Source organism: Phoenix dactylifera, chromosome 8 (genome assembly GCF_051530095.1).
Source record: "Phoenix dactylifera cultivar Ajwa chromosome 8, Ajwa_hap1_PhDact_Kaust_v1.1, whole genome shotgun sequence".
In the NCBI taxonomy this organism is placed as follows: Eukaryota; Viridiplantae; Streptophyta; class Magnoliopsida; order Arecales; family Arecaceae; genus Phoenix; species Phoenix dactylifera.
The window spans coordinates 33586877-33725382 of record NC_143197.1 but is presented as its reverse complement, the minus strand read 5'-3'; the positions used below and the strand labels follow the sequence as shown (position 1 = coordinate 33725382).

At 46.1% G+C, this 138506-nt stretch overlaps 12 protein-coding genes and 1 long non-coding RNA gene across 18 annotated transcripts in view; 6 read left to right on the top strand and 7 right to left on the bottom strand.

Annotated features, from left to right (window-relative positions):
• LOC103704020 (ABC transporter G family member 51) overlaps positions 1-820 on the bottom strand; it is a 34918-nt gene extending 34098 nt beyond the window's left edge. Inside the window, exon 1 of the mRNA XM_088703798.2 lies at positions 129-820. Coding sequence (XP_088559924.1) covers positions 129-481 — 353 coding nt within the window. The 5' untranslated portion in view covers positions 482-820. The remainder of the gene's footprint in view (positions 1-128) is intronic.
• A 2031-nt stretch (positions 821-2851) lies between these two features.
• On the bottom strand, positions 2852-8463 carry DDB2 (damaged DNA binding 2). Its single transcript, XM_008787135.6, has 11 exons — positions 7959-8463; positions 7648-7738; positions 7171-7298; positions 6799-6921; positions 6561-6649; positions 6353-6473; positions 4842-4933; positions 4330-4459; positions 3932-4180; positions 3501-3697; positions 2852-3315 (listed from the first exon to the last, which is right to left on the bottom strand). The coding sequence occupies exons 1-11, from the start codon at positions 8214-8216 to the stop codon at positions 3096-3098; spliced, it is 1698 nt and encodes a 565-aa protein (XP_008785357.2). The 5' UTR covers positions 8217-8463; the 3' UTR covers positions 2852-3095.
• Positions 8464-33004: 24541 nt separating this feature from the next.
• On the bottom strand, positions 33005-35545 carry LOC120110137 (uncharacterized). The gene is made up of 3 exons (XM_039124082.2): positions 33845-35545; positions 33370-33622; positions 33005-33150 (listed from the first exon to the last, which is right to left on the bottom strand). The coding sequence occupies exons 1-3, from the start codon at positions 35543-35545 to the stop codon at positions 33005-33007; spliced, it is 2100 nt and encodes a 699-aa protein (XP_038980010.2).
• A 3295-nt stretch (positions 35546-38840) lies between these two features.
• Positions 38841-42121, top strand: CPD (Cytochrome P450 superfamily protein). Its single transcript, XM_008804566.5, has 7 exons — positions 38841-39939; positions 40109-40393; positions 41042-41131; positions 41237-41315; positions 41428-41534; positions 41660-41796; positions 41880-42121. Exons 1-7 carry the CDS (start codon positions 39172-39174, stop codon positions 41974-41976), a joined length of 1563 nt encoding a protein of 520 aa, XP_008802788.3. The 5' UTR covers positions 38841-39171; the 3' UTR covers positions 41977-42121.
• A 1706-nt stretch (positions 42122-43827) lies between these two features.
• Positions 43828-50378, bottom strand: LOC120110325 (high mobility group B protein 1-like). The gene is made up of 8 exons (XM_039125133.2): positions 50139-50378; positions 47679-47764; positions 46722-46850; positions 46560-46617; positions 46412-46456; positions 45953-46033; positions 45770-45853; positions 43828-44125 (listed from the first exon to the last, which is right to left on the bottom strand). Exons 2-8 carry the CDS (start codon positions 47747-47749, stop codon positions 44099-44101), a joined length of 495 nt encoding a protein of 164 aa, XP_038981061.1. The 5' UTR covers positions 47750-47764; positions 50139-50378; the 3' UTR covers positions 43828-44098.
• A 338-nt stretch (positions 50379-50716) lies between these two features.
• On the top strand, positions 50717-58508 carry LOC103716537 (protein yippee-like). Of its 2 annotated transcripts, XM_088703795.2 has the most exons (6): positions 50717-51089; positions 51757-51800; positions 56919-57027; positions 57110-57165; positions 57341-57465; positions 57606-58508. In XM_088703795.2, the coding sequence occupies exons 1-5, from the start codon at positions 50994-50996 to the stop codon at positions 57423-57425; spliced, it is 390 nt and encodes a 129-aa protein (XP_088559921.1). In that variant the 5' UTR covers positions 50717-50993; the 3' UTR covers positions 57426-57465; positions 57606-58508. The 2 variants fall into 2 exon arrangements, with proteins under 2 accessions (XP_088559921.1, XP_038981062.1); XM_039125134.3 differs by lacking the exon at positions 57606-58508 and having other exon boundaries at positions 57341-57583.
• Positions 58509-59886: 1378 nt separating this feature from the next.
• NPC1 (non-specific phospholipase C1) lies at positions 59887-65239 on the bottom strand. Of its 2 annotated transcripts, XM_008804570.6 has the most exons (4): positions 64006-65239; positions 61073-61249; positions 60161-60506; positions 59887-60062 (listed from the first exon to the last, which is right to left on the bottom strand). In XM_008804570.6, exons 1-3 carry the CDS (start codon positions 65129-65131, stop codon positions 60187-60189), a joined length of 1623 nt encoding a protein of 540 aa, XP_008802792.2. In that variant the 5' UTR covers positions 65132-65239; the 3' UTR covers positions 59887-60062; positions 60161-60186. The 2 variants fall into 2 exon arrangements, with proteins under 2 accessions (XP_008802792.2, XP_008802791.2); XM_008804569.6 differs by having other exon boundaries at positions 59887-60506.
• Positions 65240-66599: 1360 nt separating this feature from the next.
• LOC113462534 (uncharacterized) lies at positions 66600-72963 on the top strand. Of its 2 annotated transcripts, none has more exons than XR_015968492.1 (2): positions 66600-66719; positions 70946-71265. It is a non-coding gene; the product is annotated as an uncharacterized LOC113462534 (long non-coding RNA). The 2 variants fall into 2 exon arrangements; XR_016396328.1 differs by lacking the exon at positions 70946-71265 and adding an exon at positions 71538-72963 and having other exon boundaries at positions 66642-66719.
• Positions 72964-85710: 12747 nt separating this feature from the next.
• On the top strand, positions 85711-91599 carry LOC103704024 (uncharacterized). Of its 2 annotated transcripts, none has more exons than XM_008787141.6 (6): positions 85711-86698; positions 86860-87059; positions 87187-87298; positions 88385-88499; positions 90013-90951; positions 91071-91599. In XM_008787141.6, the coding sequence occupies exons 2-6, from the start codon at positions 86867-86869 to the stop codon at positions 91338-91340; spliced, it is 1629 nt and encodes a 542-aa protein (XP_008785363.3). In that variant the 5' UTR covers positions 85711-86698; positions 86860-86866; the 3' UTR covers positions 91341-91599. The 2 variants fall into 2 exon arrangements, with proteins under 2 accessions (XP_008785363.3, XP_008785362.3); XM_008787140.6 differs by having other exon boundaries at positions 85994-86698; positions 86856-87059.
• Positions 91600-93018: 1419 nt separating this feature from the next.
• On the bottom strand, positions 93019-111085 carry VLN1 (villin-like 1). Its single transcript, XM_088703794.2, has 23 exons — positions 110741-111085; positions 110548-110600; positions 109965-110067; positions 109756-109824; positions 109423-109659; positions 109052-109229; positions 108855-108987; positions 108489-108651; positions 107604-107754; positions 107410-107495; positions 107162-107317; positions 105708-105776; positions 105348-105416; positions 105080-105217; positions 102794-102922; positions 101283-101417; positions 100043-100060; positions 99408-99548; positions 99142-99267; positions 98886-98948; positions 98381-98486; positions 97609-97793; positions 93019-93293 (listed from the first exon to the last, which is right to left on the bottom strand). The coding sequence occupies exons 1-23, from the start codon at positions 110963-110965 to the stop codon at positions 93180-93182; spliced, it is 2847 nt and encodes a 948-aa protein (XP_088559920.1). The 5' UTR covers positions 110966-111085; the 3' UTR covers positions 93019-93179.
• Positions 111086-111702: 617 nt separating this feature from the next.
• LOC103704026 (RNA recognition motif (RRM)-containing protein) lies at positions 111703-116042 on the top strand. Of its 2 annotated transcripts, none has more exons than XR_005511279.2 (5): positions 111703-111988; positions 112818-112927; positions 113033-113220; positions 115048-115596; positions 115682-115756. XR_005511279.2 is itself a non-coding variant. In XM_008787147.5 (5 exons), exons 1-4 carry the CDS (start codon positions 111816-111818, stop codon positions 115537-115539), a joined length of 963 nt encoding a protein of 320 aa, XP_008785369.1. In that variant the 5' UTR covers positions 111703-111815; the 3' UTR covers positions 115540-115574; positions 115682-116042. The 2 variants fall into 2 exon arrangements, 1 of the variants encoding a protein (XP_008785369.1); XM_008787147.5 differs by having other exon boundaries at positions 115048-115574; positions 115682-116042.
• A 5208-nt stretch (positions 116043-121250) lies between these two features.
• Positions 121251-126310, top strand: LOC103704027 (Protein kinase superfamily protein). Its single transcript, XM_008787148.6, has 7 exons — positions 121251-121690; positions 122006-122140; positions 123730-123854; positions 124034-124244; positions 124341-124578; positions 125067-125217; positions 125664-126310. The coding sequence occupies exons 2-7, from the start codon at positions 122017-122019 to the stop codon at positions 126018-126020; spliced, it is 1206 nt and encodes a 401-aa protein (XP_008785370.1). The 5' UTR covers positions 121251-121690; positions 122006-122016; the 3' UTR covers positions 126021-126310.
• Positions 126311-127767: 1457 nt separating this feature from the next.
• LOC103704028 (clathrin light chain 2) lies at positions 127768-131778 on the bottom strand. The gene is made up of 3 exons (XM_008787149.5): positions 131209-131778; positions 129582-129735; positions 127768-128338 (listed from the first exon to the last, which is right to left on the bottom strand). The coding sequence occupies exons 1-3, from the start codon at positions 131646-131648 to the stop codon at positions 127982-127984; spliced, it is 951 nt and encodes a 316-aa protein (XP_008785371.2). The 5' UTR covers positions 131649-131778; the 3' UTR covers positions 127768-127981.
• Positions 131779-138506: the final 6728 nt, after the last annotated feature.

Here is a 138506-nt window from a genome sequence, read left to right as displayed (position 1 = left end):
AAGCAAGCGCTCGTGGGAGACGGAAGCAGAGGAAACACAAGAAGACAACAAAGAGAAAGGGATCGAGAGAAGAGGAGGAGGAGGAGCAAGAAACAAGAAGAGGGTAGGGTTGGGGTGGTTTGTTTTACCGATCAAAGCGGGCCTTGATGCCGGCCAAGAGGTTGTAATTGTCCTGGTCGTTGGTGGCGAGGGCTTTCTGCAGCACGCGCTCGCGGCCGCGGCGGTCGAGCTTCCGGACGTCGACGACCTCGAAGGAAGCGGAGTCGACGGCTCCGACTCGGCGGCCACGGGGGGAGGAGACGGAGTCGCGGCGGACGATGGCGAAGTTGTGGCGCTTGATGGAGGGCAGCCTCTCGATGGCGGCCCATACGAGCTCCGCCTCGTCCTCCTCCACGACGTCCGCGTTGGACGGCCGAAAGAAGTGCTCCGTGGCCGCCTCCACGTCGATCTGGAAGTACTCCATGCCGCTGGAAGCAGCCATCGGGAGCTCTCCGCACACAATCTCCTCTTGTTTCCTTCTCTCTTTCAATCCTTTTTCTTCCACTCGTTAGACGGGGCGGGGCCGAATGGATGGGTTGTCAGATGACAATGATAACGGAAGGAAGGGAGGGAAGAGTTTATAAGAAAAGGAGGAGGAGGAGGAGGAGCGGCGTGGCGAGAGAGCGGGAGAGAGAAGCGAGTTGTGAGATGGAGAGGAAGAGGAAGGGGAATTTATAAAGAGTTGTACGTCGAAGGCTCGGTTTGATATGAAGAGGGCGTGAAATGACCAAAATCTCCCCCACCTCCGCCACGCGACGAAGGCGAGCTCGGAAGGGAAACAAAATTCCATGTTTCCAAGAATGCCGCCTCATTCATAGGCGTCCGCGCGACCGTTCCGAGCCGACGAACTGGTCAGAGTGCCGCACCCGATCGACCGTCTCATCTCATGCACTCCATTGTTAATTGGACGGCTTCGATATCTTGTCTTGGGTGGTTCCATAACCCAACATCGGCTCTCCTGGAAATTAAGCCGCATGCACATGCGATTCGCAGGTTTATAATATATCAATTCTCTCTTTTGGAAAGCTATTACACTTCATGAAAGGCCTTTCTCGTCATTTTCTTTTATTCATGACTGCATGGGATTTTTTTTTTCGCGCATGATTCAAAAGTTGGCCTACTTGACCTATCGTTCCTGCTTCTTTTGTTTCTTATTCTCCTCTTCTTTTTCTCCAAATACAAACGACTTTGGAATCCATTCTTCTATGAAAGTCTGATATATTTTAAACCTTCTTTTTTAAAAAATAGCTATGATTATTGTAAGAATAATTAATATTTATAGTAGTATAATTAGAGTTTTGTAAAAGATAATTTAAATCCAAAGAATCAATTTGGTTTTATGCTGCGGAGGTCGAAAATGGACGCTATTTTTCTTCTCTGAAAAATTGAAGAAATATATTAAAAAGATATAGGCTCTTCACATGATTTTTATTGATTTATACAAAGCACATGACAGTATTTATAGGGAAGCCTTATGGTGGGTGTCAAAAAAAAGAAAGAAGATTCTATTCATTATATTAATATGATTAAGGGCATGCATGATAGAGCGATTGCTCATATGAAATTAATGCTAGTGAGTAAATAAATTTACACTAAGGATCTGCTCTAAGTATTTATTTTTTTTGCACTAGTTATAGATGAGCTTGTTAAGCATATTCAGAATGATATTTTTGCATGTTGGTCGTAAATGATATAATTTAGTAGATAAAACTGAAGTTAAAGTTATTGCAAGTTGGAAACACAGAAGAGCGCACTAGAATCTAAAGTTTTGAGTTAAGCAACACCAAAAAATTAAAGATTAACAAGCAGCACGAAGAGGAGATACAATTTTAATAAAATTAGAAATAGAAATGAAGGTAAAATGAAAATTGAGCACTGTGAAGTTCCTATGGATAATTATTTTTGTATTTACAATCAATTATTTATTAAAAAAAAGAGATTAACAAGTATGCTATCCATACAACTAAAATAGAATGGATAAAATAAAAAAGTACAACAAGAATATTATGTGATTGTAAGCTAGAAATGCATAAAATAGATAAAAATCAGTGGATTTAAATGCTTAAATCATAACAAAACATGATATTATACCATTGTAACCATTTTTTTTTTGCACCCGCTTGATACATAAGTTGGAAATTATGCAGGCTATCAAAATATGTAATTTTTAATTTCTAAACATTTTATAATATGGATGATGATTCATGACATGAAATTTTTAATTTACAAGCCCACTAATGATTTTGGACTCGACAACACTACATATCTTATTCTCTCAAAAGAAAAAAAAAAAATCCATTACACGTATATATTAAAATACTTTTTATTCCAAATACTTCTTAATCAAAAGCATTGCTGCGCTCATCGAAACAGAAATCGATATTATTAACCATAATTATGGTCTATATATTACCTCTAGACTAAAATCATTTGTTTTAAAGCACAAAATGGATAATAAGAGCATAGCTAGTGAACTAAATTATATTATAAAATATATGATTTGCAAATCTAAATTATTAAACTAGATCTAAATACCTTAAACCATATGCATATTAAATTTCAACAATTTGGATGTTCTAAACTATTGTTCAAATGAAGATACTGCATCATATGATAACATTATTAAAATACATTATTGATTTTCACTGCAAAGCATTTAGAGCCAAATATACTCAAATGCATCCTACACATGCAAGAACATAAGATAGTATCTATTATATTTTAAAAAAATATTATTGATTTCCACCTATAGTATCTATTTTATTTTTAAAAAAATTATTATTGATTTCCACCCACAAGATTACGACAATCATTGATGCCCAAAAACTGAGAACTAAATAACCAATCAAAGACTTGGACATGAAAGCCAAATATTTACAATAAAGACGATGAAATTACAGAGCATGTCACAACTCCCATTTTAAGTGAACATAGGGTGCGAATAATACAATGCCTGCTGTAACCACCAGAATTGTCAGAAGTATGGCAGTTTTCTCTATAGCGACTGAGAAGTTGACGCAAAATGGGTTAAAACTTGGGAGTTTAGAAACTTTAGCTTATGGCTTTGCCTTCTTCCGACCACTTAAATATTTACCATCAAAGTTCTTGGCTTTGCGTTTTTTATCCTTGAATGAGAAATCAGAATCATCATCACTTTCACCATCAAGCTTTCCACAAGATTTCCTCTCAACCCTACCAAAGATGTTCATGGACTTCCTTTCAAGCAGCTGTTGTTCGGGACACTTATCCCCCTTTGGCTTCCAAATGAAAAGAGACCTGCAAAGAGTAACAGGTTTGTATAAAATGGATTTAACAAAGATAAGTAGGTAGATGGAGAGAGAGAGAGAGAGAGATTGTCCAATAGACTAATGGCTAATTATCAAAATATGAAAGACAAAAAGATGGGAACATTGCTTGAATCACTAATGAGACAAAACATGAAGTATACAAAAGAAACCAACCTTGAGCTCCCTGATGCCAAGACATCATCTCGAGGATGTAGCTTGGTCACAGGACTGATGGTTGTTATGTCTGTGTTCATCACCTCTGCCACGAGCTTCCCTGTACTCACGTCTATAAAATCAATGGGATGCAACGCCACCCCATCATAGTTCTCACTTATGTAACGACCAATAACTGCAAGAGATTCCGATGGATCCTGTACAAGGTTGTCATATTAAAAGGTTGAAATGCACGTACATAAATTGCCGTATAGATTTACGCATGCCAGTGCCTTATCCAAGTATTTTGGATGACTGAAAAGCATACAACAATTTTATATTTCATAAATCTAGATTAACCCTCCAGCTGATGCAAATGCTTCCAGCAATCTGTTGATGAATCCCACTAAAAATCCACAAATTATGTTCATAAGAATTATAAAGACAATCACCTTTGGGTCCCACTCAGCTCGGAAAGGAGTCAAGTGACGATTGAAATCATGGCTGTGGACAATCTCTCTGCTTGGGGATTCCAAATTGCCAAAGATAGAATCCCACACTCGAATTCGATTGTCTTGGGCTGTTGACAGGATTTTGTTTCCAGTCAGCGGTGAAAAATATGCTGCGTTGACAACACGTCCATGAGCAAGACTGGCAAGTGAAGATTCAGCTTCTAACCGGCGAGCATCCCAAATCCGAGCCTAAACATCATTCATACGAAGGGAAAGAAGTAACAATTCAACAGTAAGAAAAACCAATTCAACAGTAAGAATAAACAATGCTGACAAAATACAGACAGTTTTCAGAAATAAAATAGATGCACAGTCACCCAGCACAATAAGAAACTCACAAAGTGGTCATTTCCACAGCTTAGAAGAACATCTGGTTGAACAGGATTACAATGAAGCCCAACAACCTTGCTGCCCTTCTTATGTATCAGAATTGGTCCCCCAATTCTGGTCTTCAATCGTCCATCAACCCTTTCAATAATATAGGAAAAGAATTATAGCAAGACTAGGGAAAGAAACATGCATCTTGGTGGAACAAAGAGCAGGAGCAAGATAAGCAAAGTGAACAAAAAATCTGATTCTATATAAAATCAGCATATCAGCAACAGAAATACGTCATCAGACATTTTCTCCCACAAGAACAAGGTGCAACATATGACATGATTTATCACATTTCTCTTTTGCCAATAAATAGCCTTAATAGTTTTCATGCAAAATGGAAGTCTTAAAATGTACAGCATGATGGGAAAGAAGGAAAAAAAGGTTAACGGCAGTGCAGGTTATCATTCAAGTGATAAATTATTGGAATGACAAGCAGGGTATTCGAAGGCTAGACAAGAAGGGATACACTCACAAGTAAAGATATCCGAAGTTATCTGCCACTAGCAGAAGGCCTTTCTCAACATTTATATCCATACCATACAGCATGCGCCAAGTTGCAGGGCCCTAAAAATGAAGCAGAACTCAAGCTTATGATTTCACCATTCCAATAGTTCAGGTAGTTAACTGAAACCACAATATTGATATACACAAGCATGAGATGTAAACACTGATAAAAAAACTCACAACCTCAACAATTTAGATGGGGCAGTTGAACGAATCCCCCGATCAAGATGCAGGATAAAATCTTAGTTTTAGGGATGACGAATTTGTCACCTTTCTAGAGGCATAACGCAAAGAATATTAATCCATTTGATGTGTCATGACTCCAAAAACTTCCTTGTTGCTAGTCATAAGTTATTCCTTATTTGGCTGTTACTGGAGCCAAGTGCTAGTGCAGTCTAAACCAGAACAATCAAAAAAATTTAGTAGAATTAAGACATTATACACTTTAGGATAGTTCACTATTAACAACCTTAAAATAAATCCACCTTAAAATAAAAGGTCCAGATCTATTTATGCTTCATGGTGTTGAAATAACTTTGAGTAAAAATCATGAGGTGAGACCATTTACTAAACTAAAAAAAAAAAATCAACTCATCTCCCTTTGTTCGCTCCAGGTACCTTCAATGACGGATCCAAAGCCTTCCACTTTTTCATTCTTATCCTTTACAACAACACACCCACCCACCCCACCACCACCACCCCACCCCCAACCACCAGAAAAAAAAAAAAGAAAAAAAACCACCTCTACTTGCACCCATTCTGTTAATTTTGGCCCACCAACTTGCAGCATGGTTCCTTATAAAAGTAGTTAAGCCAGTTAATTGTGGAGACTAGTTGAAATCGATATGCTACATCACAATAAGAAAATGAAAAAACTCATATTAACCTAATAGGGAACCAAATATAAAAACTTTTCAATATTGCTCCATAAGGTTTTCATAAATGATCAAAAAATATTTAATAGGAATACTTTAAATGCGTCGATCGGGTGATTAATGCATAAGATGGCATTTGTATACAAAGAAACATCAAAAAATCAGTTTCACAATCAAAAGGAAGCAACAAATATATATATATATATATCTCAGAAAGCAAAACAACCATTCTATACAAAAGACCAAAAAAATCAGTAGACCAAGTATTTCATGAACAGTAAAACATATTGATAATTGGAATGCTCATTAACTAAGTCCAAACAGTATAGTGCTGGCAGAGAAATGCATGCCCTGCAGTTGCTTACACAAATTTAATCACTGAATAACCCGGATAAGCAAAAAACGAGATCCAAAAACTAATGATGCAGAAGGGAACACATTTACAAGGTTGGTCACAGGATATTTCAACGCACAGGCCAAGTCTTGAGAGATGATTAAATCAAAATGAAAAGAACTTTCGAAAGGTAATGGTCCTCAGTGCAGACGAAACAGCATCTCATAATAAGAATAAGATCCAGGTTTATTTCAAGGAAAGAAAAGTTACGTTCCATCCCTCCGGATTAAGATCCAACAAGAAAAATGAGGTTCCAGTCTCCAAGTCAGTGCATCTGGCTGTCCCATCCGATGATGATGTATACAGTACTCCATCATTTTCCAAGTTGAATCTGACGGAGACAAAAATATTAACTGCATAATGATTCCTTTTCAGAAACTGATAAATAAAGGAACATGACTATGAAGAGGAGACTTACTTCATGTTGTTAACTATGCAGGAGTGTATGGATCCATAAACTGTCTTTTCATGTAGCTTAGCATAATCCCAGATGCCAAGCTGCCCTTTCTGTTTCGAAGTTTAAAGGGAAAATAGAAGGTATGATAGTGATGTTGCTCATGTGCATATAGCTAGACAGAGTATCCTTTAATTCCAGTACACTAAGATTCTAATCTAAGCTATAAAACTGAATAGTACCATGGATTCCATTTCCATACCTTGTCTCCCGATAAAAGAACATTATTCCTCGTTGGATGAAACTCCAAGCATGTCACACGCCTACTGTGGAATCTGATTACTCCACAGTCCAATTGATCAGGGATAACAAATGTTGGCTTGATCTACACCAAAAGCATCAATATGAACATCGAGATGAATGAATCCCTATGCTGGCTATGTAAATTGTGTGTGTGTGTGTGTGTGTGAGAGAGAGAGAGAGAGAGAAGAAAGATGTTGTCTGTTTGCTTGATAGCAGGCAGCTTACTATCCACGAAGGATCATTCAACCAAACAGCTTGTCCGTGGAATCACCAGTTAGACGGACGGACAAAGGAAGGAATAACATGCATAAATGACACAAACTGTTGGTACCATTGGAATTTTAGCTTTCAGCTGGCGCTTGAAGATGTAATCCAGTGAAGTGTCTGTGTTCCTTCGGGGGGCTGGAATGACGCCATGCTCCGTAGCGACGCGGTGAGGACAGAACATCGTTGTATGGCCTATGATTTCCGATCATCGAGTCCAGTTTGGTGGCAAGATATGTTTTTTTATATATAAAAAAAGAAAGGAAAAAGAGAAGAAGATTAAAAAAAATGGCAACACATATATCAGATTTTTTTTTTTTCAAAAAAAAAAAAGGAATTGTATTGTAACCAACTGGCCACGAAACGAATTAACCAAGCAAGCATATAGGAGCCTAATAAACATAAAACACGAGGATGCAGAAAGATTTACTGAAAACAATCGCTAAAATCGAAGCCAAAGTTAGAGGTGCAGTCGAGAACCGTGGGCGAAGGCCATTTGATCTGGGAGGTGGGGAGAAAGAAGGAACAGCCGAAGCGCACGTACCAGGTCTCTTACAGAGGAAACAGGGCTTCCTGGGGCAGTCGATGTAGGTGGCACCTCTGAAACCCGCTTCGTGCCCCGTACCCTTGCACACCTGCACCTCCACTCCACTCCCTCAAGTTGCCGTTTTGTTTTTATCTTTACTTTTTTATGGGGGAAAAGAAAGAGTAAAAGGATAGCGGAAAAGGGCGAGGCGATAGGTTAGGAAAGGGGGAACCATAAGAGTGAGAGAGAGAGAGAGAGAGAGAGAGAGAGAGAGAGAGAGAGCGAGATAGATGGATGGATATGGGGAAGGAAGGTGCTGCTTGTCGTACCTTGCAGACTTTCTTGAGAGAGATGGTGATGGGAGCCTTCCTCTTCTTAGCACGATCCTCTACTGCTTCCTCACCATTCCCCTCATCCTCATCATCCGAAACCCTACCGCCCTCGCCTTCCTCCTCCTCCTCCTCCTCCCCTTCCGACGACGACGATGAGGAGAAGGGGCTCTCCTCGGAATCGGTTTCCATTTGGACCAGGACACGCGAGGAAGAGGAAGACGACGAGGAGGCCTTCCCCCTCTTTAGCGTTGGCATGTTATGTTCGCAGGGAGTCAAACAGATGACTGGCTGGTATGGAGAGAAGCGGCAGTACAGAGAGAGAGGGAGAGAGAGGCCGGAGGAGGACGGGGGAGCGGCAAGGCGGGAAGGAAGACCAAGGGGGTCTGGAGTCGGACGACGGCCTAGGAGATCGATGTCAAATCCTACCTATTTCTTTGGGGGGGGGGGGGGGGGGGGGGGGGGGGAGGCGGGAGGGGGAAGAGAGAGAGAGAGAGCGAGCGGAACCGACTTGGTAATTGGCATCACATTTTATATCTTATGAATTATCATGCTTCCGTCGTTATGCGGCCCGTAGAGTAGCCACGCTTCCGATTCTGTTTCCTTTTTTTTTTTAAGCGGGTCCATCATAATTCTGCATTGGAGCCCAACTGGGGTGGCAATTGCAGCCCACCCACTTCGAATGAGGCGAAGGAATCCTGACCCAAATCCAACTCCATCCTTGGCCCAGCTACCTCTACCTTTCTTTCTTTCTTTTTCGGTTTTGCTTGGGTAATAGAGAGGAGAGCGAGGATTTCCCTCCAACCTCGTGAAGGAAGCACGATGGCCGAGAAAGCTCCTGGTCCAAACCATTTGTGAGCACAAAAAATGTCCTCATAACACCGGAAAATGTTTCGAGTCACTTAGGGAGACCTAATGGCGTCTCGACCAAGCTTGGAATGCCCCATTGCGTCGACCGCGAGCTAAGGCTCCCTCGACCTCGGGTACTACCTAATGACATCCCGACCAAGCTCGGAACGCTCCGCTGAGTCGATTGCGAGCTCAGACTTCCTTGATCTCGGGCACTACCTAATGACATCCCGACCAAGCTCGGAATGCCCCGCTGAGTCGACCGCGATTTAAGGCTCCCTCGAATTCGGGTCTACCTAATGACGTTCCGACCAAGCTCGGAATGCCCCATTGAGTCAACCGCGAGCTAAGGCTCCCTCAACCTCGGGTACTACTTAATGACGTCTCAACCAAGTTTGGGACGCCCTGCTGAGTCGACCGCAAGCTAAAAGTCCCTCGACCTCAGGCACTATCTAATGACATCCCGATGAAGCTCGGGACGCCCCGCTGAGTCGACCGCGAGCTAAGATAAGAATTCCGATGGCACCTTCTTCTAACAATCGTAGGCTTATGAAAGAATTTTGTGTTCATATCGTCCTCCTCGATCCATTGCAATAAAGACTTTAGATGCCAAAAAGTGTCATGCTGCTTGAGCATTCTGTGGTACCGTGGTAAGTTTTGATGTTGGCAAATTTAGACCATTTTGAGATAAGCCACCTTCACTTGCTTCCTTAGACTGAAGTGCTGCCAATTATATCTCTAATTTCTGCAGCCGAGTATAAATATCACCGGACAACATTCCTATTCCACCCACGGAGAGCCATCTCGGTATTCTTCCTACTTCTTAGATAGCCCGAACATTCTTGAGCCCAGCACCGGTGTAAACTCGTGCCTCTTGAACAACTGCCCAGAAAGCACCATAAGAAAGCCGAATATTTTCAAATCTGAATGGAATCGGTCCTCCACTTTTGATCTCGGAGTTGATCAGGATGGGGCAATGATCTGAACCAAAGAGCTGCCGATCCATCCCTATTATGACGCCATGTAGATTTAGGTCATGAGCACCCTAAATCAATAAGGCCTTCCATTGTGATAAAATTTCTGAGCTCCCTAGCTCTTCCGGTTATCATAGAACGGGGCACCACCATCTTCGCTTCAGCTGAGAGGATGCGATTAAAATCCCTCGTAATCACCGTATGAGATTGCAAGGCGAGCAATCCATTCAATTCTGACCACAAACTTCTTCTGAGTACACCATTTGTGTCCGCATGCACCGCTGCTCAAATTCCAAGGCCGATCAATGCCAACACAAATGGTTGATATGAAGCATGTGCAAGATCAATGCCATCCTGTTCTTATTTCGAAATGGCTTATCAACCCTCCAGACAATCCTTGAGAAGGAATAGCTCCGAGTTTCCAAGACAGACCCGGCATTCTCCTTGCCTGCTTTTCCGAGCCCGTCATAATTTCCATCGAAGAATTCCTCCATCGGATCCTCGCAACCGTCCAGCATGTGAAAAACATGATGCTGAAGGGCGGCCTTCGAATGTCTCTCCGCGATCACCTCCGCACCCCCCTTCCTCCGCTCCTTTCCTCAATCAGCGCGTTACAACAGGAGTCCTATACCCTCTAAAGTGTACGGTGAGCCATTCTCTTAGAATATTAGGGTTCAAAGCTTTACTCGGTAGTGCAAGGGTTACCCATTCTCAACGAATCAGCTCGAGCCACGTCTACCTGCAAAGGAGTACGTCGACTTGCTCTTTCTTCTATAAAGGGTCTGAGCAGCAGAGTTGGATGCGATCGGAGCAACGAAGTTGAGTCATTCCTCCCCCTATTTACCATGGTTAATTCTTTCGTTGGTCTGGGTATACATTCAATCACAATAATATCAACCAAATCCATTTGTTCTCCCCATTTCCCTCTTCTTTTATTTCTTTATGTCAATCGCTCTATAATATTTAAATCTTTTACTTGAAGCATGAAAAAGAAGTGACTTAATATCTATACAAAAATGAGGCCCATTTAGTAAATAAAAAATAAAAAATATTCTTCAAATTTGGATCATTTATATTCAACTCTCAAAAATTTAAAAATATCAATTAGCTACCAAATTTTAATTTCACTATAATATAATCTAAAATTTATATTCTATATATATATATATATATTTGGCTACTCTATATCTAAAATATGTTAATTGTTATCTTCATTCGCATTTATTCAAACTGGATGGATCACTTTTGTTGCTGGAAATTGGACCCGGGGGCAATCTTCGGTCGAGGGAGAGGGAGCTGCGGGTCACCACGGCGGGGCGGCGACCAGTCGGCGGGCGGCGTCCTTCATCTGGGGTGGCCGGAGAGAGGGAGCTGGGGATCCTCACGGCGAGGCAGCGATCCGTCAGCGGGCGGCGTCCTCCGTCTGGGTGCCTGCAGACAAGCCGGTGGCCGGGTTTTCCGGCGCCGGCCCTCCGACGCTCAAGTCAGGGAGGGGGCAGATAGTGTAAGGAGGAGATGAACAGTGCTTGTAAGGCGCGGAATTTTCCCCCAACCCCCTCCTGAGAAGCTAAGGCTCCCTTTTATAGGTGGGGGTCGGTTTACCTGTGATGTAACAGGGCGAGGCCATAGTACGGCTCGGCATGTGGCTCAGGTCGGCGCACGGTCAGGCGAATCATTGTGCTGATGTCGGCGGTGAGGGCGTCGTACGACCCGAACCAGTACGCTACCAGGCGAATCATTGCATTGGTGTCGGAGGTATGGCCGAGATCAGAGACTTATCATGGTTGACCAGACTCTGCTGGGCTAACTTGCCGTGGAGAGCCGAGGATCCGTAGATGTCAGGAGCCATGCGCATTAATTGTGGAGTAAGCCGGAGATCCGCATTAATGGTGGAGTAAGCCGGAGATCCGCATTAATGGTGGAGTAAGCCGGAGATCCGCATTAATGGTGGAGTAAGCCGGAGATCCGCATTAATTGTAGAGTGAACCGGAGGGTTACAGCGGCCATGCGCAATAAATGCTGAAGCAGTGGCAGGGTATGGTCCTCAGTTGGACCTCGGAGGAGTACGGCCGTAGTAGGTGGCTGACAAGGGTAGACCTTGAGCGTCAGGATTTTCCTAGGTCGGAGGTCTCGAGGTCGGATGTCTTGAGGTCGGGCGTTCCGAGATCGGACGCCGACTTCGGTTGTTCAGGGTCGGCGATTGTGCGGCTTCTTGGGGGCATTCGTGTCACTTGGGGGGAAAAATCTTATTCCCCCAACACTACCCTCCGACTTCCGAGTTCGAGCGGCTTGCGGGCTCGGACGTGGGAAGTAAAGTCTATCATTAAAGTTGGGGGGCGAATCTCGTTTGCGCCCTCGTGTTTCTCGGAGTGTTTATGGCGAGACCCGCGCCCTTGGGCGTTTCGAGGTTGCTTTATTCAGCGAACATATGGTGGAGCTCGTGTCTTTACGTTTCTCGGAGCGGGTGTAGCGGGGGTGGCGTCTCTTGGATCGCCAAGATCGCTTCGTGCGGCGGACTCATGATGAGGGTCCTTGGGCTCGACGAGGCGACGCCTCGATCCCGTAATCGGAATTCTCCGCTCATCAATGAGCGTGCCGTTACGGGGTTCAAAACGGACACGCGGCATGACCTAGGATCGGACGCTTCCGATCTCGTATTACTGGATCATGGATCCGGCGAGGTGAAGGCTACGTCGGGGCTCCACGTGCCCCAGGGCCTTATTAAATGAGGGGAGCGGAGGTGCCGTCCGTTCGTTGTTCAAGGCGATTCGATTCTGCGGATCCATAATGAGGCCCCGAGATCCGATGGGACAGGGCTTCGATTTCGTACCCGATTTATTGATCCGGAGTGAATACGGTGCCTCGGTCTCCGAGGTCAACACGTGGCACAATCCGATCGGGGGATGGGAACCGACCCTGCCGATCTGGACCGCCGAGGGGGTCTATATAAACCCCTTGAGGTTGCCCTAAAGGTTTTATTTGGCTGCCTCTTATTTTTGTTGTCTTTCTCCCTTGCTTCCTTCTTCAACCGAACCTCGCCGTCGGTGCCCGGAGCGATTTCCGGCAATGTCTAGTAGGTTCCTACCCTGCAACTGCTAGGGTTCTCCTTCCTTTTCCTTCCCCAGTTTTCATTCTCTATTTTCGATTTCACTTCGCTCTTGTAAAATGGGTCTTGGTCCGGAGGAGGTAGGGTCCAGCCTGTCAGAGGAGGAGCTGGAGTTGATCCGCTCCCGCTTCTTCTTCCGGCCCGGGTTTCGCCTTGAAACCGCGGGGCCGGAGGACAGGGTGACGCAGCCGCCCCCAGGTCGGATCGCGGTCTACCGCGAGACACTCTGGGCTGGCCTGCGGTTTCCCGTTCACGAGTTCGTGAACAACCTGCTGGCCGAGTACCAGCTCGTCCCGGCGCAGTTGGCTCCGAACTCGTGGAGGACGATAATAGGGTTCTTGTCCCTGTGCCTCGGGCACGGGATCCCGATCTCAGTGGGTCTTTTCCGCCGGTGTTTTCTGTTGAAGAAGAACCCGGCGGACGCAGGGTGGCTATACTTTGCCTTTCGGGGCGGTATGTCACTCTTCCAAGGCGTCCCTTCCTCGATTCATGAGTGGAAGGGGAAGTTTTTCTTCCTGGCGTCCGAGGCGCCTTGGGAGTTCGACCCGAGGTGGGGACACCCTCGGTTGAAGGCCCTCAACAGGCTCTCCGAGCCGTCGGGGAGGGAGTTGAGGACCCTAGACTCTCTGCGAGCCCTCGGGAGGGGCAACGACCTGACCGAGCTCCTGCGGGAGGGCGCCCTGGCGAGCGTGGGTCTGAGCTCGGCGCGCCCCGAGGGTAAGGGTAGTTATATTACTTTCTTTCCTTGTCCTTTGTTTCCACTGCTACTGGTCTGACACTTAGTGAAATTTTTGTTCAGACATTCCCTTCATGCCGACCAGCAACACATCGCTTTTTTCCCGCCTGAGGAGGCGAGAGGCCGAGGCCGGCGGAACTATGCCTCAGCCTCGGAAAAGGGCGAGATCAGACGGCGCCTCGACGTCGGCCGGGACGAGTGGCCCCGAGGCGGGGGCCTCCACAGCCGACCCGAGGCGGGCACGGGTCGTCAGCCACGTGGGCCCATCAGCCCCTCCTTGCCCTGCCCCCATTGCCCAGCGGGGGGAGCCGTCCACGATCCGGCAGCAGCGCCCGGGACCTGAGCCGACTCGAGGCCCCGAAGCGAGCGGCTCCGGGACCTCGGGCTCGGGCATGCCGGGCCCTTCCCGAGCTTCCCGGGAGGAGTCAGTCGAGCCGGACTCCCCTATTCCCGAGGGGAGCTCGGCCATTCATAACGCCGAGGTCGCACGCTCCGTGCTTCGGCGTGCGATGCTTCCAGCGGACCGGGCCGAGTTCCGGAACATTCCGCTGGAGGTGGTCGTTGACAGTGCTTACTGCAACACCGCCCGGGTAAGTCCTTTTTTCGATTTCCTTAAAGTTGTTAGTGAATCCGTATGTTTTTAACTCATGATCATTTTGTCTCTTTCTTTACAGCATGTTCACGAGCTCGACACCCTGGTGTTTATCGCCCAGGGATGCCAGGAAGAGACCCGGCGAGTCAGCCGGCAGTTGGAGCCGGCTAAGAAAAGGATCGCCGAGCTGGAGGCGGCGTTGGCCGAGGCCGAAGCTCGGAGGGCGGCCACCGAGGCCGAGCGCCTCGCTATGGCGGAGGGGCTCAAGGAGGAGAAGGCCGCTCACGCCCTAACCAGGTCGGCCTTGCGCGCCTCGGAGGCGCGCCTGGGGGAGGTCCAATCCGAGGTTGCGGGCCTCAAGTATGAGGACGGGGTTTCCCGTCTCCGAATCGAGCAGCTCGAGGCCCGAGAGAGGAGGGCACTCGAGCGAGCTGATCATGCCGTGGAGCTCTTCAAGGGGTCGCAGGAGTTCCGCGACATGTTAGAGGAGGAGACGGTCGACGGGTTTCTCCGGGGTTTCGAGAACTTCCGGCTGCAGGTGACCCGGTACTGCCCCCAGTACGACTTTTCGACGGTCCGCCCGAGGATGGACGCGGGCTACGGGTCCGACATGGAAGACCTTCCTGCCATTTTGACATCCGAGGCAGGATTGTACGAACAAGACCCCGCCGAGCCTTCGACGAGGGCGGCCGAGACGGAGGGTGTCCCAGAGGCGGCACCGGCGGCTGAGACGGTCGACGTCCCGGAGGCGGCACCCGAGGCCCCTGCCCCCGACCCCGAGCCTGTGCCGGCTGAAGATCCCAAGGTCATCACAGTGCCAGACGATCCTCCGGATGTAGCTGCCGCCGCTTAAGGCTTGGCGTATTTTTTCATGTCAGCGGGCGAGATTGTGGAGGCACAGGCGGAGAAGATGGATCCTTCCCTGATAAAGATGCTAAAGAAGTGTGGGCAAGACAAGTCAGGGAGAAAGAAAGGTGCTGACTTGAAACGGGAAGGGGGATGGCATGATCTGGGAAGTGCTAAGCCAGTTGGAGAAGACCCCGAGCCTGTGCCGGCTGAAGGTCCTGAGGCCATCGCCACGGACGACCCCGCGGATGTTACTGCCGCCGCTTAAGACTTGGCGTATTTTTTCTTTTTCACTGTATCCGAGGTCGGCTCTTGAATGGCCGACCTCCAATTTTGTAATTGGCCTTCCGGCCCTTTGTCAATGAAAAATACTTTTGTCATTTTGTGCTCGTCTTTCCCTTTCTTGTCGTGAATGAGGCTAGGGTCTTAGCTAACCGCCTCGACGACCTCTAACTCTGTATTTTAGTTCTCGGGCCACTTAACGAAGTTGCCCTTTTCCTGAATTATACCTTAGCCTTCTCGGATCTTAGTCATTTTGAGCAAAGGGAGCTCCGAGCTTAGGTTTCCAGAAAATTTTCTAAGTCCTATAACTCGGATCTTAGAATCGCGAAAGTCGTCACGTTCGGCCTTTAGGAAAATCCAAGGCATTGAGGTCGGGCCTTAGCCCTTCGAGTAGGACCGGGCTAGGTCTGTTCGTGCCGCTATTCGGGGGAGTCTAGTCGGGTTTCCGAACTTGACTTCCGGGTCCTTTGTAGGGAACGTGGGCTAATAGTCGAATTATCGCCGAAGGTTTTCATAGTTATTGCTCTCGGACTCTGCCGAGATTTCAGTGAGTAAGGCTGGAATCTCTGAAGATCACCTTAGTATCTGTGTTCGGCTGGTGCACTTGCGGCCGGGACCGCTTTCTCAGCTAGACATCGGAGTTTATGTATGGGGGCCGAGTTGGGCCCTAACTTACGGAGACTTTGTTCAAGTTGAGACTTGACGAGCGGAGACTTGTCGAACGGAGCATGCATAATGTAGTCAGGAGATCGGTCTTAAGCCGACCCATTGGAGTAGCCCGACTTTGGGGCGAGATAGGACTCCAACGTTAGATGATTAGCGGTATGTAGATAAAATTTGACAAGGAGGGCATCGAGTTGGATGTACCTCTTGCATTCTCGGAGTTGTGTTTCACATGGCGGGGTAGGTTGCTTCCCTTCCTCGTCGTCCTCCGGAGTCATTTTGACTTGTAAGGGGGCTCGGGCTTCTCACGGACCCGACGACACCCACCGAAGTTGAGAGGATCTGGGGAGGCTTTATCGATCTACAGTTCTTTTCGAGGCCGAGGGAGCTTGAGACCCTCTGGTCGGACCCCGGGGCGCCTCAACCTTAGTCGAGGAGTCTTGTGTCAGGTCGGCGGGCCTGTGGGCGCTCTACCGAAGTAGGGTGCGCGCTAGTTCAATGGCAGAGCTCTGCTTCAGAAAGTATTGTCCGCTTCGGGGATCGGAGATCGTCAACCGCTCCCGGGGGTCCACTTTGTGGCGCCCCGGGTGGAACCACCCTTTCCACCCCTCACGGCTTCTTTCCGAGGTCGAGGGAGTCTGATTCTCTACGGTCGACCCTCGGGGCATCCCGACCTTAGTCGAGGAAAAGTATTGTCCGCTTCGGGGATCGGGGATCGTCGACCGCTCCCGGGGGTCCACTTTGTGGCGCCCCGGGTGGAGCCACCCTTTCTACCCCTCACGGCTTCTTTCCGAGGTCGAGGGAGTCTGGTTCTCTACGGTCGACCCTCGGGGCATCCCGACCTTAGTCGAGGGAAAGTATTGTCCGCTTCGGGGATCGGGAATCGTCGACCGCTCCCGGGGGTCCACTTTGTGGCGCCCCGGGTGGAACCACCCTTTCCACCCCTCACGGCTTCTTCCCGAGGTCGAGGGAGTCTGGTTCTCTACGGTCGACCCTCGGGGCATCCTGACCTTAGTCGAGGAAAAGTATTGTCCGCTTCGGGGATCGGGGATCGTCGACCGCTCCCGGGGGTCCACTTTGTGGCGCCCCGGGTGGAGCCACCCTTTCCACCCCTCACGGCTTCTTCCCGAGGTCGAGGGAGTCTGGTTCTCTACGGTCGACCCTCGGGGCATCCCGACCTTAGTCGAGGGAAAGTATTGTCCGCTTCGGGGATCGGGGATCGTCGACCGCTCCCGGGGGTCCACTTTGTGGCGCCCCGGGTGGAACCACCCTTTCCACCCCTCACGGCTTTTTCCCGAGGTCGAGGGAGTCTGGTTCTCTACGGTCGACCCTCGGGGCATCCCGACCTTAGTCGAGGGAAAGTATTGTCCGCTTCGGGGATCGGGGATCGTCGACCGCTCCCGGGGGTCCACTTTGTGGCGCCCCGGGTGGAACCACCCTTTCCACCCCTCACGGCTTCTTCCCGAGGTCGAGGGAGTCTGGTTCTGTACGGTCGACCCTCGGGGCATCCCGACCTTAGTCGAGGGAAAGTATTGTCCGCTTCGGGGATCGGGGATCGTCGACCGCTCCCGGGGGTCCACTTTGTGGCGCCCCGGGTGGAACCACCCTTTCCACCCCTCACGGCTTCTTCCCGAGGTCGAGGGAGTCTGGTTCTCTACGGTCGACCCTCGGGGCATCCCGACTTTAGTCGAGGGATCCTTGCGTCAAGCCGATGTTTCATCGTCCTGCGATACTTCTCGAGGTCGAGGGAGTTTGGAACTCTACGGTCGAGTCTCGAGGCATCCCGATTTGGGCCGGGGAATCTGAGGATCACAGACGGCCCAACATTAGAAGAGAATTACAGTCGTCAAGATAAGAGAATTATTTGCAGAAAAGGAACTGAGCCCATTGTCCTGATTGTCTTGAACCCCTAGGGGTTTTACTGGTAGTATATTCGTAGATTCTCGGAGTTCCAGCTTCGCGGGATCAGGGTCCCCTCTAGGGACTTTAATTTATACGCCCCTGGTTGTTGCACCCGGGCGATTTGATACGGCCCTTCCCAATTTGGGGCGAGCTTTCCTTGCTCGGTTGGTTGAGAAGCCTCGGCTCTCCTGAGGACGAGGTCCCCTACTTTGAAGAGCTTGGGCTTGACTCTGGAGTTGTAGTATTGGGCCGTTCGCTGTTGGTATCTTGCCATGCGGACCCGGGCGACCTCTCGTGTCTCTTCGACGAGGTCCAAGTTGCTCCTGAGCTGGGAGGAATTGGTGTCGGGGTCATAATGCTCCACCCTTGGAGAAGGCAGGCCGATCTCCAACGGGATGACGGTCTCAGTGCCGTATGCTAGGTTGAAGGGGGTCTCTCCTGTGGGCAGTCGGAACGTGGTCCGGTACGCCCAAAGGACATTGTACAAGTCCTCGACCCACTGTCCTTTGGACCGATCAAGCCTAGCCTTGAGTCCCTGCAAAATAGTGCGATTAGTTACCTCAGTTTTCCCGTTTGTCTGGGGGTGAGCGACCGAGGTGAAACGGTGATCAATGCCGAGCTCAGAGCAAAATTCTCTGAAATGAACATTGTCAAATTGTCGACCATTGTCAGATATAAGGATACGGGGTAGTCCGAATCTGCAGATTATGAACTTCCACACGAAGTCCCGCATCTTTTGCTCGGTGATCCGGGCGACGGGTTCGGCCTCGACCCATTTGGTGAAGTAGTCGATGGAGACGACCAGGAACTTCCTTTGTCCGGAGGCTTGGGGAAAGGGCCCCAGGATGTCGATCCCCCATTGGGCAAATGGCCAGGGGGCGATGATAGAAGTCGGCAGGGCCGAAGGTCGGCGCTGGATATTGGCGTTTCGCTGGCACCGATCGCATTTCCGGACGAAATTCATCGCATCCTTCTGGAGTGTGGGCCAGTAATATCCTTGCCGCAGGATCTTGTGGGCCAGTGCCCGACTCCCCACGTGATTTCCGCAGATCCCTTCATGGACCTCTCGGAGGGCATAGTCCGCCTCGGAGGGGCGGAGGCATCTGAGAAGGGGAGAAGTGAATGATCGACGATAAAGTCTATTCTCGTACAGGACATACCGGGGGGCTTGGCGCTTGATTCGGCGAGCCTCCGTCTCGTCATGAGGTAAGGTCCCGTCTTGGAGATAGCAGACGAGCCCATCGATCCAGCTTGGCTCGGAGTCGATGCACATGGTGGGCTCGGGTTCTTCCGTGCTGGGGATCTGGAGATACTCGAGCGTTGTTCCCTTGGGAAGCTCGCTCATGCGGGAGGTTGCCAATTTGGACAGCTGGTCTGCCCTGAAGTTTTCCGCCTTGGGAATGTACTGAATATTGAAAGAATTCAGGGCAGACGTAAGTTCCCGCACCTTTTGGAGATACTTTTGCATGGATGGCTCTTTAGCTTCAAAGTCTCCTTGAATCTGGTTCACTACCAGCTGGAAGTCGCTGAAGGCCGTCAGGTCTTCCACTTTCAGTTCTTTCGCCAGCTTGAGCCCGGCGATGAGGGCCTCATACTCGGCCTCGTTGTTCGAAGCCGGGAACTCGAGGCGCAAGGCTTGCTCGGCCACCACTCTGTCTGAACTGGTGAGGATGAGTCCGGCTCCACTACCCCCGAGGTTGAAGACCCGTCCGAGTGCAGGACCCATGGTTGCCTCGGGGCTTCCTTCGCGGATACGGGTGGCAACTCGGGGTCGTCCGGCAGGGTACACTCCACGATGAAGTCGGCGAGTATTTGGGCCTTGATAGCCGGCCTGGGCCGATACTCGAGGTCAAATTCCCCGAGCTCAACCGCCCATTTGGCGATCCTCCCCGCACGATCCGACCTTTGCAATATTTGCTTCATAGGCTGGTCGGTCAATATAGCTATTGTGTGGGCTTGGAAGTAAGGCCTGAGTCTCCGAGCCGAGATGATGAGAGCGAAGATGGTCTTCTCAAGTTTAGAATATCGGGTCTCAGCATCCCTGAGAACTCGACTGGTGTAATAGACTGGCTTTTGGAGCTTGTCCTCTTCCCGGACGAGGACTGAGCTCACTGCGGCCGGGGAGACGGCCAGGTATAGATAAAGAACCTCGCCCTTCTGGGGCTTGGTGAGCAGCGGGGGAGAGGCCAGAAGGCTCCGGAGCTCTTCAAAGGCTCGCTGGCATTCTTCTGACCACCGGAAGTCTTTTGGCCGTTTGAGGCTTTTGAAGAAAGGGAGGCAGCGCTCGGCTGACCGAGAGACGAACCTTCCCAAGGCGGCAACTCGCCCTGCGAGCCGCTGCACCTCCTTAACTGTCTTCGGAGGCGACATCTCTTGCAGTGCCCGGATTTTCTCCGGGTTGGCTTCAATTCCGCGCTGGGTCACTATGAAACCCAGGAACTTGCCCGAGGTGACCCCGAACGCACATTTCGCCGGGTTGAGCTTCATTTTGTATCTTCTGAGCTTGGCGAATGTCTCGTCGAGATCGGCTATGTGGTGTTCTGCCGCTCGGCTTTTCACCAGCATGTCGTCCACGTAGACTTCCATATTTTGGCTGATCTGGTCTTTGAAAATTTGGCTGACCAGTCTCTGATAGGTGGCCCCAGCGTTTTTTAGGCCAAAGGGCATCACCTTGTAGCAGTAGGTGCCCTTGTCGGTGATGAAGGCCGTCTTCTCCTCGTCTTCTGGCGCCATTCGGATTTGATTGTACCCTGAAAAGGCATCCATAAAAGTTAGCAGTTGGTGCCCTGAAGTAGAGTCGACGAGCTGGTCGATGCTTGGAAGGGGAAAGCTATCTTTCGGGCAGGCCTTGTTCAGGTCGGTGTAGTCCACGCACATACGCCATTTCCCGTTGGCCTTCTTTACGAGGACTACGTTGGCGAGCCAGTCCGGGTAGGAGACCTTCCGGATGAAGCCGGCTTCGAGGAGTTTGTCCACCTCCTCGGCCGCAGCACGTTGCCGCTCCGGGGCGGAGCCCCTTTTCTTCTGCTTTACAGGCCTGCTGGTTGGCCTCACCTGGAGTCGGTGAACCATGACCTCAGGGTCAATTCCCGGCACGTCCGCAGGCCACCAGGCGAAGACGTCAGCATTGTCCCGCAAGAAGCTGACGAGGCGATCCCTCTCGCGGGTGCCGAGGCCGGAGCCGACCTGCACGGTTAGCTCGGAAAAATTTTCTTTTAGTGGAACTTGAACAAGAAGCTCACCGGGCTCTACTTGCTTCTTCCAGAGGGTGTCCCTCACATCGAGGGTTTCTATGGGCAATGAAGGGCCCGTTGGCTGAATTGTCGCCTCGGTCGGTTGCTTTACTCCGTGGGCCGCCGTGTAGCATTGCTTGGCGACCAGCTGGTCTCCTCGGACCTCGCCTACTCCTTGGCCGGTGGGGAATCGCATGAGCAGATGGTGGGTTGAAACTACGGCTCGAAGGGCATTCAGCCCTGGCCGCCCAAGGATGGCGTTGTAGACCGAGGGCAGTCGGACCACCAGGAAGTCCGTCCTCACAGTGCTCTCCCGGGGGGCGAGGCCAACTGTGACAAGGAAGCTGGTCTCACCTTCGACCGGGACCGAATCTCCGGTGAACCCGACCAGTGGGGCGTTGATCCTCCGGAGATGTCCTTCTGTCAACCCCATTTTTTGGTAGGCATGATAATACAAAATGTTGGCTGAGCTTCCATTGTCAACTAGGACACGCTTTACATCGAACTTATTTACAATCATTGAGATGACCACAGCGTCATCGTGAGGGGTCTCGACCCCTTCTAAGTCCTTGTCCTAGAACGAGATGACTTCATCAGTGCGTGGGCGTTTCGGGGGTGCTCCCGGGGCGGCTGCTTCTGCTGAGGCCCTTCCAATCATGTTGATGGTGCCGGCAATGGGCCTGTTGTCGTCCGGATTTTCGGTTGGTACGACATCCTCCGCCGGCCTCCTTTCCTCGCGCCGGTTTCTCACGAACCGGTTGAGTACTCCTCGACGGATGAGTGCTTCTATCTCGTCCCGGAGCTGGAAGCAGTCCTCCGTGTCGTGCCCACGGTCTCGGTGGAAGCGACAGTACTTCCTGGGATTACGGGGAAATCCCGTGTCTCGCATAGGCGGCGGGGGTCGGAAGAAGTCCCGACCCTCAATTTCCATCAGGATCTCGGCCCGGGGGGCGTTGACGGGTGTATAGTTCTCGTACTTTCCCGGGTACGTCCGAGGCCGTGGTGGGGACCTCGGTCGAGGAGGGGTCCTCTGCTGAGGTCGCCCCTGCTGACGGGGCGGGCTCCTCAGTCTGGGGAGATTCTTCTCATGGCGAGGGGATCGGCTCCTCTGTTGGCCGCGCTCCTTGCGGCGCTTCTTCTGCTTCTTAGAGGCGGGCTCGATTGCTCCCCGCCTAGAGGCAACTGCCTCCTCGGCCTTGGCATACTTTCGGGCCCGGGCCAACATTTCGGTGAAGTCGGCCGGGAAGCTCTTCTCGATGGAGAAGAGAAATCGGTAGGAGCGAACACTAGTCTTCAGAGCCGACATAGCTATCGACTGTCTAGCTCGCGGGCCTCCCATGTGGCGGCGGTGAAGCGGTCCAGGTATTCCTTGAGGGACTCCCCCTCTTTCTGTTTGATGTCGAGGAGGGAGTCTGACGTCCGTTGCTGGCGCCGGCTGGCAGCAAAGTTGGTGGCGAACTGCCTGCCGAGTTGCTCAAAAGAGGACACCGTATTCGGCTTCAGTCCAGAAAACCAAAGCCGAGCGGTCCCTCGGAGGGTTGCTGGGAAGGCCTTGCAAAGTATGGCCTCCGAGGACCCTTGTAGGGCCATGAGGGCCCGATAGCTCTCCAAGTGGTCGAGAGGGTCGGTGGTTCCGCTGTAGGGCTCCACCTGAGGCATTTTGAACCTTGCGGGAACCGGCTCATCCTCGATCCGGCAGGAGAAGGGGGACTTGGTAGTGAACTCAAAGTCTCCCTCCTGCCTCGCCTTCTTACTGTGGAGCGCTGCAATTTGGCGCTCCAAGTGCTCAACCTTTCTGTCGAGCTCCCCCACCCGCGGGATTGTCGCCGCGGTTTGCGCCGGCTCACGGCGGTCCGGGGCTGACTCAGCCTCAGAAGGCTGGAGTCTTCTGTTGAGATCCTCCCCCGGTAGCTCTCTCTGGGGGGAAGTCCGTTCTTCGTTATTGGCTCTGGAGGAGCCATGTAGATTCTGGCCGGGGAGAACCGGGCCGTTGGGAAGAAATTCCGGCGGGACCTGGGCCCGCGGGGGAAGCGTTGGTAAAGCTTCCTCGCGTCGCAGGCCCTGAACGACGGCGGCCAGGGCCTGGACTTGCTGTACTAAGGCGTTGAACTGTTCCGGCTGGACCTGAGGAACCGGGTCAGCCGGAGTTGGAGAATTCTGGACAGAGCGTCCAGGACTTTGCGGGGGACGCCGGGAGACGTTGGAGGCTCCCTTACTTCTCAACTTCATGACTGCTACTCGGGCCCTTCCTCTAGCGCCAACTGTTGCTGGAAATTGGACCCGGGGGCAATCTTCGGTCGAGGGAGAGGGAGCTGCGGGTCACCACGGCGGGGCGGCGACCAGTCGGCGGGCGGCGTCCTTCGTCTGGGGTGGCCGGAGAGAGGGAGCTGGGGATCCTCACGGCGAGGCAGCGATCCGTCAGCGGGCGGCGTCCTCCGTTGGCCGGGTTTTCCGGTGCCGGCCCTCCGACGCTCAAGTCAGGGAGGGGGCAGATAGTGTAAGGAGGAGATGAACAGTGCTTGTAAGGCGCGGAATTTTCCCCCAACCCCCTCCTGAGAAGCTAAGGCTCCCTTTTATAGGTGGGGGTCGGTTTACCTGTGATGTAACAGGGCGAGGCCATAGTACGGCTCGGCATGTGGCTCAGGTCGGCGCACGGTCAGGCGAATCATTGTGCTGATGTCGGCGGTGAGGGCGTCGTACGACCCGAACCAGTACGCTACCAGGCGAATCATTGCATTGGTGTCGGAGGTATGGCCGAGATCAGAGACTTATCATGGTTGACCAGACTCTGCTGGGCTAACTTGCCGTGGAGAGCCGAGGATCCGTAGATGTCAGGAGCCATGCGCATTAATTGTGGAGTAAGCCGGAGATCCGCATTAATGGTGGAGTAAGCCGGAGATCCGCATTAATGGTGGAGTAAGCCGGAGATCCGCATTAATGGTGGAGTTAGCCGGAGATCCGCATTAATGGTGGAGTAAGCCGGAGATCCGCATTAATTGTAGAGTGAACCGGAGGGTTACAGCGGCCATGCGCAATAAATGCTGAAGCAGTGGCAGGGTATGGTCCTCAGTTGGACCTCGGAGGATTACGGCCGTAGTAGGTGGCTGACAAGGGTAGACCTTGAGCGTCAGGATTTTCCTAGGTCGGAGGTCTCGAGGTCGGATGTCTTGAGGTCGGGCGTTCCGAGATCGGACGCCGACTTCGGCTGTTCAGGGTCGGCGATTGTGCGGCTTCTTGGGGGCATTCGTGTCACTTGGGAGGAAAAATCTTATTCCCCCAACAACTTTCTTTCCATCCAAACGGACACCCACGACACGAGATGAAATTTCCACTTTTTTCTAGCTTCTACATTGTCAGGAGTTTTCGGTAGCATCACCATGCTTGTCCCATGCATGATCTCTCATAAATCTTGTTTAACCAAATAGGACATGATGCCGGCCTTTTCATGCACGTAATTGGTGTTCAATTTTTTTGATCCTAGTGCTAGAGATGGCAGTAATATCAATCATAATAATTCATATTTTAAATCATCAAATAAGAGTTCATACCCTTATACTACTGCACAGAAAATTAATAAAAGCTTTTTAACCATGTTGAACTATGGATATGTGAACTACCAATCTCCAACTCTATAGTCCTAATACCATGTAGAACAACAAGTTATACGAAGTAGATTAGACATGTCGGCATATAATTTGAAACAAATAACAAAGAAGAAGGAGGAGAATAATAATAATAATAATAATAATAAATGCTGATAGATTTTTTTTTTGAAAAATATTTTATTAAAAGGTTGGAAGCCGATATTGAAACTCGGCTCTCCCGCAAGCAGGGAAGCCACAGTCTCTCTTTCTCCTCCTTACGCCTCCACTACATGCCAAAAAACAATAAATGCCCATCATGAAGACGCCTGCCGCTCGAGAAGGACTCCGCCCCAGGGGAAAGATCGCGTCTCTTAACGAAAAATCTCCCATGCTTGGTTCGGTCCCCAATCAAATTCGAAAACCAAGCGGAAGTGGGAAAAAAAGCCCACGTTTCAAGAGTCTGACAAAGTCAAACTCTTATGCTCAGCCATCCACATGGACAAGCAATACTCAAACGTCCATCAAGCCAAGGGCTCGATATAACCAACCAAGACCACCAGGATGCCAAAAAAAAAAAACGAACTATTTAATCCAGGAGAAGTTTGTAACGACTTTAACATGTCCTGGCTTCTTCGTGGTGAATGGTCGAACCTGGTCGCTTGTCCTGAGAAACCCATGGGAGGTTTGGTGTTCGTTGCAATTTCATCTGGGCTTCAGCAGCTGTGATATGCCATGGTTTACTTGGATGCATAGCCAAGGTGTGTAGCGCAATGGATGCCCTCGTACAACCCACATTGGCGGGAGTAGTTTACGTTCTTTATCGCGGTGTTGCAGTTCATGCCTGTCTTCATGACTTCCAAAAAACCAAGAGAGGTGCTTGGCATGGTGTCCCTGGGAATAAATACTGCTTTCGGTTCAATTAGCTAGTGATGGTTAGTTAGTTAATCTTGCACGTATCATATTTATAGCACTCTCAAAGAGTTAGTTGCCTGGATGATGTTGTGACAGGGTATTACAGTTAATTTTAAACGGCAGAATTTTCTGGCCTAGATGGAATTTTCGTATGTGCAATTCCTGAACCTGAGACGAGGCAGCTTGAAAATGCTCCAGAGAGTGTATATATATATATATATATATATATATATATATATATATATATATATATATATATATATATATATATATATATATATATATATATATATATATATATATATATATATATATATATGTTGCTGGAAATTGGACTCGGAGGCCGCCGCGAACCGAGAAGGGGGAGGAGCCTCCGCTGCCGGGACGGTGGGTGGCGGTGCGCCGACGGCTGGCGTCCTCCTGGAGAGTCCTGCAAAAAGCCGGTGGCCGGGCTTTTCCGGCGCCGGCCCTCCGATGCTTAAGTCAGAGGGGGGATTAACTTTGAAGAAGAGAGAGGGATTGTATGTAGAAGTCCGAAAAAATTCCCTTGGGAGAAAGAGGCCTCCCCTATCTCAGAGGGAGAAGCTCCCCTTTTATAGGGAGAGTGGCAGGATTACCTGTGATGTGACTGGGCGAATTAATGGGTTACCGTCACTGTCAGGGAGCTGTCACGATTGATCGGACCCGTTGGGGTGGTTGAACCGCCGGCCGTGGTGGGCCTGGGGTCCGTAGATGACAAGTGCATTGATTGCTGAGTGAACCGGTGGTCAGAAAGAGCCGTACGCTTTGATGGTTCAGTGATCCGGAGATCATCTTGAGCCGTGTTCATTTAAAGACGGAGTGCATCGGAGGCCTGAGGGAGTCTCATGCATTAATGATAGGGTGTGCCGAATGCCTGCGGAGATCTTGTGCCTTAATGACTTGGGGATGGTGGCAGATTGAAGTGGAGTCATATATTTAGTTGTCAGATCCTTTGGAGGGTTAGGCGGAGATTGGATATTTGGCCAAGGCATGGGCTCGGCGGGGTTGCCTTTCTGGTCGGCGCTCTCTGGTCTCGGCCTTCTGGTCTCGGCCTTCTGGTCTCGGCTCTCTGGTCTCGGCCTTCTGGTCTCAGCCTTCTGTGCTCGGCCTTCTGTGCTCGGCAGCCTTCTGTGCTCGGCAGCCTTCTGTGCTCGGCCTGCTGTGCTCGGCTCGGCCTATGAGCTCGATCACTTAGAAGAGCCCGATCACTTGATGAGCTCGAGAGCGGAAGAGCTCGATCACTTGGATGAGCTCGAGAGCGGAAGAGCCCGATCACTTGGATGAGCTCGAGAGCGGACGGATTTGGGTGCTATAATTGCATTTGTGGGGTGGTCCATTTTTCCACCAACACTACCCCCCGACTTCCGAGTTCGAGCTGCCTTTTGGCTCGGACGAAGGAAGTAGTCCAGTCGTCGATCATCCTGTAATATAGCCAAATATATATGGAGATGTGCGTGCCAAGCAGGATGTACCTTTCATGCAGTTATAGTGCTTTAGGTCGACTCAGCGGCCTTCTTTGGCTTGTGGTCAACTCAGCAGGGTGCCCCCACTCAGATCGGGGCGTGTTGTCGTAGGAGGCGTCGAATGGCGTTGAAAGGCGTCGAATGTCGTCGAATGGCGTCGAAGTGTCGTCGAATGGCGTCGAAGTGTCGTCGAATGTCGTCGAATGGCGTCGAATGTCGTCGAATGGCGTCGAATGTCGTCGAATGGCGTCGAATGTCGTCGAATGGCGTCGAATGGCGTCGAAGTGGCGTCGAATGGCGTCGAATGGCGTCGAAGTGGCGTCGAAGTGACGTCGAAGTGTCGTCGAATGGCGTCGAATGTCGTCGAAGTGTCGTCGAATATCGTCGAAGTGTCGTCGAATGTCGTCGAAGTGTCGTCGAATGTCGTCGAAGTTGGCATCCCGAGCTTAGCCAGAGCATCATTGGAGACGCATACAGGAGACGGACTTCGTCCGTCGGCGATCGTGCGCCCTATTCGGGGCGACGTTGGTCGTTTTTTGGATTCTCCGACCTGGAAATAGATAAAATATTGAAATTATTTGAAGCCAAAGTGGCGTCCTGTACCTTTTGGAGATATTTTGATGGCTTCCGAGCTTCGAAGTCCCTCAGGCCTTGGCTCAGCACCGGCCTTCTTTGGCTCAATTTTCTGGGAGGTGTTCTGCATTCGGGCTTCTGAGCTCGGGCTTCGGAGCTTGGCAGCCTTCTGAGCTCGGCGGCCTTCGGTGCTCGGCCTTCTGAGCTCGGCGGCCTTCGGAGCTCGGCCTTCTGAGCTCGGCATTCTTCTGAGCTCGGCAGCCTTCTGGACCATGAAAGGATTTAGCTTCATAGTACTTTCTTGGGGTAGAATCTCCTATGAATCTAGCCAGAGGAGCGCTCATCCTTTGGAAGGCATACAAAATAAGGCATCAGCCGAGCTTTCATTATGTACTAAAATCCTTTTTTAAAGCCTTGCAATGATGAGGGAAATAGCTACAGCATCGTCATAAAGAGGGCTCAACACCCTTTTGGTCTTCATCAGAAAAGGAGATGTGACTTTCACAGTGCACGGATGCTTTGAGGAAGCTCTTTTTTCCGAGCTCGGAGCTTCTGGTGCCTCTAGTTGCCCGCCCTCTGATGGTATTGATGATGCTCGTGAGAGGTCAGTTGTCATTCTGCTCCTTATGCGGCACTGGATTTTGTTCCTCGGGCTCTCTCCTGTAGGCATGATCACGGACAAAATAACTCAACCGACCTCGGCGGACAAGTGCCTCGATCCCATCACGAAGCTCGTAGCAATCCTCCGTATCATGGCCGCGATCTCGGTGGAAGCGGCAGTACTTTTTCGAGTGCTTCCGCGACTCTGTCGGACGCATTCTCAATGGAGGTCGGAGGTAGCCCCGACCCTCAATCTCCATGAGAATTTCTGCTCGGGTGGATGTGAGAGGAGTGTACGTCTGAAATTTTTGGAGGGGAGACCCCGGGCGAGCTAGGCTCTTGGGCCAAGGAGGCTCTTTCTCATGCGTGGGGAATCTGCTACTTGGTTGGGAGTGCTCCTGGTGCTTCTTCTGCATCTTGGCAGGTTGTTCGGCTTCCTCCCGCCGAGAGGCCATGGCTTCCTCAGCCTTGGCGTACTTGCGAGCTTGGGCCAACATTTCGGTGAGGTCCGCAGGGAAGTTCTTCTCGATAGAGAAGAGGAACCTGTAAGACCGGGCTCCAGTCTTTAGTGCCGACATGGCGATTGACTGGTCCAGCTCCCGGACTTCCCATGTTGCGGCAGTAAACTGATCCAAGTACTCCTTGAAGGACTCTCCCTCCTCTTGTTTGATATCAAGGAGGGAGTCGGATGTCCGCCGCTGGGGCTGGCTGGCGGCAAAGTTGCCAGCAAATTGTCTGCCGAGCTGCTCAAAGGAAGAGACAGTACTCGGCTTCAGCCCGGTGAACCAAAGCCGGGCCGGTCCTCGGAGCGTTGCTGGAAAGGCTTTGCACATCATGGCCTCCGAGGCTCCTTGTAGGGCCATTAAGACCCGGTAACTCTCCAGGTGGTCAAGGGGATCAGCCTTGCCGTTGTAGGGCTCCACCTGGGGCATCTTGAACCGTAGCGGAACCGGTTCATCTTCAATCTCCGGAGAGAAGGGCGACTTCGTAGTAAACTCAAAGTCGTCATCATGCCCCGATTTCCTGCCATGGAGTGCCTGGATTTGGCGCTCCAGCTTCTCGACCTTCTTGTCGAGTTCATCATTCTGGAGGATCGTTGCAGCGGTTCGTTCGAGCGCAGGTTGCCCTGGAACCGACTCAGTTTCTGAAGGCTGTGGCCAGCCTCCATAGCCTCTGGCTGGGTGCTCTCTCCAGAGGGAGGCCTGGACTTGGGAGTTCTGACCTCGAAGGGGAAGTCCGCTTGTAGGAGGCTCCGGTTGAGCTGGAGCCGGAGGAGGCGGTGCCGTTGGGATGCCCCTGGGTTGCAAGCTTTGGACAGCGGTAGCCAAGGCTTGCACTTGTTGCACCAGGGCATCAAACTGCTCCGGCCGAACCTGAGGGGTTGACTCGGCCAGAGGTGGTGAGTTCCGGACGGAATGCTCAAGACTGGGTGGAAGACGTCGAGAGGCGTTGGAAGCCCCTTTGCTTCTTAGCTTCATGGCAGCGAACTCGGGCCCTTCCTCTAGCGCCAACTGTTGCTGGAAATTGGACCCGGGGGCCGCCGCGAACCGAGAAGGGGGAGGAGCCTCCGCTGCCGGGACGGTGGGTGGCGGTGCGCCGACGGCTGGCGTCCTCCTGGAGAGTCCTGCAAAAAGCCGGTGGCCGGGCTTTTCCGGCGCCGGCCCTCCGATGCTTAAGTCAGAGGGGGGCTTAACTTTGAAGAAGAGAGAGGGATTGTATGTAGAAGTCCGAAAAAATCCCCTTGGGAGGAAGAGGCCTCCCCTATCTTAGAGGGAGAAGCTCCCCTTTTATAGGGAGAGTGGCAAGATTACCTGTGATGTGACTGGGCGAATTAATGGGTTACCGTCACTGTCAGGGAGCTGTCACGATTGATCGGACCCGTTGGGGTGGTTGAACCGCCGGCCATGGTGGGCCTGGGGTCCGTAGATGACAAGTGCATTGATTGCTGAGTGAACCGGTGGTCAGAAAGAGCCGTACGCTTTGATGGTTCAGTGATCCGGAGATCATCTTGAGCCGTGTTCATTTAATGACTGAGTGCATCGGAGGCCTGAGGGGGTCTCATGCATTAATGATAGGGTGTGCCGAATGCCTGCGGAGATCTTGTGCCTTAATGACTTGGGGATGGTGGCAGATTGAAGTGGAGTCATATATTTAGTTGTCAGATCCTTTGGAGGGTTAGGCGGAGATTGGATATTTGGCCAAGGCATGGGCTCGGCGGGGTTGCCTTTCTGGTCGGCGCTCTTTGGTCTCGGCCTTCTGGTCTCGGCTCTCTGGTCTCGGCCTTCTGGTCTCGGCCTTCTGTGCTCGGCCTTCTGTGGTCGGCAGCCTTCTGTGCTCGGCAGCCTTCTGTGCTCGGTCTGCTGTGCTCGGCTCGGCCTATGAGCTCGATCACTTAGAAGAGCCCGATCACTTGATGAGCTCGAGAGCGGAAGAGCTCGATCACTTGGATGAGCTCGAGAGCGGAAGAGCCCGATCACTTGGATGAGCTCGAGAGCGGACGGATTTGGGTGCTATAATTGCATTTGTGGGGTGGTCCATTTTTCCACCAACAATATATATTCTGCATTATGTCCACCTGGATAGACAGGAAACTGTTATTTGTTGGTGTTTGATTGTATATTTTATGCTGCTTTAGCAGCAGGCCACAGTTTTACCGCACTTCTTAGTTAACTGCTTTTTGTTGGCTTTATCAGATAAAAATTGGATTGCTTAGGTACTTTGGCACCTCTTACTTTTACATTGTTTGGTTGCTGGCTGTCTCTATATATTAGTTGTTGATGAAAGATTAGATAGGCGTGCGACCTGCAGCAAGCCGAACGGCCGTGCGTACTGATGGTTCTACCGCGGGTCCCGTTTCATAACTAATAGGATCGGGACCATATAGATTAATTCTGGTCCTTGGGGTCTTCGCGAAGTATTCGAAGCTTTTGGATGCACATTCAGGGGAAAAGGTTTGAGGAGCCTGAGGCATGCTCGTGATCATGGCCATGCAGGACCTGATCAGTTGGCCCGGCCGGACGCAGCGTGCCATCGGAAATGAAGGCTGGAAGAGTAGACTCCGAGGATGATTCGTGAGCTCAAGTAACTGATATCACTGCAGGGGAACTTTTCTGATCGTTCGCGAAAGTACTGATTTCAGCATTGCTAACTGATCCGGGAGTTGCTATATATTCAATGTTCAACGTAGAAAACAAGGCCACTCCAAAAACAAAGAAAACTCGACAGATGCCTTCAAGCAGGAGGAGAGAGATGCATGTGGGATGGACGTGCCCCGCTTCTCAACAAACCCAAAAAGAAGATTAAGAGAGCACGGGAATCTCTCAACCAGAGCATACTTTAACAATGCTCTGATTATTGATTTCCTGCTGGGAGGCCATTACGACTCTGCAGTTGGTAGGAAGCCTCATGAGAGACCAAAGTGGGGGACCATGTGAATAACATGCAGGGAACCTTTGCAATCTTATGCATCCCGTGAGAAAATACCAAAGGTTACCAATTTTGATCTAGTAGAAGATCTTTCGATGCTTATGGCAGACCGAGTTGTGAGGACCCGTGCGGGTATGTATTTGATGGTCCCATATCGGTTATTCACCGGAAAGTATTGCAGAGTGGAGTAAGAGAGAAAATGACGTATATATAAGAGAGCATGCATATAGTCGTTGCCCAAAAAGAGCAGGTGTGTCGTAATTATTAGATGTGCAATAACTGCTCAACATGCAGGACGAGCTGTAACTATCCCATAACGTACCTCATGAATATGCAGGGCTGTACCTGCTCTTCTTTAATGGGTTTTAATCGTTTTTAAAGCATTGTTTTCGATCCTTATCTTCGAGCTTTGCTTTCGACTTCTCTATTCATGCTGCTACTCGGAGGCCCCTTCCGTACTTCCTTCCTACTCTTAGCGTTTTTAGATTAGGTATTCCTGTTTCCACGTCTGCTTCTTTCTTCTTCTTTTCTTTTTATCTCCTTCCTTTCATTCCCTTTCTTTGCCTTCTTTCTCTTTCTTTCATTAATTTTAGATTGGGAAAGTTCGCCATAGGCATCTTGTTGGGGAGCTCGTGGTCCAATCCCCATCCTTCATCGAAGGCATTTCCTAATTTACCCTCTAGTAGTTCGAGAGAGAACCTGAAGTCCTTTTCAGCCTAGACACCAAGGAATATGTTCTGGTCTAAGAAGACATAGACCGGATCACTCAGAATTGCCCAAACCTAAGGTTAGTTATGGCTCATAAGAAAGAATGGTTATAGCTCATCCCTTGATTTCCGCCTCCAATCGTAATGGAACCACGCTTCCTCTTATGTGTAAACAGGGCCAAAGAATCCCAAAGAGATAAGATCTCATTGCTCATCCATTAGATCATACGGTCATTGTGCTCCTTTTTCTTGCAAATCGATGGGGTAACATCTGGCAGGCGAAGAATTAATCTATTGCAGGTCAATAAGCCGATTTTTCGAAGGTCGCGCTATTTGGGTCGGTCTATCCATGTCGACCTATCCAGCAAGTCTAGCCATCCAGGCCAACTTATAGTAGCAGGATGAGCTAACCCGACAAGCTGATCTGACTAGTCTTCGATATAAAAAAGGAGCCCAAGGCACCAAATATGCAAATTAAATTATTCTATACTAGTTTTATCTTTTCTTTTTCTTGTTGTTCAAAAGCCCCCCAGTTTAGGCATCGAGAGTGCGACCGGAGCCCATCCGGAAAGCTCCATTATACTTCTTTCTCCATGAATATGAGTTCACCAATGCTCTCCAAACCTCCACCTTCGCCGGTAGGGATTTTGGCATCAACACCTATTTCAAACATGGCTGATATATTTTTCTTCTTGTCCAAGAAAACATTGCAAGTAATTTGGCCTGGTGGAGAAAGGATCAAATAGAAGGAAGCATGGCCCATGATCTGAATTTTGGCGTAGATCTATGCATCTCCAGAACCCCACAGCACGATGAGGTTGCCTACTTGTAATCGAGGACATCCCTAGTTTCGTAGCGTGGTTTTTTTTTTTTTTTTGCTGGTACGGGTGGATCATACCTGACGGGTACGGATACACCCAATAAAGTCAAAAAATAGGATACCTCGGAGTGCCAAAGGTAGCTCCCCATCTCCAGTCCACAAGGTGTGTCCGGAATGGCGAGCTACATATGCAACCACCCAATCCGCAGCACCATTGGCTTCACGGTAGATATGCTTAGCCTGAAAGGCCCATCCATCCCTCGCCATGGTCCATATGTCACGAAGCAATGGGTGGTCACAGTCGTCACCTCTAGGACCCTCTCGGATCCAACTGATAACGGTGGCTGAATCACCCTCTAGGATGATAGACCTAACCTGTAACACGCACCGGGCATGTCGAAGGCCAGCCCAGGCAGCTCTCAGCTCCGCGCTCGGAACCGAGGTGTCAAATAAATGACTGCCACCAACGGCCACAACCCTAGCGAAAGGGTCCCGAATGACGAAACCCGCACCTCCCCTCGCGCCACCATCCAGGACTGACCCATCAAAGTTGACCTTGAGGAAACTCGGGGGTGGGGGCTCCCAGGTGAAAAACACCATGTGGGATACTGCCGAAGCAAGGTGGGAGCCCCAGATGTCCCGAGCTGTCAAGGTCCCTCCGGTGGTGGAGGTGTGACACATCTCTGCCGCCTGACTACAGGCACTCTCGACCACAAATCTCGGTGACATATATCGTTCACCGAATATACGGGCGTTCCTGGCCAACCAGATCTGGTAGGCAGTACAGCTCGCTCGAATCACCTCCTGACGAAGCGCCGGGGACTCCGAGCCCTGGTGCATGGCCTGTAAGAACTGGTCCCTACAGCTCCACACCGGCTGCGGAACCCCAGCCAGACGCCAAGTGTCCCTCGCCCATGAGTACCGAAACAAGGCATGGTCGACCGTCTCGGCCACACCGCAAACCCCACACTCTAGGGGGATCCTCAATCCTCGTCCACCAAATACTGCTCTCGTTGGAAGACGGTCCCAGACCACCTTCCAAAGGAACAACGCAACCCTCGGGAGGAGGCCCAGTCGCCAGATCCAGGCACAATCAGGACCAGGCTCGTACTCCCGCCTAAGAATGCGGGAAAGGACGCCCATCATGATTCTGGGACTGGTCGAGGAACTCCATACTCGTACATCTGGTCCACCGCTCTGTGGCAGAGGGAGGGAGCGAACCCGCTCCGCCAGATGCTCCCCGAAGAAACGGGCTAATCGAATCTCGTCCCAGTCGGCCTTCCCGGGGGTCATAAGATCACAGACCTGTAAACCCTCCCCAGCCTCGACACTAACAGTAGTCGGCCAACGGCACAAGAGGAGGCCATCAACCCATGGGTCCCTGGTCACATCGATGCTGCGGCCATCGCCTATCAGCCATCGGGTGTGATCCGACACCATGGGCACATATCTCGCTATCTCACGCCATAAAAAGGAACATCTCCGCCCTCCTCGAACCCCGCCCTCCAGGCCTACCCCCCCATAGCGGGCAGTCATGATCCGGCTCCAGAAGCCCTGCGGCTCCAGGATAAGGCGGGAAGCATGCCGGGCGAGGAGCAGCTCTCGTCTCTCCAGGAGAGACAACACCCCAAGGCCACCCTCCCTGAGAGGGAGGCAAATACTCTCCCATGCCACCAGGTGCACCCCACGGCCCCCACCAAGCGAGTCCCATAAAAAGCTCCGAATCAGTCGCTCGATCTTCAGTAGGGCTGATCTTGGTACCACCGTGTTGGTCATGAGATAGATAGGCATAGAGCCCAAAACAGATCTAATCAGCAAAACTCTGCCCATCATAGATAGAGACGTTGCTCGCCAGCCCTCTAACCTACTCTGGACCCGTTGCACCATCCCGGAGCACTCAGATACACGCAGTCTCCTACCTGTGATCGGAACACCCAGGTATGTCCAGGTCCCGTCCTGCTCAGGCATCTCCAGAATCCTCCGAATCTCACGTTGAACCCCGGGTGGCGAACTCGGGCTAAAGGAGATGGAGAATTTCTGGGCATTCACTCTCTGACCGAATGCATAGCAATAGGCGGCCAAAGCCCGCCTAATAGCTTGGGCGTCTGCTACGCGGGCACGCGTCAGGAGGAGGCAGTCATCGGCAAAAAGTAAATGTGATATTGGCTGGGCCCCTAGAGCTGGGACGTAAGCCTCCAACTCTCCGGCGGCACACACAGCCCAAAATGATCGAGACAAGACATCAGAACAAATGATGAACAGGTACGGGGATAGCGGGCATCCTTGCCGAAGCCCCATAGTAGAACTAAAGAGTGGGGACGGAAAGCCGTTGATCAAGATGGAAAACCACGGACTCCGGACACACCCCATAACCCAACCAATCCAGGTCTCATGGAAACCCAGACTCTCCAAAGCTAGCCTAAGAAAACTCCACCTGATTCTATCGTAAGCTCGTTCCATATCCAGCTTGATAGCCATCAGGCTTCGTCGCTTTGGGGCCCGTCGAAGATCCCACATCATCTCTTGGGCCACCATAACGTTATCGGAAATACTCCTACCTCCAACAAAAGCACCTTGCTCTTGACAAATAATGCCGGAGAGAAAGGGCTTCATACGATCCATCATTATTCTTGCCACAACTTTGTATAAAGTAGTGCACAAACTGATCGGTCTAAAATGGCTCGGCTCGGACGCGTCCGCTCGCTTAGGTATTAGCATGAAAAATGTGGCCTTCCAGTCGTCAGGCATACCTGACCGACTAAAGAAACATAAGACCGCTTCTACCACTGCGATCCGGACGATACTCCAGTATCTCCGGAAAAAGAAAGGGGGGAAGCCATCTGGGCCCGGAGCCCTGTCCTCACCCAGTGCCTAGACAGCCTCTCGCACCTCCCCCTCCATCACTGGTCGAACCAACAGTGCATTCTCAGCCACCCCGATTTGGGATTCAGCTCTCGGGAGCAGGCCAGCACCGTCCGACCCACTATCCTCCGTCCAACGGGAGCGAAAGAACTCGAGTAGGATGTGGCTGATCGCCGAATCATCCTCCACCCAGTGACCCCGCTCATCCCGCAAGGAACGAATAGTGTTCCTCTGCCTCCTAATAACCGTCGATCGGTGAAAGAAACTAGTGTTCCGGTCACCCTCTTTGACCCACTGAATTCTGGATTTTTGTCTCCAGAATATCTCATGTTGACGCAGGATCGAGTGGTGGGTGGCGAGAAGTCCCCGGAGGCTCACCATATCAGCCTCGGGGAGCACACCCACCTGATCTTCCCTACTTTGGAGGTCAGCAATCGCAGCCTCCACATCTTCCAGCTTCCTAAAAATATCACCTACGACCTCCCGGTTCCAGACGTAGCCGTCGCTTGGTCAACTCCAGTTTCCATGAAACCCTCTGCATGGCGTCGCCGCGGACCGGCAGGCCCCAAGCTCCCCGGACAATGTCCCAGGATTGAGGGAAGGATAGCCAGACTTTCTCGAAACGGAATGGGTTCTGGTGACTCGAACCTGATACCGTCGAAAACAGCAAAGGATAATGATCCGAAGCAATTCGAGAAAGATGACTAACCCTATAGGATGGAAATCTGATGAGCCAGTCAGTGGAAGCAACAACCCTATCCAGTCGCTCCCACACCCTAGCTCGTCCGGATTGGTTGTTACACCAAGTGAAACGCGGACCGGAGAACCCCAGATCTACTAGGCCGTTCCGCGAGAGGAAATCGCGGAACTCCCTCCTATCCACAGAGTCAGTGAAGGTCATGCCTCCTCGTTTCTCACACTCCTCCAAGATGCAATTGAAGTCCCCCACCATCGCAGACGGAAGTCCCTGAGCAATTAAGTATGTGAGCTCGTCCCACAGAACCCTCCTAGTCTGATGGTTTGTACTAGCATACACTCCGCACAAGACCCACGGTGCAGCATTAGGTTCCGAGATGATCATGATGACATGTTGGGAGCAGTTGTGGAATACGTCAACCGTAGCCACACCCCGCTTCCACAGAGCCACAATGCCCCCCGACAACCCCTGGGAATCTACTGCATACGACTCCCAGTCAACCTCTAACCGCCGTAAAACACGACTGAGTCCTCTACCGGATAATCGTGTTTCATAGAGTAGGCAGATCTCCGGACTATGGATCTAGACCAACCGCCTAAAGGATGACATGAAGGCCGGCTTTGCCGCCCCCCTACAGTTCCACGCAAGAATCCTCACGTAGCGTGGTTTTCGAAAGTATAAGCAGAGTGATGCGACTTTGTCAAAAGTTTGCTTTTATTATTATTTTTATCTTTTTTTTCTTTTCAGGTATGGTCGCAAGCTATAGAATTCCATCTACAATGTTTGGGCTTGGAACCGGTGTAGGTTACAAATTCGAATGTGAAGGCCTCGTTTCGGATACAGGGGCTGCCTGCCAAGGCCAAGCAGAGAATATGGTATCATTGGAGGCAAAATGGATTGTCCTATTCTCGCATAGTGTCTTCCAATTTCGAACAAGTAGATCTCAGAGCCGAGCGAGCCCAAGAGGCTCCCTCGACCGCAGACAGACCTCAGCCTCGCCAAGAGCCAGGTGGACCTTGGCCCCGCCAGAGGCCAAAGCCGACCTCAATTAGAGGCCGAGCCGACCTTGCCAAGCACATGCTGCGGCTTCTAAGCCTGTCCGACCTTGTCCGCAGCTGTACCTGACCACGTCATGACGTGCCAACTAAAGATCATACCCTGCCATACCTATCAAGGGTCATATCCTACCATACCTGTCAGGGGTTACACTCCGCCGCACCCGCCAACACGTTATCTCCAACTATTGACCCGTTGATCACATCTTAGCCCGAGATTTCAAGTAACAGCCGTCACCTTCACCCTATAAAAAGAGGGTAGGGAAAGCTCCCGGTAAGCTTTTTGATAAGCTTCTACAAGCATCTATAAGCTTTGACAAGCAATTACCAGCTATTTTAAGCTACAAGAGGCCTTAAAGGGCACTCAGAAAGCTCTCCACTCCATAAAAAAGATCCGGCTAACTTAACCATCGGAGGGCCTTCGCCGGAATCTCCGATCAAGACTTTGTGTAGATACCTCGGAGCCCAAGAGGTGGCCCTTTTTCTCCATTCCAATCAGCATTTTTTCGGAGGTATCTTGGAGCACCGAAGGTGACCCTCTTTTCGTGTCCTCGGCCGGTATCTTCTGGGCTCGTTTCCGGCGAGGTCACAGGACAAATTTCAACCACAATAGGGTAGTTGCTGGGATATGCGCTCGTAGCGCCCGCCCTGACACGAACAGGCTGGAAGGGAACGCAAAACACGATTGGAAAGAAGAGGGGGCGGAGGGCGAGAGGCGGCATGGAGTGAAGCAAATAAAACCTACCGGAAAGAGACGAGCATATCAACAGACCGACTAGTGCAAGATTCATTTCATCTGCGCACACCCGACCCCACTATCAGTACAAGCCAGCGAATCAGAAACGCTACCCTTTGCCAAGCCCGATGGATGGATGGATGGATGGACAACTACAGTGTGAATCAAAAACGCTCTAGTTGCCAATCCCGTCCTTATCCAAATTCCAAAGGTATAAGGTGCCAAGCAGATACGCTGACGGATACCGGGAGATAACCCTGCATATCTCATCAGTCATTTCCTCCTATTTTCAGCCGTGCTTTTCCGATTTGCCCTCCCCTTTAATAAATCTTCTTTAATCCAATACCCGTAAAGGAAAAAAGAAAAAACAAAAAAACAAAAAAACAAAAAATCTTCTTTATTTAAGATGGAGCCCCCTTCTCTCCTCCTCGACCCTGAGCGACCCCATCCATCTTCGCCTTTCCCCTTCCTGACTGGATTTCCAGCCTGCCGGCAATCCATCCGCTGCCTTCTCCCTCAACCAACCTGATCCATCCATCACCGAGGAAGGGAAAGGAAGAGCTGGAAAGGGGACATGGCTCCGGCGGCGGCGTACTCTGGTTACCTCCTCCTCCTCTCCGCTTCCGACCATCAGTTCCTGCTCCTGCCGGTGCTCATGTCGGTGGTGGCCGTCCTCGTCCTCCAGCTCCTCCGCCGCTCCTCATGGATGAGGAAGACGATGAATAATAGCGGCGGCGGCAAGGGGCTGCTGCCGCCGGGGAGCGTGGGGCTGCCGCTGGTCGGGGAGACGCTGAGGCTGATCGCGGCCTACAAGACGGAGGACCCGGAGCCCTTCATCGACGAGCGGGTGCGGCGGCACGGGCGGCTCTTCACGACGCACGTGTTCGGGGAGCGCACCGTGTTCTCGGCGGACCCGGAGTTCAACCGTGTGGTGCTGGGCGGCGAGGGGCGGTCGGTGGAGTGCAGCTACCCCTCCTCCATCTCCACGCTGCTGGGCCGCCACTCGCTGCTCCTCATGCGGGGGGCCCTCCACAAGCGCATGCACTCCCTCACTCTCACCCGCCTCGCCTCCCCCGCCGCCATCCGCGACTCCCCTCTCCTCCTCCACATCGACCGCCTCATCCAGACCACGCTCGACTCCTGGGGCGCTCAGTCCCGGGTGCTGCTCCTCGACCAGGCCAAGAAGATCACCTTCGAGCTCACGGTCAAGCAGCTCGTGAGCTACGACCCGGGGGACTGGACGGAGGCCCTGCGACGCGAGTACCTCGTCCTCATCGAGGGCTTCTTCTCCATCCCCTTCCCATCCTTCCTCTCCTTCACCACCTACGGCCGGGCCATCAAGGTGAGAGCTTGGCTGGCTTCGTTAATTTGCTCGCTTCATTGATTGTTTGTCCGATCGCATGCATCGATCTTCATGCTATGCTCTGTCGGCAATTCCGATTATTCAAATTGCCCCTTTTTCTTTGCTTCCCGTCATCCCCCTTTTTCGTCTCAATTTCGGATGGTGCCAGGCGCGGGGGAAGGTGGCGGAAGCGCTGAGGGAAGTGATAAGGAAGAGGAAGGAGGAGAAGATGAGGGACGGCGACGACGAGGACGAGGACGAGAAGGAGGGGCGGGGGAGGAGAAAGAAGGACATGGTTGCGGAGCTCCTGGAAGCGGAGGAGGGATTCTCGGAGGAGGAGATGGTGGACTTCCTGCTGGCGCTGCTGGTGGCGGGCTACGAGACCACGCCGACCATCATGACCCTCGCCGTCAAGTTCGTCACCGACAACCCTCCTGCCCTCTCCCTCCTCGCGGTGAGTCACCACCACCACCACCACCACCACCACCACCACCATAGGACAGGATGCACGCTTTTAGTGTCTCCATCAGGGGATGCTTTTGTTTTCCGATCACGGGAATCCAGATAGATGGATTAGATAGATAGATAGGGGCGCGTGCGTGCGGGCGGGGGCAAGGATACGGGGCCTGGCTTGGCTTACGGATCATCCTCCTCCCGACCTGGCAAGATTTTAGCCCGGGGCATGTTATTTTCTGAATCATGTCGCGAGTATATTGCCTTTTGCTGGTTGCCCGAGGCGAAGGGGCTTGAATGAGTGGTGTGCGGAGTTACGACTTACCGTCATCCGCAGATCACTGTCGACACGTACGGAAGATGGGCCCCACCCAAATTGCCTGTCATTTCCCCGTTGGTGCATCAAGGATGTACGACGTAGATTTAGCTGTACCCAGTTGGTATGTATGAGGCGGCCGAAGCGACCCAGTTCGTCGGGACATGGGCATGTAGCCGGCTGCGGAGGACCATTTCAAAGCAGTAACACCTCATGCAGCAGCAACAACACTAGCCTTGACCGTCCAATTGGAGATGAGATTTGCCAGAAAAGTAAGTTGACACATGTACGGGGATGCGCGTGCTAATCTCTCCTGCCTGTTTCGTGCAACAGGAAGAGCATGAGAAGATCAGAGCCAGGAAGAAGGACGAGATGGAGCCCTTGGACTGGAGCGATTACAAATCGATGCCCTTCACCCAATGCGTGCGTACGATGATGCAATCAAGCCCACTTCGAATCTCTCAATAAAGGATTGATTAATGCCACAGCTTGATCATGAAACTAAATCGCTATAAAATTCTGGTCCAGGTGGTCAACGAGACACTTCGCGTGGCCAACATCGTAGGCGGAGTTTTCAGGAGAGCGGTGACGGATCTTCATTTCAAAGGTACGCCATTCACGTCGTCGACTCTTCGTCGCCATCTGCACTTCCCGCGATCATTAAATGATCGTGCAGGCGAGGGATTAACTGAGGGCGAATCGTTCTGCATGTCTCGCAGGGTACACGATTCCAAAGGGATGCAAGCTTTTTGCCTCGTTCCGAGCCGTGCATCTTGATCCCGAGTACTACGAGGAGGCCCGCACCTTCAATCCCTGGAGATGGCAGGTATGGCCGCTCCCGCTCCCTCGCCGCTAGAATTAAAACATCAAATTCTACCAGTAGACTGTCAATTAGATCGTCCTGGGATCGATCCTTGGTTGTTGAGTTCGAACTCGGGTTTGTGCATACAGAATAATGATGCTGTCCAGCAAACGAGTGGGGCGGGCCTGTTTACGCCCTTTGGAGGGGGGGCCCGCCTGTGCCCCGGCTACGAGCTCGCCCGCGTTGTTATTTCTGTGTTCCTCCACCACCTCGTCACCCGTTTCAGGTATGTACTTGGATGAGTTTTTTTCCCCTCCTTTTTTACCTTTTTTTTGTTTTCTTGTTCCAATATATATATATAAATCACAGTTGGGAAGCAGCGGAGGACAAGCTGGTGTTCTTCCCCACCACCCGAACGCTCAACGGCTACCCGATAGACGTCCGTCGACGCCGAAAGTTTTTATGACTTGTTCTCTATGCCGCGATGACTTGTTCTCTCTCCTTTCATTCCCCGTTCCTCTTATGTCACTCATCTCCAGTCCAATATGTATGACCTCTGAAATAAGAGATTACAAAAGAAAAGCAATGACAGTGATATCGTTAGCCTTTTAGTGCCAAGCTAGTGCCCTGCAGGGTCTGCATATCTCTCTCTCTCTTTTTTCTTCTTCTTTTTGGCTAAGAGCAGGCACATCTCTTGATCTGGAGAGATGATAGGAAAAATGGGCATACGTGAGTGTGTGCAGTCTGGGTTGGCATGTGTTGGATGGCCGGCTATTCTCCACCGATAATGATACAACATGCTTGATAATTTGCAACCATCGATCCGGAGGAGCTGTTGCTAACCCGTCTTCTTCGTCGGACCCAACCCATGCGGTGCTGCCGGCTGTCCACGTTTGGTGGATGAAACCATCACGAAATCGAATCTTTTATCATCCGCTGATGTTATTTATGCAAGAACAAGACACGGTAACTGCGCGCGCACAGCTAGAGCCTAGAGGAGCGGGAAGAGAGAGAGAGAGAGAGAGAGAGAGAGGCGGATGGTGGGCCGCCTTGGGATCTTCCGATCAGATTGAGGTCCGAAGGGACGCACGTGAATTCGTCGCGTTGCTCCTGGATGAATGCCGCTGCATGATCGGTGGCGGCCCATCCCCTGCATCGCACCCGCACTGCAGAGCGCACCACGCCTCCACAATAAGGGAATGCTAGATGAGTCATGCATGCGTGTGTTGGGTTCTTTTGATAAATTTGGATATTTATATAAGTTCAAAAAAATTAAATAATATTTTTCAATTAGTTTTTTTATGAAATTTTGAATTATTATAGATAATATTAGAGTGGATCCGGCGAGGACTAAAAGACATTACAGCATGCGCTTATTGAGGCTTAGTGAGGCTGACCACAGATCAATTATGGTACCTATGATTAGATTTGAGTAAATTTGGATTCTTATTCTGACCCAACAACATCTTTATTTTATTCGTAACCTCTATTCAAGAACCATTACCTTACCCTTAAATGAATGGAGGATCAATAGAGTCCTCTCACGCACCGTACCATTAAGTGGATCTAGTAGCAGGTGTGACGACCCGAATGAGCGTATGTTTGGTCTATACAGTATCAAGAAATCTAAACAATATATTCCAATCAATCTTTTTGGATGAAATTCTGAATAGTATCAAAATAGATTCGATCTATAACCCATGTAAACTATATAATATTATATTACGAGCTCATTGAGACTGGCCATAGGCCGATCGTGATACTTATGATTAGATTTGAATCAATTTGAATCCTTACTCTAACAAGGACGTCAAAGTTTAATAAAAATATATATATATATATATAAGAACTCGTGCTGGTGTATATTTAATCTCATGTCAGTTATTTATTAATATTTATACAGATTTAAAAAATTTAAATTTGAATAGATTCGAACTTCTAACTTAACAATGGCATCAGCCGTGAAAAACCCAAAAATACCTTTCGTGAGGTACCCTTTAACTGTCCTGGAGCGTACCACTTTCTCCTTATCATTAAGACCAGACTATGTTAATCACTTCCCTCAGCAGCCAGGCTGTCACATATTGATACGCGACGGCGATTGGTCGTTGAACACCATTATGTGAAGCTTCACCTAACAAGATTTGAAGAAGTGGGAAGAAGTTGGGGGGGTGGTGTGGTGGGGGCGGATGGGGAAGACGACCCAACTTGCATCAATAATTCACTAAATATTATCCAATAGCACGTTGCCATGAACACAGATACCTAAGCATCATCAAATTCGAGTAGATAATATGACCACCGTCAGGAATGCAAATGCTCCAACAAAAGGGATTTATCATAGTTTTATGGTTGGGATTAAAAAATAGCAACTAATAAGACTAATACAAGGATGAGTATCCTTTGCAAGCATAGGTTCCACTGGGAATAAAAGCAAGATAAGTGAAACAAATATACAAAGCCTAACATGGAAATAGAAAGGCACAAGAACGACATCGTTTATCATTTCAAGGGCCGGCAACTTTGACCTACGGCACAGTCACACATCCAGGCTTCTCTGTAATGCCATAGTCAAGATGTCCCCGTTTTCAATCCTCATCCTCATCTTCCTCCTCCTGCAGTAACACTCACATCAGAAATGACAATTCCCAAAATTTTAACGTACAAAAGATGCTCATGATTTCCCAAAAAAAAAAAAAAAAAAATGACAGCAGGCTTGTCATACACCGCTATTGATTCTTCATGCAGACAGAAGTAATGCAGAAACATCTGCACCTTTTCTTTCCTTTTTCAAATCATAAAGAGCGATGCACATTTTTATTCAAGAGAAAAACAAAACAGCTGCTTTGGTTAAGAAACGACAATCAAAGCACCAAATCTTACATAGCCTGATGCCTCGTGCTAGGTTGCACAACCTGGCATTCAAGCATAACATGCAATGGATTCAAACTAACATTCATGGAAAGACCACAAGGTGAAGATGATGATGACAGTTCACTAGCCGGTTGTAGAGCCTAGAAACGGTCAAGTGCAGATGAAAACCAGACAAATCAACCAAAACATGGTCACAGAAATAAGATGCAGCATTTGCAAATAGAGTGCTACCTGAAGCAACAAGTCCTCTACAACAAATAGAAAAGAGAGAAGCTACAACTACCTGACCCCACAAAACATACATGCTGGCAAAGAAACCCCCACAAATCGCACGTCCACAAATTGTACTACTCTCCAGCCACAAAACTTTAAAAAATTTAATTTCTTCCAGTTATCAAAAAGATAGTCTAAAGGCAATGTTAGAAATTTCCTACTACTTAGATCTGCGAGGACAAGTTGAAAAGCATCTGACTAAATAATGCACAAGTACATTAATAACAAGCTTTCTTCTTTTTAAAAGCACAGCGCATCTCCTTCAAAGTGGTCCAGGAGATCTCCTAAGCTGATTTAGGGTGCTAAGGAAAAAAATCACAGACATGGAAGGCTCAAACAAGTAAAGTTCAACATAAATCAATCTGATAAACTATTCAGCCCACAACAAAACAAACAGCCCTGAAAATGAGCCATCTGAAAAGACAGGGAGGAAGGCCCTTCCTCTTTCCTAATAGGAGTAGGGTCTATTTCCTCTTTGCTCACCACCTCACATTGCACCCATGGTAAACTGCGTCCCTCCTCCACTTTTGAAATTGCCCAACTCCCTCCTCAACTTGTCCAACTCACTCACTCATGAGCTCATATGCTCACCAATTCACTTGCTCATGAGTGCGCTCACTCTCTCATTCATGATCAACCTCACTCACGAGCTGAGTCCATACAGTGGCCAGTCATAACTTGTCACTGTTATAGTTGTCGGAGTCCACTAACTAATAAAAAATATTAACCCCAGCCCCAACCATATCAAGATCTAACCTTTGGATGAGCCCCAAAAAACATCTAAAACCCTCTTCGCTGATGAAATTCTGCATTCTTCGCCACTCTTTTGGCCCACTAATCTTTCACTTTTAGCCTTCAATACATGATCACCAACTAGTAATGTCGATGACAAAATCCATGAATTACATAGGACACCTCACACTACAGAAATTTCCCCTCAAATAAATATAATCATTTATTCAAGATAAAACAGATAAATAAAGAGGAGAATTTTTCATTTAGGTGATCATTATGCCTTGAAAAGAATGTGAAATGAATAAAAAGGTTTCCACAACTTATTGTCACATAATGCAGCATAATCTTAATCACTGGAAGAGCTCTAAGAAGCTTACCTCTCCACTTTCCTCTTCATCCTCATTATTGACTTCAGACTTTGACCTATCAGATTCCTCATCACCGTCATCAGTCGCACTTTCCTGAATAAAAAATATAGCAAAATAAACCAGGGACCATTGTAAAGTAATGTTCCACATGCTACCATTCAAACATGCAAGAAGACTAGCTTTGTTTAGTACTTGTTTCTTGTTGTAGGCAGACATTTGCTTTTCGTATTCACTCTTCCTTTTTGCAGCTTTGGCTTCATATGGAGCTTTCTCCTGACAATTAAGAAAAACAAATTATTTGCAATACGATGTGCAATATGAGAGGAGCCACCATCATTCAGAAGTTTCCGATAACAAAGATAGGAAAAGATTCTACTATAAAAGGCCCAACATTCACCGCCATACTATCTATAGTTTTACATTTAAATTCAACTAAAATAAGGTCAAGCCTGTATGCATTAAAATAGTTCTATACATCTTAAAGACCATCAAGACAAGACCACTTCAGTCACAGGCAATCTTAGCACAGATAAAGCAAACAAAAAGACATACAGAGTTCCGAAATACTGAGCCAGAATCCCAGATCTGCCATCATTATTATGCGATTTATTGAAAAGATTTCTATTTCTTTAACTGAAAAATAATACGTACAGCATCAGACAATGATTTCCACTTCTCTCCTCCAGCTTTACCAACCTTCAGTAACAACATCAAATGTTACTTAAATCCATGAATCGAAGTATAACTGATGATTCGATAATGATTAAGTATAGTAGATTCTGTCTGTGTATCTCCTTACAACTGAGACAGCCTTCACATTGGGATGTTCCTGCTTGTATTGTTTCCTGAACTCTTCACTGCAACATTAAAGTTGCAAGAAGTTAATGATATCCGGAAACAAAATGTAGAACTACAAAGTAGAAGCCTCTACATGAAACAAGAGAATTGCAAGGGCACTTACAGGAAAACAAAGAAAGCACTAGGAGGCCTCTTTGGTTTGTTAGGATCTTTTTCAGCCTTTTTTTCCTTCTTGGCCTGTCTTTTGCTACTCTTATCTGCCTTAATAGCAGCCTTGCGTTTCCCAACCTTCCTGAAATAGAGAAACATACAACACCATAAACTATATTAGTCCTATTCACTTCCTAGCAGCCTTGCATTTCCCAACCATTATGAAAAACAGAAAAAAGAAGCATACACAGCAACCATCACAAATGCAAAGATGGTGTTTGTGTACCATCTCCAGCAATTATTACACATTATGTCAAAATCCTCCCATATACTGAGATTTCCCATCTTCACAACTAGCCATTGATGAACGCAACCTATAAATACTATAGCCCATACATTAGAATTTATCCTTTATCCATCTTTCTCCATTAATTCCCTCATTACATCTTGCACATACATGTGTTCTGAACATTGTCATCTACAAAAGTTATGCAACCTCATGAAATACTTAATTTTATCAATGTAGATTCCCAATATCGTAGTATCTTCCAAAAGCACAAAAACGCATCCCTACTTCAAATATATTTCTAGAACATAGCCTGTTGAAAACCTCTCTTCTGCAAAGGGATCTTGACTACAGTAAAATCCTTAATGTTGAACGTGCAGAAGAAGAACCCTCTGTCATAACATATATTTGTTTCACTCATAGGAAATACTCATATAATTACAAAATGACCACTTGTGTGCCCCAGCCTTGCTGCAAATGTGCCTAGAACCTCGTGTGGGCATCTGCACTTAAACTCAGTGTTTCCATGCTCCATAGGCTCAATCAGTTTACTCAGTAAATAAGATGGATCATAAGCCATCATCACAAACAGAAAGTATTGTAAGCTACAACAGCAGATAGGATGAAGTTAGCAATTTCATCGCAAAGGTTGACTGGATGCAGCATTAAAAAAGCTCAAGTAACCTGTCATCAGCTAGCTTCAGTACTTCCCTGGTTTCCTTCTTTGTTGCCCCTTTTCCCTTTCCTCCCTTCATTTCTAGGTGGAGTTCCTGTTACAACGAGGTTCAACAAAACAATGAAACCTTGCAACCACAAGAAGTTGCTAGTTAGAAATGGAAATTGCAGCAGCTGTAGACTAATAATAAGAAGAAACAGTAACTGTCTAAGAGCAATATAAGCTATGGCAAGATCCAGGGGATGCACCATATAACTTGATGCATGTATTAACCATTCAATAAGCTATCTACCCAACGCGACAGGGAAAAAATGTATTGGACTGAAAAAAAAAGTTTGCTGAGATGATAAAGGATATGAAATAGAAGGGCATGACATTCGAAGTAAACTCATCAAAGCAAAGAACTTCCAGATACTAAATCAGAGAAAATCTTAGTAAATGCACTCAGATAAACCTTAAGGGGTCCCTTATTACTGAACTAAAAGTCTTGTGAGAAAAATAAATGACACAAGGTTCAAAAAGCCCTTCAGAGGTCAAATGAAAGAAAAGCTCAAATGCAACAAGATACAAAAAAATAAAAGTAATCCAGCAAATATAAGTGACCACATGTTTTCCTGGCATCTCCACAGCTGTAGAACGATCCAGGAACAAGTTGATAAGAAAAGGCGGATTTGAAAAAGAGTGGAGAAGAAATGCCCCCATGGTCAACAAGCAATAGATGCATCTGAATGCGGCGAAAACAGAAACTAGAGCTCTGTAGATCATCAGAATAAATTTCATAACAGATAATTACAACAACAACAACAACAACAACAACAACAACAACAACAACAACAAGCAATAGATGCATCTGAATGCGGCGAAAACAGAAACTAGAGCTCTGACAAGTTGATAAGAAAAGGCGGATTTGAAAAAGAGTGGAGAAGAAATGCCCCCATGGGCGGATTTGAAAAAGAGTGGAGAAGAAATGCCCCCATGGTCAAGAAATGCCCCCATGGGCGGATTTGAAAAAGAGTGGAGAAGAAATGCCCCCATGGTCATAGTGCCCCCATGGGCGGATTTGAAAAAGAGTGGAGAAGAAATGCCCCCATGGTCATAGAGCTATGTTGTGAAAGAAATGCCCCCATGGTCATAGTGCCCCCATGGGCGGATTTGAAAAAGAGTGGAGAAGAAATGCCCCCATGGTCATAGAGCTAAATTTCACAACATAGCTCTATGGGCGGATTTGAAAAAGAGTGGAGAAGAAATGCCCCCATGGATTTGAAAAAGAGTGGAGAAGAAATGAAATGCCCCCATGGTCATAGAGCTAAATTTCACAACATAGCTCTAAATTTCACAACATAGCTCTATGGGCGGATTTGAAAAAGAGTGGAGAAGAAATGCCACAACAACAACAACAACAACAACAACAACAACAACGCCCCCATGGATTTGAAAAAGAGTGGAGAAGAAATGAAATGCCCCCATGGTCATAGAGCTAAATTTCACAACATAGCTCTAAATTTCACAACATAGCTCTATGGGCGGATTTGAAAAAGAGTGGAGAAGAAATGCCACAACAACAACAACAACAACAACAACAACAACAACAACAACAACAACAACAACAACAACAACAACAACAACAACAACATCACAACATAGCTCTAAATTTCACAACATAGCTCTATGGGCGGATTTGAAAAAGAGTGGAGAAGAAATGCCACAAGAAATGCCACAACAACAACAACAACAACAACAACAACAACAACAACAACAACAACAACAACAACAACAACAACATCACAACATAGCTCTAAATTTCACAACATAGCTCTATGGGCAACAACAACAACAACAATAATAATAATAATAATAATAATAATAATAATAATAATAATAATAATAATAGTAATAATAATAGTAACAACAATAATGATGATGATGATGATGATGATGATAATAAAGAAGCAAGGGTAAAGAATAAATAAATCTCTCCAGGGGATTAAATAATAAACATCGGCAAGAGAAAAGAAAGCAAACGAGAAAAAGCAGCAGTACAATCTGTCAACAGGAATCTGATTCCACAAAAGCCTCTCTGATCAGATGGTCGGATAATAAAAGGTACAAAACAATGCATAGCAACCGAGAACCAACATCAAAAAATAAAAAAAAAATAAAATGTTAAAATGGCCTGGGAGCAGGATCAAGAGGCAACAAGCATCCTGCAAAACGCAAAAAGGGATTTTATGTGCCAAAATAATATAGACAAATACATGAATAACAACTATGAACGGATCGAATAGGCTATGAGAAGGGAAAAAGAAAAACGACCATCAAACAGTTAGGATCTCTTCAAAAACAACAAATTCAAGCGACGAATCAGCAAATCGAGACCGAAAATTGAATCGGGAAAAAAAGAAAGAAGGAGACCGAAAGATAAAAATCGAATTAAAAAAAAATAAAAGGAGGCGCAAAGATGCCCTGACCTCGAAGGGAAGAAGAAGCGAAAACCTCTCAACCGAACGAAGAGAGAGCAGGAAGGCGGTAGAAAGGATAAGAGGCAGATGGAGATGGAGAGGAGAGCAAGGGAAAGCAGGAAGGAGAGAGAGAATGATGCGTACGACCGACTGGAGGGCTCGAATTGGAATGTAACCAACCGGCTGTGCCGGTTGGCGCCCCTTCTAATTGCCCGCCACCCGGACACCAGCCCGCCAGCGATCACGCTGTGACCGGCTGCTCCCCGCTGCCCTCCCTCGAGCTTATCGGCCCAGCACGCTAGCCCACGCCAGTCCTGAGATATTTTTAGGCGGTCCGCCAAGCTGACACGCGGCGACCGAAGGGCCTTCTGATTGTTCCCGGCGATAACTCGACTCGTCATCTCAGCCGCTCCGTGAAATACTACCTACTCCTTCCCGCTGCTGCCGGTCCATGCACCGTCTACCGGGATATATACATATATATATGTATTAAAATTAATTAAAAAACGGAATAAAATAAAATTATAAAAAAAGGGGCATATTATAATATATAAGCAACAGCTGGCTGCCTTCCTTTTCCTCGTCTCGTTCTTTTCTTTGCCGTGTCTTGTCCCATTCCTCCGCGGTTCAGGCCTATCATCGCCCCCATCCTCCTTCTCAAGTCCCCTCTTCCATTTCAAATTTTTTCTTGTTTCTATATTTTTTTTTCCCTTCTCTTCTCTTCTCTTCCCTTTCCTAATTGTCGCAGACATCTTTCTTTCTTGTTTTCTGAAAGAGAGAGAAATCGGCAATTATTACCCATAATAAGGCAAAAAAGAAAAAGGGTGGGGAGAGGAGACGGAGAGACAGAGAGAGAGGGGGGGGATGGGGCGGCTGTTCCTGATACATCTGGAGGGGAAGATCTACAGTTGCAAGCACTGCCAGACCCATCTCGCCCTGTGGAACGACATCATCTCCAAGGTAGGATAGGAGCACATCGTGCCCGTCTTCTCTCTCTCTCTCTCTCTCTCTCTCTATTTCTCTTCCATTCGTCCCTCTTCCTTGTTTCTTTCTTCTTGCAATTGATCCTTGTTTATTAGGACGTGAGGTGAGGGTTCTTTGGGTCTTTAATTTCCTCGTCACGAACAAAGCAACGCCACTGTTTTTTTCTTTTCTTTTCTTTTCTTTTTTTTGCCTCCTGGCGGTTCTCCTAGACGGCTCTCTCTCGTCCCATGTGCAGCATGATCTCCATTCTTGGACGCTATCAAGTCAACGCCCTTCCCTTTAGATACAGCAAGCTTCGGCATTTTGTGGAGAAAGGCAGTGCCTAAATGTCTAAATGTCCTGCTGGCATCCTCTTTGCTCAAATGTTGCTGTCTTGATTCCTGCCTTCCATTACGAAATTTTAGATGCATGGAAACATGGGCATGTTGATTAAAAAAAAGAACTACAGAACAATATGGAATTCATGGGGCTTTCTTATGATTTTTTCTGAATATTTCTTAATGGAGGCACTATTCATCTTATTCGCTATGAAATATGCTTTTCGAGAAGGCAAACATAAAGCCGTTTGTATATGTTGCAATTCATGCATACTGTATGCGAATGGCGTAATTGTACTGACTAACTTTTTTCGTATTCTGTCCAGTCGTTCCATTGCAGGCATGGGAAGGCTTATCTCTTCAATAAGGTGTAAGTAATATGGTTATCTTTGCTTAATAATACGCCACTTGAGATTTTATTCTAAAATTTAGCATTGCTCTCAATTGGATGAAAATGCTTTTTACATCACCATATTTCCATCTATGTCTGATTATTATTTTTTTTACCTTTTTCATTATGTATGGTAGAGTTAAATGTGTTATAATAAGAAATTCTTATACCTCTTTGTAGTTGCTTTATAGTGATGATGAATTCAAATTTCTACTAAATCTAGAGTACTTTTCACATCATTATCATTATTTTGTAAAGAAGAGAAGCAGGTATATTTAAATGGGTCGAGAGAAAGTGCTTAGATCCATGGTTTCTTAAAGGGAGATTTTAGCGTCACCCTTTTCTCCTTCAACAAAAACTATAAAAGAGTATGCCTTTAAGAGACAAAGGAATATATATTCTTTGTAGGAAAAGGTCGCATTCTATATATTCTATTAACCAAATAAGTTCATCTAGATATTTTTTTCATACTAGCATATAAGTATGTGCGATGCATGTGTACTAAAAACAAATAATGGATAAGACAACAAGAAATAAATATCAGGATTTTGAGCAAAGGGTAAAATACCAAATAAAAGTAATAAATAAAAATAAAGTTTAACATGAGAGTTAGATATTGGAGGTGGATATGATTGCTAGAGGGGGAGATAGAGAGGGAAAACTTATTGTGTTAGCTAAAGAGATGGGTTAGTTAGGATAGACATAAAAGGAATTTGAGGTGCTCGAAGGATTTTATTGGACATGGGATTACAAAAAAGATTAAGATTGGTAATGTGCGTATCAAGGTTCACCGTCTCGGTATCGAACCCCGTACCGGTACCATCCTATTACAGTATCGGTATGCGGTTTGGTACGAGATGGCGAGGTATACCGAGTGTTGACACGGTACAAGATTGCGCACCGATATGGTACGATATGGTTCTAACCGGTACGACAACCTTTGATGCGTGTTTTTTTCCAAAACAACCTATAATGACGATCTTATTATGATAAAGCTTTTTTTTTGGAATCAAGTAATATTCTATTTGTGGACAAACTTCATAGGCCTAAAGGACCCCTAGCTCTCCTCTTACTATAGTATAGATCAAGGTCCGTCGTCTCAATACTGGATTCTGTACCAGTACCATACTAGTGCAATGTCAATACATTCAATATAGAGCTTGGTTCGACGTAGAAAGACTCGGTATGCCCCTAACCGGATCTTAGTTTCATGGTTCGCTGAACCTATATAGGAGGGCGTACCAGTGGGCAACCAATTTGGCACGATACGGGTCTATACCGTGCCGTTATGAGGCGTGCTGAAACAAGAGGAGTCGGAGAGAGAGGGGAGAAGGAGAGAGAGGAAAACAGAGAGAGGGATAGAGGGGGCTCGAAAGGCCTCGTTGTCATCATTGGCGGGAGGGAGGGAGGGAGGGAGAGAGAGAGAGAGAGAGGTAGCAAGGGGGAGGGTTAAGGGAGACCCTAACTCTAACCCTAGAGGGAGAGGGAGGGGAAGGGAGGGAAACCCTAACTCTAACATGAGTGAAAGAGAGAGACCAAAAATCATTGAATGCAGGTAGAGAGAGGTGTTTTAATAGGCAAACATGAGCAGGCAGACGAGGGAGAGGTTTTAATAGCAAAACAGCTCTGTCTCAATTCGAGAGGCTGAACCATGTCGGTCTTCGACCGGTCTAATTTGATATGTCCTGAATCGGCCAATTCGGCATGATTCGATGAACCATGCTTTATTCAGCATCGGTATGGTATGCTTGGTATGAGGAGGTACGCACTAAAATAGGGATGGCAATAGCTTGAGTATGGGTCGAGTAGGCCATTACCTATATATGCTCCATACTTAACCTGGTCCAAGATGGGATGGAGCAGGTAGAGTTAGACAAGGTGAGTGGTACAGATCGGGTTGGGTATAGCTACAAAAATCAATTTTCTTCATACAAATCAATATTTTTTGCCTTAGGGAGGGGATTTGCAAAGAGTTATATATATTCGGCTTAGTTTAGGGCATGTTTTACCATTATTTGTACCTATCCTAGATTCGTTCCGGGTCAGGTAAAACCCACCCCATTAGGCTAGGGTCTGGTATCCGACGGGCAGAGTAAATTGCCACCCTTATACCGAAAACAACATCTCTGCCAAGTGACAATATGTTATTCTTGATATCGGTGAGACAATGTGGGGCTTTAGATTTCTTAAATGCTTGAAATAGTAGATCCTAAGCTTAGAATCAGTACTAAGTTGTGTTGGAAGGAGGTATAGGAGGAATTTCTATGTAAGCTTTCATGTAAAGTCCATGTTTACTCTTTAAAAAAAATCAGAAAATGGAGAAAATAAGTCCTTGGAGATGCGGAAGCAATGATATAAAAGGTGATTCAGTTTTGGGATTACTCTTAGAAGACTATCTAAAAATTTGTTGGTCAGTAAAATAAAAGGAGTGGAGATTTCTTTGGAGGGAGAAATCAAGAGCCATATGGTTGAAAAAAGTGACAAAGAGCTACCTTTTTTTGTATATAAGGTATATACTGGTTCTATGGGGCTGTGGAAATTAGGGACTTTGTAAGACTATTTAGTTTGCTTAGTATTGTAAAGACGTTATAGAAATAATGTTGGTTTTATTAAATCAAGTTGCTATTTTTAGTCATACATTCATTTTAGATGGCTTTTTGGCATCAGATAGATGCATCAAAGTAAGAAATTAGGCAAAGCCTTCATTTTTACACCCAAGCTTGATTTGGAAGAGGCACCAGCTAATGTTAATGGAGATGTTGTACTGTTTGTATTAGACTTCTTGCTTTCCCGTAACGCAAACAAGGAGTTTCTTCTGAGACCCCTTGAACTGAACTGCCCTTAACGCTAGAGCAAGAGAAAGCACAAGTCCGGGGTTTTGTGATGCTTTATAGGTAGGGCAGAAAATTAATGTTCATGATTATTGGGCAAGGAAAACGATTGGTAAATGCATTTTTGGTGCATGGAATGAATGCTTCTTACATTGGTCAGCATACCACACCTCTTAGGTTTGTAATGGTCAATTTGCCTATCTATATATATGCATATATATGAATTCAGGGAATTAAAGAATCCAAAGGATATTTTCTTCGAGAGGTAGTGAAAAGGATGAAAGAAGGGGGGGGGATGTTGTTGGTTCAAATTGGATGTGGAAAGTTAAATGTGAATGGTATCTTTGTTTTAGCAGAATTGGGAGGTTTGAGAAGGGGGGGGGGGGTGTTTTAATTGGCAAACATGACCAGACAGATTGGGGGAGGGGTTTTAATGGCTAACCAGCCCTGTCTTGATTCGAGAGGCTGAATCATGTTGGTCCCGACCGATCTAGTTTGAGATGCCTCGAACTGGCCGGTTCAGCTTGATTTAGTGAACCATACTCGGTTTGGTACCGGTATAGTATGCTCAATACAAGGAGGTACACACTGAAAGAACCTCTATCAAGTGACAATATGTAATTGTTGATATTGGTGAGACAATGTGGGGCTTTACATTTTTTAGATTCTTGAAAATGTGGATTCTAAGCTTAGAGTTGGTACTAAGTTGTATTGGAAGGAGGTATAGTTGGAAGTTCCACATAATATTTCATATACGGTCCATGTTTACTCTTTAAAAAAATCAGAAAATGGAGAAAATAGGTCATTGGAGATGTGGAGACAATGATCTAAAAGGAGATTCAGTTTTGGGATTACTCTTAGAAGACTCTATCTAAAATTTTGTTGGTCAATCAAAAAAAGGGTTTTTTGCTTGTATACCCTCCTAAATATGCAAAACTGCATGAATACCTTGGCAAAGTTGCTATTTGCTTGTATACCTTTCTAAATATAGAAAATTGCATGAATACCTTCCCTCTCCCTTTCTCGATCTCTCCCTCTCTCGAACTCTCTCCCTCAATCCCTCTCCCCATCTCCGATAGGTTTTTCCCTCCCCCTCTCTTCCTCTCTCTTTTTCTCCCTCTCCCCCATCATTTTTCTATTTTTGGTACGCCTTAGAATGGCACAGTATGGACTCGTCTCGTGCCGAACCGATCACCGGAGGATACGCTCTCAGGTACCGGTTTGGCAAACCTTGGTTATAAGTACCGATATGTACCAAGTGATACAAAGCTTAGTGTATCGTGTTGGCGAGACTTCAAAACCTTAGGTGTGAGTATGGTGAATATTTTAAGAATTGGGGCTCGGTATTATTATTGGGAGGGCAATTATGCATGTGGGACCCTTAGAATGCTTAGAGAGGGGGGAATTGGCATGCTTTACCTTCTTTTATTGAATTTTGAAATACAAAACTGCTTCCAAGACCTTCCCCATTTTCACCAATTAAGGAAATCTAAGCCACTGGCAAATAAATATCATAAATTCAATGATATTATGATCATGGCGTTTGCTTATATGGTTTCAAAGCACCTAATTTGCTGCCTTTCACAGAATTTCAACTGGTATATAGTGTGAGTTGAAGTTCCTTTTCAAATTCAAATGAACATTTTCAATTGCCAACAAAAGTTATCTTGTGCTCATCTAAAACCCAGTGCTTCATCAGTCTGGCGATTTCTGAGATCGCATTGCATCTCGTAAGTTGCAGCTTCCAAATGATAACAGGTGCATAAAATGAGATATGTGTATATAAATGTGCCAGGACGAAATGGTTACAAATAGATAAATATAACTTGTCATTCTTGGTATACAGTAAATGAACATGCCTTCTCTTTTGGCATGTCCTCAGCCATACAGAAAATAGTTACGAGTGTACATGTATTAGCTTTTCACTGCTTGCAGGTATTTGGAGTTCATAATTGAGTTAATTCAGTAATTCAGCACAAAAGCACATCCTTTTGGAATATTTGCATTCTACCATTGCATAACCAACAAGATGAAATTGGGCAATGTTGTTGTCTTAAGCTGGTTATTAGGAGTCATCTGACACTGCTAAAGATTCCCCAGTTAGCAGTGTATGGATCACTCTGGTGCCAAGCAAGAGGATAACCCTTGTGAGCCTTCTGGGCAATGCAGCAAGGGGATGTGAACTTCTTTTCTGTAACATCATCTGTCGTGTGCTCGTTAGTCCATGGCTGGGATGCCATTTATCTTTTCTTCAAATCTTTGACAGAGTGAATGTGACGGTTGGACTGAAAGAGGAGCGCGCGATGATGACGGGAATGCACACTGTATCTGACATATTTTGTGTTGGTTGTGGATCTATTGTGGGATGGAAATATGTAAGACCCAACTTTCGGTTGTTTTCACTTTTCACTTGTGTAATCTAATGGCATCTACCAATGACCCAGTGCTTTGTTCCAGGAGGCTGCCCATGAAAAGAGCCAGAAGTACAAGGAAGGAAAATTTATCCTCGAGAGGTGCTCTTTAAATAATCTATATTTATATGAATGTTTGCATCGAATAAAATAAGATCTGGGTGAAAAGGGTTTCAAAATTTAATAAGCGTGAAGGCAGATAAGTTTATTGATTGAATACTTGATGGACATTACTAACATGTGCAAGTTATCGCGTTGGGCTCTTACTCTTGAGCAGGTTTAAAGTTTCGGGCCCTGATGGAAGTCACTACTGGATGAGCCATGATCCTCATGTAGGTGGGAGTGATGCTGATGACGCGTGATCTGCTCAGAACTTAGACAAGGCATCAATTCACTTTAACTGTAAATAAGTTCCCATCATTTACTGCTGAAGTGGATTCTGATAATTGTTGCTTTTTGCACACATTCTTGGCGGTTGAGTACATATCATTCTAAATAATGTGGTTTTCTTGCTTTCTCATGACCTTTGGGATTCAAAACAGGTTATATCTCAAATGATAAAAGGTGCCAATATGCAATAAGGTTTCAGGCCTTAAGACTGGCAAGCCGCTCTCTGAGGTATATATGAGAGGGAGGTATGGTTGAGCATTACCCAGGCATGCAGCTTGTCGAGGCACCCTCACTAAAAACACCCAGAAAGGGGGGCATTATGTGAAGGTAAAATGGTGAGCTGCGTTCTCGACCCTCTGCCTTCGACTGGAATGCCTCGTGCCAAAATGGGATGTGAAAATGACTGCAAATTTGCCATATCAGATAGCTAAAGGTCTAGTGTCCAGAAGTTTTCGGAATTGGTTTTTTCTTTTCTGTTCTGTTCCTTTTATTTTCTTGTTAAGGCGGCTGCATTTAAAAAGCCCTAGTACATATATAGCCACTCAAATTCGAAATCAAAATGTCATGAAATTGTCTAGGAGTGGAGGGAATAGACTTCCGTAGCACCATGAATGATTTGATGGGGTTAGGCGGTGTTGAGGTTGGTTGGCTCGGCTACAGCTGGGCTATGCGGTGAGGGACCCGGCCTACAAAAAAATGAAACGATCAAGGGCTGTCGTAACTTGTTTGGTGGAGGATCTTTTAAGGCTTAAGATAGGCAAGATCTCTTGATGCTTAAGTTAGGCAAGATTTTGATGGAGCGGAGGAGATCTAAGATGAAGAGCAAGCTATAATCATCCACGTCGTTCGTCCAAATGTTCGTTCAGCCGTTGATTTTGCATGTAATATAGCATGGCATCGCCATCGTTTACAGCCACAATTTCTTTATTTTTTGGGGGTGAAAATACGCATATATTTCATTTCATCATGGTAAAAGAATAATCTATTCTGATGCGGTTTGTACTAGAACTTGATAAGCCTCCTCTATTTTCTTTCTATGGCATATACCGTTGTCCTACTTTGTAGTTTCCAGGGGTTTAAGTTCTACATGGATAACTTTTCTTTTGCCTGATTTTTTTCATCTATTTTTTTTTAGATTTATACATATCTAATACGGATACATCCAAAAAAGATTAAAATATAACATATCCCGAAGCGTACTAAGCAACTCCCTCTCTTCAACCCAAAGGGTGTCTCCAAAGTGGTTGGCCATGTACGAGGCTTCCCAATCTACAGCCTCATTGAACTCTCTATAAATATGCTTAGCCTGGAAAGCTACCTCCGCCATAGACCATGGCTTAGATGTCTTGAATCAATGGGTCGCACTTGCCCACACTGCCGACAATACACTGGACCCAACCAATATCCATAGTCGAATCCCCCTCAAACAGTATCGCACTAGCCTGCAACACACGCTGAGCATAACCTATACCGGCCCATGCCGTCTTTAGCTCAACCTCTGAAATCGAGGTATCGAAGATTTGGCAACTATCAACCATAATCACCCTAAAATCCAAGCCTCTGATAACAAAGTTTGCACCTCTCCTCCTACTGCCATCTAACACGCATCTATCGAAGTTGATTTGGAGAAAATTCAAGAATGGAAGCTCCCAAGTGAAGAACAACATTTGAGATGCTTCATGAGCAGAAATAGAGCTCCAGGTGCCCCGAGCTACAAAGATCCATCCAATAGATCCGCCTGACTAATCTCCACCGCATGACTTCAGGCTCGATCTACAACAAATTTCAAAAAAGAACAGCTCTCGCCAAAAGTCCAGACATTTATGACTAGCCAGATTTGACAAGCAATATAAGTCACCCGTCTGCCGAGACTATATTTGACAAGCAATATAAGTCACCCGTCTGCCGAGACTACGGAGCAACAGCCCACCATCTAAGCACCTGCAGGAAAGACGACCCCAAACATCCGACAAAATTGCAACTAGTCTCCAGACCCTCCTAGCACGCTTGCACTAAGTCTCATCCACCTCTCATCTGGGTTTTCAAGAAAGATATGAAGTTCTCTTTTCAGTTCCTTATATTGATTGCTGTGTCTACTGAAGTTGCTATCTTTCTCACAACAGGTTTGTTTTCCTGTGAAAAATTTTCAGAGAATATTGGTGAGGGGACCGCTCTCATAATACACTGCATCCAAGGTTCAATAAAACATTAAGGGCTCGATGGGGAGGACACATGAAAAGAGATGGCAACGAAGATTGAAGTCACATCAAAAAAGTAATAGGGCATTTTAGTCATTTGCAGACGACATAACAATATTATAGAGAAGACGGAGGAAAGGATCGCATCGGCAACAAATTATAATATCAAGAGTTGGATTAGAAATTTTCGAACAAGAGGGGATTTGAATGTAACAAAGTCGAAGTTGATGGGGACTTTTGATAATGTTCCTTATATTATATATAAACACCTGGCCAATAGAAAGGCAGTTCCATCAGTTTCGGCAGTTATAAAATGATAACAGCATTGACAGCAGCAGCAAGCTTGATCCCATCATCCTGGGATCATCTTTTCCAATCCTACCCTGCCATGGGGCCCCTCCCTATCCATGGCTGAATCATCCGAAAATGAGGGTGAATTATAATCAGTTCAAGTATAAGGGACCAAGTAGCTCTTGGTTTAAAGTGGCATTTACATGTACAATACCTACAGTTGTGTGTATATATTTATCTGAATTTAAATGTTTTGAAGTGATGGATTGGAAGGCCCCCCGGAAGTCCTGCTAGTGAGGGCAGGCCGCATCGTGACGATGGCAGACTCATTTGCTCCAGCCCTCAGTGCAGCCCTTCCTGCTTCCAGAAACCTTGCAACCGCATCCTCCGCATATATGTTTGCCTGAGCCACAGTCATGCCCTTGCCGATGTCCGGATAGGTGTTGAGGACATGGTCACCATTCAGCTGAGAGGCCAGTTGCATCAGCTCCATCTGAAACTCCGAGAGTGTTGAATCCTCCCTAGGCCCAAATGGCCTCAGTCTCTTCACCTCGGGAAGCTTCTCTGCACATACATTGAGAACGCATCGGCAGTTAAATATTCATTGAGAATGCATTCATAGATGGCAAGGGTAATGACAGATGTGCACGGAACTGGCCACAACAATTTTGGTATCTGAAACTACAAGATCCCATCCCTCTTTGCACCCATGCAGACGCTTGGGCACATTGCCTGTACCTATTGTAGGGCATATTCCACATTGCAGAAACTCACCAACAGAAAGCTGAACTTACGACAAGCTGACGCCAGCCACCAACACTAACCATAAGATATGCAGATGTTTTTGAGCGTTCATTACTCTGCCCAGACTCTTAATTCACATATTTCAGCTTAAGATTTCAAAAATGATCCAACTAATGCAAAATGCACTGACATGCTCATATAGCATGCATCATAGTAGGTCCAATGCAACCAGCAGGGATATAAAAGATGTCCTTATTAATGCTTGAACAACAGGAGATTCTAAACGAAGGAAAGTGCATGGCCAAAGATCCCAAAGATGTAAATGCCAGCATTCTTGTGCGTGTCTGCATGCTGCACGCATGTATATGAATGAATATCACACAAACCTGGACAATCAGTTCGAGGAGTCTTTCGGAGGGAGAACTGGCTCTCAAAGGTCCCCGCCCATGCATCCCTCTTCGTAAGAAAATTTGAATTCAGATTGAACAGTTTCTTAACGGTTGCAGGAATTGATGAATGTTCAAATTGTGAATGTGCTGTTGGTCCATTAGGCTCATGGATCACTGCACAGGGAAAAAAAAAGTCACTGCAATTACTACAACAGCTTCAACATGAAAGATGCAGAAAATAATAAAACTGAATGCACCGCACAATTTCTTATGAGACCTATTTATAACTCAGCTCAGAACGCATTTTTCCTAGAAAGAGGAGCAATCATTCACATCTTCATAACTTAAAATGGCTGAGGTGAGGAAAGGCTCTATTTTCCGGCTACTCCCCTGAAGTGCATTAGCATAAAGGGAAGAGTTCTTGAAGCTCCGTAGATTTACCTAGTACTCATTTGAACAGAAAATAGACCGACAAACAGTTTAATGGAAATGACAAAAGACGTGCCAATTGATGGTAAAGCTTTAGGGAATTGTTGTGTAGGTTCTCAGCAGCAGTCTCCCAGTTTTTTTTTTAAAAAAAAAAATCAGATCAATGGAGTGTATCCGAATATAATTGCTCAAAAATACCTGGTCTAACTGACCCAGTAGGGTCTCCCTTTTGTCACCCACGATGAGGAGGCAAATAAATAAAAGAATTTCATAACTTGAAAATCCAAAGGACATGTAGCAGCATATGCCAAGATAATCCACATAGAATTCCAACTTTAGGGATGTAAGCAACTTGATGTAGCACATAGGATGTCGGTGTGAAGATGAGCATGAACTCACTTTCAGTGAATGGAAACCAGTTAGGTGCAAATGTTATGCATGAGAGCCTTGATCAGCTACCACATATGCAACTAATCTCAGTCACAACCTTCCCAAAAATGCTGCTTGCAGATGTTCCTTCCTAAGTAGACCCTTTAGTCAAGTGCTTGGGTGAGTTCCGGTTCCACACAATAAGATAGAATTTGAAAAGAATATGATAAGCATGTGATATTTTCTATCTGTCCAATAACTATTGCATCACATCACACCACCACCAACACAGATGATGCTTTCTTTTCAATCCACTTTCTTTAATGCAACCATAAGAAGAAAGCTTGGATGAAATTTTCTTTCCTATGCATTCATCGTTGAAGGATATCTGTCTTGTTCTTTCTTTGTAACAAAGCATCACCTAGTCAAAATCTATATGCAACAATATAACTGGACTGAAATGCATTAGACTTATTAACCTATAAATTATAGAAAAACAGTAACTCTGATATATAAGTAACCATCTAATTGACAAAGTCCCCCCTCCTCCCAAAGATGTACTTTAGATATTGAAGCAATTAAACATCTCATAAAACCTTGCAGGTTATATTTCCAAATGCTTTTGTTAACATATGAGCAATTTGACCAAGAGTCGGCACATAGAGCAATCACTATCTCACATTTAAATTTCTCATTTACAGGATGAAAGGTACACTCCTATATGTATACTCCTCTCATGACAGACAATATAATTAGCTATGTAATGTGCAGACAAGTTAGATCGAGTAACATTGTTGGACCTCTGATTGGATGCTTAATTTTAGATATAGTGCATTTCGTCAATCATCACATGTATCAAGACTCAACATGACCTCACAACTGAATATTGTTTCTTATTTTCTAGGTTTATAAGTTTCCACTGACATGTGCAAAGTAACATGTAATCAGTCTTTTATGAATGAACAGAACAAACATGTTAGAGGTGTGTGATAGAAGCATGAAAGATTGAAACAAACAAAGATTGAAACATGTTATATTGTTTCTTTAATATGATCAATATGAAGTTGATTCCATAAACAAAGTCAAGAACATTTAAATAGACTCTTCAGTTGATGTCAATCTTTAATTAAACAGTTCCCAACTTCCAGCAGAGCCAAATTTGGGCAAAAAAGGAACCTGTCATGAAGAATCCTGAAAAACTGGTAATGCGGCCAGGAAACATTTCTTATTAGCTACACAGTTAAGCAGGAAGACTGTTCCAAGAGTGTAAATCAGATGGACTAGCAATACGCATGTTTAGGCCTGCTCCATGAATCTAGTAGGTGAACATGTCTCGTTTCAGAAACAAACAAGCTGGACCAAAACACTGAAGTGAGTTCATTGCGGCAATTAGAGGCCACAGATGATTGTCTAAAATTGAAGGGGAAAGGTTCAAGACCATCAAATATGAGACCAAAAGATATATCAATGAAATAAAGGTCGAGCATAGTGGTTATGAAAATTTCGATGCATTAGGGATGTCGTCCATCTAGATCTTATGCAAGATATAAATCGTTAAAAGCCATTTTCAAGGCAAGAGGTTTAGTAACGATGAGAATTCTAGGAAATTAATGTAGCCATCATTGGTGTTGAAGGTATTCCACCTTACCGATCCATCCAGATGGCTACCGAATTGATTGGATGGTCCAGTCCCTTCAAATAAAACGGACCTAAAAAAAAAAGCGCAACATAGGATCTCCACTCTCATCCATGACCGTTAAGTTCCGTAGAATATTGAAATATGAATTTAAATAGAGGAATTGAATTTAAAAAAAAAAAGACTTACAGGTATCTGCTTTAGTCGCAACTGGAATCGAAAGCATATAATTGTTATGAAGAGATAAAATCAAACAGAAGTTCAGCATAGTTTTAGATATCTTAATAATCTCATGGGGAAAAAAGAGCCGCAGGAAAGAAAAAGAAAATAAATAAAAGGAAAAACAGAATGGCAGGACTAGATTGTGCTCCCTTTGGTTCATGATCCCAGTTGGTTTTATTTCATTGGGAAAAGGTGTCCTGATAGGAGGGAGCTAGAAAGAATGATCGCAGATAAAAGTGAGAGAGAAACGCCCCAAAAAAGGGCTGTCACTCACCAGTGCCCTTTTCAATCCAGGGGGAGACGAGAATGGTGGGGACCCGGACCCCCAGTCTGTCGAACTTGAAGTAGTAGGGGTCGGGGCCGATGATGCCGTCCGGGTTGGGCACCCCAGAGACGGGCGTGGGGACGTGGTCGTAGAACCCGCCGTGCTCGTCGTAGGTGATGATCAGGGCGGTCTCGGTCCACTGCGGGCTGGCCCGCAGCGTCTCATAGACCTCCTTGACGAAGCTCTGGCCCCTGGCGACGTCGTGGGAGGGGTGGTCGTCGTTGGCCGGGAAGAGCTCGATGTCGAAGTAGCGCTGCTCAATGACGACGTAGTTGGGGAGCTTCCCGAGGAGGGCGTGCAGCTTGAAGGAGAGGGTGTAGCTGTGGAAGCTGAGCAGGTGCTTGAGCTTGCGGAGGCTCTTGAAGAAGAGGGTGGCCGGGATGTTCTGGTAGTAGATGCCGAAGGAGAGGCCGTCCTCGTCCAGGGAGTCGAAGATGGTCTTCTGGGGGAACCCGTGGATGAGGTCCTTGCGGACGTTGGACATGGCGCCGTGGGACGTGGCGGAGTGGACGTAGAAGCGATTGGGCTGGGTGGACGCCGGGACCGAGGCAAACCAGCGGTCGAACACGGCGAACTCGGAGGCGAGGGCGCCGTAGACGGGGACGGCGTCGGGTTCGAAGCCGCTCATGACGGTGCGGGCCATGCCGAGGCCCATCGAATGGGCCTGCTGGGCGAAGCCGTCCATGGGGGCGGGGTCGGCGGAGGCGTCGGCGGAGCCGAAGATCTGCTCGCGGATGGCCTGGAAGGAGTGGCCCGGGTCCGAGTCCACGAAGACGGCGTCGTCCGAGACGAAGATCTCCGGGGAGTCCGGGTCGGAGGCGTTGAGGCGGTTGGACTCGCGGCCGGTGAGGCCGTCGATGTCGGGGCGGGAGGACTTGTTGGTGAACCAGCCGAGCATGTGGTCGAAGGAGCGGTTCTCCATCACCAGCACCACCACCGTCTTGATGGGCCCCTTGATCTCGTGCTTCTTCTTCTTGCGCCAGATCGAGTCCAGGCAGTGGGCCGACGCCAGGAGGTAGAAGAAGAAGAGGGACGCCACCAGGAGCCGCCGACGCCGCGGCCGGGAGCCTTCCATGTCGAGAATCAGATAAGGAGGAGATGAAAATTGCCTGGTCGGCTCCCGATCCTAAAGGAGGGGAGGGGAGGGGAGGGGAGGGGAGGCGAGGCGGAGGAGGGTGGGTGTCGGCCAAAGGGGAAAGGCAGGCCAAAGGGGTATAATATACCGGGAATAAAAAATATAAGATTAGTTTCACTTTCACCTGACCTAGACCTACCAATATAGCGTGCCAGGTACGCTACGCTACGCTAGTGGTGTGTATACTCACGAAGATGGAGACAAACAAACGCCCGCCGGCCCGATAAAAAGCCGGACGGGTTTGAAATTTTTAATTGAGTCGAGTTGGAGTTGGAAAAAAAAAAAAATCGGGCGGTTCCTTCACTGCTGTTTGTTTTTCTTTTTCCTTTCTCTCGAAAAGAAAACGTCGAAAAAAATCTTCCCGATCCCGTGGCCACGAGAGCCGGAGCGCGGCTTTGCAAGAGGGGGAGAAGCCTAGCCCGATCCCGCGGCCACAAGAGCCAGAGCGGGGCATCCGGCTCTCGTGGCATCCGCTCCACGGATCATGGGCTTTGGCCACGAGAGCCAGAGCGTGGCATCCGCTCCACGGACCATGGGTTTTGCGGTTCACGTTATTAGCCGTATCTTTTCGGTAGAGCCGTAAAGGATGTTGCCACCCAAGGAAGAGTGCGTTTTTCAATCTCTGTAGCTGCAAATTTATTCGTCAGAAAATATTTGCACACCTCATACGGTTGTGAAGTCCTACATCTGGGACAATTTGGTTTATTGTCGAGGCTGTGGATTGCTGCATGCATACTTTACCATACATTATCCTAAATATTAAAAAAAAACTCTATTTTTGCCTCTGTTATCAAAAAGAAAAAGAAAAAAACTCTATAGCTGCATATTTGTTTTTTTTTTCCCCATGGGTTCTGCCTGGTACACCCACCTAACGATGAAACACTTTTCTTTGTTCACATTTTATTTGTTAATTAAACGACGACCAGCGAGGAGCACGATGATTAGCAACTTGCACAGGTCCCACTTCTTTGGGGTCCAAAGAGCCCACCCATTTAGAAGTCATGCCAGCGTTTTGAGGGACATTTATTACATATTTACATTCAGAAGAGAAGTTAAGCCCAATGACAAACAATTCCCCACAAGATTCGACTAAATTATTAAAAAAAAGGAAAAACGCCCACATGCTTTCCTCAAGCAACCAACACACAATCATGACCAACTTCGCGCCAAGGAATAAACAAAAACCATAATAAGGAAACAAAAAAACACATTGTTCGAACAAACATTTTAGAAGAAGTTAACCTATTGCTACCAAAAGACAAAAAAAAAAAAAAAAAAAAAAAAAGAGGTCCATGGAGTTCGTAAGAGCCGTGCTGCGTTTGGCCTGTTTATACCGTCAAAGGTGTGGCTGGAATTTATTCAGAAGCCATCTCTCTAGCGTTTCCAACATAAATACGCCAAGATTTCTACAGGTTCTGACTAGCAAGACGACTTTGAAAAACTTGGAATTTGGCGTTCATCAATCAGCATGGACTGCATCCCAACCTCTCCGCGAACCAAGCACGCCCGACATTAACCGTACCAATGAGTACAGTATTTTCCTTCCTAATTTCTTTTTGATGATTTAACGACCGAGAATATTGATGCACTTAACACTAGCAAAGTTTGTCATCAAACTAGTTTTGCTATGTTTTTTCTGTTTTTTTTTATTTGGAACGATAACAAGTCTTGCTATGATGTCATCTCCAAGAATTACAACCGAGCTACTATACTATTAGGAACAAGATGGAATTCCAATAAAAAAAATTAGAAAACTATTGTGAATGAGCAATCAGACAAAAATTTCTTGGCCGATACATCCATCTCCTTGATATCGTTAGCAAGGGTAATACTAATAAGCCTCAAATCCCATAAACTGCATAAGTGATTCAAGTATACAAAAAAAAACCTAACATACATCCACAAAAGATGGCACGGTTATCTTTGGGAACAAAAGAACAAAGAATGAAAAAGACCATAACCAACAAAAACTTCATCTGACTGTTAGTCACTATGGGGATCCTGCTCCCATTTTAAATTCCAGAGGTCATGCACTTTCATCAATAAAGACCAAAATCCTAAAACATCAATAATAAGAATCTTTTAGCACATGAACCTACCTTTTGGAGGAAAACGTACGAATAGAGCTCCGGACCATAGAGATTGATGAGAGTAACAACTGTAAAAAATGGCATCTGTCACTCCTGATTTATGGACAACTTGTTGTCAGTCTCCATCTTCAGAATCTATATTTGGATAAATGAAAGTCAGAAATTTGTAGGATCATGGCCCTAAAGGTAGCAGCTTATCAAGAAATTGAAGAAACCATAAGCAATATCAAGCGGAGGGGAAAAGAAGAAGGATTGTCCTCCACAGAAAAAAAACCATGGAGATCAAATGCAGTTTATCATCCACCTTTTACAACCATTTTGATGTCATAAACTCTATGCTGGGTTGGTTAAATCAATCTGCTCATATCATCTTGGTTGCTTTAGAAGAGAAACTCACATGTGACCTCTGACAAAGTAAAAAATTTAAACTATGTATATAGGAAGAGTCAAGTTAAAAGTTGTGAACACAGCAAGAGCAATCAGAGTAGCATGTTTTGATGCCAGGCCTATAATCTACCTGCTAGACCTTCTTTACAAAATTGCTGCAACTATTCAAGAATATGCCAGAACATCACAATGACCAACTTAAAAGGAGAAAAGGCTGCACTATACAGCAAATCCAGTTTTTATGATTAGTAAAACCACATTTGGTTGTTGTTCGATGTAAATAGATATTTTTCTCTAATATGGATATGGTGGACTGAGGAAGTAACTGCTCCATGCAGACACTTCTACCAGTTCCTAATGTACTAAGAACCCTACTCAGATTCCCAAATGATCATCTTGTTTCATTGATTTAACAAAATATGGTTATAAGCAATATTTTATAAAATGCATAGTGTGCAAACTACATTATTTACCTGATCAAACGTCCTCTACTACTTGTCCTCTATTACCCATTTGTCTCATGATCATTGCACAAATGAGTTTCCACCAGTAGGTGTGGAACACAAGCAGGGTAAGATGCATTGTATTGAAAACATAGTATAAAGTGGTGGGGAAACCATTCACTGAAATCAGGGGCTCAATGGAATAGTAGCTGGAAATTCAACCATCAAAACAATAAGCAAAATTAAAAGCAAAAGTTTAATTACACAAACAATTAGATGACACTAACAGACCTTGAAGTCTTAATTATCCAAAAGGGGAAGTATATTAACCGTAATGCTAACCATGAGACTGCAAAAAGTCCAAATACAACGCTAGCTGCCGTCTCCTCTGAATATTTGAACACTTTGGCTGCTTCCAGAAGTACATTGCTTGTATCATGTAGGGCAAGAATAATAGTCCCAATTTGAAAAAATCTGCAAAATGAAACACATTACTTTTATTATTCCTAGCCTTCACAAAGCTTCACAAACATATTGACAAAATTTATACAGATATCAGTTCTGAAAATACTAGACATGAAGCATTTACATTTCCTTAAAGAGGGGGGGGGGGGGGGATATGTAACCTTATTTCTCAAAGAATTAATTATAGTTTTTGATAAAACATTAGCAAGAGGTAAAGTTGTAGTGATAAAAGGATAAGCATCAATGAAGAACTTAAGCATTAAGCATATTACAGAAGAAATCTACAAATTTTTAAAAAAAGAAAACTAGGAATATACCAGATACAAGAATAATACGCGCCAAAATGCACATGGATAACATGAAGCTTGACTGCATGTAAGTTCATTCCTGATTCATAAGTCCACACAAGCAGATCACTAGAATCCACGATAAGCCACTGCCAACCATGTAGTACATAAGGATGTGAAGGTTCAACATTTTAACACTATGGCACAAGACTCAACCCCGAAAAGCCTCCAAGTCTCAAATCAATCTCACATATGGTCACAGCTCTGCAAATATCTGATGTTGTTCTTTGCCCATAAATTGATTACAACGGAGTAATGGTAATGATAGACAATAGAATAAAAGAAAAGGGAATGAGAACAAAAAAATAGAAAAAGAAGTATTCAGTTTATATTTTCTGAGCACAAACCCCTGTTTTCTTATTCATAGGCTAGGATGCCCACAATTTATGGCCTTTTAGGGTCTGCCTAGCATTTCATATAAGTTGCACCACTGACAGTGGGTTCTAAACAAATATGTATATATGTACGATGCGACTGCATAAAGTCAACTAGCTTTCATTGCATTAAAACTCTAAATACCTAAAAGCACGTTTAGATTGCACCAAATCATACAAATCTTAAACAGTTGCGAAATCTGAATCATAAAAAATTATAAATCATGGTTTATGACAGCACAAATTGTTAAAACATTTTGGTAAATGTGTCTTCCAATGGGTTGGCAAACATGTATCTGGCTTGTATCCTTTGACTTGACATATGAAATAACTAAAATTGTTCAGTTCATTCATGATATATTGAATTATTAGGCTATTGGTGCACCAAACTGACATTTGCAGTCAATTTCGTCGGACATCTAATAACATATATGTATATTTATCCATAATTCCTTGTAGAATGTAAGTACAAATTGAGTAGCAACCTGATTCCTGGCCTTAGGACCTGATTGAGCAACTACGTTGTTAATCTTTCTACATGCTATAAAATTTCTGTGCATTAAAATTTAGTAGCTTATGGTTGATTTTATCCATTAGAGAATTTGCTCAATCATCATTTCAATAGGTATTGATTCTACAGATGACCACGTCTTTTTTGTAAACATGCCAACCAGGAGCATCTTTTGAATATCAAAGAATTCAAATAACTGAGTTCTAATGAGGTTTTCTAGAAATCGAGTAAACTAATTAGCAGCATCTTGGCAAATGAAACGAAATATCAACATGGATGACTGTGAGACAAATGAATTGTCACACCAATCTTTGGATCTTTTAGCATCATTAAGCAGCCACTAGCTTGGAATGTGGATCCAATGAAGTGTAAGTCCATATCATTTTATGGTATGGCAAACTTAACTCCCAAAAGTTCTTTCAATTCCCAATAAAGTTTACACACATTCTTTCAGACATCCTTATGGTATCACTTCCACAGATAATGATATGTTGCATAGAGACAGGTATACTATGGCCTGAGTCATGCTAGTCACATTCATCAGGTAATCAATCCAACAACTTTGGAAGCCATGAGATCATCAACCTAAAGAATATGTCAAACTGATGTTTAGTCTGCATGTTTAGATCCCCACTAACCACCACCACCCCTACCTCAAAATACATAGATATATACATACACATAATATATTTCTTCCACCATTTTGATGTGAAAAAGAATTACTCTTACAAAACAGATGTAATGGCCACAATGCACTAACAGCAAATCGAGATAACTGCATGGCAAAAAAAAAAAAAAAAAAAAAAAACAGAAGGAAGAAAGTTTGCAGGCCCATGCATATTATCTATGTGCAACACGTATTGCTCTTAACATCTCAACAGTTCCATCATGTTGGTGTTTGATAATATATACTCATTAACAATGGACATGTTTTTGTTACCAGAAAAAAAACAATGGATGTGTTTTCATTCTTTATGGGAAATGCTTGATGTGGAGAGATTTAATCTCTTCAAGCAAATTATTGTTCTAACCTTAAAAATAATAAAGATCAAAGAGCTGCTTTAGTCTTTTTCTGGTGTGAACTTTGAACTTTTATCTGTTTTCTTTCAAAAGATTGATCCACCATGTTAATGGCAGGAAGCCCTTCTTAGGTCTCTCAACTGGGAAGACTTCGTAACATCTGACAACATAAGTAATCAGAGAAGCATCGATCGAGCTTGATCATTTTCAATATTTGAAGAGATATTAGTGAAATTTATAGACTTTGAAAAGAGAACAAGGAAGACTTACAGAAATAAAAACCAACAGCAATTATGACATAATAGCATACAGTTGTGTTGCATCTGCATTCTGCAATTCACCCTCACGCAGCACATTATCCTCTATCCTTCATTTTATATGCAATCAGTCAAGCGATAATGTTGTTCTGTGAGAATAATTTGACAATTTGTATGTTATAGCATTGCTCCATCAACAACTGCTTTTTTTTAAGGGGGTGGGGTGGGGGGCCAAGGAGTGTAAAACTTGTACTCCTTTGAGGTATTAGAAGTTCATATTTACTTTATGAAACTATGCAGATGAATACTGATAATATACTGCTATTTCCTTTAAACTACAAATGCAATCAAGATACTAGAACTTACACGAAAGCTAATCGAAGGATCACTACTTAGATAAGTCTAGAGTCTATAGATCACATTCATCTGATTACATGATCCTATTTCAGCAGACAGTGTCTGTTTTTTCCTCTGATTGCTACTTAATACTCCTACATGAAGAAGAACATGCAAGCCTTGGAAGGAGTAATCCGTTAGTGATAATGTTATTGTAAAGCAATCAATTCAATACATACATAATATTAAAGTCGCTCATAATGAAGATCGTCAACAAGAGCAGCAATCTACCTCAAACGGGCAGTATATGATTCCATAAATAGAAGCATACACGATGAAAAGTCGCCAAGGTTGTGATTTCAGAATTCAGACATGCTTGATGAGCATCTGATTTTTTTTTCCCCTTTCCTTTTTCTCATCGATTATTTTTCCGTCGTGCTAGGAATTACAATGACCAAACCAACCTACTGCCGGCCTTTCCTCCCTTTCTGCGAGAGCTTGAGATGTTGTTCTTGGATGTTCCTGATGACCCATACATCTCTGGGCAGTTCTTCGTTTCCCAGAGAAAAATAACCTAATAGCCTGGCGTTAGATTTTGAATTCCAAATACCCACGCATCTCTTCTTGTGCAAGAACCGAGTCTCACATGAATTTGACATGGGAATGCTCCCAATCAGAAAGAAGCCCCAGGATTCCAATAAAGAAACCACGCGTCAACAGCAAGAGAGGAGAAACCTGAAACGGACGGACGGACGGACGGACGGACGGACGGACGGAGCAGCAGCAGCAGCATTTGGAGAATGCGGTTCAGGGATTGGTGGAGACGAGGCGGTCGAGCAAGAACATGGCGCCCAGGAACCAGACCGCGAAATAGAGCACGATCAAGAGATCCAGGTCACCGCCCGTGCGGCCCCAGATCGGTCCCATGCCCGCGGAGAAAGAGAAGGAATCAACCGAGGGGAGCAGCGTCAGCTCTCCAGAGGCGAAAGCGGCAGCGGATCACGAAGAGGATCGCACACGCACACAGATGAGGGAATGCGGTCTCGACAGTGACCCCGGAGAAGAGCTGCAGAGGAAGGAAGAAAGAGAGAGAATAAGAATAACAGAAGGAAGAAACGATAAGAATGATGATGATGATCGTTACGAGGAAGGGAGCCGCGCCTTGCCGATGGATGACCCGAGCAATTAATGCTCCTTCCGTTCAATCGGAGACCAGACCAGCGGTGAGACAATGGGAGGAGCACGAGCGAGCGGGGCCTCCTCTTAAAAGCACACGGATTCTGGTCTGTCCGCTCTTCGGCCGTCCGATTCGAGAAAACTATGCGAGGAACCTGATATTCTTGCCAAGAGTGTTCACATTAATATAATTGATCTTTGGAATTCTTTGCTGTTGATCATGGGTTTATAGCGGCTAATTAATATTTCTACAGATTGGTTGGCAAGTAGAGATTTCAATTATGATATTTTTCTCAAATGATGTGGCACATCCAGAGTTATTTTTGTTGCTACAAACTGATTGCCCTGCATGGGCCTTTCTTTCTAGCAGTCTTGTTGAGGTCATTTAAGAGTATTCTTTTCTTTTCTTTCCTTTTATCAAAAAAAAAAGAGAAAAAATAAAAGGTGGGATGAACATGCTAAAAGAAAAAAATGCAAGGTCTTGGACAGGAAGATAGTAGATTGATTTTGAGAGCCTCAAGAAAATAGCACAGACACTGCATCTAAGGATCAAAGTATCCTGGTTTCAGATTAGATAAATATTCTCAATATATTTAACTCTTAATATAGATTTGGAAGCACATTCCTGTTGATCTGTATGCTATTTTGTCATGCCTTTTTAAAGAACTATAAACCAATTAGATCTCCAGTCACTTGCATTTCATGTGCCCAATGCCTATAACCAAGTTAAAGTTCGTTTTAAGGAGAGTGTGAAATAACTTCAGTCTTCAGCTACCTCCATCCCCTCCGGTCCATGCTTATTCTACTAGTTTTGCCCTTGGATGGCTATTTGTCTGTCATCTCTTTACTTTTAGTATGGTATTCTCGCTTCTCTTCGCCACTTGGGTTCCACCAGAGCATCCTTCCCCAACTACAGGCCACTCTAGCCGACGACAGAGGCACGCACCCATGGCCTAATACCCTCATCACGAGCCAAACAGCAACCACTTTTTTCCGCTCTGGTTGACTCTAATTCCATTGAAGGCCATCATGTCCGACAGAGTGATGTGGCATCCAACTCCATTGGTTCCCTCTCAAGGCTCGCTTCTGGCGACTCCCGCTTCCTTAGCCTTCGATATGGACTTCGATCTAGCCTCGACCGTGGAAGGCTGTGAGTTTCCTCTAGGGCCCAGCCTCAACGGGGGAAGGCCGGCTAACGCATTGCTTGCTCCTCACTCCAGCTGCATGAGAGGGGTTGCCGCGAGGTTCGTCTTCATCTCCTCTTCTTGGCTGATTTGCTTGGCCAAGCTCCTACCAAAGCCTCCTCGAGCCATCCTCGGCCACCACACCCCCCGTCGCTAGTGAAAACCACCTCTGTTTGCCAATCTTGTTCATATGGGCAACATGAATTAATACACTCTGGTGTTTATGGGTCCTTATTATTGGATTCAAGGCCGAATTACATGCAGCCATTGTTATTTTGTTCGTCTTTGCGCGGTGCTTTTAAAGTTTAAATATGTTAGACGATCTCTTGGTCCTTTGACTGTTACCATGATATGTAATATTTCATTCGACTTTCCTCGTCTATATATGTGCTGCAAGTAATATAGGACATGTTTTACATGTTATTGACTGCAGCTTAGATGGTCTCCCGGGAATCAATCTTAAAGTTAGGTGTTTCCCCTATTTAATATCCATCTAGTTTGATTTCTACTTATATTCATATTGCAATGATAATTGGACGATTGATAGGGGTGCATGCATTGCACCCTATGTTGCAAGTACCAGCGAAACAGCAATTAAATAATTTTATTCCTCCCTTGATTAGGTAAGGGGCTGATACCAATGGGGTTAAAATTGTCTCGTGAATGGTTTACTTTTTAGCATCAAAACGGAGTCTAGAGGCCGAGTATTCGTTTCTCAATCTCACCATCCAATCCAGGCTCAATCAGGAAGGAAAAACAAGAAAAAAAGAAGAAGAAAGAACATCCTTAATAGCCCGTTCCATTTCTATGATTCATGACTGTTACGGGGGAACTAAGCCGCCATGCTCCACGTGACCGGCACGCGCGCCCATGAAGACTACGGCTGTCCTTCGATCCAGCAGTCCGGCCCCGAGTCGGACATCTTCGGCTTCGCGGCCCGACCCCGAGTCGGCTGCCCCTTAATCTAGCAATCCGACCCCAAGTCGGATATCCTCAGCACCGCAGTCCGACCCCGGGTCGGCTGCCCCCTGATCCAGCACTCCGACCCCGAGTCGGAGATCTCTTGATAACGACAGGCTGCTTCCCAGAGGCACGCCGAGGCCTCCTGCTCCACTACTCCCTGCAACGGCTGTATCCGATGCTGTTCCACGATCTCCTGTATCAGCCGTACAAAGCGGAACTCCACTACGCCCTGTCATGGCCGTACCCAGCGCTGCTCCACGACGCCCTGTAACGGCCATGTCAGTGGCCACTCCATCGCGCCCCACGATGACAAACCCCCCTGAGAGACCCCCCAGCCAGGTATATATGCGGCTGGGGGGAGAAGGGGGGGTAAGCAATATCTTCCAGAGCACTCTCTTGCTTGCTATTATCATTTCTCCTCCTCCTCCAATCTCCTCTGACTTGATCGTCGGAGGGCCCCCACTACCCCAGTGGTGGTGCGAGGCTTGCTCGCAGGTTTCCCGGTGGAAGGTGGAGCGTAACCAACACCAACCAAGACAACTCAGACGGAACCCCGTTCACACCGCTGTGTCAATCGTTCTCGGTTTGGACCACCAGCAACAGTTGGCGCTAGAGGAAGGGCCTGATCTCAGAGCGATCGTAATGGCACGGCGAGGTGGTCGTGGAGCTTCCAATGCCTCTGGTCGCGGGGCCTCTCGCGCCTCCGGCCGGGAGGCCGCTGCGTCTCCAACACATTCTCAGCAACACTCCACCATTCCACCCCCCATTCAGATGGTCGAAGCCGCTCAGTTCGACCAGTTAGCCCAGCAGGTTCGCACCCTCGCGGAGGTAGTGCAGAACCTGCAGGGTGTGATGTCTCGAGCGCCACAGCGGGCCCAGGAGCCGCTGCCCCCCGAGCGCTCACCTGTCTTCCTCAACCCGCGCTCCTTCCTCTCCCATGGGGAGGAGCGCCGGCGCGAGGAAGATTCTCGAGCACGGTCCATTCTGCCGGGACCGTCCCATCGAAGCTGCGCGGGGTACAAGAGGCGGGCCCGGGCGCGTTCCCAGACCCCCCAGTCCTCAAGGAACCCGCGCTCCAGTCGGTCCCCCTCTCGGTGCTCCTTGTCTCCCACCCACCGGTCGCGCTCCCTGGACCGGCGGGTGGACGATCTCCACCGACAACTCCAGGTCCTGAAGGGCCACTCTAAAGATCCCTTCGCCGACTTGGAGATCTCCTCCCAACCGGCGCTTGCCTCGAGGATCCTGCGGACCCCAAATCCGCCGGGATTCAAAATGCCGGCGATCGAGCCCTATGACGGGGCGGCGGACCCACGGGATCACGTGGAGAGTTTCAGGACTCTTATGCTCCTCCATGGAGCATCAGATCCCCTCCTCTGCAAGGCCTTCCCGGCGACCCTCCGTGGCCCAGCCAGGGCGTGGTTCGCCGGCCTGGAGGCTGACTCTATCCAGTCCTTTGACCAGTTCACTCGCCTCTTCATCAGCCATTTCGCCGTCAGTAGCCGGCGGCGATTGGTTTCCGACTCCCTCTTTGATGTCCGGCAAAACGAGGGAGAAAGCCTGCGGGATTACCTTACCCGCTTCAACAAGGCTACATTGGAGGTCCGGAACCTGAGCCAGGAGGTGGCTCTCTCAGCCCTGAAGCGTGGCTTCCGGAAGGGCAGACTCACCTTCTCCCTGGACAAACGCCTGCCGCGGAGCTTCCCGGAGCTGTTGTCTCGGGCGAACCAGTATGCAGACGCCGAGGAGGCAGCCGCCCACCGGAACAAGGAGGCCGCCGAGGCCCCTCTAAAGCTCGGGAAGAAAAGGCGAAAAGAGGCACCCCAGAGGAGGAGCCCGACGCCTCAACATCGGCGCAGAAGCCCGTCACCGGCGAGGAACCACGGCGCCCCACGCCCTCGTTCTCCGCACCGACGCTTCAACCAGTACACCCCACTCCTGGCCCCCCGGGCCCAGATCCTTATGGAGGTCAAGGGGCGGGAGAACCTCCCGGTCCCGAGGCAGATGAAAAAAATCCCTGGGAGGAGGCCCTCTCGAGCGTACTGTGAGTACCACCGAGACCACGGCCACGACACCGAAGACTGCTTCCAGCTTCGGGACGAGATCGAGGCTCTCATCCGCCGAGGGCGTCTCGGTCGATATGTAAACGACCGACGTCCCCCCGCAGACCCGCGCCCGGCCGACCCGGCCCCTCAGGAGCCTCGGGAGCAGAATCGACCCGTCGCGGGCGTGATCCACACCATCACTGGGGGCTGCTCTCGGCCTGTGAGGAATGCAGGGGGCTCGGTGGAAGCATCAGGGGTGGCCGTCGCGAAGAGGCAGCGGGTCGGAAATGTAATCACTTTTTGTGATGAGGATGTAAAGGGGGTTCAGACCCCCCATGATGATGCCATGGTGATCTCCCTCACTATGGCGAACTATGATGTAAGGCGTGTTCTTGTGGATAGTGGAAGCTCAGCTGATATTTTGTTTTACGAGGCCTTCCAAAAGATGAGCTTGTCCCGACAAGTGTTGCACAAAACATCCACCCCCCTCATAGGATTCACTGGAGACGCTATCTCGGCCGAAGGTGTCGTTGAGCTGCCTGTGACTGCGGGCGTTGCACCCGCAGAAGCCACGGTGCGGCTCGGGTTCTTGGTCGTCCGTGTTCCCTCGGCCTACAACGCTATCCTCGGACGACCCGGACTGAACGCCCTTCGCGCGGTAGTCTCTACATACCATTTGCTAATGCGGTTCCCCACGGCGGCCGGGATTGGAGAGGTCCGAGGTGACCAACCGACCGCACGGCAATGTTTCCTAGCAACTCTCAAAGGGAAGAAGCCCGTGGAGGCCCTAAGCGTCGAGTCCCTTGACGCCAGAGACGAGGTGGCTTTGCGGCACGGGGAGCCGGCCGAGGGTGTGATCGAAGTTCCCCTTGAGGAGGGTCGCCCGGACCGTACGGTCCGGGTCGGTGCCAACCTCGACTCGGAAGCTCGGCTCAGGTTAGTGGAATTCCTCCGAGCCAATGCTGATGTATTTGCCTGGTCGGCGGCCGATGTACCTGGGATCGACTCGGAGGTCATTTCTCACGCCCTCAACGTCGACCCAACCCACCGACCAGTAAAGCAGAAGAAGAGACACTGTGCCCCGGATCGGATCCGAGTGGTCGACCAGGAGGTAGACAAGCTCTTGGAGGCAGGATTCATAAGGGAGGTCAGCTACCCCGAATGGCTGGCAAATGTCGTACTTGTCCGGAAGGCGAGCGGGAAGTGGAGGATGTGCGTCGACTACACCGACCTGAACAAGGCGTGCCCCAAGGATAGCTTTCCGCTTCCACGGATAGACCAACTGGTCGACGCGACTTCCGGACATCAGCTGCTGTCTTTCATGGACGCCTTTTCCGGCTACAACCAAATAATGATGGCTCCACAGGACGAGGAGAAAACTGCCTTTATAACAGACCGGGGGCTGTACTGTTACAAGGTAATGCCCTTTGGTCTGAAGAATGCTGGCGCCACTTACCAGCGCCTCGTCAACAAAATCTTCAAAGGGCAAATCGGCCGGAATATGGAGGTGTACGTGGACGATATGCTGGTGAAGAGCCGCCATGCCGACCAGCACATCGCGGATCTGGAGGAGACTTTTGCCACCCTGCGGAAGTTTCGCATGAAGCTGAACCCAGCGAAGTGCGCCTTTGGCGCTTCGGCCGGGAAGTTCCTCGGTTTCATTGTCAACCAGCAGGGGATCGAAGCCAACCCTGACAAAATCAAGGCCATCCAAGATATGTCCCCTTCGACCAAAGTGAAGGAGGTTCAGGAGCTCGCTGGAAGGGTCGCCGCGCTCGGACGATTTGTGGCAAAATCGGCCGAACGCTGCCAACCGTTCTTCAAGGTGTTGAAGCGTCCGAAAGACTTCCTTTGGACGGCCGAATGTCAAGTGGCATTCGACCAACTCAAGGAGTACTTGGCGTCTCCTCCCCTGCTGTCCAAGCCGCAAGAGGGGGAGATGCTCTACCTCTATCTGGCGGTCTCCCCAACCGCAGTCAGCGCAGTACTGGTTCGGGAAGAGGCAAAGCTCCAGAAGCCTGTGTACTACATCAGCCGGGTCCTACGGGATGCCGAGACGCGGTATGCGAAGGCGGAAAAGATCGCCTTCGCGCTGCTCACTGCGGCCAGGAGGCTTCGCCCCTATTTCCAGGCTCATCCTGTCACCCTCTTGACCGATCAACCACTGCGGCAGATCCTCAGCAATCCTGAGAATGCGGGACGGCTGGTGAAGTGGGCAGTAGAACTTGGTGAGTTCGACATCCGCTACCAGCCCCGACCCGCCATCAAGGCCCAGGTGCTCGCGGACTTCCTCGCTGAGTGCACTGTGCAGGAGGCGGAACCTAGGCCGCCGGAAACACCCAGCCTCGACCTCCCAATCTGGACGCTTCACATTGATGGGTCGTCGAACCCCGAAGGTGGAGGGGCCGGGCTGGTCCTTACCAGTCCCGATGGAGTGATAGCCGAGTATGCCTTGAGGTTCGGATTTCCAGTGACCAACAACGAGGCGGAATACGAGGCCCTAGTCACAGGACTCAAACTCACCAAGGAGCTCGGCATCCGGCGTTTGAAGGTCTTCACCGACTCCCAGCTGGTGGTCGGGCAGGTCCGAGGGGAGTTCGAGGCTCGGAGCCCGACCATGCAGAGCTATGTCTGGAAGGTGCAAGCACTCATTCCCGACCTCGGCAGTGTTGACATTCAGCAGGTCCCGAGAAGCGAAAATGCCAGGGCCGACAGGCTGTCCCGCTTGGTGGGCGCAGACGCGCACAACTTGTCGAGGGCGATCTACCTGGAGACCCTGGATGCCCCGAGCATCGGCGAGGCCGGAGCGGTGATGGCGATTGATCCGGAGCCATCTTGGATGGACCAGCTCGTCGCCTACCTCGCCGAAGGAATCCTTCCAGAGGACGAAGATCAAGCTCGGCGACTCGTCATGAAGTCCGCCCACTACGTACTCTATGAAGGGAGGCTGTATCGGACCTCGTTCACCGCCCCCCTCTTAAGGTGCCTCCGCCCCTCGGAAGCGGCCTACGCCCTCAGCGAAGTCCACGAAGGCATCTGCGGATCGCACCTGGGGGCTAGGTCCTTGGCGCATAAGATCATGAGGCAAGGCTATTATTGGCCTACCTTGTTGGAGGACTCAAAGGATCATGTGCGGAAATGCGACGCCTGCCAGCGCCACGCCAACGTCCAGAGAGTCCCTTCTGTCCCCTTGGCGCCAATCACTGCACCCTGGCCCTTCGCCCAGTGGGGAATGGATATCCTCGGACCATTCCCCGTCGCTTCAGCTCAGCGGAAATTTTTGATTGTTGCAATCGACTACTTCACCAAGTGGGTGGAGGCAGAGCCGCTGGCCACTATCACGGAGGTGCAAGTCCGGAAGTTCGTGAAGAAGAACATCATTGTCCGATTTGGGGTACCTCGGGTCCTCATCTCGGATAATGGGCGACAGTTCGACAACAAGCATTTCCGTGACTTCTGCGAGGAGTTCGGGATCGAGCATCGGTTCACATCTGTGTCGCATCCCCAAACCAACGGCGAGGCCGAGGTCACAAATCGGACAATCCTCCAAGGAATCAAAGCGCGAATCGGTCGGACGGGGCAAGCTTGGGTCGAAGAACTCGAGAATGTCCTTTGGGCGTATCGGACCACGCATCGGACCCCTACCGGGGAGACGCCTTTCAGCCTAACCTATGGCACGGAAGCCGTTGTCCCCGTGGAGCTCGGACTCCCCTCACCTCGGGTGGCCGCGCACCGACCCGAGGCCAATTCGGAACAACTCCGAGGGAACCTGGATCTCTTGGAAGAAGCGAGGGAAATGGCGCAGGTTCGGATGGCGATGTATCAGCGGAGGGTGGCCCGATATTACAACTCCAAGGTCCGACCGAAGCTTTTCAGAATCGGAGATCTGGTGCTAAGGCGAGCTAAAGCATCTCGACCTGCGGAAGGTGGGAAGCTAGCGCCAAATTGGGAAGGCCCATATAAGGTTCGCTGGGTAAACCGACCTGGCTCCTACCAGCTGGAGGCCCTAGATGGTCGAGAAATTCTAAGGAGCTGGAATTCCGCTAACCTGCGGATGTATTACCAGTAGAACGACGATGCCAGAAAGACAGTTCAAAAATGTATAACGCTTTGCATTTCAATAATTTCTGGTTACAACGGCGTGCTCGTGTGATTACAAGGAATTCCCAGGGGGAAATTAGGGTGTAAAGAAAGTAAAGAAGAGGTGGAGACTCCGAGGAGCTGAAGATCTGGGATCCCGAAACCTCCATCTGAAGCGGTTGCAATCCCGTCGGAAGTGGGTGCTTCCAACCGGAGGCGCCATCGGCGTCTCACGAAAGAGACGAAGAGCCGGCGCGGATGAAGAAGAAGTGGACGAAAGAGAAGTCCACACTGCCTCCAACCGGAGGCGCCATCCACGCCCCACGAAGAGGATGAGGAGCCGCCGCCGACGAAGCTCCCGCTGCCTCCAGAGGAACGCCACCTCCAAGGGATATTCCGGTCCTCCCCAGTGTTAGGGGAGAGAAGGAATACGAGGGGGAAGAGCATATGGAGGCGCGGTCCCGGATCAGGCGTCTGGTGCAGAGCTCAATCGGGAGGCTGAACTTCAAGGAGAGGAGATGTGATCCCGGATGAAACGCCTAGAGCGGAGTTCCGCCGGGGAGACCCTCCTTGCTGATCCCAGATGAAACGGCTAGTTGGCTGAAGTCGCGAGGGGCGCGCCTCCCGTTCCTTCGGCAGGAGTCTCTCAGCCATGCGCCAGAGAGAAGGTCCACGATCCATGGCAACTTGAACAGCTCCGGCTTGGCAGGCTCCATCGCACCTGCACCTATATTTATAGCCAAACTGCGGCCCCCCGGTCGTTCCGATATGGGTGGCTCCAATAAATGCGGGCGCATTGAATCCGGAGCCGATCCGGCTCTCAAGGCGTATCTTCCCGCGATTTCCTAAGCGTCATTCTCCTTAATCGCATTTTTTGTGCAGGACACTCCGGGTGCCCTGTACCCCTAGGTCCACGTATCTCCGCCCGCGCCCAGGCCGCATCCGCCTCGAAGAACGCGCGCATCGCGGCCGCTTAACTGACACTCCTCGCAAGCAGCAACTGGCGATCCGATTTCCCAGGTAACCCCTCAATTAGCATTTAATGCCCATCTGGTGTTCCCCAGGCGACGCTTGGAGAGGAGGAGAAACACGATCGCAGCTGGCCACGGAGAAATCCCGTCGGGCGGCAAGCGACAGGCGCACGACCAGCGAGCGAAATTTCCCGAGGCTCGGCCCTCGGATGCCAGGCTAACCCGATGATCATCCCGGGAGCAGACTAGCCTGAAGCCCCGACCGGTCGCCTCGGCTTGCGCCAGCCTTGGCCGACCAACGAGCGGAATTTCCTGAGGCCTGACAACCCTCAGATGCCAGGCTAACCCGATGATCATCCCGGGAGCAGACTAGCCTGAAGCCCCGACCGGTCGCCTCGGCTTGCGCCAGCCTTGGCCGACCAACGAGCGGAATCTCCCGAGGCACGGCCCTCGGATGCCAGGCTAACCCGATGATCATCCCAGGAGCAGACTAGCCTGAAGCCCCGACCGGTCGCCTCGGCTTGCGCCAGCCTTGGCCGACCAACGAGCGGAATTTCCTGAGGCCTGACAACCCTCAGATGCCAGGCTAACCCGATGATCATCCCGGGAGCAGACTAGCCTGAAGCCCCGACCGGTCGCCTCGGCTTGCGCCAGCCTTGGCCGACCAACGAGCGCAATTTTTCGAGGCCCGGCCCTCGGATGCCAGGCTAACCCGATGACCATCCCGGGAGCAGACTAGCCTGAAGCCCCGACCGGTCGCCTCGGCTTGCGCCAGCCTTGGCCGACCAACGAGCGGAATCTCCCGAGGCTCGGTCCTCGGATGCCAGGCTAACCCGATGACCATCCCGAGACCAGACTAGCCTGAAGCCCCGACCGGTCGCCTCGGCTTGCGCCAACTTTGGCCGACCAACGAGCGGAATTTCCTGAGGCCTAACCCTCGGATGCCTGGCTTAGCGCCGGAAGAATTTCCTGAGGCCTAACCCTCGGATGCCTGGCTTAGCGCCGGAAGAATTTCCTGAGGCCTAACCCTCGGATGCCTGGCTTAGTGCCGGAAGAATTTCCTGAGGCCTAACCCTCGGATGCCTGGCTTAGCGCCGGAAGAATTTCCTGAGGCCTAACCCTCGGATGCCTGGCTTAGTGCCGGAAGAATTTCCTGAGGCCTAACCCTCGGATGCCTGGCTTAGTGCCGGAAGAATTTCCTGAGGCCTAACCCTCGGATGCCTGGCTTAGCGCCGGAAGAATTTCCTGAGGCCTAACCCTCGGATGCCTGGCTTAGTGCCGGAAGAATTTCCTGAGGCCTAACCCTCGGATGCCTGGCTTAGTACCGGAAGAATTTCCTGAGGCCTAACCCTCGGATGCCTGGCTTAGTGCCGGAAGAATTTTCTGAGGCCTAACCCTCGGATGACTGGCTTAGTACCGGAAGAATTTCCTGAGGCCTAACCCTCGGATGCCTGGCTTAGCGCCGGAAGAATTTCCTGAGGCCTAACCCTCGGATGCCTGGCTTAGGGCCGGAAGAACTTCGAGAGTCAGGAGTCGGCAAGACGCCGCCAAGAGTTAAAAAGAAAAAAAGAGGAGGACGAAAGCGAGATGAAGAAACATTCGACTTGTATTAATTTTCATTGTTTCAGGGCCAAGGCCCATACAATTTGGCAAAATGCCGACATACAAAAAAAGAGGACAACGAAAGGTACAAGAGGTCAGCTTGGAGAAACCCCCGGGTCGGGAGCGTCGGGCTCGTCCGCAGGGGGTAGGGAGGCGGTAGGAGAATCAGCAGGCGATGGCGCCGGAGAGGAGTCGAGAAGGGAAATCCCACTCAGGTCAACTTCGGGGTACTTAGCCGACACCCTTGCCAGGCCCTCCTCGAAGCCTAAGATGAAGGCTTCGGACCCCGCGTCCGACGCGTCACGGACGAACTCGTCAGACTGACGATAGGCCCGTAGCTGGCCCTCGGCAACCAACCCCTTCAAGGCGGCCAAGCCATCGGATTCCTCCCTCGACAGTCTCGATAGGCCGATCGGGGACTTCATCGGCGTCTCCCAGGTCGCCCTGATTTCCCAAGAGGGATCTACATCGATGAAGAAGAAACGCCCCTTCCAGCCGTGAATGGAGGAAGGAGCCTCTTTGACGAGGCCGCACCCTCGCCGCGCCGCAAAGCACCACCACCCTTTGTCCTGGGGGTGGCCACTCAGGCTGTAGAACTCCCAAAAAACATTCAGAGTGGCGGGAATCTCGTGCATGCGGCAGAGAACCTGGAAGACCGTCAGGGCACGCCACGAGTTCGGCACCAGTTGCGTCGGCGCAACTCTTAAACCCCGGAGTACCTGCACGACTAAGTCCGAAGGGGGAAAGCGGAACCCGGCCTGGAGAATGCCCTCATTGATGGCGATCTTTCCTGGAGGAGGATGGGACATCCTCTCCTCAGGCCCCGGGAGCGTAACGTTGCAGGCCTCGGGAAGGTGGTACCGAGCCACGAGTTTGTCTAAGTCCTCGGCGACCAGCTCCGACTTAATGCGGTCTGCTCTCACTTCGCCCATTCCTAATGGCCAATAAACCTACGGTCAGGACGGGGACAAGAAGGGGGGGAAAGACCGGAACGACTGGGGTACACTAGTACAAAAGGAGAAAGTACGAAGAGCCCTAAGTAGAAGAATGGGGTAACTCACCGGAAGAGAAGGAAGAACGGCTCCGAGAGCGTCAAAGGAGAAGCAAGCGAACAGTCCGACGGCAACAACGGCAGCGCAAAGGGGAAACTCGAAAATGTCTGTAAAGAGGAAGACGGACGGGGGAGGGCCCCCGGTTAAATAGGCGGAAAGGCGGGTGATGCCTCGATGACGCCAGAGGACGCCTGGCCGCCGAAGGGTCGCTCACGCCCCAAAGGCAAATCGACACCATTAAGGAAGGATGTCCGCCGAAATCCTCAGACTGCCAGGTCAGCAACAACTGCCATACGCCATAAAGAAGGCGGGGAGCTCGAAGCGCGCGCGCCTCTCCGAGGGATGGCGGCAATCTCGAAGCATCACTCCCTTCACCCGTTCCCCTTCTGGTTCCAGGCTCGGAAGTGGGGGGCTACTGTTACGGGGGAACTAAGCCGCCATGCTCCACGTGACCGGCACGCGCGCCCATGAAGACTACGGCTGTCCTTCGATCCAGCAGTCCGGCCCCGAGTTGGACATCTTCGGCTTCGCGGCCCGACCCCGAGTCGGCTGCCCCTTAATCTAGCAATCCGACCCCAAGTCGGATATCCTCAGCACCGCAGTCCGACCCCGGGTCGGCTGCCCCCTGATCCAGCACTCCGACCCCGAGTCGGAGATCTCTTGATAACGACAGGCTGCTTCCCAGAGGCACGCCGAGGCCTCCTGCTCCACTACTCCCTGCAACGGCTGTATCCGATGCTGTTCCACGATCTCCTGTATCAGCCGTACAAAGCGGAACTCCACTACGCCCTGTCATGGCCGTACCCAGCGCTGCTCCACGACGCCCTGTAACGGCCATGTCAGTGGCCACTCCATCGCGCCCCACGATGACAAACCCCCCTGAGAGACCCCCCAGCCAGGTATATATGCGGCTGGGGGGAGAAGGGGGGGTAAGCAATATCTTCCAGAGCACTCTCTTGCTTGCTATTATCATTTCTCCTCCTCCTCCAATCTCCTCTGACTTGATCGTCGGAGGGCCCCCACTACCCCAGTGGTGGTGCGAGGCTTGCTCGCAGGTTTCCCGGTGGAAGGTGGAGCGTAACCAACACCAACCAAGACAACTCAGACGGAACCCCGTTCACACCGCTGTGTCAATCGTTCTCGGTTTGGACCACCAGCAACAATGACTTTAATACAAGATAGTGAGGTATCAAGGTCGACATCGTAAGATGAGATGAGCGTGAAGATAGGAGAACCGCCGGAAAGCATTTGCCTCGCTCACGGTTTACGTAGACCGGAGTCCCTGGTAATGAATGGCCGTGAATCCCAGCCGCTGCGCCGTGCGCCCAACCCATCCATGATCCCGTTCAGGTACCTGCAGCATCACTTGCTCTCTTTCTCCTCCGCATTCTCGATGGGACGGACGGACGCTGGACGCTGGACGCTGGACGCTGGACGCCGTGTTCCGCAATCCAAGTTATTTCGATTCAGCTATAAAGAGGCGAGGCGCCGCGGACCGGCTCAGTGGCGCTGTCGTAATTTACGTCGGAAGACCGGGGCCCTTTGAGCTCTGAACTGGTCCGGAAAACGTAGCCTTTACGGCTACGGGAGGGGGCGATGGGGATGAGTGGGTGCCGCCCTGCTCAAATCTAAAGCTCAGCTCATCAACATCGGACACAGGGGGTTCGCGGCTCCTCTAACTCGGACAACCAAAAACTGTCCCCCCTTTCTCTCCTCCCACTCCCACCCATATTTCTCTCGCTTCCTTCGCTCGACACCACCGCGGGGAGCCAAAAAAATGGGGCGTGCTCTTTACACACACTCTCTCCCCACGGTCTTCCCTTTCCCGATCTTTCCTAATGCCCTTTCTCCGGCCATCTCCGGATAGATAGGTGGATCGATCGATCGATCGGTCGGTCAGCCCCCTATCCTGTGGCTGCTGATATCAGAACCGCCGGCTGGAAAGGAAACGACGACTGCCTTTCCACTCCCATCTCTCTCTCTCTCTCTTGCTTTCTCGCCTCTTCTTCCGGGTCTCCTTCCAGCTTCGATCTGAGCGGGAACGCCCAATGTTGCTTCCTCTCCGCCCTTGTCCGCTCTGATTCCACTCATCGCGGTAGCGTACCGCTGGTTAGCTCGAGATCTGATCATCTGCTTCTTTCGGCGGAGCCCCGGGAATCGATTCGAGCAGAGAAGAAGGGAAGGCCCTTGCTTTAAGGGTGGTTCAGGTCCGGATCTCATCACAGTTTTCTTCGTTATTGCTTTTTTTCCAACTTTATTGTTAGGGTTTTTTTTTTTTGGCCCCTCTGGGCTCGTTGTTCAGCGAAAAAGCTTTTCTTTTTTATACGTATACTTTTTTGATTTTTTAAATTTGGAGCGGGGTAGGTAGGTAAGAGATGCATCGAAGCTTTAGGGCTCCGGAGGCCCCTCGAACTCAAGCGGCGACCACGACGCGGGGGAGGACCCTGGCCGCCGTCATGAAGGACAAGGACGACGACCTCGCCCTCTTCCTCGAGATGCGCAAGCGCGAGAAGGAGCGGAACGACCTCCTCCTCCTCTACAACTCCGACGAACTCGATCCCCCATTAGGTACGCCACCACCGCTCCTCTCTCTCTCTCCACCGCTCTCCATTATCTCCAGCAGTTCTCCCTGCGCATCTCTGAATCTTCGACATATTTTCTTGCTCCCGGTCACGGTCTAGTGTTTTTTTCGCAGGGTCTAAACCTGGGAGCGCTCCCATCTTCAAGATCGTGCCATCCGCGCCTGCACGCAAAGCTGGTGTCGATGACTTCCTCAACTCCGACGGCGACAAGAACGACTACGACTGGTATCTTGATAAAACTAGACCTCCCTACCGTTAATGTCGTACCTGCCATCAGTCGCATTGTTGCTTATTTAGGTCTCAAGTAAGGATTCTTCGCTTAGGTAAACCGCACCACACCGCCCCCCGCCAACCCCCCCAAAAAAAAGAAAAAAAAGAACTAAGATTTTTTTTTCCTTTTCTTTCTTTAACAAATTTTTCTATCGATTCAACTGACCACCATGTATACATATGATTTTTTTTTTCATTTTTTCATTCGTCTCTCGAACTTTACCATCTGCATCGCGACTTCAGTATTGGTCCGGCACGATGATGACCTGTTCTTGTTAATCTTCATATGGTCTCAGAATGAGAGTGCATGTTTACTGTTCTACGTGCCTTCTGATGCTGACTCTAAGTATCTTTTGCACACTTTTGTCAGTGTATTTGCTTGGGCTATTGGTACTAACTTGTTATATATATGATCTCTGTCAATCTGTATCTGGTCTCCACATTCTGAAGACTTTAGAGAATTAAACTGCTAGGTGCAGTTAAGCAGGAATTATAGCTATCTGGTACTTCTTTTTCATTATTGTCTGTGGACTGGAGTTAATTTTTCTCAGTTCTCAATAGGAAAGAAATTACTATCACAGCTGGTTCTCTTTCTAAATAAAGCCCCCTCATCCTATATAGTTCCATAACACACGGCACATTCTTATTTGTGCAAACTAGCTGTACAGTCGTTATGTGAACCGGAATCTGGAATCGATACACAAGCAACACAACTATATCTAGGAACAGTGATTAAGTTCTCACGCACATCAAAGATAAAAACCAAATGCGTAACATTGCAAAAGTAGTATGGATGAAGTTTTCTTTTGTTCCTTTTTTTTATGGTTTAACCTTTGGCAAGCAGCCTCTAGAACTTATCATATGAAAATATTTTATCATGAATAAAATGTCTGATGTCTATATGTAAATGCTGAACTCTATGCCTCCAGTTCACTCTCCAAGTATAGCAACTGTGGGAATTGGCTGATTTTCAATCACCTTGAAATTGGGTTTTGCATACCGTCCTTTGATGGAACTTTGAAGATGTCCTCCTTTTTCCAGGCTTCTTACACCGCCCGGTACTCCACTTTTTCCATCTTTGGATAAGGAGTCTAATAGATCTCCAGGAGGCAATATTGGGACTCCAAAAGCTCGTCCGACAGTAATGAAATCTAGGGTGAGCACTCTACTCTTGCAGCAACTTCAAGTCTTCTATATTTCAGTGTAAATTTATATTCATGCTATGCACTTATTTTTCTGATTCCACCTTGATCTCCCCATGGCCATGGGGCCCACATGGGAACATTACGCATGTCTAGCACATTCTCCATATAGGTGTATACCTTTCTTCTGGTTTGATATGTTCAATTTTATTGTCAGTGACAGCGAGTGCTTGTGTTGAACAAAGTGTAGTTACCAATCAATCTCTCAAGACCTACTTAACGTTTAATATGGTAACCATTGTTGTAATTGGACCAAGAGGATTCTGCCCTTGATCAGACAAAGTGGGGGAAAAGAAGGTTCAAAAGCTCACCCCAAAATTGTTACATAGGATGTATCTGCTAATGTTTTCGTGGAATTGCTATTTTAAAGCTGTTCCTTGACCAATTACATAAGGTTCTTGAAGACCTCTATTGTTCAGCAGTTAGAGCCATACATTATTCTGAAGAGCTGAATGTGTTGGTGGAGAAAGTTGGCATGATTGTGAAAAATGGAATATACATCCTAGGAAAGGAGTGCCTTGTTTTCCATCCAAGGTGACACATTGTTGCTTAACACTATTCGATCTGCTCCATAATATAATGTTTTGTCATACTGCATAACTAAGACGTGTCCCTAGTATGACATGGTCAAAATTAGGTCAATCCGTATATGGAGTCAACATGCATATGGGAGATTTCATGGACCTGCATTGGAAGATTTACCCCCAGCTTGTAATCTTTTTTGGTCTTGCTTCTCTCTCAAGCTGCTTGAATGTTTTTAGGAGGTTCGCGTTGCTGCCGAATCACTAGCTGGTTTTTCATAGATGTTAGATATTTCCTGTTAATCTGCTTGATTCTAAGTTTCCTATTTATTTCCTATTTACAGTCACTAAGCTTTATTGGAGCAACGCTCTACAATGCATTTTTTCGTGCTCCTATTTTTTCTTTAAAAAAAAATCATTTGTCTATTTTATGCTTGGAAAGCTTATGAATTTTCTAAGTGATCAGTTATATCTTATCGATACTTTGCTTTTAAAATGGTTGTCATTTTGTTGTGCTTTTTCATAATTTGGAATGTGCTGTGAGTACTAATACAATCTAATTTACTATAGCTTGTTTAAAGCTTGATGTGCCAGTTTTTTCTGCGGGTCTCACCCGTATGTCAGGCATTCGATGCTGATGATATATGTTGATGTAAAGGATTAATTCATCATCAAGATGTTACTATGTTTTCTTGTTCATTTTGGTAGTATAAGTTTTATAATCTAGTTTATTGGACATACATAGGTTTCTTACTAATAGTAAAATATATAAGGCCATGCTCCTATTTTAGTATTCTTATTCTGCCCATCACATGAGTTCAGTTGTGGTCATTGATTGGTTCTTTAGAGTGAAGATGAATTATGCGAATTTATTATTTTCCTGACAAATAGTCATTTTACTGCATTTCTTTGAGCTGATGTACACATCTGCATGCTGTGATCTCAGTTAGCTAATCCCTCAGACACTGCTTCAAGAAGTACCTTGTCCTCAAGACAAGCAACATTATCCAGTGGCTTGAATTCATCTGCTGTGGGAACAAGGAGGCCATCATCATCTGGAGGTCCTACTCATACTTCATCAAGACCTGCAACTCCCACTGGGCGCCCTACATTAACTGCCACTTCTAAATCTTCCAGACCTTCCACCCCAACTTCCCGGGCCACATTATCTTTGAAGCCGGTGGTTCCTCCACCAAGATCGTCGACACCCGCTAGATCTTCTACACCCACATCCAAGTCTTCTTCGCTTGTCCCCAGCAGGCCCGCATCGAGGTCAGCTACACCAACAAGACGGCCTTCTACGCCATCTAGTCTGCCAGCCAGTTCTGCTCCAGCAGGTCGATCTTCTTCTGTCACAAAGTCAGGCCCCGCGATATCAAAAAGTTCGGCACCATCCCGTGGCAGCTCTCCAACTGTAAAATCCAGACCATGGAAACCTTCAGACATGCCTGGCTTCTCCCTTGACGCACCTCCAAATTTGAGGACATCATTGCCTGATAGGCCCTCTTCAGCTTCTCGGGGTAGACCTGGAGCACCCAGCTCAAGATCATCATCTTCAGTCGAGGGTGGACCTAGTGTTAGACCAAGACAGCAGTCTTGCTCTCCATTCAGAGGGAGGGCTCCAGATGGTAATGCCCATAAAGGTAGTTCCGTTCCAGCAGTTAGCAGATCGCACTTAAATGGCGGCGACAGCTTAAACCCTGTTCTAATTGGAAATAAGATGGTTGAACGGGTAGTAAACATGAGAAGACTTGTGCCCCCAAAGCAAGACGACCAACGATCAACTCATAATAACCTCCCTGGGAAGCCATCACTGCAACCGGATAGCACTGGCTTTGGAAGAACACTGTCAAAAAAATCACTAGATATGGCTCTGAGGCATATGGTATATATGCTGCCTTCTTTTTGTCTTTGGTTGGCTATTTACTGCATGTTTATCCATGCTTCTTAGTGGTTAGACTTCTATCATATGACATTTTTATATGGGAATTTGTACTTATGCAGGATATAAGGCGGAGCATCCCAAACAGTTTACGGCCGCTGATGACCAAGGTTCCAGCATCCTCCATGTATAGCGTGAGGTCTGGGCCCTCAAGAAGCAAATCAGTTAGTATTTCCGACTCTCCTCTTGCCACGAGCAGCAATGCTAGTTCCGAGCAAAGTGTGGATAACCATATGATATGTTTGAACGGTGGTGAGCTTGAAGATGATCTCAGCAGCGAGAAAGGGGGCAGATCCTCCTCTGCTGGTGCTGGGGCACTGCTCGCCAGATGAACAAATAGAAGAAGTACGCCTCTTGCTGTTGGCTAGTATTTGCAATCTAGGAAGTTAAACGCCCTTTACTTTTCCATTTCTCCTACGGATTGGCAGCAGAAGCAGCTAAGGAAGGCCACTTTTTTTTTTTTTCCGGATGACCTGATTGAATTCCTATCTGTGTTGTATCAAATTGGCTGTCTGCCATCATGTTGTTGGCCTTTTTCCCAATGATACCAAGGCCTTATTTATGCATGTGGAGAACTGTTCGATGGTTTAAGGTTTTTTTCTTCCTCCTGCTTTGCCTATACAACATGATATTTTAATTTTGAAATGTTAATCAGGTAGGTGGGCTTGCTATTCCAATGCACCCGATCCTTGCATTTTTTGGGGATAACTGGGTAAAGCTAGTTTCTGAAATGGTGCAGTGTCTTTCTTCTATGAAAATCTGTGCACTTTCAGTTTTCTTTCCTCCCGCAATCCCCCATTAAAATATTTGTGTGTGTGTGTGTCTTGTTAGTTGGGTACCGCCAAAGTTTTTTCAGTTTGTTTAGAGCTCTTGCACTCCTTTCTCATGGGCAAGTTTGTATTGATCGGTACTACGGCAGTCATCTCTGCTTCGACCATCGTTACCCTCCCTAGCGAGTTTAGTCAACAGTCCTTAGGTTGCGTCGAGTTACCCTACAAGGCTTTTTCTACAGTTTGATCTCGAGAGTTTTTTAAATGAATATACGTATGAGCAGCCAAATCCATGAATTTTAGGGCATATCAATTTTGGGGTATCACAGATAAACTATTTTCTTCCAGGCCGGGATACGAACCCATGCTATGGTCTGCTCGGGTATCCCTTTTCAATTTTACGTTGCTTGAGAGCCAATCCGACTCTCGCAAGCAAATCCTTTCCATCTCAAGAATTTCGAATTTGTCCTACTGTCATGGAAGCAACCAAGGTTTGGTTGGGTTGCACACTGGGCACAGCAGTCCGATAACCGTCGCGAGGGCTTTTTGTTTCGCCGGTCCCTCGATCGTGCGCATGCCTTTGTCGCTCCTGGTGTGGGTCCCCTCCCCTGCATGCGGTGGCTCATGCAACTTCGTTCAGGCGGTTTGGTTCTCTGTGGGGGCGTTGGTGATCATTATTTTTAGGCTTCCCCTTTTTTCTCAGATCATCTGGTGCCCTGGACAAAGACCCAACAAAGCAGTGAGAACCGGGAACACGGGGTTCCAAATTTGGAACCCTCGATTCACGTCACCCCAATGACTCTGCATGAGGCATGGAGAATGGACTGAAAAAGTTAGCCCCATGATTGACCGATTGAAACGAAGAAACTGATGCCACAGATAAATTGCTTTCCGGGCTGCTGTTTCATGGAAACCTCACTATGATTGCGGTTACTCAAAAAGGTTTTTTCTGTTCTCCTTTAAGTTTATAAAAGTAATGTTTGGATATAAGCATTTCAAATGGTCTAATTCGCACTGACCGTGAATGGAACTCAGATCCATCCACTTGGAGATGTTGTGAGCTTCTCCAAAAGTAAACAAGCTACCTGGACCCTAAGCAGAAAGGATGTTGCAGGCGATTGTCGAGTTCCGCCGGTTGATGAGGATGCTCCCGATCCATCGGTGATACTGGGAATGCCATTTTTGGTAGTCCATAATTATCTGGTCTCATACAGAACAGAAAACCAGCAAACAAATCCTCTGAACAGAACCGTCTCCAAGCACCGTCAGCATACAAGTTTTTGAATGTTAACTGTTATTAGTAACTCTACATACACAACGTCAAGTGGCACTAACTAGGTGTGAATTTACAGTCAGACAGCTCTCTGTATTTAACAACTGCAACTAGATATCTATATACATTTAGAAAAGACTGAGAGCCGACTTTAGCTTGTTCTGCCTCCACTTAGGCAACTGGTAAAATGCTTTCTTGCTCATTCCAAACTTCTCTTGAAACTCTTGAGCAGAGAGATAAGCCTACATGTTCGAAAGAGTGTTCATCTTTGTTAAGGTATTTCAATTTTCGGACAAAGACTTGCAGAAACGATACTTAACCTACCAACAGTAACCGCATAAGGTGAATGTGGAAAAGATAATATAAACCGGGCAATGGATTTCCCATCAAAAAATCAAGGAATACCATCTGATCAATATCTGATTTAATACATTAAGCTTAAACAGACTGGTGACTATTCCAATATGATTGTTGGAAGCATTATGAACTAGAAGTAATCAGATATCTTGCTGGCTATGCCGACTACTGATCAGGTATACTGTTACCAAGAAAATTGCTTGGAACACAAACAACAATAGCTGGGAGGTGTCAGTGCATTTTTTTTTTTTTGAAGAAAAACAGTGCTAATTGAAAATAGAGTTACAAAAAGAACGCCCATGTCACTGCAGGTAGGACTGAAATATTGAAATGTTTAAGGGCCTGTTTGGATGCCTGATTATGTTATCACAAGACAAATCACCTATTGAAACAGAAGTTCAGAAGCAAAGAGAAGTAAGAGAGAATAGATATATGCAAGCGAGAAGCCTCCTGAAAAAACAGGGATTTTATGTTCCCCTTGAGAGGTGATTTATAGTATTCCCACTTTTCTAGGAGCTAAAATCAAAAATGTTCTTAAATATATAAAATCCATCTCTCCAATGGATAATCTGTCCTAACTGTTTCCCAATGATTTATTCAAAGGATTATTTATGCCGGCGCCCAAACAGCCCCTAAAAGGTTTTCAAAGACGTACATAGTTTTCTGAGTAGATAAACTCTGGTATGCACATAAAGATCAGGTACATTGACCACCACTAACAACCAATCATTTTTAAAATAACTTAGCATCAGCTATGGAGCAAAACACTATGTAAGAAAGCAACACAGGAAGATCAAGAGAATTTTATTACAGACTGACTAAGCATCAATGTAGCAATCCTGGCTTGGAACAGGAGATATGCACATGTCATAAGCTATTTTAAAACATGAAACGCCAAATTTACAGCTAAGACCAGTTGATTTATGAGAAACAGAGAGAGAGAGAGAGTCAACTAATTTCTATATTAATAGCAAACTATCAAGAAGACAATTGAAGACACTCACTGATCACTTACTCAATAGACTACGTCATGCATCAGAAGTGCCAGATTTAATTATGAGCATCTGTGACATCATTATCCAACATGACAGCAAAGAAGAAAAGATGCACTAAACATATAATTAACTGAGTAATATCTCATAAGTAGTACAGCTACTTGCAAATTAATTCTAACAATTTTCATCCACTGGAATAAACCTGTGCGAAGGGATCTCCTTATCATGCCTTGAAAGCTGGAAAGCACTCATTCCATAATGAGGAATGACTTGGGGGGGGGGGGGGGGGAGGTGGTGTGTGTTAAAGCAAATACTGTTCTAGACTTCTAGTAGGTGCCGCAACAAATGCAAACATGATGACCATACTCCAAGAACTTTAGCTTTAGCACAGACACATCATGCAATCATGGCACCAAGGATAGTGTCAAGGAGTTATCAAGTTATGTCCAATCATCAGAAAGTCTGGTAAAATTATTAAAAAAAGACAAACTTAGATATCCAAGAAATTGTAACAAACAAGTCTCATCCGATCTATTTGGAGCCATGTATCATTAAAAATAGGCATAATCATTACCATCAAACCCTTCATTTGTTAGGTAGGTGTATACAATTTGGGGGATACTAGTGTTAGTATCATGTGAATTATGAATACAATTTCTAAATCTTTAATATTATCTAGTGTTATTTTTGTTTTTTTCTTTTATGTTATTTTCGTACATGACAGTGGAATTGGAAAACATGGCTTCTCATGGCATTTTAAGATAGAGCAAATACAGCCTGCTTCAGACTCAAACAATGAGCCACTTTGGAAATGAAGAAAGTTCCATGATTTCCCTTGGGTCACCGAAGGATAGGAGAGGGTGCTCAAGTTCGTAATACAGTAATGTGAATCATGGTGAGGTATGGAATAGTGTCTCTGGCTTTTAGTTGGGGAAGGGGGTCACATGGGGTGGTGGTGGTGGTTGGAGAATGCCTCTCTCTTGCAGTCCTCATACAAGGATTCTCCAGATTCTTGTGACTCGGCTTAAACTAGGCTTCTCTTGTTCCACCTTCTCTCAAGTTGTCATCAGTTTCTCTTGGAAAGTTCTCTTGGGCATGCAAGTGAGGTGTACCAAAGCTTGACGGGTTAACAGACGTGTTTTCTTTCTGGCCAACTGTTGTTATACTTTATCATAGTGGATCTCTCACTTCCCTCCATGGGTATAGCATGTTTATCGGGTGGACCAGGTTTAATTCTGGCATGTTATTCCTGCCTGTTCACTTTTATTTTTTCAATCGTTTATTCCGTCATTCCTAGGGTTATAACACGTGGAAAGATTTGCTGCATTAGGTCTCATAACTTTGTTTAATACAAGGTTAATTAAACCTTGGAACTTATTAAACTCTCAGTGGAAATGCACGCATGATAAAATGCAGAGCACCAGTACCCCATAGTCTTGACAAAACAAGTGCAGTAAAGCAAGAAGTTCTAGAACTCTTGGTAGGTGCATCATTGCAAGTTGAAAAATAGTTGGAGTTCTACAAGAAAATTGGTAAACTATCAACTCAGAAAGACAATTTGCAGCAGCACTACGTGAAAGAATGCCTACTCAGTTATAAAAAACAGATTTCTCATCAAACCTCGCCATGAATAGGGCTGTCAACGGGCCGAGCTACTCGGGCTCGGCTCGGGCCCGGCTCGGTAAAAGCCCGGCTCGAGCTCGGCTCGTTAGTCAAACGAGCCCGAGCCCGAGCCCAAAATGAGGCCCGTTTAAATCTGAGCCCGAGCCCGAGCTCGAGCCCGAGCAGCTCGCGAGCCCAAACGAGCCCCAAAGAGGACTCCAAAATCGAATTGGATTGGTTTGGGTTCGGACTTAGCCCGTTAACCCAAACCCAATCCGTTAATTAGTCCCACTTCCTCTTTTTTTTTATTTTTCTTCTCCTTTCTTCTGAGTTCTGGGTTTCTCCAGAAGCGTCCGGGACCTCCGGGTGTCCCTCCCCTCCCCTCTTCCGGGTGTCCCTCCCCTCCTCCCCTCCGAGTGTCCCTCCCCTCCCCTCTCGCCTTCCTCCTCCGCCGCCGATGCCTCGCTGCCTCCCTCCGCCGCCGATGCCGAGCTCGGTTCTGGAGGTTTCGATCGGAGACTGGATAGGGTTGTTCCTCCCCCTCTTTCCTCTCCGTTTCTCCCTCTCTCTTTTCCCCCTCTTTGCCGACTCCTCCACCGGCGACGGCGGCGAGACTGCGACAGAGTCACAGAGGAGGGGAGTCCCTTGCACAGGAGGATCGGGCCGCGGCCGAGCTCGTGGCGTCCTCGGCCGTGCCTGCGGCCGAAGCCCGTGCCGGCGGTGCTCGCGGCCGAAGCCGGCGGCCGCCGCACGCGACGAGGTGAGTCATTCTTCTCTCTTTTTTTTTTATATTTCTTTCTTTTTATCCTTCTTTCTTCTTTTCTTCTTCTTTTCTTTCTTTTCTTCCTTCATTCTTCTCCGACGAGCCGCCAGAACCGAGCTCAGCTGGCGGCTGCTCGTTCTTCTCTCCGACGGTCGACGGAGACAGGGACGGAGATGGGGCTCGGGCTCGGGCTCGCCGCTCGGGCTCGGGCTCGGGCAAACGAGCTTCACGAGCCCGAGCCCGAGCCCAAGCTGTGCTGCCCGAGCCCGAGCCCGAGCCTAATACTGGGCTCGGTACCGAGCCCGAGCCCGAGCCGGGGAGTTGGTGAAACGAGCCGAGCCTAGCCTGCGGAGGCTCGGGCTCGGCTCGGCTCGTTAACAGCCCTAGCCATGAATGGAGTGCTAATCTATGTGCCAAATAACAAAGAATTATACTTTTGAATGAATATTTCAGAAATAGCTTGAATTAATAAGCAGGTCAAACATCCAAAATTCATTAAACAAAAAAATTTGTTACATATATTAGTACATATACAGATGATCCTTAGTAAAGAGAACATATTATATGTGCCCGCAGGCCCAACACAGTCTCAGGTTGAACCTACAGTTTGCCTTCTCGATAGTACAAAATTCTTTTTAATATATGCATATGCTATACCAATACTTAATCCTCTTTTAAATAATATCTGGTTGTTAGAAAGCAACAGCTCCATCACTGAAGTATATTAAAACTTCTAGCATGGGCTTGCTTACCAAATCAGCTTGTAACTATACGCAACAAGGCTTATTAACTCTTACATTGTCTGATATTTTTTAAATGGAAGAATGCCGAGAATATTACCTCTCGTCTGGTTACATCTATGCCTGTTATTGGCATGCTTGATGGCACTTTAAGGAGTTCATATGGCAACTTCTCCAATACATCATCCGTGTCATTGTCTTCGCAGTACTCCAATATGATTTCTTCAACTTTTCTTGAATTAAAACTTGGCTCTTCCATTACTAAGGAAGAATCAGATGACCCATCTGCAATGGACAAACATACAGGCAACAATGGCTTGAAAAAAAACCTCAGAATTTTCTTTTTAGTATTTAGCCTTGTGATTTGTAGAACGCATTCATATAAAAGTATGACATTGAAAACTAATACAAGACATTTAAGTAAGATAAAAAAGTTACAATGAAAATTTTTGAATATTTTTACTCTCTTTTTTTGTTCATACTAACTGGATAATTGGGTACTGTCTGTATATCATATTCGCAACTGCACTCAAGTTACTGACAAGCAAGTAAAAAGATCTATATTTTTGGAAAATTACATGTGAAACTGGATACCCTGCCAAATCATTTCACTTTTAGGTGCCAAGCAAGGGTAATATGTGAACCACCTTTTGAAAGATTAACATGATATAAGGTTTTTTTGATGCAAACATAAATTAAAACTCTCAACATGCAAACCTGGGAGGTTTAATAACTAAACAAGTAGAAGAAGTTGTGAGAAGCTCCCTTGCAACTGTAGTTGGGTTCAGCAAGCAATAAATGTTTTTGGGTTCAGTAAGCAATAAATGTTTTTGGGTTCGAACTTGCCAAAAAACGGGATGCCAATGACTCACCTCTCACATACAACCCATCAGAAATGGACAATTTTCTGCCAGAGCCGTCTGGGGTATGTTCAGAGGAGTATCGTTTAAATGCCTTCCGAAAGCCTCTATCAGGTGCCTGTAAAAGCACATTTAGCAGGCACCATAAACTTAGAAATCGAAAAATAAGTATCTGAAATTTAGAATGCATGATACATGCATCAATAATAGAATTGGTATTCAGTGGTTTGCATGTCACATAAAGCATACTAGCGAACTAACTGGGCAAATTTTCATATTTTAGATTTACATATCATCTAGGTTGATACATTTGTTTATATCAATTATGTAATAAAACCCCATATACTCGCATGAACTTCATCTCATTAACAAACCTGAATTTCATGACATTGAGAAGATAAACCTATAGTCAAAACAATATTCGCATACTATTTAGGCAGATGTATATAAGAGTATGTACAATGTGAAAAACTTTCAAGATTATGGTGATCAAGAGCCAACAAAGTCAATATCTAACCTCCACATTTTGTGAAGATCCTTTTAATATGGCGAGCTTCCTCTCGTATGAGTTCCCGTGCATCTACAAGTGAATGAAATTTAGATGGATATATGAGTATCATTTTGAAAAGGTGGGTGAAACTCACCCATCTCACTTATTTCTCTTAAGCACTGTAAAGTCTTCCTAATAACAAACCAGATAATGGAATATGTAACATGGATATCTATATCTGTCTAAACAGAATATAATTTGTTATGAGAAATGATATACATACATAAGCCTTCGAATCATCCCAGTGAAAGAAACGAGTGAAGAATGGAGGCTCATTTCCTTCTGCAATAACATATACAGCTGCATCTATCGATAGTCCTTCCTGAAGAATGTCTGCTTGAAGGAATTTCTGCGAGTATAAGAAAGGCGAAAAGGGAAAAGCAGAGAAATGCGTAGAATGACACTTATCAGTTTTAGGACATGACAATTGGTAAAATATTAATGGATAGGAGAATAACATATTTGCTACTAGTAAGAAAAACATTTTACCTTGCCAAGATTCAGGGCTTGCTCTTTAGATGTAACATTTGAATGCAGGCCAATCCAGACATAAATTTCATCATGGCAGTCCAGTACCAATACATCCTCCGTAGTTAAATCATCCTGAGTGAAATTGAATATCTCCTTGCCCTGAGATATACAGATCATAAATTGATAAGCTTTCGCCTATCATCTCATAGAAACTATGAATATAATAGAAATTGTTCTGTGACTCTCTTGCAAAATATTGCTTCAAGTTTCCATAATATTTGGAATCACATAACATACCAGAAGTGAATATCTACTTTAATAACCCTATTTTAATCTATCATGAACATTTCCATCTTTCTCTTCATTATACAATACAATAAAGCAAATGTAAATTGTATGTGAATCTTTTTTTCCCATACTATATACTTCAGCTCCTCCCATAATGATGTTAAAAGTAGAAACCAGTAAACAATATCTTAATTAAAAAAAACCTTTATTGTCTATTTTCACCCCACTGATGCAATCTAACTTCAGTCATTTCACAGTCTATAACATCTTTATGCTCACATGCCAACCGTCTTAAAACATCTAAGGTGCTGATAACTGTTAATGAGTCATCATGAGGTTAAGAAAAGGTAAAGTAGAAAACCTACTTTTAAAGTTGAACATTTCTACAATAGAATGATTTTTACTGGCATAGAAATAAAACAGTGCTATATTTTTCTTGCATCATGTGTTTGATGATTTTGTAAATATATTCTAAAAAATATTATTCAAAGTTAATTTTAAAACCATGGAATAAAGGCAATGTCAAATAATGGTCATTCTGACTGTTATATTCGTATTGTTTGCAATGCATATATAATGCCTGTCAACAGATATTAGCAGGAACCTTTATAGTTGCCATTGTGATTGATCTATGTTAGTGTTGATCAATATTTTGTTATCTACAAATATCGTAAACAAGGAGCCCTATATATATATATATGATGGGATAATTACTGCACGATATTGCACTTGTATAATTTCCGTTGGTTCATTCGTTAGGGATATGAGTTGCATAGATATATAATTGACAGCAATCTATGTTATATCTCATATAACATATCTATAGACTATCATAAGTCTACACTGCTGTATTTGTAGACTATCATTTCTTCTGCAGCATTTCAACTCTTCATCTGCAATATACAAGATAACAAATAGAAATCTTTCACAAGCGCTGCATCAGATCTTTGGAGATTTATCATGGCTTAATTACTTTTATCAAGAATTACCATGTTGATGTGACAACTCAGCAAAATCTTAAGCAACTATACTATCACTACCAAGGTTTGCTCGGGCATTGCAAGAATCTGATAGATTCACTTACTCATCATGATTGCCATTGAAAAGATTGTGCAAATTTGATTGACCATAAGGCCCCTAGTAAGGAAGGTTTTTTATTTCTATCAGTTTGCCTATTAATTTGGATTTACTAGGACAACTCCAAAGAAGTTCCAACCACCAAAATAGAAAACATTACTCCATTAGATTCTAACAGCAAACTCACATCCAGAAATAGTTAAGCTAGGAACCACTTCACATCTACATTGTGGCATGAAATGTTAGAATTATTTGCACATGATAGATACAAAGTGTTGGGTAAATCACTCATTACATATTCCTGTGGACTAGTAATATTTAGAAGTGGGGGCATTATATAAATGAAGAATACCTTGTAATCACCTGAAGAGGTAATAAGCCATATGATAGCCAGAGAACGATAAGTTGGCATTAGACATGCTCTTTAGAGCAATTTATGGCTGATATAAATCTGAATCAGGGAAGAACACATTATCAAAGACTACAAAATTACTGCAAAATTATAGTGCATTCACCTTCTGTAAAGACACAGGTAAACAAATGTGGATCTTCAGTGTAGTCTTTGATATCCTTTTCCCTTGGATACTCAGCTTTTCCACCTAATGCACTCCAAAAGATATCTGGTTCACTGCCTTCCCTTACCAACATAGGTTGTTTCAGGGGCTGCCACCAGCATCAAGTAATGGTCAGATAGGACAATCAAGCACGGTAACAAGGACCGCAGGAAGGAATGATCTGTCATTTTCTTCAACATACAAAATCAGAAAAGGAACTGAGAGCACTCAACCTCTTTTTGATGATAAAACTCCAAATAATACTACTATTTAAATCTTGTATGAGGTGCTTAGTTTGAACTGGACATGCATTCTCAATGTGCAAGAAACAGTTAAGAAAAGAACTCAATTCTGGACAAAACTTTAGGTTGTATAGGTAACTTGAATATGTTGCAGACATATGAACTTAAAACTTCCTAATATCTAAATGCATTGTTTTGCGAACAAGAAATAGAAGACTCAGATATACACATTGTGATTCAAACAATTTTTAACATCTCTTTATAGAAAGGCACCATGCTTTAATTTACGACCTTTTCTTTTCTTTTAGTCAATAACCGCAACATCCACAGTTCCTCTTTTGCAAAAAGCAGACAGTTTGCCTCTACATTCCTCTTTTGGGCGATTGCATTGATTTTGTTGGATGGAGAACTAGGAACAAGTCAGTAGTTTCATAAAAACCTTATTTCCTTAACAATGAGTATTTAACCTATAAAGGTTCTTAGATGGTCTCATACCTTTGATTGGTAGCAAAATGCCGTCTTGGTATTGGACCCCATACCAGTGCCTCCTTGTTACTATGTCGGTACACCCAATACGGAGGTCGGTTCGGCATACCGAATGTGGTACGCCTATTACGGGGGCTAGTTCAGTATACCAAGTGTCGGTACACACTCTGTACCGCATACCGGTTTGGTACTGGTACGGTATGGTATGGCATACCTTGATTGGCAGTCCTACTTGTTAAAAATATACAACAAAATACTAATTTTTTTCATTGCAAGCAAATTTTCAAATATGTGTGGTGTGTGCAAGTCTATGCAGATATAAACCCAATCACCATTTCATTTCTTTATTTTCTGAAAAATAATCACCATCTTCATTTTCAAACTAAAGTTAATTATTTAGTAAAACTGTTATGGATAGCAGTTGATGAGGCAACAAAGTACAGCATGTGTATGTGGAGGGATGTACAGGCAAGACTCCTAAGGTTCCATGTCCAATGAGATGTGCTTAGGCAGGTGAAAACTAAATCTTAGTCACAATTTATATGTCATTTAGCTAGAACAGACACAAGCGAAAATATTCTTTTAATTAAATTCATGGTTTAAATTTTTTAAAACCTCTTAGATGCCATCATAAATTAACAGCAGTTCAGTTGAGGAGATTGACTTAGTTGATGCGTACAGCACATAAAATACTAATCCAAAATTTATCTAGGCAAGGAAGAAGCATAAGCGACAATGTTAAGTAATAGCTACTCACATTTATCTCGTCCAACATCCTGTTGAGCAGATCATGATCGCTTGGCAAAGAAAGGCTTCCTGTCCAAGCAAAGATAAAAGATCCATCTTGCAAGATGTAACAGTATGAGGAATTAAGTGAAGTGGAGACCTGAAACTTATATTTGTTAATGAACATTTCAAGGTCATGACCAACAAAAACATCTGATGTAAGTGCAAAAGGCTTTTCCTGCAACCATCATTATGCTTTCATTCAAACTATCCAAATTATCAATCACCTGATAAATATATTTGGTGATGAAATCAAATAATAGGATGATAAAAGATGACGAAAAAAGTTGTTAGAGAATTTATTGGGAAAGTTTCAGCCAACATCCAGAAGAACGAAAGTGAGTTTTGAGACTAAAAATGCAGAATGTTCAGAAAGGACAAAGGATGAAGTTTTAATTTGGAACCCCTTTATAGGATGTAAATGATTCTGGAACTAATTTCAGTAGCCAAGTTTAAATTATTTGATAGATGATTTTAACTTCCAGGTCATTATAAGAACATTTTATTGACTATAAAACACAAAGATAGCTTTCTTTTTCCAACAATTTTATTTACATTTTTCAAGTATTAAATTCTAATAAAACAATATGGCACACTGACAATGTGTAAGACATTAATGAAGGCGGTATACGGGCAAGAAAACAGAGCCGGGGAGCTGTCTGTGGTGGTATGTACTTGGTTTTGGCTCTCTTTCTACTTTTTGTTATTTTAGCCTATCTGCTGTCAGCATTCAAAAGGAGGCTCCCCGGTGAATGTTATTTTTGATGATTTAGTGCTGATTGCTAAGACTTAGATGTAGTGAAAGTTAAAAGTTTGAAGGAAGTTCCGAAAGAAATGGTCCTAACTATAAATTGGACCAATAACATACATGAACTGCAAATTTGTCAGCATATATACAGAGCCATCAATGGAGATTTCCCGATTAGGATTAAACCAAGTGGAAATTTGCAATTGTGTTGTTATGGAATCAGTGCATGTAATTGAAACTATGATGATATGGGATAATGATAATATGTTTCCTGATATATCGCCCAGAATTTGTGTAGAAAAAGATCACATAAGATGAAATGCATAGCATAGATTAGTATTGTGCAATGGCTGTTTGTACAGATGGGACTCATGGACCTAGACATGTTAGAGAAAGGTTTCAGTCCCCCAAAATGAAGGATCTGATAAGGAAGACCAGTTGCAATGATTTGGTCATGTGTGGGGTCAGTTGTGAGCCAAATATTGCCATCATGGGAAGGAAGAAATGGGTCCAATATTCACAAGCTTGGAGAGAGGAATTGGCTTTGGATAGAAGCAACAACAAACTATGATCCATAAAGCTAACCCAGATAGATGGTATGACAAAACTTGCTCTTCATAATTATTTAGTTTAATTGGTCAAGCATGGCATGTCCTTATAAAACAGTAATATAGAATAATTAAATAATGCAGTTTGTGAATGCTAGATATACATATTACGATGCTTGTCTCATGCTAAATTTGTCTCATATCTTAGCATAGAGACAATTACCCAAAATAGTGGGAGAAGAATTTGGCTGTTTTATTTAATGTTGGCTACGTAACCTTAATTTATGCCTCAGAGACAAATGCAGTTCCTTTCAAAAGCTTTTCTTCTATCCTTGTCTAGATGTTTTTTCCCATATCTGGCTAAACTTTAGAGTTTAGACAACAGCTTCCTGATTGCATGGACATAAATAACATAACCAATAAATAGCGGGTCTCTCTGTTCAGTAGCTGCAATTCTTTGTTTTGGACACCAACTTAGATGGTTGACATTTGGTTGAGAATCCTTTTTTTTTTTTTTGAAACTTTGATGGGTCTTTCACTGATCCATAAGGCCAGCACAAGAAAGATGGAACAAGGACCATTGGTGTAAACTATTGATTATAGTCCTTCCTTGTCTCAGAAAATTTGCCTATTTTGCATTCAAAGATGCATTATTTCACTAACTGCCTAAAAGAACAATATCAAAAATGGAAAGGAATGAATTTGTAAGGACCTATCTTTACTAGACTCTAATTCTTTAAAGAAAAACATCGGCTTCTTCCAAGAAAAAATGTTTATAAACTTGAAAAAGATCCATAATCAGACGACACAGCTGGACTTCTGGAAAAATGTATCAGACATATATGGTCCAATCACTCTATAGTCTATATATCATTGAAAAGGAGATTTTATCTCTGTTGGCCATTAGCTAACAGAGAACCCTGGCCCTTTTTTAAAATTTTTTAATGAACAATCTACTCACTTGATCAACCTGGATGGCTTGCATATTATCAGGTCCTGTTCCTTGAACTCGAAATAAAGCTGTGCTGTCTTTATCATATGTCTCATCAGTAAGTCCCCTCTGTGTTATGGACTTCTTATATGCCGGGCTCATGCCTCCCTACATGGAAATGCCAAAAACAAACGGAAAGAGAAGCATATGTATATCTTATTTTATTGCTCAGATGTCAGATACAAATAGCAATCTGAAATCAATCAAATAAGCTCCTCATAGATACGGTCATATGCACCTTGAAAATGATCAGTGACTTGAAAATTGCAAAAAATAGTACTGGCTCTTTACCTTCAAAAATCTGAGCCTGCATTCGAATGAGAGGAAAAATATTTTTCAGACTAGGGAGAATATGCACCATAGGAAACTATTAGTTATTGGAGCAAATGCACAAGTGTAACACAAGAAACAATGTACGAAATTATGAATGACAATCCAATTCTTGTTGAATGATTACAATTATGCGGCGGAAAAGAGTTGAATAAAAATAAAATTAATAATTCATTCTTGTTGAATCAAATGTTACAGAGTCCAATAAAATCAAGATGACAATCACGTGGCAGAAAAGAGTTGCAACAACTGAATCGAGAGCACGAACCATGGCTGAACAGCCCTTTGCTGAATCAACCGTGCTGCTCAAAAAAGAGATTGCATCAACTCTGTCTTCCTGCAGCCAAAGATAAAGGGTAATAAAATGTATTTGAAATATTTGCTTTGAATTTTTTAGCTTGTAATGCCAGTTGAAATGCAAAAGTATTAGGAGCTTTACTTTAATACACACTTCAACACATTTTTCTTTATCTAATTATTTTTATGTTTAATCTGAATCCCTGAATTTAATATGAGTAAGACTGGCACATCACATATCAACTGGTTAAACCAATCAAGGTCATCTTCTACATCCAACCCCCTTTCAGCCGTGTGCAAAAGAGAAAGAGAAAGCAGGTATAGAGAGCCAGTTGAGGCCTTCCCATCCACACGCCCTCCCCCAATCCCCCTGGCCTTCGAACCCCGTGCGAGGGCATGCGCACAAGAGAGAAAGAGGGAGGAAGAAGCGAGAAATGGTAAGTTCTTCTCCTTATCCCAATCCAGGATGAGAGAGGGAGAGAGAGAGAGAGAGACCTCCCCCAATTTGGGATGGAAGAGATAGAGAGCGAAGACCAGTCCAAGCCCCCTGCACTGAGACAGAAAGAGAGGGGGAATAAAGTGTCCATGAGGGAAAGAGAGAGAGCACAAGCAACTATGGGTTCAATATAGACTGAGACTGATTTGTCATAAAAAGTCCTATATTTGGAAAAATTTACACATACTTTTCCATTCCTAATTGGTAAATGTGAGGTATACTAGTTTCCATCAATTTAAAAATGAAATTTACACAGTTCATTTTGAAAATATGGATGGTTCAAAAAAGAAGTGCAGAAGCAAGATTCACATATTTGATTAAAACAATTCAGGTACATTGCCTATCAAACAAAAGACATGGATGAGGATATCTAAAAAAGAGATCTATACTGTTGATTTTGAAAATATGGACAGTTCAAAGAAAAAATGTACCGAAACAAAACTCATATATTATCTAATATCAATTCAGGTATGTTACCTATTAAACAAAATACATGAATGGGAATGATGTGACATTGAAAGAACAGAATAGAGAGTTTGGCAGGGCCGCAGGAGACTACTTAATTTTATATAGTTGTTTGATTGGATGGTAAATTTGAGATGCAAGACCCAATAATTCTAATTTTATAACAATATCAGAGGTAATAATGTTAGTGTCTCGAAGAAACTAGTATTTTAGGAATATGCATGGTTCATCAACATGTTATATGCCTTTGCTGGTGTTGTACTGGGTTATAGGAAGTCTATATTTAGGTAGTCAAATTCATATTCAACTGTTCCATTTATGGTAGTAGACGTCATTTTTCATTACAAAGTGATCATCAACCATGCCTTTGTGCATGGATAACAATCCCAAAATTTATTACAAGTAAAATTTGGGAATTTAAAAAACAGCAAAAGAAACTCTGCTCTTAACATGAGTTGCCTTACCAATATGCTATTCTTTCCAAGCCATGCATAAAACAAGTGATTATCTCTCTCATTTCCAGTATAAGTATACTGCACAATATAGCAGTCTCCACTGTAAAGCTTGCCCTGTTCCCCAGCAGGAACAAGGGAAACACCATGACAACTCACCCGCCAAACCTAATTTACATTAGTTCCAGAATCAAGGAATGGCTGCTAAAATAATTGTTTAGTAACTGCAAATACACTAGAACCTTTTTAAAAAAACTTACTTTTAGATCACCGCAGCAATCTATGAATGGCTGAGAGCTATTGTCAGGAAGTTCTTTGACATCATAACCCTGATGCTTAAATATTGCTGAAACACCAAAACTGACAATTTCTTAAATATCATTTATACAAAAAGTAATCATTGGTCAATTAAAAACTGTACATAAATATACAATTCCAGATGGTCGGAGATCACCTGCCACTTTCCCTCGTCCTTCCTCATACAAGTTGGTGGTCAGAGTCTCGGGCCAACAACTAAAGTAAGACTTGAATTTCACATTTTCAGACCCTTCAGTTAAGAAAGTTGTACGAGTGCTCGTCGACCTCCCTTGTGAATGCACAATTTCCTGTACAGAATGATGACTGGTTTAACAAGAACAAGAGCCCACATATCTGCATTCTTCAGGAATTTGCATTTGTTTTGTAAAAGAATATATTTAGAAATAAAGATAACCTGATACAATGACAGACTAGACTGAAGATTGAAAACTGGTTGCAATTGCCTTTACAATCAAACAGTTTCGGGGCAAGCTTTCTATGTGAGTTATACAGATGCGACATCTATACATTTGGATGGCAAGACTTTGTAAATGGTGTATAACACCCTGCCATCTTGTTTGCCAGGATCATATGAGGAGAGGAAATAGCAGGAAGAAGGGCAAAGGGGTTGGAAGGCCACTAATGCTGCAATACCAAGATTACCAAGATAACAAAGTTCACACTTTTGATGGATTGTATCTTGAAGATCTAAGGATTATTAATTATGGGAGTAACAGGCTTCCCAATCACTCCTAGTTCTCCCTTCTGCCTCCCATTCTCATGGGATTCCTAGCCAGGTGGGAGGTATCCTACGGATACAGTAGCCAGGCATCCATATCATCAATATGCCGATTAGTCCCCGCTAAAAATTAATGTCAATAACAATTACTATGACCTTCAAAAATGCATATGGATATACACGTGCATCTCTCTTAACTCTCTGGTGCAACGTGTATGGAAAAATATCTCAGCAACAGGAATAAGTCATCTTTTGAGCAACAAGCAGACAACAATATGAAAAAGCAAGGTTCAAGCTTCTTACTTCTATGGCCGAAATAGATGTCTTCCTTTCAGAGACTAATGTCATCCTTCCCATCCAAACAAAGATCTCAGCATCACAATTCAACATATAACACTTGTCTGAACTCAGCATCCCTCTATTTAAGGAAGGGGCGTCCATGGGAAACAACTTTCCTTTATTTATCCTAATCAAAAAAAAAGAGGGCAGAAACTGTCGAATATTCCATTCTGAAAGTTCAAAATTTCTAATTAGCATCATTCATAATTCTTCAGCAATGTTCAAAACAAACAGCTTAAATCTTCAACAATTAGCATAAGGATTGACATCTGGCATGGAAGGCCCACAATTACACATGTTCATTTGGGTAAAGTTCGCAGCAAATCTCACCAGAAAAGCTTTGTGGATGACATATTAGTCTCCATCTGATCCGTACCAGGTCGATCCCCAGTAATGGGAGCATAACCTCCAAATAAGCTCCAGAATTCTCCAGAATCGGAATTGCCGACAAGCATCCCATCCTCTGTACAGATGGTTAATTAGTGTTTGCTGCAACAAGTCTTTTTAAAACTACAGAGCAATCCTACCTAATGTTGCCACTTCACACCTCCCACCATGCTGGTTCTCTTTTATGTACTGAACAACCTCCAAAGCTTTAGCTCTTTCTTGCATGCTGGAGTTGCGGCCACTGAATAGAAAGATTTTAGACTGCGTATCGAGTATAAATACATCACTGTGGTTCAAGGAGGAACGAGAGAGTGGCACCTGGAGAGCACAAAGCAGGCAGTAGCCCTTTTCTTAATAGCCCAAAAGCACTAGCCAATTGTCAAGAGATGAAGATAATTTACATGTGGAATCAAGTAAGGGATCATATTTCATTAATTCGACAAACAAAGTTTGAGAGGGAAAGCAGAATGAACAAACACCATTCTTGAGACTACTGCTTAATATTCCTTACTTCTCTAACGTGAACGACATGGTCCCCTGTGCAGCTTAACAATGAGACTCGGTAGGATTTGCCTCCCAGACCCTGCAGCTCGGAAGAGAAAACTCCCTCAAGGGGTATGATGCAGGGCTTGAAGTACGACAAGAACTTCTCCGTCTCAAATCCCTGGACTTCCCGGTACTGGACTGCACGGGAGCCCAACGCTGCATCCAGTTCAATCGCCTTGTCAGATGCCATCGAGGCGTCAACCTGGCAATGGAAGAACGGGAATGCAGCAAAAAAGAAAATACGGTCACGGAGGCATACAATATGCAGGTGCGGAATTGATAATATCAGCCAGCAAACCTCATTGGCATCCTTCCCCAGCCAGTAGTGTATATCATGACATGTAAGTCCGCTCTTAAGCACAGCAGTCTGTTCCAGCGACAGCATGAACAGGAACTAGGCTCAGGTGGTGGAGTTCTTGATCGGCCGGCATCGGAGTTGCGAGATAAACAGAAAAATCGAATGCTAGAAATTTTACTGTACAAATTGGAAATGAGCAGGCGACTCACACTCAAGATTATGTACGCGCTCCCAGAAAAAAACTTCCCGTGGGAAGACTTTGGCATCGGAACCAGACGACCATTATTCTCCATGCCCCAGACTTCCAGGCCCCTGCGAACAAGGAAGAAAAGAAAGGAAAAAAAAAAACCAAGAAGAAGAAAGCATATCATAAAGCCGTCGACCAAGACGCCTGTAATGCTGCACGCTAGCGAGTATTCCAAAAGTGAGAATCGTTAAACATCAGCGCGATGGAATCTTGTTAATTTGCAGCATGACGCAACGATTCGATGCTGATCAGAACGAAGATGGCCTCTTCGCTAGGTCGAGCATCCCTTTCCCCTCTTGTCCATGCCACGGCATGGAATCCGGCATCCTACGAACAGAACAATACACGGCCGAGGACAGGGGAAGTAATAACCGGAAAAGCTAACAAATCAGAAAGAGACAGCACGACGGCATATGCGCCGTCAATTCTCTTTGCCCATCGGCAGAGCCAAGCGTGTGTTAAGGAGGCAAAGGGCTCGAGAAGACGGAAGGATGAGAGAGCACAGATATAAATTAACAATCGAGAAAGAAAGGAGGAGATGATACGTCTTTGCTCCAGCGCCACGGAAGGCTTCGTCCACGCCCTTCATCGACATTCTCTGCTCGAAAAGAACCCAAATCCACCCAATGGAGGAGGGCCGGCAGTCGGTTCAGTCACCCAAATACAAAGTTTCCAAGGGATTAACCCTTTGTTTTATGGTGTGGAAGGAGGTGGAGAAGGATGGAAAGGAGTACAGGCCTGGGAAGGATATGATCGGAGCTCGCAAGATCCCGAAAAGGTAACCATCAAAAACCAAGATCCAGCGGCGAAATAAACAAGAAAGCGGAAAAAGGCGAGGTACGGGAAAAAGGTTGGGCTGGGGAATGGAAGAGGAGGCACGATTCCGAGTGGACCATGATTTGGAATCGCAAGAAAAGCAACGCTGAGCCCACGTGACGCCGTCCTCCACTTTCTTGCTTGCATACGGGTACGGGCGACTGAGAACAACGATGAGATTGGAAAGAGACCGAGATCCCAACCATGGCTCCTGCTCGACGGGTTCGACCTCAGACACTACCCCTCTTTCGATCATCGCTGCTTCAGATAACGGTTTTGCTGCGACAGCTTTTTTTTCTTTCATTTAGCAGTCTTGGTATGTTAGAAATTAGGCTTTTTCCTGGATACGGACTGAGCGTATGCCTGCATGCATGGCGTATTAGTGTATGGGACCGTTGCGAACTATATAATAAGACATTTTTCCTTGCTAATTTACTCCCCTCTTTTTATTCCCTTCCCTATTATTAAGAAAAAAAAAATCTAATGAGTAGGGTTCAAAATCGAGCTTTGACGAGACTCGAGGAAGATGGAAAAGATTGCAGGATAAGCTGCGTTTGTTTTTTGCTCCGAATTTTTCTTCTAGTTACATATTGGGACCTACAGGAATGATCGAAAAGATTGCCCATCTTGACCATATTATGTATAATACATATTAATGAATGAAATCAGAGGCCTTCGGAAAGGAAGTATTAAAATGCTTGCAAGCATTTATGTTTCTTCAACAAGGGAGGAAAGTTGCGATGGTAATGGTCTACTAATTCTTCATAGAGATTAACATGCCACTTAGCAAGGGTGCGCGCAGAAGAGAAGAGCCGTTGGATGGATCTCAACGGCTGAGGATCGAAGCTTGCTCGGAAAGAATCAAATAAAAAAAGAAAAGGAAACCCTCTTTCGGCTTGGGCCGCCTTCTTCCCCGGCTTCTCCTATCCCTCCTCGACCTCGTCTTCCCCAGTCGGTCGGCCGCTCGCCCGCTCCACGGAAAGAGAGGAAGAGCGAGATGAATCCTCTGACGCTGGTGAAGCGGACGCAGAAGATAAATTCGACGGAGGCGGCGTTAGGGATCTCGGAGGAGGCATCGTGGCACGCCAGGTACAAGGACTCTGCCTACATCTTCGTCGGCGGCATCCCCTACGACCTCACCGAAGGCGACCTCCTCGCCGTCTTTGCCCAGTACGTCCTCTCCGCCGATTCACCCATCTTCTCGCTTCACTCTTCTTGAATAAGCCTTTCCCTTACCACCATGTCAAAGCAAAACGGCGGAGCACGATTCCCCGCGCCGTGGGTCTCCTCTGCCGAGATAGTGGCCGGGACAGGAGCCCATCTTCCTTCTTCCTTCTTTTTAATCATACGATCCTCGAGGTGACTCTAAACTTCCTTGATTCCTTTTTCCCAGACCAAGGATTGGTCGGACATCTAGAAATCAAGGTAAGTTTTGTGTTCTGAATAAAAACATCATGATGGATTAGGCATTCATTCGTCAGTCGGCAACAATAAAATTTATTATACTAGAAGCGCAAAGAAGGAATATTTCCCCCGCACCGAACAATAGAAAAGTCCTGTGTTTTGGGGTAGGTTTATGAGATCCAGGACTCGCCATCCTCGATGAGCTATGATTTGCTCGGTTCTGAGATTAGCTCGCACCAACTAATATGTGAATGTGAAACTAAAATATTATTTATTTCTAAGCCTGAACTTATCGTCTTGGTATGATGGTTCGCTAGCATCTACCGTTGTTATCGGTCCATAACTCCTGGCTGCTACTGCTTGCCGGGAATTGCTCTTTCTGCTGGTCTATTGTCGCTGTGATTGAAGCTCTTGTTGCTCGACTCTTTTAAAATTGTCTTCACCACTTGTTTCATTCCGATCCTTTGCACCACATTCATGGTCTTTTTGCCATATTTTTAGATTACCTTCTTGGATTCTTGTCAAAAGCCTTAGCCTTTTCTTAGTGCTTTTATAATTTGTGGTCTTCATGTGCTTGCTCTTGAGCAACTTTCAGGTATGGGGAGATTGTTGATGTTAACCTTGTTAGAGATAAGAGCACTGGGAAATCCAAAGGTTTTGCCTTCTTAGCATATGAAGATCAAAGGAGTACAATTCTTGCTGTAGGTAAGTCTATCCGAATTTATTGCTGCTATTGATATGTTCTCTTGTTTGATATATCTTGCAGTTTATATTGGTTAAAAGCAATCTCACATCAATCTTCTTTTGCAGATAACTTAAATGGGGCCAAGATTCTTGGTCGAATTGTAAGGGTTGATCATGTCAGTAGCTACAAAAAAAAAGAGGAAGAAGATGAGGAGAAAGAGCAGCAAAAGAGGGAGGCACGGGGTGTATGTCATGCTTACCAAAGGGGTGAATGCAACCGAGGAGCTTCATGCAAATTTTCTCATGATGAGCAGGTATCTGATGAGATAGTCATGGCTCGTTCCAATTTTAGCATGTCTGTATCATTGTTATAATGAATTAATTTGCATTTCAGTGATTTTCTTCTGTTTACTTGGGCATTATAAGATGCCTGACACTATGATGTTACTATTGGTAAACTATCTAGCTTGAATGAATAATAGCATGGTTCTGTATGTGTTTGTATAAATTATATAATCATGTAACATCTTTACAAGTTTTTGGTTAGCTGTATGAGATTATTAATATAAAATGGCTGATTCTACGAAACAGCCTAAGTATTTAAGTTCCACTTGAGATAGGCAATGTAAATCATGTGCAAACAATTTACACTTGATAGCATAATTTTGTGCATCTTGGCCTTATAAGTACTTCAAAACTTTCAGGATTGAAACCAAGTAGTTTGGCACTAAGTTTCCTGACCCCACACAGACATTGTGTGGCATTTGGTTTAAAATATATATGGCGAGTTGAATTTCTTAGCTGGATGAGTCTTCGCATCTTTATGCCTTGCTTGTTCTTAAGATGCATATATATGAGTGTGACTTGGAATGAACTTTTTGATACCAGTACCATTCTCTTGTAATTATTTTATGCTTCACTGCTTAGATATATATTCAAAGTGTCCCAGGTTCTGTTTTTCCTTCTCAATTGCATTTAGGATGCTGGTTAGGAATCACAATTTTTAAGGGCTAGGTTACGTTTAAATGATCAGACCATGTGTCTACTTAGTTCATGTGTCAACATTTGGGAGACCTGTTTGAACAAGGATATCAATGAACTGGATTAATTTTTCTACTGTTTGTTTTGTTGCTTACAAATGTTTTGGCCGAGATTTGGTGAAGATATTGGTTTGTATTGGTGTCCGTCACTGACTGATCTGATATAAGTAAAATATCAGCTCTTATTATCTTTTGGCTGATCCAAGCCAATAAATTCCAATATATCAGCCAATATGAGATTCATATATTGGATGATGTGATTTAATCTTTTCTTAATTTGTGATATAGTGCTTATGATTTGAAACATTTAATTATGGCCACTGATTTGTGCATAAGTGATAGGTGATGGGCCATAGATGGTGGTTGCTGGGGCAATAGTAGGTGGTGGAGTAGGATGCTGGGATTTGTCCTGACAGGAAAAGGGGAAACGTAAATTGGAGAGAGATAGGGAGAAGAGGAAACAAGGATATGAGGAAATGGTGGAAGATCTTCTTTGCAAGGAAGAAGGTGGTGGAGAGCTAATGATCACTGGTGGAGCAGCCATGGTAGTGGATAGATGGGTGGAGTAGGAACTAGGAATAGAAGGTGGAGAAGGAGAGCGCAGATAAAGGGGATCCCATGAGATTGGGATTTTTATCTTAATTAGATCCTTTGATAAACTTATAATAACAATATACTTTAGCAGTTCCATAGGTGGATTTATTGGTATCTCAGTATCGTACGAAAACTGAGATCTCAGGATATCTCCGCCAATTTGGATTCTTACTAGGCATCGTTATGGCTGAGATAAGCCATTCTTGGTCTGTATCGGTATTGGTCCCATATTGGGAGCCAAAATCTCCGCCTTTAGAAACCTTGCTGCTTACCAATGTCTTCTGCCAAACAATAACTACTGAAAAATGTAACTAGTTTCCTTCGTTATACTACTTTTATATTAGTTACTACATAGTTAACCCTGAAGGGGATGTGGCACTGGATTATTGAAATATATTGAGCTGCAATGGGTGTATTTTTTTTCCTTTTCTTTTTTCAGTCTGATTGTGTTAATTTTTTTTTTTGATCATCAGAGATGCTTACATGTGTTTGTCTTATAAATCTCAGAGATGCGCAGACTCAGCTTGGGGTCCCAAGGAGAGCAATTCGAGATGGGATCACAACAGGTATGGGGATCATCCGAAGGGCCATAAGAATTTATTGCATGGTGCCCCAGACCAGACTCAGCAGGGTAGAGTAATAGGGGGCGAGTCGAAATCTAAATCAAGAGATAAAGATGGCCACCACTCTTTGAGATCAGATGCCTTTGAAGAGTACAGCTATGACCAGCGAAAACAAAGTGACTTGACTCTGAAAAATCTGGAAAGACGGGGAAGTGAGAAATCTGGAGGGAGACTAAGGGATGAAAGAAAATCGGAAGATGATACTGGATTGCGAAGATGGGAGAAGCACATTGAAAGGTCCAAATTAGAACCAAATCAAGAAGATGATCCATACAGACGAGGAAGTGGCAGATGGCCGAAGCCTGACAGAGATTCATCCTCCCGTTATTGCGTAAGGAAAGAAGAAGAAGAATATCGCAGGAGATCACATAGATAGAACATCTTTTGATGGTCTGTCGGGAGTTCATCTAGGTTCTGCTTATCAAGAGTTTCAGTAATTGTTGTTTTTTGCATTTTGATCTTTTTTGACATATAGAACTTTGATATTCTATTTAAATTTATTTTCTCATATTGTGTAGGGATCTCACTGGACTTGTCATAGCCAGGATTAGATAATTGTGTATCAATTAATTATAACACCAGGTTTGATGTGAGGAGCCGTCTGAGTTGTTCATGACTCACTTTTATCTCCAAACAAACGGTAAGTTGCCATTTTCGTGGATGATCTTCTCAAGTTCACTCGAGTTGATTTGAGCTCTGTTAAGTCTATTTGAAAGAGATGATGCTCTCCAAGCAAGCTATTTTCTGAAGAGTTATTACATCAACCAATTCATGTTGTCATGACTATGCGATAGACAAATTGTATTTTTCAGAGATCCTGTTACTGTAATAAAGACAGAAATATAAAAGAATGTGCATCTGAGACCTTCTTTTTGTCCATTTTGACTTTCGCCATGGACTCCCAACAAGAAAGACAGAAGGGCAAGTTGTTTGCCAATAATTGTTTGGTTATACATGCACTCCTGACAAGAAAGATTACTTGTCAAAAGTATGCACTAACCATGTGCATCTTGTTAGCCTTTCGTAGTGTTCTTGGTCTTTGGATGTGAAACTACTTGTGATGCAATCCATGAATGAGGTTCGGGTTCTTGCAGATATTATTGGATTATACCTTGTTCCTCCCTGTGGTATAAAGTAGGAACCGTATAGTATTGTGCATAGGGGCTGCTTCTAGAAACTCGTTTCTCAGTGACGTACCGATGCTTGTCGCTGCTGTTCAAAAACAGCGGGATGTGCTTTCTAGTTTCTAATCTAGCACGCCAGCAAGTACGTTTCATCTGTTTATTTATAGGTTAATTATATGTGGAGTTTCCATGTGGGAACTGGGAAGAGAACAGGTGTCTTCGTATCTATCGAGACTCAAACAACTTTTGGATCAAATTGCCTTTCTATTTCGACTGCCGCTAGGTCTGTCATCCAATACGAACGCTGACTCGTGGTTGAGGAGTTCGGCGGCCGGCTTTGTCATTAAGGTCTCCGCTGGCCGGATTGGAATCAGGACCAGCTGATGCCCGATAATGTTGGCGTTTGGATATTCCTGGCCCCGAAGTCAGAAGTCAAGACAGCATCATCTGATGATGGGGACAGGTTGGAATGTTGGGAGTCTGTATAATTGCACGATTCCGCAAGTCTGGAGGCATGGCAATAAGCAAATTCTGTATGAAGGTCAAAAAGAGTTGCAGCATTAGCGGCGCCACTGTATTGACTTTGACAGCCGCGATTTAGAGAAATCGGATCAGCACCGTGAAGAAAAAGAAGAGAGGTTCGCCGTTAACAAAAAAAAAAAAATAAAAAAAAAATAAGAGGGAACTGTTCTTTTTGATGGAAAATGAAGTAGAAAGGTGATGGACCGAAAGGTTAAAGAGTAATTTTACCATTATTTTTCTTTTTTCATATCAAGTTATGTTTCACTCGAGAGCAGGTCTCCCTGCTTTCTGTTAAACCTTCCGATGTTTTCGTTCTAAGATTCGTATAGAAATATAAATGGTTCCAACCCATATTATATGGATGGAGAACTACACTAGTCTGAGTATGTTGTTTCCTCATCCTTTTTTCTTTGTTGTTGTTTTGTTTCTGCTGCTGCTGCTGCTGTTGTAAAAACATATCCATCAAAATTGATCTTGATAACACACCAGGGGGAGGGGGTAGCCATCTGAGTATTAAAGTGGGTGAGTTGATGGAGAAATATTTGCGTAGGCCGCCCTGGTTCCTTGAATGTGTTGTAGTCTCTGCTGATGCTGTATAGATGGATATGTCATTAAGAAAATAAAGAGCGTTCCTCACTAGTTTGTGATGGAGTTATCTTGATCGACTGGAATAGTCTTCCATTCCTTGCCCACTGGAGCCCGTTTCCTCATCTCTCACCAATGCGTCGGTCATTAAGTTGACCGCCGCAGGCAAAGAAGATGGGAGGGAGCCCGAGGCCTCATACACCGTTTAAAAGCCGCCAATATAGCTGAGCAAAGGTGCAATGAATAAAACGCATGCGCGCTGCTGAAAGCCAACTGCGACCTTTTCACGGTTACCACTTTACCTACCCTACTGACTAATCGTCCGCTACTTTAAGTTATTGAAACGGTGTACGCGTTTCTAAGCCACATCCATTCCCAACAGAAGGTTTTGATTCTGTTAGGCATTTCGAACTTCCAGATCCATGCGAAAGAAGTAGAATTACCTGCTGTTGGCTGTGCGAAAAAATAAGGTCTCGTGTAGATGCATGCTGTAGCCGGTTGGAGCTCCATCAAATCTGATCAGCTCAATACCCTTGCGTTATGATGGTCATTATATGGGTCATCATGTAAGATGGGAACACCCGTGCCAAGGCCTCATCCTTCAGAGATGGTGAGATGAGCAACACGTGCTGATATATATATATATATATATATATATATATATATATATATATATATATATATATATATATATATATATATATATATATATATATATATATATATATATATATATATATATATATATATATTACGGTGGTTTAAAATGAGCAAGATCATAGCCGATTTTGGTAAGTGAAGACTAAGGTCCGAGTCTATTTACTGATCTTACTCGTTTGGGTTTGGTGATATGAAGCCTTCTCCGTAACCTGCCCCTAAGATGGTTTTGATATAACCTTGTAATTTTGCTTCTAGAAAAGAAAAAAAAATTTCAAATAGAAATGCGTCAAAACAGTTATATTGTAGATTGGTGCAGGGACCGAGCATTAAGCACTAATCTTCCGTTGCCGGTAGAAGTTCAGAAACTCATGTGAAACTGCACCTCTAGGGGTGCAAATAGGTTTGGTTGGACCGGGTCATAAGTAACCCTGACCCAACCCAATTCCTTATTCGGGTCTTAATGTTGGACCTAGACCTAACCCAATAGAAGATCGGATTGAGTCGGATCCACAGCTACAATTTTTGATCCAACGGGTCATTCGGGTTAGGTCGGGTCCATGTATAATCCGGTCCCAATCCAAAAAATTTAAATCCATGTAAGGTTCGGGTCGGGTCTGGTTTAAGTCCGTATAAGAATATAAGCCAATATTCTATTGACTTTGCTTGTACTATAAATAACAGTATGTAAGAAATCTCCACTTCCTCAAAATAAGGTTAATAGAGATATAGAAATCAAATGTTGTTGTATAAAGATAACGAATAACTATTTGTTTTGTTTAAAAATGGGTTAATATTTATCATATTTAATATGTAGAACATGCGTGAGATATTATTAGCACAAGCTGACATGACTGAATTCAGGTACAAACTGAGTTTAGGTATTATTAGTTATTTATTGATCCATTATTAGTTTATTAAGCTAATGAGCAAATTGTATAGAACAAAGACTCATGAGGCTCAAGATGCCTGCGAAAGCCCTACTACCACTAAACCTAATACCAAACAAAGACTCGACCCAATGACACTAAAAGGTTGGGTCTACATTGCTAGATAGGCAAAATAAACTTATGGATCTTCACCTGTGTCTGGTATAAGTGACGTTTGCTGTCTTTTTTTAAAGTTGATTTGGTCTGCAACTCTAATTTCACTATGGGCTCGTTTGGTTCACGGGAAGTATTTTCCCTCCTAGGAATATGATTCCTGGGAATCAGATTCCTAGGAAGAGGATACCTAGGAAAGTACTTTTGACATGTTTGGTTAACCATGGGAAAGTGACTAATTTCCAAAGTGCTTATGTTTGGTTGACCATCCACTTTCCTAAGAAAGTTATGTATAATTCCTATTATGCCCTTAATAAAAATTAGGTCTTTAATGCCTCTTTAATGCTTCTTTAATGCTGAAGGGTTTTTTTGGAAAAAAATAAAAAAGGAGTGATTCCCACCTCATGGGAAAGTAACTTTCCCATGTTTATCATGGGAAAGACTTTCCCATGAAATGTGGGAATCATATTCCCATGGGAATACAACTTTCCCATCTCTCTCCTTTGAAAACTCCAACCAAACAAGAGGCATTTCATTACTTTCCCGTTGACCACACTTTCCCCCTTCATTTTCCTGCGAACCAAACGAGCCCTATATGTTGTTGCGTCTGTTGCTTCCTCTTCTTTTTAAGAAAATAAAATTTTTCATACATATTTTTTTCTCTTTTTCTCTAATTCTATCCCAACTAAAAGTAGTCAATGAAAGCATTCGTACTCCTAACAAGCACCAATTTTTTACCTAACCCACATATCTTCATGTAAAAATGCAACCTCATAGTTTGAGACCACCACGAAGCTTGATAATATTATATTATTCCATATTTTTACTCACTGTCAACTTCAGAACAGCGATTAGGAATAGAGAGTTAAGACTCTGAGCCGAGCCTTAAGCACTAACTAGGCGGATGGGCTTACACCCATGTGGCCTGCGGGCCTAAACGATTTAGCAGGGTTGGGTCTGATCGGGTCGGGTTGTAGGATTGAAAAATCTAAAATTGTCCAAATTTCAAATGGATTGGGTCAGATTGGGTGGGGTCCGAATTTAGAAAATCCAGATTCGATTATGAAAATGGAATAGGTCCAATTTTAGGACCCAACCCATCCCCATGAACCCTTTAAAATGGGTTGGATCTGGTCTAATTGGGTCAGGTCACAGGTCAACCCGACTTATTTGCAGCCTTATGTACCTCATATGTGTCCAGCCATATCTACAAGAAAGGCAATAATACAGCTAATTGGGTAGTATTTTATGTGGCCGATCGTAGCAGCACCATGTTATGGGAGACTCTATCTACGTTACCCTAGCAATTTCGGAAGGATATAGTTGTAATTGATGGTAGTGGATGTATTTACTCAAAGGAGTTGTAAATCGTCTACATTAACGATAAAAAAGAAAAAAAAAAGTTTCGGAGCTGAACTAACAAATAGAGGAACATATGGAAGAACCAAGCAAATGTGCGAATTTATCGGGGCCCATTTTATATATATATATTTTTAAATTATAGTTATATGGCTGAAATCAGATCGGATAGGGATTGCATACTAGTATATCCATATTCATATTTGTTTTGTTTAACAAATATAGATACGAATATTAGTCAGATGTAAAAATGCATATCCATATCTGTTTTAAACGGATACGGATACAAATTGCATACGAGAGGCATAGATATAATTTGGATAATTAAATTTTATGTCTCTATAATCAAAAAATATTAGTAAATAAATTAAAATTTAAATTAATAGTATGTTAAATAGATATTTATTTTTAAAAAAAATAAAATTATGAGCGCCCATCTTTGGACAAAAATAAGATGGTTGGCCATCTATATTTATATTTATATTTATATAGATTAAATATTTATCCGGATACAAAAACGGATCTCGGTGGTATATTAACGACGTTCACACCCGTGAGGTCGCTTTCGGTAGCCTCGACGCCGGGTGAGGGTGGCGCGCCGGTCCGAACGGGAAATCGGGACAGGAAATGGAGAGGAGCAGAGAGACAGGCGAGGAGGAGCCCCACCACATTCCACGTCGCATATCCGCCGTTAACCCCATTAAGGGGTTGCCTGATAGCTGGGGCCTGTCCCATGACCGGAGTGCCGACTTTGGAAAGCGATAAGGAAGGAGGAGGCGTCGCTTGTCGTATCTTGCGGGAGCCATTTTCCTTGTCAAATAAAATTTTAAAAAAAATCTCGTGTAGGAGCACCGCACCAACCAACTCAACCGAGTCTTCGTCTCCCCCCACCCACCCGTTCTCTCTCCATGCCTTGTTCTCCTTTCCCAGGATCCCTCGCCCTCTCGGGTTTTGGATGCAATTAGAGCAGAAGAAGAGAATCGAAAGAAAGAAAGAAGGATCGCGGATTAATTAAATTAAGGGAGGAATTTGCCACCCACCATCCGCAGGTCCAGCAGCCACCACCCAGAATACCGCGAATCATCACCATCATCATCATCATCATCATCATCAGAAGAAGAAGAAACGCACAGGCGTTCAGAGTCGATCAGGCCATACGCTCGTTTCTCGGAGACCGCGGGAGCGGGAGCTTCCCTATTTTCAGATAGCTCTTGCACCCTCGAGCTCCAAATTAGAGGTTTGGCTTCCTTCCTCGCAATTCTTTTTTCCGTTGCTCGGTTCATGTGCTTCATCATCATCATCATACTTAAGCTCATAAGACACAGAGCTCGGCTTCCTTCTTTGTCGACATCTATGTCCTCCCCATGTTCCATCTGATGCCTTTTCTCTGGAAATTCTTCTTCACGATTCTTGATTTGTCCGGTTTCCCATGATATAATTTTCGGTGGCTTCTGGCAAGCGAATGGAAGCGTATAGAAATGCCAAGCGACAAAGACGCTCGACCTTCGGCTAAAGCGAATTCTCTTCTCTTTTTTTTTTGGTCTTTCAACAGCTTAGCAGTTCATGATCGAAAGCGGCCTGCGAATTAAAGGTCGGCTTGATCGGATGGGAAGAAGGTTCTGCTGCTTTGGTGCAGCACAATCAAGGAAAAGGAAGAATGGTGGTCATCGCACAACATCGGATTCAGGTACGATTCCAGATCATCCACTACCCTCGATGTTGCTCGACTGATAGCTCGCCAGCTTTGCTGTATGTAGTACACCGGTACAGGGTCTCGGATTCTTTCAAGTCTAGGGCTCTGATAGGCTGTCTTGGATGGGATATGTTCGCATATATTCTTTTTTTTTTCTTTTTTGGGTTTAGGTTAACAATTGTAACCTACCTATCTATATGTTCGATTGTTTCTTACAGATTAATGGTAATCAAGAGGCATATGACGCATAGACAAATGAAATGAAACATCTGTTACCATGCACACCAAAAAAATGGCATTGTCAACCCATATACGAAGAATTAGTCCCAGAGCAACTGATCCATCATTAACATAAATTCATATAACTCATAAGCGGATGCCCCATGACCGTGTCTCATTCATTTCCCGGGGTTTCTTTGTTTCATTTTTCAATTTGTTGAGTTAGGGTTAGTCGCGGCTACAGAATAAAAGAAGGTACCTGGTTCATTTAGATTTGGGTTGCAGGATTTTAATTTCTTTCTTATAAATTTAAGATTGTTTTAGCTCAAAATAGTTCAGAAGAATCCTACAGGTACTAGTGAGATGTTGACATATCATAGATCAACTTTATATAAGCTCATGCATGATCAATGTTGCTACTCCTATATTTGAGGTAGGAAATTGTTGTACTTTTACGGGAGAGATTATTGGTAAAATAGAGAGGAATTCTGAGCCTCAAGGCTTTTTAAGATCCAAGAATCATGAGGGTGTTTGAATGTTAGGTGCTATCCAGGCTTTTCTTTGATTTTTTTCCCTTTTAGGTTCTGTAATTACAACTGGAGTATCCTCCTGAGAATAGTTGCTTGTAGGATTGAAAGATAAAATGAGGTCTTTTTGAGTACTCAATTCTTCTACTGGAAAAAATATTTGAAAGCATCAAAAGAAATGTGATCTTTTGGGCCTTTCCCTGGCCAACAATGCCAAACTTACAAACTTAAGTTGGTGTCTTGTAATCTTCGCTTCTAGAGGGTAATGCTCAATCTGAGCTGTTGAATCGTGACAATTCTGGGGCTTCCTGCTTCGCGGGATGATTAGGAGCACAACCAGCACAATTTTCCTTGTGTACTGTAGTCCTCTTCGTAGAATCCCTCCAGTTTTGTTAAACAGAATAGTTATATGATTGGTTTATTGCATGCTAAAGATTTGCAAGAGATGTCATTCACCATTCTAAAATTGGATTCTGGAATTATTCCTTGTATTTCTACTTTCATCTCCATATGATTAGAAACATCAGGGTTGGGGGTGGCTCTCCTTGGAGTAAGGAGTGGGAGGGCCATGAGTTCATGATAGAGTGAAGGGAGGCAGAGAGCAGGACAGCAGACTAAATATTCCAGTAAACAGTCCTTCAACACGTTAAGCCCCTCTAGTTTTGGGGCATTCTGCTATTATATGATGTTTTCTTCTTTGTTAAGTTTGTGTCTTGGAAATATTCTGTGTTCTCATATTATGCTTCTTATTTTTTATTCCTATACTTTCTCTTTATTCTAGATCCTCTTTTATATTTCAGAAAAATTCAGATGTTTTTAACATGAAAGAAAGTGCAGGTGTTGGTTTACCACAGGCACCAAAAAATGTGCGGCTTTTTTCCTATAATGAGTTGAAGTCAGCAGCACGGAACTTTCATCCAACAAACAGAATAGGTCGTGGAGGGTTTGGAGTCGTATATAAAGTGAGACTTTGGAGTTCTGTTGTAGTTGATTACTTTATCATTTTATTCGTCTGTTTATTACTAGTTTGGGTAGCCAAACAATCATTTCGCGATGATGGTTTGTTTTCTACTCAACAAACTGATTTCAGTTCAATGGTTCTTTGTCATATGCTAAGCCGTTGTTGTTATTCTATATGCAGGGAACATTGAGGGATGAAACAGAGGTTGCAATAAAGACACTGTCTGCTGAATCAAAGCAAGGAACGAATGAGTTTCTGACTGAGATTGATATGGTATCAAATATTAGGCATCCTAATCTTGTTCAACTGATGGGGTGTTGTGTTGAAGGCAGGAACAGGATTTTGGTTTATGAGTATCTGGAGAACAATAGTCTAGCAAATGCTCTACTTGGTAATTAAGTAGTGAAATCATCATTTTGAACAGTTCGATTCATAATCTTCGGGAACATGTGACTCATAGTCTCATATAAACCATCTGGAATGTCAGGTCCAGCGAATAAGCGGATTGCTTTGGATTGGCCCAAAAGAGCTGCTATTTGTGCGGGTACAGCTCAGGGTCTTGCATTTCTCCATGAGGAAGCCGAGCCACATATTGTCCATCGAGATATCAAGGCTAGTAATGTTTTACTTGACAAAGACCTAGCCCCAAAAATTGGAGACTTTGGTCTAGCTAAGCTTTTTCCTGACAATGTCACTCACATTAGCACACGTGTGGCAGGAACTATGTAAGTGTTATCTTGACCCTTTTTTGTTTAATTTTGGGGATAGGTACTTAGTAGTTTATTTACTAGATTTTGGTAGGAATTTAGGTGCATTGATTCCTTTCAGTGCGACAGTTAACATTACCTGTAGCTTGATATGCATCTTGCAAGCTGTTTGCACATTCGAGATCTGTTTCTCCAATCATACTGGCTTCATTTGATTAGCTTATAGATCTCAAGCTTAAACTATGAACCCAAGGTGTAACATATATAACTCATCTTCATGAAATTGTTTGATAAGCATTGCCTGAATCTTAATGCTCATCTTGCAAGTTGTTTGTGCATTTAGGATCTGTTTGTCTGATCATGGTGGTTTCATTTGATGAGCTTATAGATTTGAAACTTAAACTTTGAACCCATGGTGTGACATTTGGAATGAGGTCTTGAAATCACCTGCAGATGTAAACATTCCAAGGATTCTGTCTGATCCTGCATTTAAATGGAATCTACAGGGGTTACCTGGCTCCAGAATATGCCTTACTGGGGCAACTAACCAAGAAAGCAGACATCTACAGTTTTGGAGTGCTTGTACTCGAGATAATCAGTGGTAGGTGTGGCAGCAAGTCGATATGGGAACTTGATATGCATACTCTTCTGGAGTGGGTAATCCTCTTAGCTCCTTCCACGTAGTACAGTTAAAGCTCGTTTGGTTTTCAATGGAGTTATCCTTTTTTGAAATATAGGCAATTATCTTTATTTTATTTTGTATATTAGAAGCATAGGAGTTAGCGACAATTTAGGCTAAATCGGTTAAGGAAAGAGAGAGTGGTATCGGCTGACTTGTGCAGTAGAGATCTTAGGAGGCCTTTGAATGAAGCTTTTCTTAGCATCAGGAGGGCAGGTGAGATAGGGACTACCTGCTAACAGTAGACATGGGTTTCCATGGGAGAATCGGCGGTGAAGGATTCAGTTAACTGTAAGAAAATTTGCTCTGGTATTTAGCAGGTGTTTTATCTAAGCGATTCTTTTCATGCATTGTTTTCACTGGCTGTGGTTGGTTCATCACTCTGATGCATGTGGAATGTATTGAGTGTGTTTGCGCTTTGCAGACATGGAAGCTGCGAGATGAAGATAGGCTGTTGGATATTGTGGATCCGGAACTGGTGGGGTATCCAGAGGAGGAGGTCTTGCGCTTCATCAAGGTAGCATTGTTTTGCACCCAAGCAACGTCGAACCAGAGGCCCTCCATGAAACGGGTTGTAGAAATGCTGTCAGATGAGGTCAGTCTTGATGTTAGAAATCTAATTCAGCCAGGCGTGGTTAAAGACAGAGGTCAGACTCCTGGAAATCCTAGTGGAAGTTCAGGGGGGATTTGGAGGCAAAGAGGCGGCCAGTTGGCCAAGGGATCTTCAGCAATCACTTCCACAAGCGCTGCCATGAGCGTGATTGAGTTGCAGCCTAGATGAGAGATCTGCGGCGGAGAGTCAGATACTTCCCCACTTGGGTTAGCATCTGAGAACATTTTGATATCTGTAGCTAACGAGGCATTGCAGGGCACTTGCTATCGGCTTCTGTGCCATCTCTCTGGGCAGGTCATGTGCATATTCACTGATAATGACCAAATATCATCTTTTTTCCACTGATTCTTTCACACAATAAAAACAAAGTGTTGTTAACATTGTCCGTTATAACTTGCTAATGTATATCTGCAAAGGGAAAATTCCACGATATGTTAAGCATGGCAGTCTTGAGCATATATCGTGTGCTACGGCGAGTCTGCTTTCCGCGTGTTGTACATCTGATGGATTTGTTATTTTTTAACACCTTATCTTGTTGCTATGTTGGCCACCCATAATTTGCAAACATAATTGCTGAAAAGAAGTCGGTGTTGCCCCTTGGAACCAGCTTGACCAAGTGCCAAATTAATGGAGCCCACTCGTTTGTTGTCTGGATAGGAAATATCAGATGGGATTGTTGCACACCTTTATGGTGCTTGGTCGGCAATGATCCCGATGTTGGGCACCCACGAGTTGGCGCTGGATAGCGGAGGAATGATTTCGATCGGCACTCCAACGCTGGCTCCAATATGAAACAGCAAAAATAAAAAAGTCTACCCACCAGAGCGTATTTGGTAGAGGATCTTCCGATGCCTAAGTCAAATACGGCTCTCAAAAAATAGAAAGAGGCCTGAGAGGAGCAGAGAGAGAGCACAAGAAAGTCGCAAGGAACTTGCCGAGAAAACTTCTGGGAATGCAATATATATACGAGGGTCGGAGCCCACCGCCAGTAATTTGGAGATATACACTGGTTCATAAAGTAATAAACTGCACATTTCGCATGTGAATCACACCCGCGCTTCTCGGTCGTAGAGCTTTGCTTAGGTTTCACATTTGTTAGAAAATAGTTGGCAATCACGGCCGAAGTGTTGTATGGTGAGCCTGTAGCCAGATGATGAGCTTTTATTGATTGATTTACTTTGAAGGTTGGTAGCATGTTTCCAAAAGCACGTGGGTTGAGAAGGATATTAGCATCGCCCCCATTCCTGAAGGTTGTACTCCCACCATTGTCATCAATAACCGTGCGAGGCTAGCAAATTTGACCTGCAGACCAGTCTGAGCTGACCTGCTAGCATTTTTGCTGCGTGGGACGTGAAGATGATCCAACGCAAAGCCCGCGCAAACATTTCCCAGGATCCAGGATGTAGAGAAAACGAGCAACCCCTTTGCTGCTCTGCACCTGTTGCCTTGACCAAGCCCTTTATTTCCTCCGTCCCCGTCCCCCTAATTCGGAAATCAATTTGATCTAGCATTAACCAAATCGTTGACGGTTACCAAACCATTGAAAGACTATAACACCACATTACCACCTGCATGCTCGTGCGACAAAACTTTAGGATTCCATAATGCCTACAATTAACAGCGGGCTTTATTTGGATTAAAAGACTGAGTGAAACAGAATCCGTGGCAATTAGAGAGCAAGATTTCGTCATCATCAGGCTGGAACAAAAGCTACTAAAATTATTATGTATCAAAAAAAGATATAGATTAAAAATCAATGAGGGATTCAGGATCGCTGAATCTACTTACAGAGCAAATTTATTCGCAGATTCTGAGAGCATCTAAGGAAATTCTCCAGCATAAGAGTCAAAGATTTGTCTAAAAGCATCGGGTTATAATCGGTTCTCTGTTTCTTGAGCTGCATTGCACTTGATCATATCAAAAACCAGACCAGACCAAGCTTTATATAGATATTAAAATAGCATACTACAACACGAGCAATCCTTTTCCACATAAAGACTACTTGACGAACTATGGCACAGAACAGTATTACCTAGGATGGTCAAGGGAGGACAACCAACAAGCATGGCTGCAATTTAGAAGGTTTTCTACTAAGTACACCAAGACATACCAAGCAATCATGAGCAGACTCAAGCAACAGCTACAGCCTCAATAGGAGCAGCAACAGCAGCAGCCTTAGGAGTGGCCAAAGGGGCCACAGCTGTTTTAGCATCATTAGAAGGCATAGTAGGTGCTGCTGCAGGGACAGGTTTCATGTGTGGAGGTGGGGAGTGCTTAAGCTTCAGCAGTATCTGGCGCATTCTTGAAAGATCGGTAGGCTTCCCAGGTTTTGGGCCCTGGATTACAAGAACTGATGGTTTCTTCTCCTCTTTCTTTCCTTTTTTCTTCTCTAGTGCTGGCACCTCACGTGGAATAAGCTCTGCAATTGTCTTCCAGTAATTCTTGTCCGCCTCAGCATGAAATTTTGCTTGATTGGCCACAAAGAGCTAACATCCAGTGATATTCAACAAATGCATCAGAAAAACAACGGGCAGAATGTTCAAGTTTACAGTGTCAAAATTCTAAAACAGGACTGATTGGGAATAACATATTAACATGGTTTTAAATTTATATGGACCTTAAGTACTGTAACCTAACAATGAACTAGCCTTGCCAGCTTATAGACATAGTTTTGCCGTGTCTTTGGTCTATACCACATACATGCAAACCAACTCAAATCGTATGCCACTTCCTCTATCTAATCATTACCACTACAATGGCCTCAGAATTAATTTAATAAAATGTCTCAGTTCTAACTGCTAGTCTCATAACTTGCAGCAAAACTGAACAACATTTACCCTGCTCTATCCCTATTTGAGACATTTTGTGCACGTCTAGCTATGCCAGCAAAACTACGTATTTCAAATCTTTTGTCCTGAACACTAGCTACATCTTTGACTCTAGCTATAACCCCACTAAAGCTGAATACATTTCTTTATCTTGTTTAGCCATTTTCTCTCTTCCTTTAGTCTCATGAATTCCCAAAATTCCATTGTCACATTTTTCCCTGATGTCATAAGCCAACATAAATATGAATCGGAGAGAATCTACATCTGCATTAATATCAATACTTATTGCATCTAAAACAAGCATAAATGGGATGAGCTCTTAATTAAGGCCCACCATGCTGACCGTCCTCTAACTCTCTCCATGGGCAAATGTACATTTCTAATTTCCATGGGCCTGTGACATGCATGTATCAGACATTTTGTTGCAGAAAGTGAATAATAACAAAATCAATCTACTAGGCTTGGACAACTTAATTGCAAAGATAAACTTGTAATTCAGAAAGAAATCAATGAGAGGGAGAGAGGGATATGTTGGTGATAATCTTAACATGCAATAGCTGCAGAAAAATAAAACAGGAAGGAGATATACAAAAATTGCTGCCAGAAAGGATAATAACCAACAAACTGGTCAAGTGGATGGTATGTCTTAATAGCAATGTTTCGATTTATGGTCAAATTCTATGTGCATAATTGTTGAATAACCATCATTTGAGAATATTCTACAAGCATCAGGATATGCAAGAACTGATGGATTTTAAAAGAACAATTTTTTCATGCAATATCATAAAACTTTGGTAAAGGATACCTAAAAGAGTGCCCTAAGAGCCATGAATTTGTTGGTTCAGTTTTCAGATTCCAGCATTTTGTGGAAATAGTATTTAACAACATTCGGTCCACTCACCTTCTCCTTCTCCCTGTTATTGGCTTTATTAGTTTCACAGTTAAGTTTTCTCCCCCTCAGGAAATCAGCTTTGTAATCTTCAGCTTCCTCCCTGATCTGGTTGACCGACTCTTTCTCCCTCCTTTCCTTTTCTTGAATTTGTAAAGCATTTTGCCTGCCAGTCAACAAATGTGATAAGGAGGTTATAAGTTTATGCACCATGGCCACCATCCAAACTTTCTCCCCACCGACAATGGGGGCAAACTAGATTTCTAACATATAAGATAAAGTGCCATGGTTACAAGTACATAACAAACAGAATTCCAGTCCCAAATGGAGGAAAAATCAAGCAGAACTTATAGAGAGGAGAAAATAGTATACGCCAGAGGCTTACCATCTTTGCCGGCATCCATATGTCAAGAAAACAATAGAGAGCAAATACCATATAACATCTCACATGAAGAACACAAACCGTCAACGGGGCAAACTAGCGATGATCCTCTACCTTGAGGTAGTAAGTTCTTATCCAAGGTCAGCTCGTGGAGCTAAGAAAAACTTTTAGTCGTTGGTTTTGTGGGGGGGGGAGGGGGGAGGGGGGGGGGAGGGGGCCTTGAATTTAGTCCCACATCGGCTAGAGCGGAAAGGTTCCGTGCCTTATAATGAGGAGGGCGAAGCCTTTTCCTTACGAGGGCCCTTTTGTGGGACAAAACCGTGAGGGCAATCCCCCCGTCAGCGCTGGACGCGCGGGCCGGAAACGTCTCCCTCCGTCAGCGCTGGACGCGCGGACCGGAGCGCCCAAAGCGGACAATACCTCGTGGGGGACGCGGTCTCTTTCTGCTCGGCTCGGTTGGGACTAAGGCTGTTACCGGGGTGAAAATCCCGCAACAGATGGCGCTAGAAGGAGGGCAGCCTCCTCTCTCCATTGACTACCCTCCAGGACTGTGGGGGCCCGTTGGGGTAAAACCTGGCCGGAACCTTCCCGCTGGGGGGGCTATGTTGTGGGGGGGGGAGGGGGCCTTGAATTTAGTCCCACATCGGCTAGAGCGGAAAGGTTCCGTGCCTTATAATGAGGAGGGCGAAGCCTTTTCCTTACGAGGGCCTTTTTGTGGGACAAAACCGTGAGGGCAATCCCCCCGTCAGCGCTGGACGCGCGGGCCGGAAACGTCTCCCTCCGTCAGCGCTGGACGCGCGGACCGGAGCGCCCAAAGCGGACAATACCTCGTGGGGGACGCGGTCTCTTTCTGCTCGGCTCGGTTGGGACTAAGGCTGTTGCCGGGGTGAAAATCCCGCAACAGTTTTCACTTCGATCGAAAAATTCAGGTGCATGAACCTCAAGTGTTCATTCAACTTGTTCTTTTCCTTTGCTTTATTTTTTTAAGGATCGTAATCAGATCTCACATAAGAAGGTCCCAGATAGATAGAGCTATGATAATTAAACACTAGCGGCGATTACATGTGGCTAGTGCAAAGAGGCCCGGTCCGCTGGCCAGCTAGTACTAATCAAATGGCATCGATATGAAGGAGAAGAAAAAAGAAACAGAAGAAAGAAACTCGAGATGGACCAGATCACACGGAACCGATATCAGATCGACAGAATCGAACAACAAAACAGATGAGAATAGAGAAGGATAGAAGGGGAAAATCTCACCGTCTCCATTCTCGGAGTATAGAGCCCTCTTCGGGCCCCATCTCCGCCGGCGGAGGCAGGATCGGCCCATCGGGGGCAGAGAAGGCCCCACCGAAAGCCCTTCCGTTAATCTCCAGCGAGAGCGGGGAGAATCCCTGAGGATCGGCGGCGGCGTAGATCGGCGGCGGGGACGGGGTCTCCGGGATGGCGGAGGGGGGCGGGAAGGATCCGTCGTCCGCGTAGGGGGATGGGGGAGCGAAGATCGGAGGGACGGCGTCGTCCTTGAGGAGGGAGTCTTCGGCGTCGTCGTCGGGGGAGAAGGCGTCGAAGCGCTGGGAGGGGAGGCGAGGGTCGTAGCCCAAATAGCTGTCGTCGTCGTCGAAGGGGCGAGTCGTGGAGGCGGGGGGCCGGGTGGGCGAGTCCGTGCCCGTACCGAACGAATCGGCGAAGGCGCCGGACATCGTGCTCTCTCTCTCTCGCTCGCTCTCTATTTCTCAGCCGGAACCCGTCTCCTCCTCTCTCTCCTCTTCGCGCAGGAGAAGGCGTGGCTCCTCGGCTCCCCTGCGTGCGCGTCTCGCCTCTTCTTTTGCCAGCCAGTAGAACGCCCGGTGACTTTGAATTTTAGGCACCAAGCCCGTGGGTGGGAGGGGGGCCCAGTGCAGTGTCGGACAGGGTGTGCTACGCTTCGCCTCCACGTGGATCTCAGCATCTTCCGTACGGATGGTGCCGCCGTCTGGTGCAGGGGCAATTTTATCGGTGCTGATAAACAGCTCTCTTTACGAGATTCCCTCGCACTTCCGTTCCATCAAGCATCGGGATGCCATGTGAAGACTCGATAACCTTAATTACCGACGATTCGTTTGGTTGGCAAGAACCAACTAACGGAAAAAAAAAAAAAAAACATTCGCTGAGACATCAAAATTTGTAGGTAAAATATTTTTTAAAAAAAATCAATTTTTTTAAAAAAATTAATAAAAAAATTTGCAAACCAAACGAGCTTCAAAAGAGACCGATAAGCTTCACCACATGAGTACGAGTAAGTGCCAAAAAAAATTATGTTATCCAACATTCCTGATACAAAATTTTTGAATTAAAATTTTATCCGTGACGGAAGAACTCTGTCGTGGCATACCAAACCGACGATTATGGTTATGGATATGGCATAACAGGGATGTGCAGTCCGTTGCTCTTTTTATATATCCTTCTATCATCATATAGCTAGTAGAAATAGTATGCGACGCCACCAAGGTGGTAACCTAGTGGTACTGGGCAGCAATTCTAACCACAAGGTCCCAAGTTCGAATCGCTGCGGCGACGATTAAATTGTGGACCGGAGCTCACTACTTTGGCCACTGCTTGGACTTGTGGTGTAGGACCGCTCTTGAACCGCTAGTAGCCGGGGTGGTGCCGGGTGTGACGTACTCATACGTGGGACTCGAGCCAGAGCTCAGAGGAGTAGCTGAGCCGGGCCCACGGGTGGGGAGGGTATGAGTAAAACCGGTCGGGGTGCCCAACACACGGCCATTTTTGCCCGCATCGAACATTCTCCTGGCGGGGCGGGGGCCCAGTGGGGGCTGCTACGCGGGGGTGGGCTTGTCCCTTCCTCCCCCCTATCCCTATTTTCTTTAGCAAAAAAAAAAAAAAGAAATAGTATGCGACTGATTGGGCCCTCCGACTTAGAAGCGATTGAGCTGATTGAAGGAGCCAATCAAGCTAGGTTGGAGGCTCGATCATATAATCATATTAAAAGCTTTTTGCAGCAGCATGAGAGCCTTATCTTGAACCTCTCATCTAGGAGCTCCTTCGTAGTTTTTCTACTGAAAACGGGCTCATTGGTGACATCCAGATCATCGCCTATTTGAATGTTCCTTCCCCTCGACACCTCAAACTTTTTGTTCATCTCCTTGATCTTGTGGTCGAGGTCGGTCTCCCTCTTGGAAAGCCTCTCCGGTCGGCACAAAGAGGACTGACCAGGAATAGAACCTATCTCATAGCGGATGCTCATGCGGTTGCATCATCGGCCTTGCCCGGGATTTTTGAAGCAAGGATGATAGGTCTCGTTCAGAAGCAGGAAAGGTGAACAAGAGAGAAGGATGAAGTCGAGCCAAGTAGGAACAAAAGGGAGAAACAGAATGATATATTTTTCAGCTCGTCTTACGGTGAGAGCTAGACCAGTGCAATGAAAATAACACACTCTCTTTTGGGTGAGAGAAGACCCATACAAAGTATCACTCAATTCACGTCCCATATCCCAAAGCATACACCACATTAAATACTTCCTCCCTTTTCCCATGAAACCCGGACCATCACTCTTCACTCCTCACCATCACTCATCCACTCCCGTACCCCACGGCCTGAGCTTCGGAGCTCAACTCCCCCTTACCTCGTCCCACGTCCACCTCGTCGTACCCCACACGCGTGGCTTCGGGGCTCGTCTCTTCGCCTCGTTCCGCGTCTCCCACGTCGAGCCGAGCTTGCATGCCTGCCTTCCCACTTCCCACGTTCCGAGCGTCTCCCACTTCCTCCGTTGCTCTCGCAGACGCCGAGCTCTTCTTCCCTCTGCTTCCATCGTGGGTGATGAAGGCCCCTAGATATCGGGGATTGGGTCTTCGGACCCGCTGTGGACGAGTGCGCCTATCATCCCTCCCCTCTTCAGGTGAAACCTTGTCCTCAAGGTTTGTCTTAGGATATAGTTCCTTTAGCTGCCCATAGTCCTCCCAAGTTGCGTCCTCTTTCGGAAGCGAACGCCACTGCACCAAGATTTCTTCTGTTAGCTTTCCTCCTTTGTTAACCCATCGGTAGTCCTTGACAAGTTCGGGCTCTAGCACGAGGTTGCCATCCTCCCGTATCGGTGGTGGCGCAGTGCAGGTGGCTTGTCCTTCTCCCAGTCGTCTTTTGAGAAGTGATACGTGGAACACCGGATGGACCTTGGCAGTCTCCGGCAACGCCAGCCGGTAAGCAACTGGCCCTATACGCTCAGTGATGCGATAAGGCCCGAAGTACTTTTGTGCTAGCTTCTGGTGAGCTCGGCGGAAGACTGTTTGCTGCCGGTACGGAGGAAGTTTTAAGAACACCCAGTCGCCTTCTTCAAACGTAACTTCCCTCCGTCTTTTGTCTGCCTGTTGCTTCATGTTGTTCTTCACCTTCTCCAGATTACCTTTCAACTCTTTCAGCAACTGATCGCGGTCGACCAAGTTTTTGTCGACCTCATCTACCACTGAAACACCGTCCATATATCGAATAATTGTTGGTGGAAGTCTCCCATATAGTGCTTGAAACGGTGTCATCCCGGCAGTGGAGTGGAAAGTGGTATTGTACCAGTATTCCGCCCAAGCTAAGTTGTGCTCCCATGTCCTTGGGTACTGACTGCACATGCATCGGAGGTATTGCTCCACGCACCTATTAACCACTTCAGTTTGGCCATCAGACTGCGGATGATAAGCCGAACTCATGTTGAGGGAGGTCCCTTGTAGTTTGAAGAATTCTCGCCAGAAGGTGCTCACAAACGCAGGATCCCGATCACTAACAATCGACCTTGGCATCCCATGTAAGCGGGCCACTTGGTGCACAAAAAGCTCTGCTACTCCTTTAGCAGTATACGGGTGAGATAGAGGCAAGAAGTGGGCATATTTGGTCAGCCGATCGACGATAACTAGTATTACATCTTTACCTCTGGACCGCGGTAGTCCTTCGATGAAGTCTAGGGAGATGTCTTCCCAGACTTGCGTAGGCGTCGGAAGGGGTTGCAGTAATCCAGCCGGAGCTTGAGCTTCATATTTTTGTTGCTGGCAGACCACACATTCTGCCACAAACCTTCGGATATCCCGCTTCATTGCTTCCCAGTAGAAGGCTTGAGAGACTCGTTTGTAAGTTCTCAAGACTCCGGAATGCCCTCCGACCTTGGTGTTGTGAAATTCCTCCATCAGTTTGTTGCACAGGGGTGACCTCGGAGGAATCAGGACCCGCTCCTTATAATACAGGACTCCTCCCTTGAGTTCGTAATCCTTCATGCACTCAGGTTCGGAGTCTAGCTGCTGGATCTTATTTTGCAGATAGGAGTCCTCTCGGGTGGCAGCCCGGATCTCCTCCCAAATGTCAAAGAGCGGTCGACTAATGGCATGGAGCAGGGCTGCTTCAGGTTGGCGAGACAAGGCATCCGCGGCTGTGTTGTCCTTTCCGGGCTTGTATACAATTTCATACTCGTATCCTAAGAGTTTTGCGACCCACTTCTGTTGTTCTGGTGTACTCACACGCTGTTCTAAGAAGTGTCGAAGGCTTTTCTGGTCGGTGCGGATTTGAAATCTTCTTCCTAACAGGTAAGGTCGCCACATCCGCACGGCCTCCATGATCGCCAGCATTTCTTTGGCATACGTGGACCATCCTTTCTTCCTCACACCCAACGCCTTGCTCATGTAAGCTAAGGGCCTCCCCCCCTTGGGTTAGGACAGCTCCAATTCCTTTATCTGAAGCATCAGTTTCAATTACGAAAACCTCTGAAAAGTTGGGCGTGGCTAGTACCGGGGTGGTAGTCATGGCTTATTTGAGGAGGTTGAACGCTTGCTCGGCCTGTGGACTCCATTGAAACTTCCCTTTCTTTAACAGGGTCGTTAAAGGGGCGGCGATGATCCCGTAATTCTTGACGAACTTCCGATAATACCCGGTAAGTCCCAGGAATCCCCTAAGTTCCGTTACGGTGGTTGGCTGCCTCCACTCCTTCATCGCTTGTATTTTGTTGGCATCCACCTGTACTCCTGCAGCCGAGATGATATGGCCCAGATATTCAACTTGATGTTGCCCAAACAAGCACTTAGATGGTTGTAGATAAAAGCAATGTTCTGTGAGGATCTGGAGCGTAGTATGGAGGTGAGACAAATGGAGCTCCCACGTAGCGCTATACACCAGGATATCGTCAAAGAAAACCAGGATGAACTTGCGTAAGAACCTTCTGAAAACGGAATTCATGATGGCTTGAAACATTGATGGAGCGTTACATAACCCGAAGGGCATCACCAGGTACTCAAAGTGGCCGTTGTGCGTGCGAAAAGCCGTCTTGTGGATGTCGTCGGGGTGAACTCTGATCTGGTGATATCCTGCTCGAAGGTCCAGCTTGGTGAAGAAGCTGGCTCCGTGCAGCTCATCCAGCATGTCATCAACGGTAGGGATCGGAAATCGGTCTTTTACAGTAACAGCATTCAACGCCCGGTAGTCCGTACAGAACCTCCAGCTGCCATCCTTTTTCTTTACAAGTAAGACGGGAGAAGAAAAGGGGCTCTGACTCTCCCGGATAATCCCGGCGTCCAGCATCTCGGTGACTTGTCACTCGATCTCATTCTTTTGGTAGTAAGCATACCGATATGGCCGGACGTTGACGGCTGAGGTTCCGTCATAGAGTGGAATCCGGTGGACAAAAGCTCGCTCCGGCAGAAGCCCTCGGGGTTCTTCAAAGAGAGGGGAGAACTCTTGAAGCAGCTTCTGTAGATCTCTGGGGCATTCTCTCGTGTCAGACCCGGAGGGTTGCACCTCGGAGCCTCTGATCATGACAGCAAAAAGTTGAGTCCCTCCTTTTAGTTCTCGCTGAATCCCTGGGAAACCCAGGGCTCGGGCGGGACGTGCCGGTTGTCCGAAGAGCTCACACTCCCGTCCATCCCACCAAAACTTCATAGTCATTTGCTTCCAGTCGCAGAGCACGGGTCCCAGCTTTTCTAGCCATTGGATGCCAAGGACAGCGTCCAACCCGACAAGCGGCAGGGTGTAGAGTTCACCAGGAATTTCTTCCCTTGCAGTTCAACCTCCACTGCCCGGAACATCTCCCGGCACTGAAGGATGTCTCCGTTCGCAACTCGGACTTCGAACGGTACAGTGGAGTCAATGGGGAGTCGCAGTTGCTTGGCTATGCGGTCACTCACAAAGTTGTGAGTGGATCCACTGTCAATGAGGACCGTCATTGGTTGCCCTTGTATTCGCGCCATCACCCGCATCGTCTTCGGTCCAGTCCATCCAGAGAGTGCGTGTAGCGAGATTACTGGTTGCGCTTCTTCCCTGGTCTGGCCCTCGCCATGAAGGTCAGGTTCCCCATCGCCAACTCCGTCCGCGTCCTCCTCTCGGTCCGCTTCGATTAAGTGAACCTGGGGAGTTTTGCACCGGTGCCCTGGAGTGAATTTGTCATTGCACTTGAAGCAAAGACCTCGCTCCCGCCGTTGTTGCATCTCCTCCCATGTGATGCGCCGGTAGCCGCGGTGCAGGGAGACTCGGGTTGGGCATCCGTGGGATACCAGTCAGTCGTGGTTGAACGCCTCGAGTGGCCTTCTTCTTTTGTTCCAACCTTTCCTCCCTCATGCGAGCAACCGTGATTGCTTCCTGGAGTGAGTGCGGCTGCCTCATGCGAACCTCCTTCGCGATCTCCTCCTTGAGCCCTCCGACGAAGGTTCCGATGAGCGCGTCCTGTGGCCAACCCCGGACTCGGTTAGCCAGCTTCTCAAATTCCTGTTGATATTCTCGTACCGAGCCTTGTTGCTGAACTCGGGAGAGCTTCTCGTTAAAATTCACATACTCGTTGGGTCCAAACCGAGCCAACAACTCCCGTTCGAAAACCCTCCAAGTAATGGTGGCCCCTTCATCTTGGTATGCTCGTCGTAACCACTGCCACCAGTGGTTAGCTTCCTCGTCTAAGTAGAACGAGGCGGTTGCTACCCGTCGGTTGACAGGGACTCCTTGGCCGTCGAAATACTGCTCGGCCCGATCCAACCAAACAATCGGATCATCTCCAGTGAACCGCGGGAAGTCCATCCGTGGGTGTCGTTGGACCATCGCGAGTTCCTCCGTCCGTCCGTAACCACCCCCCCTTGGTGACTGAGGAGGGGATATAGGTTGCTCGAACGGTGTCGGCGACTGAGCAGTGATCTGAAGGTGTCGAATAGCCTCTAAGATCTCCGCGAGTCGTCCATCAACCCGCGCCTCCAAGCCATGTAGTTCCTCCCGCATGGTACTCGTCTCAACTTCCAACCGCTCTATTCTCTCCTTGTTAGACATAGCCGGCTCTGATACCAATTGATAGGTCCCGATCAGAAGCAGGAAAGGTGAACAAGAGAGAAGGATGAAGTCGAGCCAAGTAGGAACAAAAGGGAGAAACGGAATGATATATTTTTCAGCTCGTCTTACGGTGAGAGCTAGACCAGTGCAATGAAAATAACACACTCTCTTTTGGGTGAGAGAAGACCCATACAAAGTATCACTCAATTCACGTCCCATATCCCAAAGCATACACCACATTAAATACTTCCTCCCTTTTCCCATGAAACCCGGACCATCACTCTTCACTC

What these genes read in the sequence shown, in the direction of transcription:
- DDB2 (XM_008787135.6), bottom strand. Translation starts at nt 8,216, where the DNA reads ATGCCAACGCTAAAGAGGGGGAAGGCCTCCTCGTCGTCTTCCTCTTCC. An exon ending in TGCATAGTTAACAACATGAA is followed by an intron (nt 6,474 to 6,560) that starts GTAAGTCTCCTC and finishes TGTCTCCGTCAG; the next exon opens with ATTCAACTTGGAAAATGATG. An exon ending in TTGGCATCAGGGAGCTCAAG is followed by an intron (nt 3,316 to 3,500) that starts GTTGGTTTCTTT and finishes TACTCTTTGCAG; the next exon opens with GTCTCTTTTCATTTGGAAGC.
- LOC120110137 (XM_039124082.2), bottom strand. Translation starts at nt 35,545, where the DNA reads ATGGGGCTTCGGCAAGGATGCCCGCTATCCCCGTACCTGTTCATCATT. An exon ending in CTTCGGCAGTATCCCACATG is followed by an intron (nt 33,623 to 33,844) that starts GTGTTTTTCACC and finishes TGCGTGTTACAG; the next exon opens with GTTAGGTCTATCATCCTAGA. An exon ending in GCTACCTTTGGCACTCCGAG is followed by an intron (nt 33,151 to 33,369) that starts GTATCCTATTTT and finishes TTTCTCCACCAG; the next exon opens with GCCAAATTACTTGCAATGTT.
- CPD (XM_008804566.5), top strand. Translation starts at nt 39,172, where the DNA reads ATGGCTCCGGCGGCGGCGTACTCTGGTTACCTCCTCCTCCTCTCCGCT. An exon ending in CCTACGGCCGGGCCATCAAG is followed by an intron (nt 39,940 to 40,108) that starts GTGAGAGCTTGG and finishes GGATGGTGCCAG; the next exon opens with GCGCGGGGGAAGGTGGCGGA. An exon ending in TCAATCCCTGGAGATGGCAG is followed by an intron (nt 41,535 to 41,659) that starts GTATGGCCGCTC and finishes TTGTGCATACAG; the next exon opens with AATAATGATGCTGTCCAGCA.
- LOC120110325 (XM_039125133.2), bottom strand. Translation starts at nt 47,749, where the DNA reads ATGAAGGGAGGAAAGGGAAAAGGGGCAACAAAGAAGGAAACCAGGGAA. An exon ending in CTGAAGCTAGCTGATGACAG is followed by an intron (nt 46,851 to 47,678) that starts GTTACTTGAGCT and finishes TCTCTATTTCAG; the next exon opens with GAAGGTTGGGAAACGCAAGG. An exon ending in ATGAAGAGGAAAGTGGAGAG is followed by an intron (nt 44,126 to 45,769) that starts GTAAGCTTCTTA and finishes GTGTTACTGCAG; the next exon opens with GAGGAGGAAGATGAGGATGA.
- LOC103716537 (XM_088703795.2), top strand. Translation starts at nt 50,994, where the DNA reads ATGGGGCGGCTGTTCCTGATACATCTGGAGGGGAAGATCTACAGTTGC. An exon ending in GGAACGACATCATCTCCAAG is followed by an intron (nt 51,090 to 51,756) that starts GTAGGATAGGAG and finishes TATTCTGTCCAG; the next exon opens with TCGTTCCATTGCAGGCATGG. An exon ending in GGAAAATTTATCCTCGAGAG is followed by an intron (nt 57,166 to 57,340) that starts GTGCTCTTTAAA and finishes ACTCTTGAGCAG; the next exon opens with GTTTAAAGTTTCGGGCCCTG.
- NPC1 (XM_008804569.6), bottom strand. Translation starts at nt 65,131, where the DNA reads ATGGAAGGCTCCCGGCCGCGGCGTCGGCGGCTCCTGGTGGCGTCCCTC. An exon ending in CTGGATTGAAAAGGGCACTG is followed by an intron (nt 61,250 to 64,005) that starts GTGAGTGACAGC and finishes TTCCCTGTGCAG; the next exon opens with TGATCCATGAGCCTAATGGA. An exon ending in TCCTCGAACTGATTGTCCAG is followed by an intron (nt 60,507 to 61,072) that starts GTTTGTGTGATA and finishes ATGTATGTGCAG; the next exon opens with AGAAGCTTCCCGAGGTGAAG.
- LOC103704024 (XM_008787141.6), top strand. Translation starts at nt 86,867, where the DNA reads ATGCATCGAAGCTTTAGGGCTCCGGAGGCCCCTCGAACTCAAGCGGCG. An exon ending in CGAACTCGATCCCCCATTAG is followed by an intron (nt 87,060 to 87,186) that starts GTACGCCACCAC and finishes TTTTTTTCGCAG; the next exon opens with GGTCTAAACCTGGGAGCGCT. An exon ending in CGACAGTAATGAAATCTAGG is followed by an intron (nt 88,500 to 90,012) that starts GTGAGCACTCTA and finishes CTGTGATCTCAG; the next exon opens with TTAGCTAATCCCTCAGACAC.
- VLN1 (XM_088703794.2), bottom strand. Translation starts at nt 110,965, where the DNA reads ATGCAAGCAAGAAAGTGGAGGACGGCGTCACGTGGGCTCAGCGTTGCT. An exon ending in TCCGATCATATCCTTCCCAG is followed by an intron (nt 110,601 to 110,740) that starts GCCTGTACTCCT and finishes CTTTTCGAGCAG; the next exon opens with AGAATGTCGATGAAGGGCGT. An exon ending in AAGCCATCCAGGTTGATCAA is followed by an intron (nt 102,923 to 105,079) that starts GTGAGTAGATTG and finishes TATAAGTTTCAG; the next exon opens with GTCTCCACTTCACTTAATTC.
- LOC103704026 (XM_008787147.5), top strand. Translation starts at nt 111,816, where the DNA reads ATGAATCCTCTGACGCTGGTGAAGCGGACGCAGAAGATAAATTCGACG. An exon ending in CTCCTCGCCGTCTTTGCCCA is followed by an intron (nt 111,989 to 112,817) that starts GTACGTCCTCTC and finishes AGCAACTTTCAG; the next exon opens with GTATGGGGAGATTGTTGATG. An exon ending in AATTTTCTCATGATGAGCAG is followed by an intron (nt 113,221 to 115,047) that starts GTATCTGATGAG and finishes TATAAATCTCAG; the next exon opens with AGATGCGCAGACTCAGCTTG.
- LOC103704027 (XM_008787148.6), top strand. Translation starts at nt 122,017, where the DNA reads ATGATCGAAAGCGGCCTGCGAATTAAAGGTCGGCTTGATCGGATGGGA. An exon ending in GGTTTGGAGTCGTATATAAA is followed by an intron (nt 123,855 to 124,033) that starts GTGAGACTTTGG and finishes TTCTATATGCAG; the next exon opens with GGAACATTGAGGGATGAAAC. An exon ending in TGCATACTCTTCTGGAGTGG is followed by an intron (nt 125,218 to 125,663) that starts GTAATCCTCTTA and finishes TGCGCTTTGCAG; the next exon opens with ACATGGAAGCTGCGAGATGA.
- LOC103704028 (XM_008787149.5), bottom strand. Translation starts at nt 131,648, where the DNA reads ATGTCCGGCGCCTTCGCCGATTCGTTCGGTACGGGCACGGACTCGCCC. An exon ending in ATACTCCGAGAATGGAGACG is followed by an intron (nt 129,736 to 131,208) that starts GTGAGATTTTCC and finishes GTTGACTGGCAG; the next exon opens with GCAAAATGCTTTACAAATTC. An exon ending in ATAACAGGGAGAAGGAGAAG is followed by an intron (nt 128,339 to 129,581) that starts GTGAGTGGACCG and finishes ACTGGATGTTAG; the next exon opens with CTCTTTGTGGCCAATCAAGC.